Source organism: Euphorbia lathyris, chromosome 3 (genome assembly GCF_963576675.1).
Source record: "Euphorbia lathyris chromosome 3, ddEupLath1.1, whole genome shotgun sequence".
Classification (NCBI taxonomy): Eukaryota; Viridiplantae; Streptophyta; class Magnoliopsida; order Malpighiales; family Euphorbiaceae; genus Euphorbia; species Euphorbia lathyris.
Genome location: NC_088912.1, coordinates 80502419 through 80646597, shown reverse-complemented (window position 1 = coordinate 80646597; position 144179 = coordinate 80502419). Strand labels below are relative to the sequence as shown.

At 37.0% G+C, this 144179-nt stretch overlaps 8 protein-coding genes, 2 long non-coding RNA genes and 1 pseudogene across 19 annotated transcripts in view; 6 read left to right on the top strand and 5 right to left on the bottom strand.

Moving 5' to 3' along the window:
• LOC136224944 (uncharacterized) overlaps positions 1-2119 on the bottom strand; it is a 4896-nt gene extending 2777 nt beyond the window's left edge. Inside the window, exons 1-2 of one of the 2 annotated variants that reach the window (XM_066013369.1) lie at positions 1599-2119; positions 826-1014 (exon numbers count right to left, since the gene is read on the bottom strand). In XM_066013369.1, the coding sequence (XP_065869441.1) occupies positions 826-1014; positions 1599-1844 (435 nt within the window). In that variant the 5' untranslated portion in view covers positions 1845-2119. The remainder of the gene's footprint in view (positions 1-825; positions 1015-1598) is intronic. The other variant, XM_066013367.1, reaches the window with a different exon arrangement.
• A 16095-nt stretch (positions 2120-18214) lies between these two features.
• LOC136224471 (uncharacterized) lies at positions 18215-20808 on the top strand. Of its 3 annotated transcripts, XR_010686456.1 has the most exons (6): positions 18215-18338; positions 18475-18542; positions 19218-19296; positions 19380-19444; positions 20321-20412; positions 20502-20808. It is a non-coding gene; the product is annotated as an uncharacterized lncRNA (long non-coding RNA). The 3 variants fall into 3 exon arrangements; XR_010686455.1 differs by having other exon boundaries at positions 20321-20808; XR_010686454.1 differs by having other exon boundaries at positions 19380-20808.
• A 28570-nt stretch (positions 20809-49378) lies between these two features.
• Positions 49379-52692, top strand: LOC136222987 (IAA-amino acid hydrolase ILR1-like 4). The gene is made up of 5 exons (XM_066010705.1): positions 49379-49894; positions 50176-50301; positions 50679-50993; positions 51448-51576; positions 51879-52692. The coding sequence occupies exons 1-5, from the start codon at positions 49538-49540 to the stop codon at positions 52284-52286; spliced, it is 1335 nt and encodes a 444-aa protein (XP_065866777.1). The 5' UTR covers positions 49379-49537; the 3' UTR covers positions 52287-52692.
• A 735-nt stretch (positions 52693-53427) lies between these two features.
• Positions 53428-56673, bottom strand: LOC136223111 (glycosyltransferase BC10). The gene is made up of 2 exons (XM_066010925.1): positions 55614-56673; positions 53428-54224 (listed from the first exon to the last, which is right to left on the bottom strand). Exons 1-2 carry the CDS (start codon positions 56118-56120, stop codon positions 53586-53588), a joined length of 1146 nt encoding a protein of 381 aa, XP_065866997.1. The 5' UTR covers positions 56121-56673; the 3' UTR covers positions 53428-53585.
• A 19037-nt stretch (positions 56674-75710) lies between these two features.
• On the bottom strand, positions 75711-78001 carry LOC136221767 (small ribosomal subunit protein eS30z/eS30y/eS30x). Its single transcript, XM_066009198.1, has 3 exons — positions 77860-78001; positions 77606-77743; positions 75711-75894 (listed from the first exon to the last, which is right to left on the bottom strand). The coding sequence occupies exons 1-3, from the start codon at positions 77861-77863 to the stop codon at positions 75848-75850; spliced, it is 189 nt and encodes a 62-aa protein (XP_065865270.1). The 5' UTR covers positions 77864-78001; the 3' UTR covers positions 75711-75847.
• Positions 78002-82092: 4091 nt separating this feature from the next.
• Positions 82093-86476, top strand: LOC136223482 (uncharacterized). Its single transcript, XM_066011506.1, has 10 exons — positions 82093-82606; positions 82759-83001; positions 83097-83258; positions 83335-83444; positions 84022-84130; positions 84687-84842; positions 84994-85109; positions 85187-85353; positions 85434-85564; positions 85652-86476. The coding sequence occupies exons 1-10, from the start codon at positions 82187-82189 to the stop codon at positions 85757-85759; spliced, it is 1722 nt and encodes a 573-aa protein (XP_065867578.1). The 5' UTR covers positions 82093-82186; the 3' UTR covers positions 85760-86476.
• On the top strand, positions 85699-89586 carry LOC136223483 (protein neprosin-like). 5 transcript variants are annotated; one of them, XM_066011511.1, is made up of 9 exons: positions 85699-85829; positions 86593-86724; positions 86940-86985; positions 87368-87457; positions 87557-87724; positions 87827-87991; positions 88291-88335; positions 88409-88555; positions 89080-89586. In XM_066011511.1, exons 2-9 carry the CDS (start codon positions 86696-86698, stop codon positions 89461-89463), a joined length of 1074 nt encoding a protein of 357 aa, XP_065867583.1. In that variant the 5' UTR covers positions 85699-85829; positions 86593-86695; the 3' UTR covers positions 89464-89586. The 5 variants fall into 5 exon arrangements, with proteins under 5 accessions (XP_065867583.1, XP_065867584.1, XP_065867582.1 ...); XM_066011512.1 differs by lacking the exon at positions 85699-85829 and having other exon boundaries at positions 86588-86724; positions 86921-86985; XM_066011510.1 differs by lacking the exon at positions 85699-85829 and having other exon boundaries at positions 86595-86724; positions 86842-86985.
• Positions 89587-92019: 2433 nt separating this feature from the next.
• On the top strand, positions 92020-94936 carry LOC136222741 (protein neprosin-like; annotated as a pseudogene).
• A 2106-nt stretch (positions 94937-97042) lies between these two features.
• Positions 97043-99037, top strand: LOC136222740 (protein neprosin-like). Its single transcript, XM_066010468.1, has 7 exons — positions 97043-97138; positions 97279-97365; positions 97459-97626; positions 97942-98103; positions 98229-98273; positions 98379-98525; positions 98602-99037. The coding sequence occupies exons 1-7, from the start codon at positions 97043-97045 to the stop codon at positions 98986-98988; spliced, it is 1092 nt and encodes a 363-aa protein (XP_065866540.1). The 3' UTR covers positions 98989-99037.
• Positions 99038-100197: 1160 nt separating this feature from the next.
• Positions 100198-105531, bottom strand: LOC136223326 (ELF3-like protein 2). Of its 3 annotated transcripts, XM_066011256.1 has the most exons (6): positions 105218-105531; positions 104494-104754; positions 102520-103538; positions 101581-101632; positions 100834-101466; positions 100198-100751 (listed from the first exon to the last, which is right to left on the bottom strand). In XM_066011256.1, exons 2-6 carry the CDS (start codon positions 104734-104736, stop codon positions 100446-100448), a joined length of 2253 nt encoding a protein of 750 aa, XP_065867328.1. In that variant the 5' UTR covers positions 104737-104754; positions 105218-105531; the 3' UTR covers positions 100198-100445. The 3 variants fall into 3 exon arrangements, with proteins under 3 accessions (XP_065867328.1, XP_065867326.1, XP_065867329.1); XM_066011254.1 differs by having other exon boundaries at positions 104494-105531; XM_066011257.1 differs by having other exon boundaries at positions 100198-100748; positions 104494-105531.
• A 26400-nt stretch (positions 105532-131931) lies between these two features.
• Positions 131932-134053, bottom strand: LOC136221723 (uncharacterized). The gene is made up of 3 exons (XR_010685281.1): positions 133685-134053; positions 133445-133588; positions 131932-132171 (listed from the first exon to the last, which is right to left on the bottom strand). It is a non-coding gene; the product is annotated as an uncharacterized lncRNA (long non-coding RNA).
• Positions 134054-144179: the final 10126 nt, after the last annotated feature.

The window sequence follows — 144179 nt, the reverse complement described above, 5'->3', positions numbered from 1 at the left end:
GTCCAACTAGCCAGCTCTGAATGTGGATCTTACCAAACAATTAGCAACTACGTAGCATCCGGCACAGCTAACAACAACATATGTATATGCACCAAATACCAATATGTAGATTCTGAAAAAAGTTCAAGGAACCAATAGGCATACCGCATGCAAAAGAATTTAAAATATTTGCATACAAACAAGTCACAAGAAACAAACAATAACATAATGGATACAAACAACTAATAGATGTATAGAGATGGCATGGACAACTACTTGGTATTAGAGGCTGCATAATTCTCTAGGGGAACATGGTAGCTTAAGGAAATTAACCAATATGCTTGGAGCAAAATAATAATAATAATAATAATTTAAAAATTTAAGAATAAATCAATTAAAATATACCATAATTTAGATTTTCTACTAAGAAGCTGATGTGATCTTGGATAGCGAAATCAAAAATCAACTTGCAAAATTTTCCGAAATCTATGTATCAAGGTCAAACTCACAATACGAATAAACAAGTCAGACGATTAGAACAAGCACTACAAAAATAGCCATTTGATCAAAGACTATCCATATCTTGGATCACATCAGAAAGTGTAAACCAATAAGAAGAAACTAATGAAGTATGAATATGGACTTGAAATTTTTCCATTATTCCTCAATTGGAACCCACATTATCATGCTTTATATTGATCATTGATACCAAAAACTTTATCGCCACTGAAATGGCTGAGCTATGAAATTTATGCCTCTAAACATATCAGGCAGCCTAAGGTCCCAAGGATGAAAAGAAACAAATAAAATATTCTAGAAAGAAAATGAAGTAATAGAATAACTCACCATCTGGAATGGTTCTCCAGTTCTTATCCGTGCATTTGGACGAGCAAGCTTGGATTCAAAAGGAGTCCTTGGCCTCACCTCTCGAATTTCCTCCCACTCTTCACGTTCAAGCATCCTGATTGTGCCTTGACCAGGAGGAGCATTCTTGATTTTACGCTCAATTGTTTCTTGAGAGTGTTTATCATCATACTATGATTACACAACAGTAATTATACAGATTACTAGATGCAGTGCAAACCTCAAAAGGTTAAATCATAATCAACAAATGAAAGACGATGCCAGGATAGAACTAATTAATCTTCACCCAATATGAGATGAGGCAGATTATTGAGTAAAAAAGAGATAGAAGATAAACCCCAAAGTGAAAGCACAAAATCTAATTTAACTTTGATTTTAGGATTCAATTTTTCTACTCCCACCCTATAGGAACCCAGTTGAACTTGAAAGGGAGAGGAAAGGGGAGAAATTCCTCAAGTGAGTTGTATATTTTCTAATCAAATTACTAAGTTTAGATGCATTAAACATAAATACAGAAGCATGGCATATCATTTATCTGTTGTGCAGAACACAACTTTTTTTTTAGAAAACTAAATTGCAGAACTAACATTGGCTATAAGCGAAATTACAGAATAACGGAGAGAAACGGGAGAAACGAACTCCCTCCATACCAATTTCTTCCTCCCAAAGTTAAGAAGATGAATAAAGGCCAAACGAAATTTATGCATCATTCAACGCCCATAAGGGTTATCAAATTTGAAATTTGAGGAGTATACCATCATGAGAAGTTTAGCAACCAGAGCAGTCCCAACAACAGTGAGGATCATTGGCATAGTCGCTGTATCAAGGAATGCTTTTGATTCAGGAACCTCCACAAACAACTCGTCCTTCTTGGAATTCTTACTTTTCTTCCTCTTCTGTATCTCTGCGATCTTTCTCTTCAATGTATCCGAGGGACCACAGCAGGAAACTGTATGCAACGCCCTTCGACAACGGTATGACATTTCTCTAATTCCATACATGACGAATTAAAGAAAAAGAAAAAAAAAACAATTGCAGACTATTATTCTGGAATGCCTCTTTGAGACGACAACTAAAACCGGAAGTTGACTCAAAATTCACAATTGCTCATCTTTCTGTAACCAACTCGTGCCTGTGAGAAAAAGGGGACAAGGATTAATATCAATGTATCAACTAAAAAGTGGAAGCGACGGTGGGCTTCGGGAAAACGATGGCCGGTGGGGTTTTTAGAAGAACCGCGGTAGATTTTGATGGTTTGAGTATCTGGGGGATTAGAGAATGAGTAATTTATCGGTACAATTCAGTTTAGTTAACTAATAGTAATGGTTATTTATTATAATTATATTATTTATATATAATTTATTATCAATTCAATTCAGTAATATATCTGTTCAGTAGCATTCAGTTCAGATTAAGGATGAACTTGGTCCCATGGCAGCCGCACTGGAATGGCAGGATTGTTTGCTAATGTTGAAGGAAATGCAAATCTTGGTTTCTCATGTTTTTCGCGAGGGTAACCAGGTGCCAGATGTTATTGCCTATTACCTCTGTCAGAGGAACAAGTTCGGAGTATCACTAGTGGGATTCACATCCTAGTTTTTATTCTAGCTATGTTACGGATAATTTAAGTCGAGACTTGTATCGATTTGTTTCATCTTAATTTTTGCTCTTTTTCTACTGACATTTTTTCGTTTTCTTTTATGATATTTGAGCTTCGATTAGGGTGGCTACAAGAGGTGCCAACTTAGTTGGGATGTCATGCATCAACCACCCTGATTCCCCGCTTTTAGTTAAAAAAAAGCTTTAAATGGTCTAAATAATTGATATTTTGGACTACAGAGAGATGCAATTAATTTTTTGAATATAAGTTGGGGATAATTAAAAGAAAAAAAAGCTTAAAGCATCTAACTTCTGACCTATCTAAAATTTTGTAATCTGGCCTATGACCTATTATTTAGTCACATTTGGTCCCTGATCTATCCCAATTGTTGAAATTTCACAAAATTTAGATAAAGACTTAACAAAATTGTTATCTCACATTAATAAGTAAAGGTATTTTGACACTTGCACTGGGTAAATTTCATCCATGGTGTATAACTTTTGCCCCATTTCACACTTTGGTGTACAACCTTCAGTTTGTCACACTAAAATGTACGACCTTATAGGTGACCTCCTAATATGGTGTATAGCAGGTAAAAATGACAGGTCAACGCGCCACCTCATTAGTTGACCGGTCAAAAAGTAAAAAATTTACCCTTCAAATATACAATTACTAAAATATCCTCCTTTCTCTCTTTTAACCTTATCCTTCATCTTCTTCCCTTCATTTCTTTCTCTCTCTAACTCATTCCCATCTCTCTCTAACCTTCTATAATCTTAAAAATGAAGAGTTACCAGTAAATTAATTATATTATACAGCTAACAAATTGAATTAATAAAAAACCCAGATAAATCGAAAAAACTCCATGGTCGATCATAAGATTGCTCAGAATCCTGCGCTGATCATGAGCTGCGATTAACGAATCAAAATCTAGAGACCACAAAGCATCTTCTACCAATTCATCTCCCAACAAAGCATCTTGTACCTTTTGTATTATTTGTAGTTGTTTTTCTTGGGTTTTGCTATTCGTCGCCCCTATTTTACTTATCGTCGCCTCCTGTTTGACATTTTTGCCCTTTTCATTTTTCATTAAAAAAAGTGAAATTCTCTCAACCGTGAAGAACAAAACGAAGAAAAATCATGCGTCCAAAACAAGGAAAAATAATTGAACATCTAAGTTTCGTATTTACCAATAATCTGAAATTTAACGAATTTAACTTGAAACGAATTTTTTTTTCCGTTGAATTTGCTCTAAACGGGTAGCCCATACGGTCCGGTCCATGGACCAGTAGGATGAACTACCCGTTTTACCTAGGTAAAAACGGGTAGCCTACCCGTTTCTACCTAGGAAAAACGGGTTTTTTTTTTTTTTTTTAATTATAATAAATATTAAAAATTGATTGGACACTTCAATACGTATTTTTTATTTCCAATTTATCTATACGTTTTTTCTATCCAATCAATACATAATTTATCAATAATTAAATTTACGTTCTAAAAGATAAATAAATATAAATTAAGAAATAAAAATTAATTGCACTCGTTAATACGTATTTTTTTATTTCCAATCAATAATTTATATATACGTTTTTTCTATCCAGTCAATACATAATTTACGTATAATTAAATTTACGTTCTAAAAGGTAAATAAATATAATTTACCAAATAAAAATTAATTGGACACTTCAATACGTATTTTTTATTTCCAATCAATAATTTATCTATACGTTTTTTCTATCCAATCAATACATAATTTATCTATAATTAATATTTATTATAATTAAAAAAAATAAATAAACCCATTTTCCCTAAAGGAAAACGGGTAGCCTACCCGTTTCTACCTAGGCAAAACGGGTAGCTTACCCGTTTCTACCTAAGCAAAACGGGTAGCCTACCCGTTTTACCTAGGTAGAAACGGGTAGGCTACCCGTTTTGCCTAGGTAGAAACGGGTAGGCTACCCGTTTTTACCTAGGTAAAACGGGTAGTTCATCCTACCGGTCCATGGACCGGACCGTATGGGCTACCCGTTTAGAGCAAATTCAACGAAAAAAAAATTCGTTTCAAGTTAAATTCGTTAAATTTCAGATTATTGGTAAATACGAAACTTAGATGTTCAATTATTTTTCCTTGTTTTGGACGCATGATTTTTTTTTCGTTTTGTTCTTCGCGGTTGAGAGAATTTCACTTTTTTGAATGAAAAATGAAAAGGGCAAAAATGTCAAACAGGAGGCGACGGTAAGTAAAATAGGGGCGACGAATAGCAATCCACTTTTTCTTTCATGACTTGCCCATAGTGCCATTAGGGATGCAACTGGGGCGGGGATTCCCCGCCCCGTTTTTTGGCAGGGACGGGGACGGGGACCAATATGGTCCCCGTAGCGGGGTACGGGGCGGGGCCGGGAAACGGTATCCCCGCCCCGCGGGGATCCCCGTACCTGTACCCATAAATCCCCGATGGGTAATCCCCGATTAATCCCCGTTTATATAGGAATTAAATCAATGTCTTTAACCATTTCGACCCATTAATATGTAAGGTGTGTTTATTATCAAACATAAAATTATTGAACATGAAAATAATAATTGAAGGCTGTATGATTTTAATTTCTAAAGTCTAAATATATAGTTTTTGGCACATAGACTTACCAAAAAAATGAACGTTGAAAGTTCTAATATATTTTAATAAATTATTGTCTTGCAAAAAAATGTGATTCAAGACAAAAATTTCAGCATTTACTAATGTTTATTTAACAATAAGCAGTGATGGGAATTTGAAGATTTTAGATGGGGAAGACAACATTTCAATTTGGTATTTTTTTAGGACTAAATGGGTAAACGGGGATTCCCCGTACCCGCGGTTTCCCCGTGGGGCGGGGATGGGGACAGTTTTGTCCCCCGTTTAGCTGGCGGGGACGGGGACGGGGATGGGAAACCAAATCCCCGCCCCGTTTACATCCCTAAGTGCCATACATTCTCTTCTAGACTAGAGAAAGAGAAAACCCAAATTAATAAGAAAATCTAGAGAGATAAAGAGAAAGAAAATGGAGGCTCCAGCAGAACAGTCCATAGAGAGGAATTTACAGGATCCAGGAGACGATGAACAAGACAAAATCGTCAATTAATGGTAAGCTTTTTCTTTTTCTATTTTCTTCTTTTTCTGAAAATTGACTCTTTAAATTTATTGGAATATATGCAGTTGTTTTTGCTGTTTTGATTGCTCAGAGAACTGCTTCGACTACTTGTTTTGTTGTTCATAAACACTCATTTCATAACCTTTCTTTGTTACTATGGATTTACTTATGGATCTTCAAATTCATGTTTTGTGGTTTTTATATAGATGGGAAAGGCGTGCTATTTTATTACTCGAACAACTTTTATTTTCCACTCAAATTTGAGATCTATAGGTTAGAGAGTGAGAGAAAGGTGAGTTAGAGAGAGATATGAGTTAGAGAGTAAAAAATAAAGAGAAGAAGATGAAGTATAAGGTTAAAAGAGAGAAATGATGATATTTTAGTAATTGTATATTTGTAGGGTCAATTTTTGACTTTTTGACCGGTCAACTGATGAGCTGGCGTGTTGACTTGACGTTGACCGGTCATTTTTACCTGCTATACACCATATTGGAAGGTCACCTATAAGGTCGTACATTTTAGTGTGACAAAATGAAGGTTATACACCAAAGTGTGAAATTGGGCAAAAGTTATACACCATGGATGAAATTTACCCCATTTGCACTTGATAAATTTTAGTTTATAATTTTTTTTTTATTTTTTTAATCTAATTAATTATTTCCGTATAAGAAAATCCACGTGGTAAAAATTTTTTAGGAAATATCACGCGTTAAGTTCAGGTGTCAAATATTATCACTTATCAACAAGAGGATTCTGTCAAGTCTCCATCAAAATTAGGTTCACCAATTGCGATAGGTTAAAGGTCAAACATGACCAAATAATAGGTTAGAGACCAAATAACAAAATTTTGGATACGTCAGGAGGCAACTATTACTTTAATTCTTTAAAGAAGTGGTGAAACATCAATCCGATTTTGGATAAATAAATGTATTTATTGAACGTAATAATATATACCATATAATTATTAATGAAATACTTTATTTATTTATTGAAATATATTTTAAATTTTTATGTACATTTTTTTTTATTAAAATGGCTCTTATCTTTTATTTCGCCTAGTCCATAAATTGTTAGGAGGCTTACATGATCATATATTATGGGTGTTGTTATATCAAGCCACTAATTCCCACCCCTAGCCTCGTGAAATGACGAAACTGCCCTTATTGGTTTTGGTCTTTGTAAAAGATTTTTTTTCTCTCTACGAAACGCGGGCGTGTGGCTATCACATGCCTCACCACGTGGTGAGGCGTGATAGCCACATGCCTCATCACGTGGTGGGGCGTGTGGCTATCATGCCTCACCACGTGGTGAGGCGTGATTGTTGAGCGATTTCCGCAAGTGCACGGTTTCGCTTGTAGTAATAAAAAGATATCGAACCCACAGGGAACGCTTTTTAACGAAAACTTATTTTAATTCAGTTTGATTCACGTTTTAGGTTTATAATATGGAAAATCGTTAATTGAATTTTGGTTTTGAGATTGAATTAATAAGAATCAGATTAGAGTATGTAGAATGTTAGAAATCAATTCTGTTTTGAGTATGAATTACAAAACAGAAATGTTTAGTGTTTAAAATAAGAGATTAATTGTGTTCATTTGCATTAAGCAAAGAAAACAACTTTAAACTTTGTATAAATTATAAAAGTGTAAGAACGTAAACTCCTTCAATTAAAAGGCTTTGAACCGCAGACAATCCTCCTACGGTCGGGTTAGATTGCTACCTTAATCAAATTCATTCTTACTTCCGATAAGCCGACCTAACGATCATATCGTTTGTAAGAATGAATTTGCCCAAGTGTTCAACAAAGTTTCCTTGTAAAGATATTGAATTCAACTACGTTTTAATGAAAACACCAAAACTCACTTCGGATCAATTACAGAAGTGCTACATAAAATTATATTGAATTGCATGAACTTTATTAGATGAAGTATGAATTTGATACAAGTTTACAGAGAATAAAAAGCATGAAAGCATTCAAACGACATTAGAGTTCTGGGTCGTCAATCCTTTCCTCAAACCTCGTCAGAGAGTTTGTCAGGCTCCAGGGTCGAATTCGCTACTTAATCTTCTCGCTGAATCTTCGGAATAGAGATGGTTCGTCAACTACCAGAATGTAAACTAATATAAACAGATCTTAATCTAAATCTAAATGCTACTGTGTTTGTAAGTAATCTAAGAACAATTTGTGTACATCAGATTGCTTTTACAAAATTGAAATCTAAACCCTTACTCTTTTCTGAGTCAGAGTTTCTGCATAACTTCTGCACTAATCTTACAAATCTCACTCTCCTTTTTTCAACTCTGAATCAACTCTTTATTTATAGATGTTGAAGAGTCGTGATTGAAGGGTCGTATCCGTTGTGAAGAGACGTTCTTATCCAATCGAACGGACGCGCTTCTTTGAAAACGAACATGTGTAAGTTGTGCTGCCAGAATTTCTGAACTTACCGATAATGGAAATTCTCGATCGAGAATGGGGAAACAGTTTTAAGTGTTCAGAACGCAAAGGAGGAAGTGCCTGGGCGACACATGTCGCGACCGAGAATGGGGAATCTCGGTCGCGGTACAGGAGTTTTTTCCTAGATCAGACTTCGTTCCTCGTCTTCGTTTCGGTGCGTTTGATTTTCATCGTCTTTGACTCCTTTTGTAGGGTTTTTCCTTTGTTTTTGACCTCTTTTCGTTCCTATTTGGATTTTACCAAATATTTAGGTACCTTGCATGAAAGAAACATATTCGGACGTAAAAGTACTCTAAATAGATATAAACAGCACGATTTTATAGCAAAACTGATGTAAATATTAATGATATTTTAGGTATATTTTGGGCTTAACAAATCTCCACACTTAATCTTTTGCTAGTCCTGAGCAAAATTTCACTGAATTTATCCTTTAACTAACCTCTTTATGAAAATAAAACATATATCTTTGTATTCCTTTTTAAATTAGTTAAGCCGAAAAGATTAACTTCGCATGGCAAATTTATACGCAAAATATCAAACTAACTAATATAAAGGCGATATATCATTCGTCTTGTATTTTCAAGTTTTAAATTGAAGTTTTCGGGACGATATAAGCACGCATGTTATTGAGTCTTTCGTCTCAAGGCATTTCAAAGCACAAAATTTCATTTCCCAAACCTAAACTATTACATGAAATATATTAAATTTAAATAAGTACTTAGGTTAATTTATTTGCTTAGTTACGCCCAAGATAATTAAGGGTGGTCTCGATCGTAACTTTATATGCATTTTATTTGCTTTGTGTTTGCTTAAGAGGTACCGACCATGCCATGGGTGGACGCAATCGTTACGTTAAACTTAAAACACGCTTAATTATTGCTTTTAAACGTTCCTTCCATACCTCGATTGTGATAAGGGTGGTCGCAATCGTGGCCAAAAGTAAACGATACTTAATTTTTTTTTCCTTTCATACCTCGATTGTGATAAGGTTGGTCTCAATCGTGGCCAAACGTTAAGAATACGACTAATTGATTTAATTAGCATGAATTATAAAATTAAAATTGTAAAATTGGGAAAAAGAAAGACAGCACATTCATCCTATATTGACTTAAAATTCAACATGTATTATGGCTAAAGTTTCCTTAAAAACTTCAATTGGTGTTAATGTAAGACGAAAGTCAAACCGAGCTAAAAATTTGTTAGTTCAATTTAATGCCTATAACCCTAATTGAAAATTTAAAATAAGATTTATTGTATCATGAATTTCATAATATAAAATAGAGATAGGAATAAAGAATTTATTTACTTAAATACATTCACTCGAGACAATTTTACTTAAAATCGTATTGGAGATTTATAAAAATTTGAAAAATATTGCCCGTATAGAAATGTTATTTCTATCGATAATGATAACCTAAAAATAATCATATCCTAAAAATTTAACTTATGATTAATTTATAAACATATGAAAATGTTAAGTTAATAAAAATGATGTTTCTAAAATATTGTCATTTGTGAAAAATTGTGTTGCAATATATGGTGCATTTGCATAAAACAAGTGTTGTATTTGAAAATGTTGCTTAAAAATATTAACATGTATTTATGTTAATATGGATGTTATTTATTCTTATTCGTTGCATTCATTCGTAGTAAAAATAAAACGATTATGCAATATCTCCTCCCACACTTAATTTGGACCATGTCCTCATTGGTGCAAAAATTGATAAAACACGAAAAATTGTACGAAAATAAGCATACGAAAAGAAAATAGATAAATATGAACTGGATTGTATCCAACATAAATAGAAATTGAAATTGTACCAAACTTAATCAAAAATAACAGAAGAGATAAATGAGTTGAGAAAAGATAAGATAAAACTTATTCTTGTGAAAGTGAACCCGGTGGAGATGGTGTGGTCACAACGTTTTGACGACGGAAAAAAATGATAATAACTGGCGTCATGTTGACGTGTGCTTGCTCCTCAAAGTATGGATATTGGCATCCACCGCGTAAATTCTTGAACTCATCTCTTGGTTGATTCCAACAATATCATCTAACCGCAAATCCCTTGACGGTTGTGTGCAGTCATTTGGTTCAAAATATGTTGCAAATTAACTTGATCATCAAAATTATGCTCTTCCTCAACATTCCCTTGTGCTTATGTTCGGGCTTGTGGTTCAACATGCTCCTCCTTCTCACCTTCTTCTTCTTCATCATCATGATCATTAGCAACATTATCATACCCCTCTTTGGTACCTAACCCTTAAAAACTAGAAGCTCCCCTGCCCCTGCGAGCGGTAAGGTGCAAAATACGTTCTTCATAGGATATAAACACGGGGGGTCCTTCTTTAATCAATAAATGGGCTCGATTGAGAGCCGAAACATCCAAAAGAGGTACATAACCATAGTAATTGAGGTTTTGAAATTCCGCTAATTCACCACGTGCTCCCATAACAAGTCCCGTAATAAATTTTCCCAAAAGTACTTGCGTAGTGTCAGGGCCGGTCCTGACAATTCATGGGCCCTAGGCAAATTAAGGAATAAAGGCCCCTATGAAAAAAATTTGTACGTAACAAAAATTTTCAAAAATCGTTTTTCAAATAACAATTTTTTTTTCCATTCAAATCACTATTCTACTATTGCTATCGTCATCAATAAATATATCTTCTGAAAATCACCTTTTACGAGTTCACTTTCAATACATGATAAATAGAAAAATATTTTATTAGTAATTAGACGATATGTTTTATTACGTTCACTAAATACAATTGTTTATCCAAAATAAGAAAAAATGTTTTATAATTTCTTTAAATTATGGATTAAACTCCTATTTGATCCATGTACTATCCAAAATTTTATCGTTTGGCTAATAAGGTATTATTTGATAACATTTGCCCCTTGGAGTATTTTCATAAGAGACATTTAACTCATTTTGGATAAAAAAAAACTAACATATTTGGTAAAATTTTTGCCAATAATTTTTTTATTGCATGTTTCACAATTAAATCATCTATTCAAAATTACTTTTCAATATGTCATTATTTTTCATATATAAGAAACAGAGTATGATTTTTTACTTTAAGTAAAAAAATTTAGACTTCAATTCATAAATTCTATATTTTACTAAATATATTTTAGATTCTTAATTTATAAACCTTAATCTTGAAAATATATTAAAAATAATGATTTTATTTGTTTAACATAATTCAAAGTATTATATATAACATAACTTAAAGTATTATTTGCAAATGAGTTTAAATGAGGTTTTAAAAATGAATTTGTATAATTTTGGTTTTTGAAAAGAAAATTGCTTTTCCAGCATTATATCTAAAAAAATTTGCTTTTGTGGGGACTCGAACACAAAAACTTTTGGATGGAAGTTGCAAGTCCTACCACTAAAACACTTACGCAAGTTGTTATAAATTTTTTTTTACCAATTTATATACACAACGCAGACTAATAATTTTTTTGACCCCCTTACAGCCTTGGGCCCTAGGCCACGGCACTCCTGGCCTAGGCACAGGGCCGGCCCTTCGTAGTGTGGGATACGGAGGCACGGTGTAAATTGTCAAATAGCATGCCAATGCTTATCAACTTGTAAACCTTAAAATAGACAATCAAGCACAAACAAATCCCTAACTTGAACTTTAGAACTCTCAACCCGTCCAAGCAAGGAGAAAGATAAAAAAACTCATAAAAGTAGAATATACAAGTATCCCGAATCAACTTGCTAGAGGTGTTCTTAGGGTAAAAAGTATATTGGCCGGATAAAGCATGCCAAAAGGTGTGTGTATCAATTTCATTAGACTTTTGAACAAAAGTACTTGCAGGAAAACCAAACATCTCACCCATTCCTTCATAATCAATTGTATATGTAATCCCATTATTTCTAAAAGTAGTAATTTGCTCGTCTTATCATACGTCAAACTGCCACATAATCTAACAGCGGAAAATAATTATGAGTAAGAGATTGAAAATCGCTCCAAATTAACAAGCAGTCCAATGTTAATCTACCATGAAACCCGTGAAGATGTAATCCAAAATGAACAAATAAATCCTGACTTCGAACCCTTTACCGTTTTAACATGCCCAAAAAGAAAATAGGAGAAAAATTTATTAAAATAGAATTTACTATTATCCTTAATGAGCTTGCTAGAAGTGTGCTTGTAATTAAATTCATCTAATCTAGGCAAATATGTCCAAATCGGATTGGTTTGAAAATTGATGGGCTTAACAATAAATTGTTTTGTATGATATCCAAACCAAATACTCGTCTCTTCATCTCCAACTTCATAAATTTAACTTAAATCCCTAAATGTAATCCTCTCATTCTCTGGAGCATAGGAAAGAGTAACCAAAAAGTCAATAATTGCGTTATGTTCATAAAAGCGCTTGTACCGTGGCCCGTCCTAATCTGAAATAATGCTGAATGGATCCATATTCAACATGCAAACAATTATTAGAGGTAGAGGAAACCTTGTGAGTAACCGTCTTATGTTTAGGCATGGTGTTTAAATGTCGAATTTATGAGAGAAAAATAGAAAAATTTGTGAGAGAGATAGAAAAATAGAGGTATAGGTTATGGAGTTTGTGTTTTGGGAAAGAAGTATATTGGATAGGTAAAATTTGGTAAAAAAGTAAAGGTGATATGGTGTGGAATTGATTTTGGAAGAAGAAAATGTGTTTGAAATAGAGTTTGTGTAATGTTTGTGTAAGCGATAGGGTTATATGGGGTTTAGGAGTTAGTGTAGGAATAGGAAAAGGTTAAATTTTGTGCAAAATTCGGACCGTCCCCTGCCTACAGGTCACGGCACGGTGTTTCCAGGGAGGAATTCCCTTCTGAAAACTTGTGTTTTCGCTGAATCTACCGAGAATTTAAATTCTCGGTCAAGAATCTATGTCTGGCTGCGACTAATTGCGCGTAAAAACTCCGTTTGTGCAATTTTTCTAGGTAAAATATGTCTTATAATTAAGTAAATGTATACCTGAAACTTAAAAACACAAATTAAAACATTAAATACAAGGAAAACCAAAGGTTTATCCTTATTAAATTCGGAGTAATGAAACAATTTAAAGCCTTAAATAGAGTTAATGTATAATCAATGTTCATTAATTCACATAAGTTTAAATGAACAATCATTGAATGGAAATTAATCTTCGAAGAGGTAATAAATGAATAGTGAATGTATATCAACTCTTAAATAATTAAATTGACACAGATGTATTCAAACATGATATACAGATTCATGTGAAAAGATATACTGTTTCATTTTGATAAGTGCATACTGATATATGTTAAATTATTTACCATGGTTAACATAAATGAATCAACAACTAAAAAGTAAACTTGATGATTTAATTTAAAATGAAAATTCACTATCATGTTCAATAGTTAATAATGATTTATAACTTATTAGCATTTAAGATATATATGTACAGATTCATTTGCTAATATTTTATAAATTTTAACAGTCATAAACCAGAACATAAGATTAAAGTATGAAATGAATTGAATTCTTATTGCAGGAACACATATTTACATAAATCAACAAGAACATATATACAAGGAAAATAAAAAACAAACCTATATACAGAAACAAACAAATAGATTAAAAGTAATCAAAACAAATCAATCTAACTAAAAGCGTATCCCATTGAATTGGGATTTGCATAACCCGATAACGATCAATCTTCGCATGCACGAAGATCTTTGGCCAACTTGGAAAATTCTCTTGACAAGTCCCTCACTTTCCAGGAATTCATAGTCAAGGATAGGGAATGGTTCTTATCAGGCCATGGAACCGAAACAATGTCTTTGGTGCTTAAAATAATTCTACCTATTATATTCCATGTATCCAATTTTCCTATCCTTGGAACGTGATGCGGCAACTAATCCCTCCATTAAAATCTTTTGAGGAATTAATGGTGTTGCCTTGGAAAGTGTCTCCCAAAACATACAATTTAAGAGGGGAAGTCATGTTTGGATAAGTCATGTTTGGATAATTATGAATGTCTGTAACCTTTAGATATGTGATAAGAATTTCAGAATTCTGAAAGAGATGAAGTGAAAATAAAAGAATTCTGATCCTTACTGAAATATGTAGGTTAACAGAATGAAATATTATGTCTGTTGAAAACGAAATGGTGTCAATTTATGCCTTTTGGGTTAAAACTGACAAAATTTTTGAATTTGCAGCAAAGAATTAAGGAAGATGCAAAAAACTAAGGTGATAGGTCGATCATATGCCCGTGTCGCGACCGAGATTCATGAATCTCGGTCGCGACACGCTTTACCCCTCCTGGGTAAAGGCACGTCGTAACCTTCTTCCGCTCGTCTCGGTAGAGATTTAGTAATCTCGATAAGTTCAGAAATTTCCTATTCTATTCCTGAAAAACCCAAACTTGAAATCTCTACTGAGATTTCTGGATTCTCAACTGAGATTCCTGAAATTTCACTAAACACAATAAAATTTTCTAAAAAACATTTAGAAACATGACTTTAAAGAATTTTTATTGAATAAAACTTGTTTATACACAAATCAAACTTATGAAATAAAAATAAAACAAAAATAAATTAAACTAAAAACAAATAAACATAAAAATTATGAACAAGAAATAAGAAGAATGTAAATTTAAAAGTGAAAACTAAGCGAATTAATTTTCAAAGAACTTGTTCACAAATTCAATTGCTTGAATTGGAGCTTATTCAAATTCAAAATATTTTTATCAACTAAATATGGTCTTGTCCATTTTAACTTACTTGGAAATAATTTAAAGCGGGAATTAAAAAGTAGAACTGTATTCCAAACTTTGAAATTATTATTATATTTTTTTTCTTTTTTTTCTTTTTTTAGCATTTTTTAAGCGTTTTCTTTTTTTAGCGTTTTCTCAATTTAAGGATCTAATAATTTCGGTTGCATGCCCGAACTTCTAGTTCTGGCCACGAACAAAAAACTACGCACATGAACCGAAACTTTCAAAACTATATTAAAAGTATACAATTCCTTCCTGGTGGATAAGATAATTTCATCCTACTTCTGATATATCTTGTCTGAGAAGATGTAGGCGTTTAAGGTAGTGATAAAAAAGGGACATTATTTGGGTTTAGTGTAGGAATGAATAAATTTCTTAACAAAGAGATATGATGTTTTGGTGAAGGATTAAGTATATAGAAAAAGAGGTAAAGGTTTCTGGGAAAATTTTTTTCTGGGAAAAATTATCTGTCTTGTTCCTGATACTGCAGTTGCGGAACCTGATATGCAATTTTCTTGAAAAATTTCCATTCCCTTCTGATGTATCTGCTAGCCGAATTTCTTTTCTGTAGACTCCTTCGGTAAATTTATATTGATGATCAAATCTCCAGTTTATCTTTGAAAAAACTTGAATTTTTTTTATCTGCAAGCATCTAAAAGCAAACGATAAATAACAACGAGGATTTAGTCCTAGTTACCATCCTCAAATAAAAAAACTATAAAAATAAATAAATACATATATTATAAACCAAGGTTCGGAATAAAACATGAAAAACATAAATTTTTGTTAAAAATTTTGGCGTTCCCCGGCAACGGCGCCAAAAACTTATTGAGCGATCTCCGCAAGTGCACGGTTTCGCTTGTAGTAATAAAAAGATATCGAACCCACAGGGAACGCTTTTTAACGAAAACTTATTTTAATTCAGTTTGATTCACGTTTTAGGTTTATAATATGGAAAATCGTTAATTGAATTTTGGTTTTGAGATTGAATTAATAAGAATCAGATTAGAGTATGTAGAATGTTAGAAATCAATTCTGTTTTGAGTATGAATTACAAAACAGAAACATTTAGTGTTTAAAATAAGAGATTAATTGTGTTCGTTTGCATTAAGCAAAGAAAACAACTTTAAACTTTGTATAAATTATAAAAGTGTAATAACGTAAACTCCTTCAATTAAAAGGCTTTGAACCGCAGATAATCCTCTTACGGTCGGGTTAGATTGCTACCTTAACCAAATTCATTCTTACTTCCGATAACCCGACCTAACGATCATATCGTTTGTAAGAATGAATTTGCCCAAGTGTTCAACAAAGTTTCCTTGTAAAGATATTGAATTCAACTACGTTTTAATGAAAACACCAGAACTCACTTCGGATCAATTACAGAAGTGCTACATAAAATTATATTGAATTGCATGAACTTTATTAGATGAAGTATGAATTTGATACAAGTTTACAGAGAATAAAAAGCATGGAAGCATTCGAATGACATTAGAGTTCCGGGTCGTCAATCCTTTCCTCAAACCTCGTCAGAGAGTTTGTCAGGCTCCAGGGTCGAATCCGCTACTTAATCTTCTCGCTGAATCTTCGGAATAGAGATGGTTCGTCAACTACCAGAATGTAAACTAATATAAACAGATCTTAATCTAAATCTAAATGCTACTGTGTTTGTAAGTAATCTAAGAACAATTTGTGTACATCAGATTGCTTTTACAAAATTGAAATCTAAACTCTGACTCTTTTCTGAGTCAGAGTTTTAGCATAACTTCTGCACTAATCTTACAAATCTCACTCTCCTTTTTTCAACTCTGAATCAACTCTTTATTTATAGATGTTGAAGAGTCGTGATTGAAGGGTCGTATTTGTTGTGAAGAGACGTTCTTATCCAATCGAATGGACGCGATTCGTTGAAAACGAACATGTGTAAGTTGTGCTGCCAGAATTTCTGAACTTACCGAGAATGGAAATTCTCGGCCGAGAATGGGGAAACAGTTTTAAGTGTTCAGAACGCAAAGGAGGAAGTGCTTGGGCGACGCGTGTCGCGACCGAGAATGGGGAATCTCGGTCGCGACACGGGAGTTTTTTCTCGGATCAGACTTCGTTCCTCGTCTTCGTTTCGGTGCGTTTGATTTTCGTCGTCTTTGACTCCTTTTGTAGGGTTTTTCCTTCATTTTTGACCTCTTTTCGTTCCTATTTGGATTTTACCAAATATTTTGGTACCTTGCATGAAAGAAACATATTCGGACGTAAAAGTACTCTAAATAGATATAAACAGTACGATTTTATAGCAAAACTGATGTAAATATTAATAATATTTTAGGTATATTTTGGGCTTAACAGTGATGTTCACATGTCCACGTGTGATTTTTTTTTTCAATTTTACATTTTAATTATTATTATTCTAAACAATTATAAATATTATAATTATTCTAAAAAAATTCTAAATATTATAATTATTAACATTATAATTTGAATTATAATTATTAACATTATAATTAAATAATGTGAGGTGTGATGTTCACATTCCCACGTGTGAATTTCTTTTTTCAATTTTACATTTTAATTATTATTATTCTAAATAATTATAAATATTATAATTATTCTAAAAAATTCTAAATATTATAATTATTAACGTTATAATTTGAATTATAATTATTAACATTATAATTAAATAATGTGAGGCGTGATGTTCACATTCCCACGTGTGAATTTGTTTTTTCAATTTTACATTTTTATCATTATTATTCTAAATAATTATAAATATTATAATTATTCTAAAAAATTCTAAAGATTATAATTATTAACATTATAATTAAATAATGTGAGGCATGATGTTCACATTCCCACGTGTGATTTTTTTTTCAATTTTACATTTTAATTATTATTATTCTAACCAATTATAAATATTATAATTATTCTAAAAAATTCTAAATATTATTATTATTAACATTATAATTTGAATTATAATTATTAACATTATAATTAAATAATGTGAGGCGTGATGTTCACATTCCCACATGTGATTTTTTTTTCAATTTTACATTTTAATTATTATTATTCTAAACAATTATAAATATTATAATTATTATAATTATTCTAAAAAATTCTAAATATTATAATTATTAACATTATAATTAAATAATGTGAGGCGTGATGTTCACATTCCCACGTGTGATTTTTTTTTTCAATTTTACATTTTAATTATTATTATTTTAAATAATTATAAATATTATAATTATTCTAAAAAATTCTAAATATTATAATTATTAACATTATAATTTGAATTATAATTATTAATATTATAATTAAATAATGTGAGGCATGATGATCACGTGAAATGTGAATTTTTGTTTTCAATTTTACATTTTAATTATCTATCGATCTATCATGTATGTATCTATATAATATATTAAATCTGTAGAAGGATTGTGCACGTGTCATTTTTAAAATTAATGTTGGCTGATGTGTCAAATGCAGGGAAGTCACTCATGAGTTGAAACTGCAGCAAAACTGTTCATCTACTCTCACGAATCACGATCCCAACTTCCCTCTTGGTACGGTTTCTTCTTCGACTGTATATTTAGCAGTTCCTCTCTACCATACGTCCTGCTTTATCTTCTTCTGCTCCACAATACATTCCCCTATCTCTATATTCATATATCACACCTTTTCATTTGATTTTCTTTGCAGCGATTTTGAGATTGATGAAGGCGCTCGGAATTCGATCGGGTTCAACCAATAGGAGAAACGGCGAATCGGTAACTGATTGTGTTTTTACTACGCATCAATTTGTTTTGGGACTGATTGTGTTTGATCAATTTCTCTTTATTTATAGCGAATCGGTAACTGATTGTGTTTTTATTATGCATCAATTTATTTTGGGATTGATTGTGTTTGATCAATTTCTCTTTATTTATATTCGTTCAGATTGATTTCTTATTGGGTTAGTTCTCTTCCGATCTAAACCCTCAGTTTCTTATAAATTTTCCCTCTATTATCATTGGCTCAAATTGGGTGTTAAGGTTTCAGAATCACACTTATTTTGTGTGTCGTAGTCTGGATGTAAGCTATTGTTTCTATCTTTTTGTGAATTTCATTAGATAATCATCTCTTATTTTCTGGGCACCTGCAAATCATCTGAATGAATTGCATAGATAGAAAGAGAGTAATAGTGATACTAAGTAGAAACTTCAATTTGGGTTTTTAGCTCAAAAATTGATTGATTAATGGCTTTTTTTCTCCTCTCTAACCCCATCTTTCCTTTCCATTTGTATGGTAAGTTGTTTGCAAATTTCTTCTGATTATCAATGTTTTTTTTTCCTTTTCTTTTGGCTTTGATTTCTTTCAGTGAATTTGTTGCATTTTGAGCAATGATATCGTCAAATTAACAGAACATCTATCTTTGAACATTTTATTTGTTTTCATACTTTCAGAAGTTGGGACAAGTCCTACTTAGAGATGGATGTATGAATAAAGGCCCCTGGATTTCTTAGAATGAACCAAATTGGAAAGGTATGTAGTATACTGTGAGTTATGTGTAAAAAGCGTGATCGGTTTGGTTTCCACGCGTTTTTTATAACTGCTTTCTGTTTTAGAGTTACAGTTTCAATCTTCATAGTGGCTTCAATTCAAGGATTACTTTTCATTCCCATTTTGCCAGGTATTTTTACTTTTGCTTAATGATATGTTCTTTCTTTTTTGCTTATGTTTTAATTTTAACTTCAACAATTCTTACTTACATTTATACTAGGTAATAAACCCTACACAGCTAATAGTATTTAAATGGACAGATCAAAGAATTGCCACAGAAAATCCACATCCAATTTCATTTCTGCATGTTCAGAAATCAAGTTCATTTTTTTTTTTTTTGCTTGCATACTAGCATATACAAATATCATGAGCAATGTCATTTAGCAATTTCTTATTGCTAATTCTAGCAGTAAATGGGCTGAAGGAATGATATTCTTACAAGGCTAGAGAGATATATCAAACTTGGTTTAATGATTTAATTTTTGGGTCCTTATGATTCAGACCGAAAACATTATTCGTGTTGGTTGATTTCTATTAGACAATTGAACTAAAGGTTTTCTTACAAATTTATGACCCGATTTAGATTCTAGAATGATTTCTCTTTTGACTATGTACCTATGTTGTGAATAATAACCACACATTCCCGGTTTTTTAACTGCCATGTATACAAAATGCAATAGGTCCCGACACAATTGAGAATCTACCTATGGCTAGAACTTGCAATGTGCTTTTTTCTTATAACTTTTGCTTAAATCTAATGCTATAAGTTAATTCTAAGCTCTCTTAAGCTTAAGCTATATGTCGTTTTATAATTGGAGAGGTATACTAAATCTAAATTATGTTTCCCTTTTGAATTTCACCTTTTTAAAGTCAATCTTCAGATTCACATATTATGATGCTGAATGTCTTGGTCGTATTAGTGGCTCTTTATGTTCCTTTATGAATACTCCTTTGATAAAAGGGGATTACAAAGATAGTCAGTTTAATGTTGGATCAATACTATTAGGATTTGAAGTATTTGAACCAATTGGTGGAGGGGTTAACACATGGTTTAGGATAGTAAAGTTTTTCCCTACAACTCATTTGTTTGCTCAGCAGGTATGTTATACTATTTATCAAGCTATATTCAAACCATGTAATTTATGGGTAGTCAAGTAGGTTCACAATTTTTTTTTTTTTTGTTAAAGCATAAGTTTTGGAGCATTGCTGGCAATATTTGATATTGTTGAAATGTTGGCAAAATATGCTTTAATATCTAAATTGGGCTGCAGTCTTCCAGCTCCTGCTTACAACAACAACAGGTGATTAACGAGATTTTAACAACTTTGTCGTCTGATTCGTTGATTTCGATTACTGGTTCATCATTAGTGGCTGGGATTCTGCTCTATTATCCTCTATTTTTTCAATCAAACTGATCTCAATAAAAGGATTATTGACCATCTTTATGTGGAAATTAAGCTAAAGCACGTGAATGATTATATTAATTAAAGTTTATATTAGTAATTAAGGAGAATGATTACGTTTATTATTTTTAAATTATTTTCATATATGCTATCTGTTTATTTCAGTGTCATCAATCATCTTTGTTATTCCAATGGCGTGTGTATTTGTTTTACAATTAATGTATAATTAAGACATTTTTATGAAAGTATAATGAAGGAATGTGTTATTACATAATTTCATGTGTATTTCATTATTGTAATTTGTAAGTGTTTTGTACCTGACATAGTAGAAGAATAGAGTTTTGCTAACAATTTGTCTGTGATACCAACCGACATAGCGGAAGAATCGGGTTTTGTTAGCAACCTATAGAATCGGATAGAAATAGAAAATTTTAAATTTTAATTATTGAAAACAAATAAAATTTTAATATTTATATGTTTAACCATCACACGGGTTCTTTGTTAGGATATTGAGGAAACATTCACCATAATGAGAACTTTAAGAAGAATGGTTGAACAATTACAAGGTTCTGAAATAATCGGTTTAATCCGAAGTAGCAAGTCATTAACATGAAGGAAAATGTTTTCTAAAAAAAGCCATGAAAGCGAATGTATTTAGTTTATAATATCAATTTTATTGAAAACTATAAAGTATAATATCAACTTTAAGCTATAAAGCTATATACATGTTTTATTCAAATTATAATTCTAATCTACAAATTTAAAATCACTTATTTAATGACAATTTAATAATATGGACTAGGCCATTTCTATATTTGAGTATATTTTTAATTTTAAATCATTTATACATTTAAGTTTATTACTTAATTTTATTATACAAATATTGTTTGGAAATAACAAATCTATAATACATATAACGTTATAATAAAAGAAAAATGGGTTAATACACATATTTGCCTCTGTGTTTTCTCGGAAAAACAGATTTGCCCTTAAATCAAATAAACCCACAAAACTATCCCTGAATTTTTCACAAACCTACAATTATACCCTAATCTAACAGAGCTGTTAAACATCGTTCACATCAAACCTGCTTGTCTCCAGAAAAACTTCAGAAAAGAACAACCAATCACAAACAGAAAAAAATATGCACATTCAATTTCGATTCAAAGCAAGTTAGAAGAACAGATTGGTCAAAATTCATTTTCATAAAAGCTCAATCAACCTAATAAAACAGCGTCTAAACCTCCTAATTAATCCAAAAGCAATAGCAATAGAAAACAATAAGAAACCAAATGAATTTTGATTGTCGTCGTCCAATTTTTTTGGAGACAAGAAGGTTTGAGGTCATCGCCGTTTAGCAGTTCTGTTATATTAGGGTATAATTGCAGGTTATGGAAAATTCAGGGATAGTTTTGTGGGTTTATTTGATTTAAGGGCAAATCTGTTTTTCCGCGAAAACACAGGGGCAAATATGTGTATTAACCCTATACATGTTTACTAAAAGTATATATATATATATATATATATATATATATATATATATGAACCGTCTTTTCAATTTTACTAAAAATTTATACACAACAAACCCGTGCATTGCACGGGTCTAAAACTAGTTATTATTCTAAACAATTATAATATTATAATTATTCTAAAAAATTCTAAATATTATAATTATTAACATTATAATTTGAATTATGATTATTAACATTATAATTAAATAATATACATGAAGTATCAAACATATATTAAAATCTGTTAAAAACAATAAGTTCTAAAAAATTCTAAATATTAACAAATTACAAGAAGCCAATTCATCCGGTTCCATTCCTCAATGAATCGGTGTGTGATAGATTTAAGAAAGACTGTTCACATGCTCACGTGTGAATTTATTTTTCCAATTTTACATTTTAATTATTATTATTCCATAGAACCGGACGAATTGACTTGTTGTAATTTTTTTAATATTTAGAATTGTTTAGAACTGATTGTTTTTAACACATTTTAATGCATATTTGATACTTCATGTATATTATTTAATTATAGGGTAATTAATTTATTAGTCCCTATATTTTGACAAAACACACTGTTTAGTCCCTGTATTTTCAAAAACACACACTAAAGTCCCTAACGTTTTTCTCGGTGAACTGTTTAGTCCCTAATGTTTTTCTTGGTGAACTGTTTAGTCCCTGCCGTTAGACTCTCATGAAGATTCTGTTAGTCAATTTGGATTTGTGTTCTTCTTTTCCTTTATTTTGCTTTCCTTTAAACTCTAATGCATCTGAAATCAACTTTGAGTGTTCTTGTTCTTAATTTTCTTCTTAATCGTTCAAATTCGTAAGCGTTGAGTCTGTTCTTTTTATTGTTCTCCATGCAAATAGCTTCTTCTTCTAAATTGGATTACTCTTCTGAAGTTTGAAGGTAAATAGTAAAGGGTAATTTAGTCATTTCCGAAGTCATAAACCGTAAAAAATGTAACAAACAGACGGAAGGACTAAACAGTTCACTGAGAAAAAGGTTAGGGACCTTACCATGTGTTTTTGAAAATACAGGGACTAAACAGTGTGTTTTGTCAAAATATAGGGACTAATAAATTAATTACCCTTAATTATAATGTTAATAATTATAATATTTAGAATTTTTTAGAATAATTATAATAATTATAATTGTTTAGAATAATAATAATTAAAATATAAAATTGGAAAAAAAAAATCACACGTGAGCATGTGAACAATGTCTCCACCACAGGTGGGGCGTATGAACATCACGCCCCACCATTGGTGGAGGCATATGAACAATATTGTTCACATGCTCCGACACCGAAAAATTGATATTTTAAAAATCATTCGATTTTACCATAAACAACCGTAAATAAAACATATTTTTGAACAAAATTACGTATCATTAGTCATTTTTCATGTTTTTTCTTTACCAAATTAGTCCGGATTAGATTTTAGAGAGTTTTGAGTTTTTGAGAGGATTTGGAAATTTGAGAAAATTAGTGAATTTGCTGCAAGGGTAATTTTATCTTTTCATAGGGCTAGGAGTGGGAAATGGTAGTTTGGTTTAGTAATCCACTGTATTATTGAGCCACTAAATTCCAATGGAATGTCATATTAATCAAATGGAGGTGTAAGGAGAATAAAATAGTCATAGATTACCTAACAGAAAAACTATTAAATAGAGGTTGCCATGACATTTTACCAGAAATTGATGTTTATATTAATTACTGAATTTAATTTAATTAACCATCCATCATTAGATTCCCAAAGAGACAACACAAACTTATTAGAGAGTACTGCTACAAGAGAAAAAAAAAAGTTAGTTGGATTAATAATTATGTCTTAGAGAGATTTCAGCTAATTTAGGTCTAATTTGTATTTGAAGCTTGGTCCATTTCCAATCAAGTTATAGAATAAAATGCGCATAGGATTGTAAATGAGGAAGGGATTTCTCATCTCCAACGAGATTCTCTCCAATATAGATAAGGAATCTTCAAACTGTTCTTTGAAAATCTATTCTCTGAAATTAGTAATAAAATTATATATATTATAAATATTTTTTTAGATAACAACCAAAATAAGAACAAACAGCAACAGAATTAGAAAAAAAATCAAGAAGCCAGAAACCTCAAACAGGGCTTGCCTGCACGATCTTCATAAAGAAGATGAGATAACAAGGTAGGAGCTATCTGTAATGTTGGTCCCGTGTAACGTAATAGTATTAGTTCCAAGGGGGGTTATGAACTAATATAACTTTTTTGATAATAATGCTGACTTATTTAAATGTTTAACACTTTAACTCAGTTTTTAGGATAGCACCGCTGAGTAGAAATGAGACAGCTTTAGTCAGTTTCTGACTAGAGCCGTTTCTATCGTGAGTTAGAAAATAACACTTAAGTCAGTTTCCAACTCAACTCTCAGATTACACAACACAGCATTCAGATTTACTCAACACACCATATACAGATTATTGTTTTGTTGAGTAATATTTAGCAAGCAATAGATATATATATATATATATATATATATATATATATATATATCAAAAGATAAAAAGGTTAGAAGTTACTCAGCAGACTTATCCTGGTTCGGCCTCTCCGCCTACGTCCAGTCCCCGGAAATCCTTCCGAGCTTTTTGAATCCTCTACTGAGCTTTTTAAAGGTAGAGCACAAACCGTTTACAATAGCAATTGAGTATGCAAGAGTACCGTCCTCTATTCGTCTACTCAATCTTATCTCTACCACTGAGTACTATAACCGAGTACTCAGCCTTTCTCTACCACTGAGCACTATAACCGAGTACTCAGCCTCTCTTTTCTAACCTTTTACAAATGATAAGAAATTGTTCTTGATACAACAAAGAACACTTTAGATGAATAAATCAATCTAGACTTTTACACAAAAATAGGAGTTGGTGTAAGAGCTTGCTTTTTCTTTTCAGACAGTTTCTATTTTGGATTTTCCAAATGAATTGACTTGATGAAGATTTTGCTTGTCTGTCTGTTATAGATTCAAATATGAAGTGGCATTTTTATAGTGATGTTTGAGGCATCAATTATTTGCATCCCGACATAGCCGTTGTGGCAAAACGTTCTTCTTTCGTCATCACTTAGTCAGCACTCAGTGCTGCAGGCCAATCTTGTCTTCTGTCTTCGTCAGACGCCAGGTTTGTCTTCTTGTAGATGTCAGATGGTCCATGCTCCTTTTCGAAAAGTCTTCCAGATAGATTTATGTGGCTTCTGAATATTTCAGAAAATGAACAGACTTTGTCTTGCAAGTTGACCGATCATTGGTGTTGACCTGACGACCACTCAGCTTGACTCAGCGGTTTCGCCTTCAAGCTTCTTGGAAGAAGAAATTTTATTTCTCAAAGTTGAGTTGCATTTTATACTCAGCTTTTGGCTCTATGACTTGCACCAACTGACTTTGGCTTTCTCTTATAGATATTTAATTCATGTTCTTATTAATCAACTTACTCAACATTGAACAAACTCATTAGCACAATTAAATCAAAGCAATTAAACTTAATTGTGTTGGAATATTTTTATCATGGAGATTTACTTAAATAATTTTGTCAAATCAAAATCATATGGAAAGGTGTTTCAACATGTAACACCGCAATACCTGGCGCCAGACCGATAGCAGAACGGACAAAGAAATCCGCACACTTATTACACTCCCTATAGATGTGGCACACCGCAATATTCTCAAACCGAGACATAAGGGATTTAATACCCCGAATTAAAGCACGAGCCAGATGATGAAGAGGCGTATCTGAATTAACCAAACTAACCACCTGAAGATAGTCAGACTCCGCAATCAACCTCCGACAATTAGAATCCAATGCTAACTTAAGACCAGCATGTATCCCCCACAGTTCAGCAGTTAAAATATCACCTTGACCGACATTTTGAGTAAACCCCCTACACCAGTTTCCCGAACTATCCCTAATCACGCCACCTGAAGTAATCTGACCCGTGGAAACATTAGAGGAGCCGTCCACATTGAGTTTAAACCAGTCCCTATCCGATTTTTACCACTGAAGCAATTTCCGCCTGCCTCCCCTTACAGTCAACTTCGGCCAGACCTCCCAAGCCGCAGTAACACCATCTAAAGTTCTATGGATGGAAGCAATTCGATCACCTGGGATACCTTCACCATTACAAAAGATCTCTAAGTTCCTCAAAGTCCAAAGTTTATGAACCGTCACAGCAAAAAGACTCACCTAGTTTCGAATCCCAAACATTTTATCAGAACCCACCATACAGTCAATAAGCCAAGATTCTTTAGCCATCTCAAAGAACTACCCCCACGAACTCGGTGGAAGAAGCCCCCGCCAAATAAGAACGCTCATAGGACAGTCCCTGAGCACATGAATAATAGACTCAGGATCCATGTGGCAAATAGAACAAACATCCAACTCACTCAAATGTCTTCTTTTCTGCTCCAAATTGGTGAGAATCCTGTCATGAAGACACAGCCAAAGGAAAGTCCGGATACGATGAGGGACTTTAATCTTCCAAACCACATCAAACCGAGCATCTACCTCCGCACCACCATGATCAGCAATCAAAAGAGAATATGCATCCTTACAAGTAAAATTACCATTAGAAGAATTAACCCATCTAGGCATGTTCCCGATGTCCGAATCATGAGCTGTAAGGATACATCTCAGATGCAACAAAGTAGGGATATCCAAATAGTGCTCAATTTTACACCAATTCCAACTTCCCCTATCATCAAACACATCACTCACCCGATCAGAAATCGCTCCAGATCAGAAAATCGCTCCAGATTAGAAAATCGTTTGAGAGAAAAACGCTACAATCATGCAGAAAATCTCTAGACCAGGAGAAAACTTCTCTAATGAAAGAAGGAGAAAACTTCTCTCAAAGAGTAAACTTCTCTCTATATTGTTGACACTTTATATAATAATGTTTTATTGTCCTATATTCTTTTTTTTTTCTTTTAAATCTGATTTTTTTCTAATTAAAATCACCCTCAATTAATTTGTGAGTCCCATTTTATTTTAATAAAAAATAAGGTATAAAAATATCCAATACAGTTGGCATGGATTTTAAATGACTAGATTTAACGGTAAACGACAAGGGTCTATGTAAACACTACTATAAAAAAAATTATTACCAATTAAAAGTCTCATGGTAAATATAAAAAAAGTCTCATGGTAACCGGTTCAATAATATTTATCTAGAAAGGTATATATTATAAATATTAATGTTTATTTCCATGTTTATTAAATCTAATTACCATATTATTTTGTATTTAATTAAAATGCTAAATTATTATAGTTATTTTCTATATTAATTTGATGTTTTATTATGTAAATTTAATTTTTAATTAGTATTTAATATAAAAATTAAAAAAAAATCTCACGGAGATCCTCGTAGGGCGGGATTCATATATGGAGATGGGGAATTCCTATGAAAACGAGGGACCAATTTTTTTTTTTGGTAGAATAAAAAAGGATTTAAAAATATGATGCATGTTGTACCTCAATTTTAAAAAAATATATATTTCCATTTATATTAGGTATAAAAAATTTACAAAACTGACCCAATAAGGAGAACCTTTTACATATTTAGACCCATTTAGATGCATGCTACCAAATTAGACTCTTCCATTACATATTTTCCAAAAATAATACTTTCAAGAATGACTTCTATTTCATCTCCAAATCACTTTCAAGCTTCATCATTTATCTCCAATTCACTTTCAATCTTCATCTCCAAACATCGTGTAAGTAATTTTTTTATTTTAAACACATAATAATCAATTACAATGTTAGAAAAATTATACGCAAGGTTTTTACGCAGTTATATATACTTCTCTAGGGTTCGATGTTCGTAAATCGCTAAATGCAAATCTCCTTACTAAATTGCGAACAACTAATTTTGCATATCCTCAAATGCAACTTACATACTAAATGTGAAACTGAATTTCACTCAATTTCACAATTTTTCAACTACATTTCTATGTTATTTTCTTAGAATTTGACAACGTATTTTGCTCTTTTCGGTAGAGTATGTCCTCCTCAAATGCAAACTGATTTCGCATCTCCTCAAATGCGAACTTACATATTAAATGTGAAACTGAATTTCACTCAGTTTCACTCAATTTCATTCAGTTTCCCTCAATTTTAAACTACATTTTCTATGTTTATGATATGATTCTTATAGGAATTTGACAATGTATTTTGCTCTTTTCAGTAGAGTATGTCCACAAATATTGTTATTTGTTTGGTCTCTTGGAATGTCGAATGAAAAAAAGTTGCAAGTACCATGACATACGTGAGTGGTGAATCGAAATTGCTCCAGGTTTCAAAAAAAAATCAAGTTGTAGAAGTTAAAAGATAGAATTTACACTTCTCTAGGTGTTGATTCAACCTTATATGATTTATGAATATCTATACAAGCAAAAGACAGTCCAAACAAATTATATATTGTAGATAGCATGTATGATGCTTCATAGACTATTGCTCACTAAATCTGATCTATATGATGTCATTATATGTTGATTTGATACGTCGAACAATAGATGCACAAATTTCTCAAGATCATAAGGAATAGAATGTTGAGACGAGTAACCCTCCGCAAGACAATGCACGTCCAAATGACTTATCAAGTAGTGATCCAATTGTTGATCAAATGACACATTAAGATGTATGAAGTACTTATAATACCGAGCATGGTGATGTTGGAGATATATGGGGTACTTGTAATGCCGAGTATGAGATGCTGGAGATACATTTGTACCATAGACATAACCAATTAATAAAGTTGGTACTAAAACAAATGCATGAGGTGACCATATCCCATCAATTGGTGTCTTTGAGGCAAATGAAGAAGACAGGAAACGAAGGAGGGTTGATCCATTTGGTGGCTTTTAGAGGTCCATGATGCATCAGTGGATCCTATTATATCTAAAGCATCAATATGGATGACCAGTTTAAAGGTGCATGATATATTTTTAAACAAAAGAGAATTGTAAAATGCGCTCGGGAGACTTACAATTCAAGAGAAATATGAATGGAAGATCTACAAATCCAACAAGTCCTTGCTTGAAGTTAAATATAGATATGATGATTTAAGTAAGTGGCGGGCTAGAGCTATCGTGATATAGAATTCTGATGTGTTCAGGCTTCGAAGAATGGATAGGATGGATCAGAATGCTGTAAGGTACGCACATCTTTCACCAACTCTAACACTTTAATGTCCAATACCAAAAACTTTGATCCATCACCTCTAATTGCCCTTTGCACCACTATTGGTGCTCGAGAAATAACCTACGGATCTCAAGAATCAAATCAGGGGATGCCAGAGATGCCCAACATGGCCGAAGAGTATCCTCGGGAAGATTATCCCTGCTATTGGTTTCCTTATCATTCCCATCGTCCCCATCATCTAGATCATTTCTCTTATAATCATCATCATCTTGATCCTTAGCCTCATCCTTGGCATCAATAAACCTCTCAAATATATTGTCATAATCAAACCTCACATCCCTCGATGTGATCAATAAGAAACTTATACCAGGCCGTATTATTCTCGGCATCTTCAACAATAATTTCAGGTCGTGAAGGAGTAACATCCTACAAATCATAGATGATAAAATGATAAACTATATGATATAAAATCGATTATAACAATTTAGAGATGCTCACCTTGATAATATCAAGGACTTGATCAAATATCGGGACTTTACCATTCTTCCATCTAAGCACACAAGGCGGAAGACAATTTGTGTTCTTCATGTAGAATGTCTCTAACGCCTTCCAAAGCTCAAATAACCAAACCTATACAAAGGATACAAATAAGTATGTAAACTATATTTTTATAATTCCTACATAAACAATATTTACAATTCATACCTAGACCACGTGTGCAAACCCAATTAGTTGATATTTAACAGAAGCCCTTTTTTCTTTAGACAGAATTACAACCTTTCGTTTGAAGATAACTCTCGTCATCATCTTGTGCGTCTCAGACCAATCGACCTCTCACCACAGGAATGCATCAAACAATATTGGATAATCATCAAGCACTATCCAATATGTATTCACTAACCGTGATTTTTCGGTGGTGATCAAACAACGATGTTGAAAAACATCGCTATATTAACGGCTTCACTGTCATCCTCTTTGCTCCAATCAGTTTTTCTGAACACTCGAAATAGGCCATTATGAGTTATGAGTTCTACTCTTTTGAAGTACTTTTTCATTATTTCCTTTTTCTTTAGCTTATTTATCCTCTTCGTAAACTCAGCTAAACCATCGCAAGCCAGACCCGTACTCCTAATCACTAAATCTCAATTGAACTCCTCCAATAGAAACCCACATTTCTCTAGGGAGGGATACAACATGCTCAATCTCCCTAGTTAACAACGTATGGATAAAGGCATTAGAGAAGGCAAGGTTATCCAAAGCTATAAGATGTCTGAAACATATGCTTTTAAAAGCCTTTATTTGTGAAGGCGTTAATATATTTTGCAATTTAGTCATCGCTTCAATGTCACCTCTTATAGTTATTATGCCTTATGAACCCAAGCTCTATAAGTACTTAAATTTTACCCCACTATCCCCTTTTACCGCTTTTATCTTCACAACTAAATCCTGTAAAAATGAATACATTTTGCAATTCAGTGAATATAATTGCATTTCAAAAAAACAGAACTATTCGCATTTAACAAATGGTGTCACATTTCACCAAAATGCAACAGATCTTTTCACGTTTACATACAAATGCAATACAGAAACCTAAATGTGAATCACATACGATGTATTAGGTATCGCATTTGGAGATATGCGACTACATTGTTGCTGACAACATGTTCTTATATTAGCAAAGTATTCGCAATTGGGTATATGCGAACCCCATTTGCTAAAAATGGATTCACATATTAGCATAGTAATCGCATTTGGAGATATACGACTGCCTAATACAGGGTTTATGGATTTATTCATTCGTATTTTATGAAATGTGACACACACTCCTAAAATGCGAATATTCGCTGAGCTTTTCTTTCACTAGAAATCACAAGTTATTTACCATACATCACATATATACAACTCAGATTAGTTCAAAAAGCGTCAATATAGCCATTAAATACTAAACTCTACGCCTAACCAAACATGACATATTCAATCCATGCATAAACCCTAAAACATATTTGAAATAAACAAGAAGAAAAGAACACACAGGTTTGGAAGGGACATACCTTTGATTTTCGTTTTATCCTGGTCCTTCTTTCCCAGTTTCCCATTATTCGTCGATCATTTGTGTGTTTGCAAGTCGCCGGAGTTCGCAAGAGATAAGAGAATGAAAAGGGTTGGAGAGAATGGGGATGTAATGAGTATTCTACAAGTGGACGAGTGTAGTTTGGTAGTATGTATCTAAATAGGTCTAGATATCTAAATAGACCTCTCATTGGATCAGTTTTATAAATTTTCCAAAAAATATATATAAACCATTTCTATTGATGAGATGAACTGTAATTTGCCTGAGTAAATTATCTATGATTACTCAATTTTTATGATTAGTTTCACAAAAGTTATTAAATTTTATTATTTTTTAAAATCATTGAACATATCTTTTTGTTTTAATAAAATCATTTTTGACTAATTTAAATAGAAAAAAATTATGAAACAGTGACGTAACACCATGTTGAAAGTAACTTACTTATATATAATATGGCAGCTATATATATATATCCCGTGAGCTAAATATCGCTCCCAAATTACTAGTAACCGCCCCCATTTGGACTTTTTTGCCCTTCTCATAATTTTGATAAAAAACTAAAAATTCTTTCTCTAAAATCACAAACTCGAATAATAATAATTGAAATTATGAAAATAATTGATATGCGACCATCCGAATCCCGAAAATGGATGATTATGAGTCGGAAACAATAAAATTTACAATTTTTTTCTCAAAAAAATCATGAACATAATGCATATTTTTTGTGACGATTAGCATTTTTCGTCACAAAAAATTAGAGAATTTTGTATTGTCCGTCGCTAAAAAGTCTACGATTGTGCCTAGGCCCAATTTTGGTCTAGGTGGGTGCCAGATCCGCCCAGCCAATGGGCTAGGCGGATATACCACCCTCCCAAGCCATTGGTTGGGCGGATCTGGCACCCATTTAGACCAAAATTGGTAATTTTTTTCTTCAAAAGGGCAAAATTGTCCAAATAAGAGCGGTAAGAGGTAATTTGTGGGCGGTAAGTAGCAATACTCAAAAAATATTATAAAAAATAATTTATTTTATTTTTATACTTAAATTATATATATGATGAAGATATATTTAGTATGATTTAATACCGTTGAAACATACATATTACTACTATGAAACTTTTTTTTAAGTAGCTTTTTATTATTATTAAATTTGTTTTTAATTACATATAAATTTGAGCAGGGATGGCCTGGGAGATCAGGCCCCTCCAACCATCGGAACCACTCTAATTAAAGGGGATTTCGGTTTCCTGTCTCCAAGAAATATTAATGGAGTTGCTGATTTAGCATCTCCAAGATCGCCGGAGAAGGGTTAAAAGTTAGGTCATTCATATTAGATCCTCTCTAAATCTAAATTTTTAATTTTTTTTGGTTTGTTAGGTCGTTTAAAATTCAATTTTCTAAATTTTTTTTGATCTGTTAGACATTCCTAAGTTAAAATTTCTAAATTTTAGCTTGTTATGTCATTCTTAAATTCAAATTTCGAAATTATAACATGTACGTATAAAATTTTTTTTAAACAAGTTCGATTTAGTAAAAAAAAAAATTTACATACACACGTATAAAATCATCTCCAACCGATGAATCTTATATTCATCACTTTCAATTTGCATATAAATGGTTCGTTGAGTGTACTATATTCTGATTATAATGTTTGTTAGTAAATAATTTATTGGTTGCAAACAATATAACAATTACCAAAAAATTAGTGGGCTGACATCACTGATAATGAGTGGTTACAATGTTAGTTGATTAATTGAAAAGATATTAATGGAAAGTGACGAACTCATTATCCTATGTTGACATGAGTGATAATTACTTTTTAGTTTTTATCAATTCATATTAAAGAAGGAATTTTATTCGCTTAATACATTATTTGCTCCCTGAACTTGTCCAAAATAGTTGATTGACCCCCTGAACTTTCAAAGTATCTCGATAGCCCTCTGAACTTGCATAAAATGTTCAGTTAGCCCCCTGAACTTGCATAAAATATAATCAATTAATCACTCGGTTGTAAAAGAGTAAGTTAAATGCGGAAGATATATTACACACATCTTAAAAAAGTAAAACGACCAAGATCGGGATATGCCATTATAATATTAGAGAAGAGAATGTTTTATAGTTGAATAAGTAAGAAATTTTTTTTTAACATGTTTTAATCTATTTTGTGAAGTATGTAACAACATTCTAAGGCACGTATACCCTATCTTCCGCATTTCACTTACTTTTTTACAACCGAATGATTAATTGATTACATTTTACGCAAGTTCAGGGGGCTATCAAGACACTTTGAAAGTTCAGGAGGCCAATCAACCATTTTGGACAAGTTCAAGGGGGAAATGATGTATTAAGCCAATTTTATTTTTTTAACCACATAAACGACTTATTATTGGGCACACCATATAAACATGCATGTAGTTAAGAATTGCTTAATTTGAATTTTTCTCATTAAGTCAAAGTCTAATTATAGTTAAATTTGAAAATCTGGTTAAAATTTATTTTAACAACATAATATATGTTTTGCTAGATTCTTCCAACTCGAGCACCAACTATTCACTACTCCTTTTACGTTAACTTCAAAATCGATATTATTGTAGTCGAAGGAAGACATCCAAGCAATATTGTTTCGTAACGCCAATATTTCAATCAACTTGGGCGATATCAAACCATTCGAGACTGAACTATAACAAGCTAGAAACAGACCCTCGTAATTACGTAGAACACCATCCATACCAAAATGAGAGGAGGCTTGAAAAATAGCTACGTCTATATTGCATTTCACTCGCCCTTCTATTGGTTTTCTCAAAAAATTATGCCTCCGCTCATTGTTTTGATCCTAGTCAGCCTATATTCAATATTGGTCATTTGCCTTTGTCGCTCATCATGTCAAAAATGCATTGAACTTCTTACATCATTGCTCGGATTCTGTCACGACTTCGACCAAAGGTCAGCATTTCTATGTATCCAGATCGACCGGAGAACCACTATCGAAACACATATAGATTCCAGATTCATTGTTTCGCACAAATCAATAAGTCAATCTTTGCTCCCATTCCGCTCCATGAGCTGGTAACTGAACTGATGTCCAACATTGCTTAACGTACAAACATCTCGTAAAAAGATGCCAACCGTGTTCAACATCGTTCGTATAAAGAAGGAACCTAATCAGAACCTAACATGCTTCCCATTGAGGCGAATTCAAGTAGGCAACATCTTAGTATAAAGTCTCCAAAGAAAAACTTCAGTTAAGGGGGGAAGGACTAAGCTTCATAGATTTATCCATCCTTTTCGGGTTTGCTCCATGCTACGAGCAGACTCAATAATCTGATATCCAACTTTTGATGAGTACAACCCGTCCTTTGGGAAATGTCAAATGAGACAGTCATCCCTATCTTAGAAAAGGTATCACCACATTGCAAATGATATTCGCCTCCGAACGATTGAACCAACTCTCGACTTTGTCCTAATCCCACAATCTCGTACCAGGGATAAAAAACAAACTCACAGTATCATTATAATTCACCTCAATACTACATGATGCAACCATCTTATATCATCATTAGCAAGCCATAAATCCTTCCAAATAAATACCTTATCTCCCCTTCCAATTTTTTTTTACCGTAGACCTTGATTCAAGACCTTAATAGAACTCCACACACACTCCTCCAAACCATACTAGAGTTATTCTCTAATTTGGAAGAAAGGAACGACTCATTAAGGTAATATTTAGCTTTCAACAAATGACTCATAAAGATGTGTTGATTGCTAATAAACTTCCATCTATGTTTACCCAATAACAAACGAGTAAAATCTTAAAGATCTTCAAACCCCAAACCCCCTTCGTCTTTATTGGTACACAACTTTGCCCAATCAAATCAATGGATGTTCCTCTTTCCATCTCCCTTCATACACCACCAAGAAGAATTCACTATCTTCTATAGATTATCGCATAAAGATTTGGGAAGAAGAAAAATGCTGATACAGAAAGTAGACAGAGCCTGAGCCACCGATTTAAGTAGAACATCTTTCTATGTTGTTGAGAAAAAGTGAAAACTCCAACTACTAAAACGCTTATTAAGTATGCTTTTCAGAAAATTGAAGATCACACATTTAGATCTACTAATAAAGGGTAGACCTATGTATCTCCAGATATCAAGAGATGAAGCAACACCCAAAATAGAGCGAATATTATTATGGCCCTCTTCCTTCACATTCGAACTGAAAAAGATGATAGACTTAGCCAAATTCACTGCTTGCCCAAAAGCCAACGCATATGCTGAGAGAATCTCAGTGATTTTATTACTTTCCTCAGTCTTAGCCCTAAAAAAAGGAAATTGTCATCAGCGAAAAAAAAGGACACACTAGGGGCACCATGACAAATGCAACAACCATATAAATCACCATCCACCTCTTCTCTGACGATCAACTTAGACAACTCTTTTGTGCATAGGATAAACAAATAGGGGGAAAATGGATCCCATTGTCTAAGACCTCTTTCAGGAGAGATAGGCCCCACTGAATCTTCATTCAGGGCCATAGAGTAAGAGATTATCATGACACACATTAGGATCCACTTAACCCGTTTAGAATTGAATCCTGAACGTAACATCACAGCTTCCAAAAAGCCCCAATAGACCATATCACAAGCTTTACTTATATCTATTTCTAGTGTCACATCTCACTTGTTACCCTTATTCTTCTCTTCATATAATGTAAAGACTCAAAAGCAATCTGAACACTATCAATCAGAGAATGATCCAGTACAAAGGCTAACTAACTCTAAGAGATAATATCAGGAAGCAGTAATTTTACCCGATTCATAAAAACTTTTGTTTTATAAAGAACATTACAAAGAGATATAGGTCGAAGATCCGACATACGCTCTAGTCTTTCCACCTTAGGAATGAGAACAATGATAGTGTCATTTAGATTCTCAAAAAATTCATTTCTCTCCAACCAACCAACCAACCAACACAAGCTTGTAAAATCTTCGTGCCTATAATATGCTAAAAGTGTTGAAAGAAACTCGAGTTCATGTCATCTAGACCTACGGACTTATTCGGGTGCATCTGAAAAATAGCAATTTTAAAATCATCATAAGAGAATGAGGTAGTTAGCATATTATTCATGTTATTCATAACCATACAACTCAACACATCAACAATACTATAAGAGGTAACTTGGGTTGGAAGGAACATTTTATTAAAATAATTTCTAACAACTATTCCCATACACTACATCCATCATACAAACTCCTATCATCATTAATAAGGTGCACAATATTATTTTTTCTTTTCCTAGACTTAACATATACATGAAAAAATTTTGAATTTCTGTCACCCTCTTCCAGTAAAAAAATCTTGGCTCTTTGGCGCCAAAAAGTATCCTCCTACTCCAGCAAATGATTAAGATCTCGTTTGATATTGCTTTTCCAGACACTGAAAGCAGCTTTCCCAACTTTCTCAGCTAAAAGCAGTGCTTGGTAAATGTAAAACTATTTCCCTTAAAAGTTGAAAAGGCTCGGAAAGATACTTTAAGGAAAAGCTACATTTTGTAGTTTTTTTGGGAAAGTAGCTTTTAGAACTTATCCAGAAACGAGTTTTGGTGATTGACAGGGAAAGAAACGGAGGAAGGATTTACAAATGGATAGGCATTGTAATTACTATAATATTTGCTTTGTATATGTTTTGGGTTGAACACAGAGATATGTGATTGATTTGGTTAGTGTTTTTTTAATGTAAAAAAAGCATTTGAAGTAGGGGTTAGGTGTTATTTTGGGGTGGTAACATGTGTGAAACCATAATGGCTTTATTTTGTATCATTGATTTGTGTATTTTTGTATTTTAGGTTGAATACAGAATAATACAAAAACTGTATGTAAAAACATGTATCATCTGTTAACACGATAATGCAAAAATTGTATCCAAAATAATGCAAAAACCTGCATCCTTTGTTAACAAAACAAAGCTAAAAAACTATATCCAAAATAATGCCAAATCCCGTATCCAAAACTTGTTAACAAAACATATATCCTATGCTTTTTTTTACCTTAAACATGTATCCTCTGTTAACAAAATAACGCAAAAACTGTATCAAAACCATGTGTATGTTCATCATCCCCAACAACCATTACTTCTCCTTCTCCAGCATATGGATTCTCTACATTATCTTTTTCTTCTCCTTTGCACTTCTTCGTGTTAGAGGAACTTCATGGTGCTCTTCTATTTCTTCTAAGAAAAATGTACTAGAAGTAATAGCCTTAGGCAAGTCTATGTGAAATTCCTCTGCAGTCACTGTCTTGACATAAATATCAATCTCCATTCAATCCTAACTAAAGCCATACCATAGCAATCATCATCACATGCTAAATACGCCAAACCATCAATCCAATGTTTGTCATATGGCTTCCAATAATATTTGATATGTATTCATGCATTCCAAACTTATCATCTTGGCAATAATTCCCACTAAAGACAGAGTATCCCAGTAGCAATTGTCCCATATATATACCTCAACATCTTCATAGACATACCTTGTTTCCATCATAATGCAATATGATAGTAAAATAACCATCTTCAAGATCTACAACATACATAAACAATACATATCAATAAACAATACATAACAATTAAACAATATGTATCAATACACAATATAAGCCAATAAACAATACATATCAATCCACAAATATCAATGAACAAACATAGTTTAGAGCAACCTATCAATAAACAATATCTATCAATAAACAATACATGCCAATAAACAATACATATCAATCAATCAATACTTACATGGTTTATACATCGTAGAATCCCTTTCCCAAATGGTGGCTCATAATATTGAGATTCTCACCAAGTTCGATGAAGAATACAGGGTGGGTTCCACTACAATACAGAACCCAAAATATTCCATAAGTATCCCTTTCCCAACTGCTTTTCTAAAAAGCAAGGATTCCCAGCTTTTGTAAAATGTTGCTTTTCAAGAGTAAAAAGTAAACTTGATGCCACTTACCAAACACCTAAAATTCTCTCTTTTGAAGTGAAAAGGCAAACATGAGCATGAAAAGTAACTACCAAACACCCCCTTAGATAAGAAAAGAAATAGAAAAAATCACTTATTTTCTCTCAGTGTCTCTTCACTTTCACTCTCTAGCTCTCTCTAGAAGCTTCCACAACCACAAAATTAAAAAATAACCTTTGAAACCCTGAATGTAATACACTCAAAGTCTCGACTCTCAAACTACCACCGCTGCTCACTTCCCATCTCTTCTAATTCTATTTTCGTTTTAAAGCTTTTATTTGGACCACTTGCCGATCTAAGATCTCATTTTTCTCTTGCTACTCTTGGAAGTTCTAACCTAAGGTTTAACTTCTATTCGAGATTTTTTCTGAGTTTATGTTATTGTTCTTGAGCTATCAAGCAAACTCAGAATGCTTCGATTTTTTTAGTGTTCAATATTTTTCCACGATTCAGTTTTTTTTACTGAGCAAGCTAGATTTGCTCAATGTACTGTAATGCCATGAAATTTGTGTGTTTGTAGTCTATATTAATTCGGTTAATTCGGGAAAAACCGAATCGAACTGAAAAAAAGATTCGGTTCAGTTATGTTCTGATAACATTGGGGTATTATCCAAAGGATCAAATGAAATATTCGCCTAGATCGGCCACCTGATACCGGAATGCCATGGCGTATCAAGCGAGGAGATCCGACAGGCGGATCACCAAGACTCCGCCACGTGAGATCCGCAGTCAAACCTATGTGGAGATCCGCCATGACCCCTCGGTCCGCCAGCTGAGCAGCGGAGCCGATTCCGCAATAAAGGCCATTAATGAGCTATTAATAAGATAACAGACATACCTAAAGGAAATCGGTAACCGCCATTAATGAAACATTAATGGAGACTTTCTAGTTACTAAAGGTTACAACTTCACGACTATATATATATATAGCTTGCATCTCAAGCTAGCAAGGTACACATTCACACAATCCTAGAAACCCTACTTTGTCAATTCAGTTTACTCTTCCATACTTTATACTGACTTTGGCATCGGAGCTTCCCCCGTCGAATCCAACGATGCCCCCACAGGGACGGAAGCTGATCGGAAATTCTCCACAAGTTATCAATTGGTGCAGTGAGCGTGGACCCTTAGCCAAATAAAAGGGTTTTTCGTTCACAATAAGACATGATGAGTGGAGAGCAGAATCCCTCATCGGGGATTGAAACACCGTTGGTAACACCATCAAGCCAACCTATAACTAGCGCTGGTCGCGTTGATACAAATGCTCCTACGACGCATGGTGAAAGGAGTATGTCGCCAGATTCATTCATCGAAATATGTGCGGGATCCATAAGAAGAGAGTTTGGACTTGAGATGGAGAACCGCCTAAGGTCATTCATGATAATTCCAGAGCTTCGGCGCATAACACCCACTCCTACAGCATCTCAATGGCCACAGGCAGCTATAGGATTGAACGCCCATGATTCTTCATTTTTCCAAACTCAACCTACGGATTCCATGGTGGTTACTACCGTCGCAGTTGGTAACCCACCACTCAATCGGTAACTATTTTCTGATGGAGCAGAAGGGAGTCGAAGGAATGACCAAACTCTCCCAGGGGGACCAGTAAACCATAGGGTGAATCTGGGTGGATCAGGTGCCCCAAGTCGCCCGCGGTCGAATCTCCCAAAAGGCGGATCAGAAGGCCGAAGACACAAAAAGAGAAAGAAGGGAAGCAGCAGGCGATCAAAGTCACCTTCACCTCCAAGGCAGAGGTCATCCCGACGGGGTAGGTCACCCCCATCCTCAGGTCGGAGACCAAGTAAGAGGTCCGTAGAGACACCTCATCCGGATAGAGAACCAAGGGGAAGATAGACAAGCTCCTTCTGGAGGACAAGCAGGTGGAGGTGGGCGTTCGCCATCAGATCTGTCGTCTGGATCTAGCTCCTCATCATCTCCGAGTCGATCTCCAAGCAGGAGACCTCCAAGTAGATCTCCAAATAGGAGATGCCCCAGAGCAGATCCAGGCAATCTAGCAGATTTAGTTAGAGCTACGGTGCTCCGTATAAATGAAGAAAATGCTAGGCATAACCCATTCGCCAATCGTGACTCGCCATTCACGGCGTGGATCAAAGCTGATGAGACAGATATGAATTTCAAAATACCTAATATCCCGGTTTACATGGGCGCTGACAACCCCGAGGCCTATGCCAGAAAGTATCAGATGTTGCTTAGCCTTAATCTCGCCAGTGAAGCAGTATTATGCCGGATGTTTATCACCACGCTAGGAGGACCTGCTTATGATTGGTTCCAATCTCTGCCTCCCGGATCGATAGACAGCTGGGATCAGTTGAGTAGAGAGTTCTGCGCTAAATTCGCTGGATGTATCCCTCCAGTGGTCAAATCACGGAAGCTTTTTGAGTTGAAACAGAAAGCAAGTGAACCCCTTCGAGAATATGTAGACAATTTCAACAAATTGTGTATACGAATTATTGATGTGGATGTCTCCATGGCGGTGGAAGCTCTAGTGAAAAACACCACATGTAAAAGCTTGCAGGAAGATCTGATCAGAAAGAAGCCCAGAGATATGGCAGAGTTGATAGAACGGTGCAAGGACTTCATGGAGGTGGATGATATCCACCGAGAGTCAAGTGTCTCCGCCCAAAAAGGACAAAGGCGAATCTCGACGACGGGATAAAGAGAGGGACAAGAATCCTGATTCGTCATCCAGAGGCAGGCGTAGAGGCTCTAAGAACAAATCGGCATACATGTCGTCATTTACACCATTAAACGCCTCCAAAAGCGAAGTGCTGATGTGGATAGAGAACAGCCAGCACAAGCGGAGCATTTCATACCCCGAACCAAAAGGGGGGGAGTACACCAACACCGGGAAAAATCCCAAAAATTATTGCAAATACCATAGGAGGAATGGTCATGACACGGACGCATGCTGGGAGTTGGCCAGAGAGATAGAAAGGCTTATCGAAAGGGGAAAGCTAGACATGTTCGTCCAAAATGATAACAAGAAAGGAGATGGTGATAGATCAAAAGACGATCAGAAAAAGAAGGCGAAAGGCACCATCAATGTCATAGCGGGGGGACCAGGATATCAACCTGTGCTGAAAAAGGCAAAGACCACTGCCCTGGATAGGGCATCACTTAATCGCCCTTTTGCGGACGTAGGCCCAGAGATTCCTCCTCATGCAGATGCACTGGTCATTACCATGATGATAGAAGGATGGGAGATGAAAAGAGTGATGATTGACACCGGAAGTTCATGCAACGTCATCACAAGAGGGGCATTCGCCAAGCTTATGGTCGATCCCATCCAAGTGGAAACCACCATAGTAGACATCTTGGGGGTAACAGGGCACACCATCCAAACAAAAGGCCAGGTAACACTAGATTGTGAATTGGCAGATGAAGATCAAATCTGGAAGGGAGATCTGGAATTCTCCATCCTAGATGGCCAGTTGGCCTACAATATCATCCTTGGACGACCCTTTATCTCTGAGGCCGCAGCTCTCATCTCCATATGCCACTTAACCATTTACATCCCCACGGCCAAGGGAGGTGTAATGATCCGAGGAAACCAGAAAGTTGCTCAGGAGACGTATTCGGCATCCTTAATGATTCGCCCACATGCTAAAGATGAGGATGAGGAGGAACTTGTCACAATGGCCTTGGGTGAAACAGAAATGTACCTTATGGCGGATGAAAAACAGGTACGGATGGCCAAAGGGCTAAAATGAGAGATTAAGGAAGCTATTACCAAGGTTCTCCATGAGTCAGAAGATGTTTTTGCGTGGAAAGATGAGATTCTTCCAGGGATTAGTCCAGATGTGATCACTCACAAACTCAACATTGACAAGGACGCAGTCCCGGTGGCACAAAAACGAAGGAACCATTGCCCTGAGAGGCAGAAGGTGATAGAAGAGGAGATCACCAAGCTCAAGCGGGCGGACGCTATTGAAGAGGTGCTTTATACACAGTGGCTAGCGAATGTGGTCCTAGTCAAAAAAGCAGGCGGATCATACTGCATGTGTATTGACTTCACAAATCTCAACAAAGCTTGTCCCAAAGACAACTACCCCTTGCCGTGTATCGATATCCTAGTCGATGGAACAGCAGGACACGCCATGTACTCCTTCACTGATGTGAAGTCGAGTTATCACCAGATCCCGATGGAGCCTTCGGATAGAATCAAAACTTCGTTCGTGACACACCAAGCCACCTATTGCTTCAAAGTAATGCCCTTTGGGCTTAAAAACGCGGGGGCAACTTATCAACGGATGATGAACAAAATATTCGAAGGAAGCAAAGGTGATAACTTTTCTGTCTATGTGGATGATATGATCATCAAAAGTACCACTGTAGAGAAGCATGCAGATGATATAAAGGAGGTACTGGGCGTACTCCGACATCACAATATTAAATTGAATCCGGAGAAATGCACCTTTGGAGCGACGTATGGAAAATTCTTAGGATTCATGATCAGCCAGAAGGGAGTGAGCCCAAACCCCGACAAGATCAAAGCTGTCTTGGAAATGAAAACGCCGCAGAATATTAGAGAAGTGCAACATCTTAACGGACGTATCGTAGCCTTGGGCAGGTTTATCTCATGTTCAGCTCGACGATGCCAACCCTTTTATGAAGTGATCAAGAAGCAAAAGGCATTCGAATGGAGCGAGGATTGTGAAAAAGCCTTCCAAAGGATCAAACGGTTTCTCACGGAACCACCCCTGATGAGTCGACCCTTGAAAGGTGAGAATCTCTACATGTATGTCTCCGTTACAGATAAAGCCGTTTGCACGGTCATGATAAGGGAAGAAGATGGCCAGCAGTATCCAATTTATTACGTGAGCAAAGTATTAAAAGATGCTGAAACCCGATATTCCAAACTGGATAAAATGGCACTGGCCGTTGTCACCACGTCAATTCGCCTCAGGCCCTACTTTCAGGCTCATACAGTCATAGTTCGCACAAGCATACCCATGAGGAAAGTGTTGCAAAAGCCAGAAACCTCGGGGAGATTGATGGAATGGGCAATCCGCCTAGGGGAATTCGATGTTCGCTATGAAAGCCGATCAGCCCTGAAAAGTCAAGTCTTGGCAGACTTTGTGAATGAATTTACTGAAGAAGGTATGAATCTCCCCAAATCTAAAATTGAGGAATGGACGATGTATACAGATAGGGCTTCTTCGGCAGAAGACGCAGGTATTGGCATCGTGATCAAAGGTCCCCAATATATAAAACTGCACTACGCTGCAAAACTGGACTTCCTCGCTACCAATAATGCTGCAGAGTACGAAGCCTTGATATTGGGACTGCGCCTGTTAAAGAAAATCACTCCTGAACGGATCGTGATCTACAGTGACTCCAAATTAATGGTCAACCAGGTAATCAAGAATTTTGAGGTAAAAGATGACATTCTGGCCAAATATGTGGACGAGGTTAAGAAGTTGCTAAATCACCTCGAAGCCAAAGACACCAAGTGGGAATTGATCCATGTGCCTCGAGGATCTAACACAGAGGCCGATCACCTAGCCAAAATGGCTTCAAGCAAGGAGCAGTGGGCAGATCTGCAGTGCCCGTTTGAGGTCAAGACAGCATCGGCATTCGCCTCGGAGATGGTATCCTTACTCATGTCTGTGAAGAGTGATTGGAGATCACCAATCCGCCAATATCTGATAGATGGAACTTTGCCTTTGGACAAGGAGGAAGCTCGACGGATAGTAAGGAAGGCGGCCTATTTCTCCGTGATAAATGATTGCCTATACAGAAAGTCTTTCAGCCACCCCTGGCTGAAATGCATTATGCCAGAAGAGGGACATCAGATCCTTAAGGAGTTGCACGAAGGCACATGTGGAGCCCATGAGGCATCTGCCTCCATTTTGAAGAAATCCAGGTTAGCAGGATTTTATTGGCCCACAGCGGAACTTGATGCTCAAAAGTTAGTGGAGTCTTGCCATAATTGTCAGATTCATGCAAATGAGTCACACACAGCTAAACACCTTCAAAGGCCCATCATCGAAGGTCGCCCCTTTGCAGTTTGGGGAATTGATATCGTTGGACCCTTTCCTCCTACCAAAAGACAGAGGAAGTATGTGGTAGTGGCAGTAGATCATTTCACTAAATGGGTAGAGGCTAAAGCTGTCTCCTCTATCAATGTTGAACTAATGGTGGAGTTCGTCAAGGATAACATCGTAGGAAGGTATGGAGTTCCCCACACAATTATCACTGACAATGGAACGCAATTCAACTGTGGAGAATTCAAAACTTTCTGTGAAAAATTGGGCATTCAGAACAGATTTGCCTCCATTTATTATCCTCAATCTAACGGTATGACCGAAGTTACAAATCGGACGATCGTTAAGGGAATAAAGAAAAGGCTGGGGGAGCATGACAAAAAGTGGGCGGATCAGTTAATGAGCGTCCTATGGGCGTATCGCACTACTCCCAGAACAGCCACAGGCGAAACACCATTCGCCCTTTCTCACGGTGTGGAAGCTGTAATCCCAGTCGAAATACAGGTCCCAAGTGACAGAGTTGCATTCTATTGTGAGGATGAAAATAATCAAAGGTTGAAAGAAAGTCTTGATCAAGTGGAAGAAAAGCGGGAAAAGGCATATGTACGCATGGCAGCCTACAAGCAGCGGATCGCGGCTTATCATGACAAAAATGCAAAGCTAGTCAATCTGAATGTGGGAGATCTCGTGCTCCGAAAAGCAGACAAAATCCAATCTACGAAGGGGAAAGGAAATCTAGGGATCACCTGGACAGGTCCGTACCGAATAGTCACCAAGATTGGATTCGCCACATTTAAAATACAAGACAAGGAGGGAAATACGCTGCCGCGTACATGGAACATCCAGAACCTCTGCAAATATTTCACCGGAAAATAGAATGTAATCACGGTCTTGAGTACTCTTTTTCCTTTGATAAGTTTTTATCCCATGAGGTTTTTCTTATCAAAGGTTTTAACGAGGCTCACATATAAGACCCACCTGCTGTAATAAGGCACATCGTCATTCAATAAGAAGCAATTTTTGTCCTATCAATTCTTTTTTAAGTATTTGTTTTGTGGCAATATAAATATTCCAGATTAAAAAAGAAGGGGGGCCAACAAACGCATTCAATGCTATCACGACATAGCTACTTTCTTTACTTTCTCCTCAAGGATAGGAGAACAATCTCATGGGCGGATCAATCCTTAAATGATCACCATTAGAGATATAGTTAAAACATTTCTCGGACGCGAGATCTTTACACTCTCTCACACCCTTTCCAAAGAAGGGTTCAAAGTCCTAAGGGCGGATCGATTCACCTCAAAGATAGGAAGCAAATCGATCACCTAAGGCAGCTTAACTTCCTCTAAAAGGAATAAAAGCTTCAAGCCTTCACAAAGGTTCACACCACGAGGTATGGCTGGCCACCTACTTCAAATCAATCCTAAAGCCTATAAATTTACTTGCTGAAATATTATAAGGCATAAAGTAAAGTAAACGGTTATCATGAGGATTAAAAACTGTACTTAGTTTTACAACAAAAACTAAACGTCTGTAGGAGCATCCTCCTTAGCATCCTTTACACCAGATGCGCCCTCCAGTGGGGTTTCCTTCTCTACAGAAACAACTCCTTCTTGAGGAATAGTACAATCGGTTATCAGCTCCTCACTTTGGTCACCCGCCTTCAAAGGCACTTTATCGGGGTCCTCTGGCTCAAGGTCGACAAGGGGCTTGCTTTCTTCGGCGGATCCGTTCATCACCTTGCGAATGTAATCACGGATGTAGTCCTTGACTTCTGGAATTTTACGATACTTAAGGACAACATCCACATCAGGAACCACGAACTCCGGATCTGTAAAATCAATCTCGGGATGCGCCAGTTGAACATACGCCATGATCCACTCGCCATAGTAGTAAGCTCGCTCCCCTGCCAAGATCTCCGTGTCCTCTAAAGCAGCTTCATGTTCTTTAGCATCCGCATCCATTTGCTTCTTCAATTTAAGGATCTCAGCATCCTTTAGGGCAATGGCGGACGCATCGTTCGCATTGGCAACGACGATCTCCTTCTCCAACCTTTCTATGGTTGCCTTATCCGCCACTCCTTGAAGGAGATCCGCTTCCATGGCACGCATACGGGTGTATACCTATCAATGCAAAAGCCCAATTCAAGCGAAAGAACAACAACAAAAATCTCCCCAAAGGAGATCACTCTTTCATCCAAAAATGCGGAAAAAGATAAAAGGAACTTACCGTAAGAAGCTCCGTTTTTCCCATCTGGACATGGGCTGATCCCGAGATCTTATTTTGGCTCTCCCAGACTTCCCCAAGTTGGCCAAGAGCTTCGTCCAAGTCATTGATGACGGATTCATTTCTCAAAGATCCTTTGTCACCATACTTGGCGGACCAGTAACCTCCCAGGTCCGGCTTCACCAACTACGCAAACATTAAAAAGTAAAAAGTAAGATTCAAGTAAGAGAAGAGAAAATAATACGATCAACGTACCTCTTCAAGTCTCGTCGTTGGTTTCACGGCACGCATGGCATCCTCCATTAGCTTTCCTCCACCTGTGGATACAGATTTCTTCTTCTTTGGAAGAGGAGGATCAACCATATCGCGAGCAGGGCGCTTCTCCAAGCTCTTAGGAGGATTCGCTACCTGCCCCTTCTTTCGAGCTTCATCCTCCTTCAGTTTCTTGCGTATCTCTACAAGAGCGTGACTAGCCTTAGACAAACCCCTAACAAAAGAACCATAAAATAATCAAGGTTCAAGAAAAAACAAAGTTACCTTCATCGAGTTCTGTAAACTTCACATAAGTGATCTTGTTCCCTTCCTGGCGGATTAAGGGAATATCATTCATCATGAAGTCCAAGGCGTCAGCGTATGTCCAGGCCTCCGCCTTGACACTTTTCATGATTTCCGCCACTTCCTCATCACTGTTCGTCAATATACGCATGTCTCCCGCCATATGCAAAGGTTTGGCATTCCAAACCGACGGAAAGCCTAGAGACTCGCCCTCCCTTATATTTACATAGAAAAATTTCTCATCCCAGAGATGGACATTGGACATCTTGCCAGAAAACGGCGAATAGGTACCAAATTTAGCAAAGGTGTAAAAGGACTCGGCCTTTCGTTTCGTCGGTTTGTGAAGTGTTCGGAAGACTCGAGGGTTACAAACTATCCCTAAGTTTGAAGCTAAATAACAATCCAGGACCAGGTCTAACCATCCATTTGGATGTAGCTGGCTGACAGTGATGTCAAAGTAAGCTAAGATATCCGCCATCATCTTAGGAAGAGGAAGCCGGAACCCTCTTTCAATGTGACAACTGTACACAGACAAATACCCAGTTGGCGGACAGGCGGGTCGCTGATGAGCTTCCGCCAATTTAGTCTCGTATTCTTTTATCCAAGGAAAGTGATCCGCCAGATTCGCTAGATCCGCGACGCTCATATGGGAGGAAGTGGATTCCGCACGAGGCGCCTTTTTCCTAGACGGAGCTGAAGAAGATGCCTCCATCCCCGAAAACCGCCTAGAATCTATTGTCGGAGAAAAACAAGTAACGGCGACAGGAAAGTTCTGAATCCTAACTGAACGAGTTCGATTGCTATTACGCGCCGAGTTACGCAACTCAGCTAAATCGCAACTGACAGTACCTTCGGAAGAATCAGAATTCTCCGAAGAAGAAGAAGTCCAGCTAACTACGGTTTCGGAAGAAGTGGTCAAATTAAAAAGTTCAAATCTAGACTCGGAGGATGAAGAAGAACTCCTAAACATTCAGAAAAATAGAATGAAAAGATTCACTTACATGAGAGTTAAGGCTTCGAGGATTCTGAAATCCGGGAAACTCTGGGCAAAAAACTCGAAGGAAGATGGAAGAGGAATGCAAATGGAGTGGAAAGATAAAGAGATGAAGGAAGAAGGCGTTTTCTTTTTCCTCGAGCGGCGCGCCTACAACACGTATCACCCATCGATTGGCATCGAACAGAGTGACCATCAATGCAAGTCATTATGACGGCGCGCGAAGAAGCTCAAAAGCCCTAAAGGACTTTAAAGGAACTTTAGGGGGGCTTCTGATAACATTGGGATATTATCCAAAGGATCAAAGTAGATATTCGCCTAGATCGGCCACCTGATATCGGAATGCCATGACGTATCAAGCTAGGAGATCCGACAGGCGGATCACCAAGACTCCGCCACGTGAGATCCACAGTCAAACCTATGTGGAGATCCGCCATGACCCCTCGGTCCGCCAGCTGAGCAGCGGAGCCGATTCCGCAATAAAGGCCATTAATGAGCTATTAATAAGATAACGGACATACCTAAAGGAAACCGGTAACCGCCATTAATGAAACATTAATGGAGACTTTCTAGTTACTAAAGGTTACAACTTCACGACTATATATATATAGCTTGCATCTCAAGCTAGCAAGATACACATTCACACAATCCTAGAAATCCTACTTTGTCAATTCAGTTTACTCTTCCATACTTTATACTGACTTTGGCATCGGAGCTTCCCCCGTCGAACCCAACGACGCCCCCACAGGGACGGAAGCTGATCGGAAATTCTCCACAAGTTATCATGTTCATACACCGGTTCAGTTCGGTACAAGGTTTTTAATTTCAGTATTCGGTAAATTCGGTTCAGTTCGGTTCGGTTTTAAACCGATGCACAGCGCTAATCCCCGTCCTACCTTAGTTTTCTGTTTGACTATGGTTTGATGTGGATGAAAAAGCATTATCAATTATGATTATAATGATCATCTATCCTTCCTATGGGGAAGAAAATGAATAAAACACGTGAAGAAATTAGAATTGGCACATGGGTGACGGTGCTCTAAAGAATCAAAATATCAATGCCGCCGTTCCTATCCATTTTTCCTTTTACATAAAGCCCCAAAGATCTCCACTTTCACTCACACAGACAGAGGAAGAGAAAGAAAGGAGTGGAGACCACTTCACTAACGCACAAAAACAGTTCTTTCTACTGCCCACCACGTCACCCGTCTTCTTCAACCACAACAACTCAACTTCTTCTGTTCTTTCATTTTACTTCCTGCACAAAATTATGAGTTTTTTCAGCTGGGTTTCTTTGCTTTTCTTCTTGCATTTCTTGGATTTAATTTCTACCTCTACCTCTACCTCTGATGGCCACCCATCCGAGGATATTTCAACAAGGTTTCTCGATTTCGCTAAGAGGAAAGAGCTTGTTGATTGGATGGTCGGTGTAAGGAGGAAGATACATGAGAATCCAGAATTGGGTTATGAAGAATTTGAGACTAGTAATATTATAAGAGCTGAATTGGATAAATTAGGTGTTCATTATAAACACCCGTTTGCAGTTACTGGTGTTCTTGGTTTTATTGGGACGGGTAAACCCCCTTTTGTTGCATTAAGGGCGGACATGGATGCTCTCCCTTTACAGGTTTGGCTTTCTTATTCTTGTACAGCAGATGTCATGTTTCAATGAGAGATTGTACCGCCGAATTGAGGGATTCTTTTGAATTGAATTCTTATTTTCTAATTGATAGGGGATGCCTAGTGGGTGATGTTCTAATTGATTGTTACCATGTTTGGACTGAAATTAGTTTAGATTTTTTGTTTTTCTAACTATTTCTGCTAATTATGGTGAATTTCTTCGAGTACAATACCTTAATCATGTTGGTTTTTCTGAGTTCTGACCTAATGGGAATCTTAATTTGACAGGAAATGGTGGAGTGGGAGCACAAGAGTAAAGTTCCAGGAAAGATGCATGCTTGTGGACATGATGCCCATGTCACTATGCTTCTTGGAGCAGCAAAAATCCTTCAAGATCATCAGAATGAGTTAAAGGTTAGTTTCTCTTTCAGTATCTAATGCTTTCTAGACAAATTGTTATCTTGGAACAATCTTAATATCACTTGAACCCACTATCCTGAATGTGTATTTGGGTGAAAGTATCATGAATCATGAATGTTTAAGTTATTCATTGTTTTGCTGAAAATATGCTCTGAAGTTTGGCCCTGAGTGAATTAAAGTGGACACGAACGAAACTAATTTGTGAGGGTTTGTTCGGGTCATATTCGGGTCATATCTATGACATATTTACATCTCTTACATGCCTGCTCGTGTGTTAGAAAGGAAATATTGTAAAGAGTATGCACTTTACTGATTGACAATGTTGTGTTTTGTACATTCTTGGTGCTAATTAGTTTTTGTTGTATTATTAGGGAACAGTTGTTCTTCTTTTCCAACCAGCTGAGGAAGGAGGTGGTGGAGCACAGAAAATGATAGATGAAGGAGCATTAGAGAATGTGAATGCCATCTTCGGATTGCATGTTGATCCGAGTTTGGCGGTAGGTCATGTGGCTTCCAGGCCTGGTCCTCTACTGGCTGGGAGTGGATTCTTTGAAGCAGTTATAAGTGGAAAAGGAGGTCATGCTGCCATCCCTCAGCACTCAATAGACCCAATTTTGGCAGCTTCTAATGTCATTGTTAGCTTACAACATCTTGTTTCAAGGGAAGCTGATCCACTCGACTCACAGGTAACTTTCATTTTATTCTCATCCTTGTACTTTTAAGTTTCCCTCCTATAAGCAACTAACAAATCTTCGGCTTATTTTGACCTAGTTTGCCTATTTGCTTCATTACTCTAGTCAGGGTTAGTTCTGCTAAATGATCAATTCAAGGTCTTTGAATGATCTTCTTTATGAAATTTAGCATTTGAGCAGCTCCTAAATCCACGGTAATTTTTTAATAGTTGAGACATACATACAACATTCATGTGGTATTAGGACTCTTTTAATGTAGAGACTCTCCTAAATTAATTTAATATATGCACCCAAAAATGTATACAGCTTTTCATCAAAGAAACACTACATTGACTTCGTTTCTTGATAGAATGGAGAGATTATTTTCTTTTGGAATCATGGGTTCTTTGTTATTCATGTATCATTCTTCTTATTATCATATCTACATAATTCGAAACATGACTTGCAGGTTGTCACAGTTGCAAAATTCCAAGGCGGTGGTGCGTTCAATGTTATTCCTGATTCGGTTACAATTGGTGGAACCTTCCGAGCTTTTTCAAAAGAAAGCTTTATGCAACTGAGGCAGCGTATCGATGAGGTATTTTAGTTCAACCATGAATTTCACAATAACTAGCAAGCAATTTATTTGAATTTGGAGCATTATATTCTTCATGAGGATACAATAGGGTATTTTAATTCGGGAACAAATAATTTTCATCCAGCCTAAAATTGTTAAATCTTGCTTCTCTTTCATAAATTGGTTTTCCCTACTCAAAAATCTCCCTGTGAATGACTTTTATGCTATTCTCTTCATTGTACTTTCGACCTTGCACCATTTTTGCCCTTTCATTCCGGTTATCTTGTTACTAATTACCTAGTGCTTTTCGTACTGAACAACAGGTGGTCACAGGGCAAGCTTCTGTACAAAGGTGTAAAGCAATAACTGATTTCCTTGAGAAGGAGAGACCCTTTTTCCCTCCTGCCATAAACAATAAAGAGTTGCACGACTACTTTAGAATCGTTGCAGTAGATATGCTTGGCAAAGACAAAGTTAAAGACATGCAACCATTGATGGGATCCGAGGATTTTGCCTTCTACCAAGAGGCTATCCCTGGATACTTTTTTTTCATTGGAATGCAAAACGAGACACGTAAAAAGCTTCCGTTTGCTCACTCACCCTTATTTGAAGTCAATGAGGATACCCTTCCTTATGGTGCTGCTCTTCATGCATCATTAGCTGCTAGGTATCTTCTCGAATTCCAATCACAAGTTCCTCTTCCAGGGGCAATACATCATGACGAATTGTGAAGGTGCTTCTTCGCCAACATCACAAATCAATATAAACTTCTTGTTGATCTGAAAGCTTATAAAATTTTTACAGGTCAACATTCTGATGATTCGTCATAGGTATATATAGCTTATTGAAGTTATTTTTCTTTTCTTTTCCCTCAGTATTTGGAACACGCTGATTAATATGAAAATATTTCATGTACCTTTTAGTCTTTGAAGAGCTTTTCTAACCTTCTGAGTTCACATTCTTTCATGTAAACCTTATTCATTACACCAGTTGGTACCCTAGAAGTAAAATCTGAAGAGCTTTTGTCATAAGATTTTAGCAGTAATTACAGTTTCTTATTCATGTTTGCTGTTTACCACTCGTGTAATTGAGGAAAGCTATGCATTTAAATTTCAATGTTTTCAAATTTTTGCCTTTTTTCTCCTTTGCAAGTTGTTTACTTAATTAGGACATATCAATGGAGCTTTATTTGTTAGTGGTTGTTCCTTTTGGACATGGATTTAGAAAGCAAAATTCAAAGGTAGATATGAGATAGTTTCAGAGCAGGGGTAGGTCTATCACCCATTGATAGTCCACTGCAACAGCAAAGGTCCCCTTCTAAATGATGATAGATAGATAGTGATATCAATCTCAAGTATTCTTTTGGTGTCAATTTATTGAGAATAGCTTCAAAAGGAGGAAACTTTAGGTAATATTGTAATGGGGATGATGGGTTTTTCAGATGATTGTTTGCCTATAATAGAAAGTGACCAGTTGTTGCTATGAATACGTAGACAAAACATTACATGCATCACCATACGTGTTGCAGGTCCACCTTCAACAACTTTGCTGCATTGAAGGTGGTCCAACCATCTTCTCTCTCCTGTTCCTACACTTTAAATCAATATAATTTAGGCTCAGTTTGGTTTATATCCATTGTTTTTTGTTACTGTTTATTGTTTTCTAGTAGAAATTAAGTGATTTTCCTTCCGAAATAACCATCACGTGTCCTTCTAGGCTCAATTTCAACCTTAATTATTGACTTAGACTATCTCTGACTTCAAGTTTAAGGGCCAAATTCTATTTTTGTGTCTTAAAAAAAAGTTATGGTAGGTTGAAATGTACCTGATCCACAAGACGAGTAGATTGCAACATGATATTAGTATAAAGATGTATAAGAATAGAAACTAAATATCTATACATCTCAAAATTCCCTGTCATCAATATTTGAAATAATCAACCTATTAACTCATTTTGAGTACATTGCCCAGATCCGGCACAGAAAGGGCAAATCAGGCACCTGAACTAATCATCTAACAATCTAAACTATGTCAAAAATGAAAAACTTTAGATGATAATTGTAATAAAGGATCCAAAGCACTGGGAGCAAACTTTCTTGCAAAAAGAAAACACACAGTAGTTGGCTGGTTATTGTAATCGCACGGTTGCCCTTCGAACATCTTCTTGAAGAATGCCTCTGTAATATCCGCCTTCCCAAACGTAGCTGGATGCGCACCACCCCTCGACCAATCTGTCCAGGTCAGCGTTCGATTCGCCAAGAGATGTGGAACTCGGATACTCAGCATTGTCTGGAAGTAGTGCTCGTCGACATAACATGCTGGCGTGCAAAACTTTTTGAACTTGGGGTAGTAAGTGGTGTCTGCAATTATCATATATGCAAGTCTTCTGTTCACTTCGAACCATTGAGATCCTTTACGCCACTGCTCGAGTGTCACTTCCGGCTGCATTTGAAAATTATATCGCCCTCTACCGAATGGTCCAGGTTCATCAAATGAGCCCATGAAACTTTGGCGTGACCTGGATATATAGCGATAGATGATACTAAAGTTCTGAAGAGGAATGCATGCCTCTGATAATAGGATAAACCATTCGTTTGAAATGTCGAGCAAAGCGTTTGCTAGGAGCCTCCTTTCACCATCACACATGCTCATCCTTCCCCACTCTACCAGCTGTACAAAATCAACAGAAGTAATTATCAAAAAAACAAAACTCTAGCCAAGCATTAACTCCAGTAAGTAACCAATTTAAAGACAAATTTCAAGTGCTTTCTCCAGGAAATTCTGTTTTTGTACCATTCTCTATTAATTCCAAGTAAGCATCAGCTAGTCCAAACATGAAATGTGGATGACATTAGCAGAATTTATACAATTCATTGCTCACTTGGAATAGCTAGTGCATGAATTTCATGATTATGTAATGACTTTCCATTTACACCAAGTAATCAATAGGTCAAACGCACACAATATTTACTACATTATCAAACAATTAGCCAAGCATGAAGTTGAGCTTTCAAGGGCACTTCAAAAAACTGACTGAAAGATGCACAATGATGATGGTTCCGATCCTCGGGTGTCAATTAACTCCTCTGACGGGCCAAAAGGAAGGACAAGATTTCTCCTATTTTACTTAACAATCTTAGACAAACTGACTGAAAGATACATGATGATGATGGTCCTTCTCCTCGTCTCGTCAAATAAATCCCCTGATGGGCAAGAAGGAAGGACAGGAGCTCATAATATTATACAAGATTTCTCCTACTTAACAATCTTAGACGAACCTTGTCCCCATGCTACTATTAGCTCCTATAGTTCACCAAATTGGCAAATCATATAGGCAGCCAGACAAGTCCCTCCTTGATGGATGGATAGATAACTCTTTTTAATTTAGGAGAGCAACTCCCAATTTTATTTTTAAAAAAACAATCCAATCTGTCATATATTCGGAGCACCATGAAGCCATTCTAACCATTCAGCTCAACATTACTGCTGAATTTTCTAAATATTCTATATTGGCAATTCTTACCAGTGATTATACAACTAAAACACCAATCATTAGGACAGAACTGAAGAAACCTATGACTTAGCAAAACCCGGGATTGATTAATCATTCCAATGGCACCTTCTACCTACATAAAAGGGACAATTGATTCTAGATAAGGCTAAGGTTTTAGACAAATCAATATTTATTTTGATTTAAATTCCCTGTTTTCCACTAATTTTGATCAACAAACTAACTACCAGAAGACCAATGGAAAAAAAAACACAAAAGAGAACAAGGCTTAAATAGAGAAGATAAAAAGGCACATAAAAAAGAGTATTCCACTCTCAATAATAAGGGGCATCAATTCAATCACCAAAAGAAACACTTAAAGGGAGATTCTATAAGCATCAATCTCAAAAGTAATGCACCAGATTTGAGATCGATTAACTTATACCAGCATAATTTAATAGATGGCGTGACATACATGTCAAAAGTGTTAAAACTTTCAATAAACTAACATAATTGAATCCAAAGGAACAGACAGACAGAAAATGAAGTTTATGAGAGAAATTGAATACCTGACTAGGGATTTGCCTCTTGTAGAACACAGATGATGCCGTAAAGTTTCCAACATAAGGTGGAAAAGAATGAAGATAGATTGAATAAAGCCCCTCATGGCCCTTGAAGAATCTCTCCCAAAGGGGAGCTAATGGCAATGGTCCCTTTGTCAAGAACATGAAGGCAATCTTTGGAGTTCTTGCAAAAGGGTATTTTTTCAATCTAGGAACAAATGAAGCACGCCAAAGCAACTCTGTATCATTCATCCTATGCATCAAATTTGAAGGCGGTTTAATCCAGTTCTCTATATCATTAGGTTCTTCAAAGCAAGGGTAAATCATATTGGACTTTGATATAGCAGCAGGAACAACATTTTGAATCCCAAAAAATCGAAACATATACATACTAGTGATTGAAATCCCAAGACCAAAAACTAAAAACAACAAAAAAACTTGAAGGAGTTTCAGAGGCAAAGGCCTACTTTGATTCAACCTAAAACCAGGCTCTTTGCCCTCCTCCATTGCCATCTTAGAATCTCCTGAAATTGAATCTCAAAGCAACTAAATCTCCCCAAATAACAAATCTAGATCAAGAGCATGAGCATCCAAGGGCATCTTATACAGAAAATAGAACATAAGCTTTCAATCACCCCCAATGCCAATTTAGTAAGAAAAGAGAAAACCTATATAACGCATGAGCTTAGGAGTTATGATAAAGACAGTAAGAGAGAAACTAAGGGGTTATTATGACAGAGAATAGAAGGGAATTGAATAATGAATCAAAATCTATCCTTTTTCGCCCCCACAAATCTTGGCAAATATGGGATCATGAGAAGCACGAGAATGGGCATAAAAAAGGGGGGAGAGAGTAGAATTAAGAGAAACGTTTAGGAAAGAAGGAAGTGGAGAGGGGTTCACACATTATAGGGTGTGGAGGTATGGAAAGTTGAAAGCTTTGATTAAGGAAGGAGGGGGAAGAGATGATCTGAGGTTGAATTGAAAGTTGAAAGTTGAAGGAAAAAGAGAAGAAGTAGGAGAGTGAGAAGGAGAAGGTGCGTATGCCGTGTGGGAGTGACAAAACCTAGGAACTATTTCATGGGGATTTTGTCTCCTTTCTTCTCTTTCCGGTCTTTACTCTTCACCATACTGTTTGCTGGGCCCACTTTTTTCTTTTATTTTCTTTTAAATAAGTTATTAAAATATTACCAAAAGTTTGTCGAATTAACTAAGGTATATAAACCAATGTTTCCAAATATTTTGTTATTGGATCAACTCTTAGGTTGTATTTGGCAAATAGGTTAGCTAATTAGCTGTTTTAATTAGTTGATTTGATTAGCCGTGTAAATTTGTTTGATAAAATAAAATTTAGTTTATTGTTAATAGTTGTTTGGATAAATGATAAATAAGAATATGATATATCTCGTGTCAAAGGATAATAATTAAGAGTAAAAAAGAGATAGAACAATAACATAATTGAAAAGGTTCCTAAAATAAGCTTTTTCAAAATTAGTTTTTTAGATCCAATAATCTTTTTAAAACATCTCTTCACCAAACATCACTACTATTAGAGATTTGACTAGTCAAAACCTTTAAAATGGCTCAAACCTATAATATTACCTCAAAAAGCTCTTTACCAAACATGGTCTTAAATTATTTCAATTGGTGAAGTTTAATGACTTTGTTTTAAGTATCCGATTTAGACCTGGGCATGGGCTGACGAACCCAGCCGGTCCGCCCAGGCCCAAGCCCATTTAATCGGGCTTGAACACTTGAAAATGCTGTCAGGCTCGGTCCGGCCCAAGCCCATATAAACCCACCAAAAATTAGACGAGCTTAGACTTTAGAAATTTTACATCGACCCGGTCCAACCCGACCCGATATACTATAATATATATATATATATATTATATTTTTATAAACATAAATATTGCTCTGATATTTTCTAAAAAAAAATTTACTGTGATATTTATATAAATTATAATATATATTTATAATATATAAATATAAATTATAATATATTTTTTAAATATACAGATAGGTTTGGACGAGCGAGCTTGGGATTCATATTTTAGGTCCGAGCTAGAGCCCGACTAAATTTTTTGCGGTTTGGGCTCGTCAGGCTTTATTAAAAGCCCGACAGACCAGACCCGAGTCTGGCCCAGGTCAATCCATGCCCAGGTCTGATCCGATTTGAATGAAAACTTAACATAATTGATTTGAATGAAAACTTAACATAATTGTTATCATATTGATATGTTATTTAGACTTGATAAATTTTAGTTTAATAACTTTTTTTAATCTAATAAATTATTTTCACGTAAGCTGTGCCAGCTCTTTTCCCAAGCCATCTCCGCCGCGAAGATAACTGCCCTCAACTCGACGATGTGAGCAAAAGAATCCTGAATTTGAAATGCAAAATAGCCTCTAGCAAATCCTCTACCTGTTCTGAAAATACCATCAGGGCCAGCAGCACCCGGCGATCCGACAGCAGAACCATCAGTATTAATTTTAAGCTACCCCGCAGGTGGTGGTATCCAGCGAACTAGCGTGAAGTTAGGCGCAGGCGGGGGACAGGCATGAGCTGTACTGCTGTAAAAACCAGTGAGGAGGAAGTTAGCCTCACGAATGTAGCCTCTAAGTTTGAACACTGCGGTTTGGATTGAAGGGAGCTCGTTATCGAAAACAGCTTTATTGCGCGCAGACCATATGAGCCACGGGCAAGTAACTATGGCCAGATTCCAAAATTTAGCCAAAGGTCTTCGATTACCAACAGATTGTAAATTGGAGAAGAAAGTATCAAATGGCGCTGAAGGAGTAATAACCATACCAAACAAATTGCCAAGAGCATTCTAGAGGGTAGCGGATTAAGGACAGAGAGTAAAAAGATGATTCAGGGATTCTGAATTGCACTTACAGAGTTCACAGTGCGAGGCTAGTTGGAAACCACGAAGTTGGAGTGCATCTTGGGTAGATACCCGGTCATGTAAAATTTTCCAACACACAGACGACCTGCTTGGCGAGATGTGTCGTTTCCAAATGTATCGGCCCCAGGGAACATTATCAGAGGCTGCAATCTGATTGATATAAAAGTTCCTGACCGTGAAATTACCTGTGTCAGTCGGTGTCCAAGCGCAGAAGTCTTTATCATCAAAGCTACCCTGAATCTCTTGTATGCTATGCTGTATTAAGGGCGGTAATCAGTCAATATTAATCCAAGAGGACCCCTCCTTGAACTCGCCAACTCTACTGAACAAAGCAGTTTGAGATTTGCGAGGGATCTAGAGCATGTCGGCAATAGAGTGCCTGATCCAGCTGTCAGTCCAGAAGTTCAAGTTTGAATTAACTCCAATCCACCATTTCGTTTGGTTTCTCATCATCGTGAAAGCGAGCTTGCAGGAAGTCCAGATAGAAAAGCTCACAATATAGTTTATTGGAAGGCTTGAAACAAACAGGAAGCGAGAGCGCAAATGCTCAATACAAAAGATGAACCTCTAAGCAGTTCCCAACATAGTTTTCCCAGCAAAGCCAAATTACTAATTCTGAAATTTTTAATTCCAAGCCCGCTGCGTTCCTGAGGTTTACAGCAGATAGACCAGGGGACCATAACAAGTTTCTTTGATTCCTTACATCCTATCCAGATGAACTTTCTGATCGCCCTGTTGAGCTTATTAAGAAGAGACACTGCCCATTTATAAATCACGAAGGAATGAACAAGAGCGCCTGCCAGTGCAGAATTGACCAAAGTAGTTCGACCGGCAAACATCTAATTCATTGATTTTTTATTAATTAATTCATTGATTTTTTTCTATTATATGACGCTCGTATTTATCAAATTAGTTAATTATAAACATCTAATTAAGTTAAAAATATATTATACATTTCATCTTTGTTTGAAAATATATTTTTACAGTTCGAAATGAGATTTTACAATTTTCATATAATCATATTATACATGTCAAAAGTTGCTTTCAAATTTTTAAAAATACAAATTTCAAATACAAGTGAAATGATAATAATATTTTTTGTAACCGTTTTATGTTCAAATCCAACTTTTTAGTTATCATTGGCTTAATGTGGTAAAAAAAATTTATGAAACTTAATGTGTACAAATAAAAAAAATCAGGAGTTTTTTTTTTTTGGATTAGATAGAGTAGCCTAGGGGCTACAGGTAACACAACCTAGGAAATGAGACGCCTAGGATGTCCTGAAAAAGAAGGTCTTTAATTATCCTAGAGTGTTGATCAAAGATATGCAAGCCCAAAGGAAGAAATCAGGAGTTTAATGCACCAAAAAATAAAATAAAAAAACAATAGTGCTTTTGCTTTTAATATTTTTCTTAAAATTTAGGTTCCTAATCTATATATTCAAAATTACTTATTTTTGTAACCTATCAAAAAGGAAGAAATCAATCGGCAAAAAGAATCAAACCTCTAATCCTTTAAATAGAAGATTGAAGACTTCGTCAACATATATTCGACAGGGATGTCGAACCTCTCTCAGCAGGAGAAAGTGTAAGGTACAACTTTTGTAATTTCATAATATGTAAATAAGAAAAGATATACTAAAATGAGTGATATATTTTTGTAGATTATTTTCTATGCTAACAATCTCCTTTTTTTCTTAGTTTATAGTTTAATTGTATGATATTGTAACTCTCTCTTAGTGTAAATAAGAAACGATTTAATCTATTATAAAAAAAAATTAATATTCTGAGAAAGCTTTGTTGGTCCCTAATAAAGCGAAATAGTTCTAAAGAGGTTAATAGAACTATTGAGTAATTTTGCGCCTTTAAAACCTTTTACTTAAGTTAATATAGCACAAAGAGTAATTTCAGTATTAGATGCAATTTCAGTCTATTGAGCTTGTCAACAATTCAGTTTCAAGAACATAAAGCAAATGATATAGAAAATATGCACGGTTTCAAGAATATTCAGAGTGTTGAAATGTGAGATAATGTTCATAGCATATATAATTGAGTAGAAATAAAAGGCAATAACAGAGAAATAAATACTCAACAGATTTATACTGGTTCGACCTTTTGCCTACGTCTAGTCCTCAAGATACCTTCTATTGAGCTTTAATCCACTAATGATCTCTTTTACAGGTAGAGAACAAACCTTTTATAGAAAGCCTAAGCTTGAATAAAGTACTCTCCTTCACTCAACGCTCACATTATTTCACACTTTGCTACTTATAACTAAAGTGACAAAAGTCTATTGGGAACAATAGAAAAATTATAGATTTTCAGATAGAAAATGAATTGAACTAATTTCTCTCTCAAACGATTATACAGGTATGAAGTTTGAATGTGTTTAACAATTTGCTCTATTTTTCACTTTTCACAGTATATCTTGTATATATCTTTTTGCGATTGAATTCTCTTGTTTGAATTTGTTATTGGGATTTTCTTAAATAGACAACTCTTCAAACTAGTCATTTTAACCAAGAGGATGTCCGTTGAAAAGTTGTTGTCTTCAACTTTTCTCTTGGTTTCTAGTTTGACTGCAAAATTACTATTTTGGGAAATTAGTTGTTTTGACTCAAAGGACCGTTGAGAAGCTTCATCCAATGATATTCTCTTGGTTTCTGATCTTACAGAGAGTTTCTGTTTTTAGGTATACAGAGAGAGATGGGTTGTTTGCAAAGATGATTGTTTTCTGCGAAGAACCAGAAATGCCAAACTTGGGGAAGACAATGCAATTGTCTCTTCTGAATGTGGACTTGGGCCTTATGTCTGGGCCTTTAATTGGTAAAAGGCCTTTTGTTTCTAATACAGAGGCAACCTAATTGCTTTAACAATTATTTCATACTTAACAAAATGTTAGTTCATAAAGTAATTAATTAATTTTGAATTGTGTTGGCCAAAATCAAATGGAGGATTGGGCTTCCGTGACATTCACAAATTTAATCTTGCATTGTTGGCTAAGCAAAGTTGGCGGCTTGTTCGACATCCGAATTCGTTGGTTGCTCAATTACTGAAAGCACGTTATTTTCCTAATGTTGATTTCTTACAGGCTTCCTTAGGGCATAACCCTTCTTTCATATGGCGTAGCATCATGGCGGGTCGTGATTTATTGATTGAGGGGTTGAGATGGAAGATTGGCAATGGAGAGTCCAGTTCCATCTGGAATAGCCCATGGCTTCCTGACGATTAGAATCCGTATCCCACGAGTTCGGTTGCTGCATCATTATAAATAGGCCTTGTGAAAGACTTAATGAATGATTATGGGGGATGGAATGAAGAGATCATCAACAATAATTTTAATAGACGTGATGATGCGCTTATTCGTTCCATTCCTATCAGACGTAGGAGGGCAGAAGATGGATGGTTCTGGCCGAAGGATAAATCTGGAGCGTACACGGTAAGAAGCGGATACTTTCAAGCATTGGGACCAATACCGAGGTCTCTGATAAATACAAACCGAATCAACTGGAATTTAATTTGGAACCTGAAGGTAGCACCGAAAATTAAGAATTGTCTATGGAGAATATTTACTAACTGTTTACCAATGCTAAACAACCTTGCATCCCGCCATAGCTCTCTTCCTAATTGTTGCCCCGTTTGTGGCGCATTTGGAGAAAATGAATTTCATGTTTTCATCGGGTGTCCGTGGGCGTATCAGGTTTGGCAAATTTTTTTCTAAGATAATCGAATGGATCAGATTACCAGCTTCATTCAGTGGTTTATCAATCTCCTTGAAGATGCAACGAGCGATTGTAATCATATCGCAATGATATGTTGGCAATTATGGAAGGCACGAAATGACAAAGTATGGAACGATAAGCTTCACACTCCTGAGGAAATATGTCATTCGGCAGCAACAGAACTTGTGGCTTGGCAGGCTGCACAGAATTGTCATCCGAGTCAGGCTACTCCATATTCAAATGCACAGAGTAAGTGGAAAAAGCCCAGCGTCGGTAGCTTCATATGCAATATTGACGCATGCATTGATAGCCAAAATAAATTCTGTTCATATGGTTTTCTTCTATGAGATCACTAAGGGCGATGTTTTGTGGCTCGTATGGGCTATCTTGCAGATACAGTTAATCCTCCCTTGTTAGAGGCTATGGCGATCCGCGAAGCGTTATCATGGGTCAAGGATTTCAATCTAGGACACGTCGAATTTCAATCTGATTGTTTGGCGGTGGTTCGGGATATTCAACATCAAAACATTCGATTATCATATTTGTCTGATGTTATTTGTGAGTGTTGTGATTTATTACGAGATTTGAACACTTGTTCTATCTCTTTTGTGAGACGATCAGCGAATTTAGCAGCCCATAGTCTTGCTAAGGCTGTTACTTCTAGTTCTGTTCGTGGTGAGTGGGCTTGTCCACTATCGTTTATACTTTATGTTCTTTCTTCTGATTTAAGATAATAATAAATTATATTTTATTCAAAAAAAATAATAATTTTGAATTTTAATCTATAGAGATATCTTATTCATTTAATGTTATTTTTGTCATAATCAAAACTTAATCAAAATTGGGTTTCAACAATCTCCCAATTTTGATGATGACAAAGACTTTCGAAGGAAGGAATGGATTTGTACTTACTCCCCCATAAGTGCTGAACTTATGCTTGTTCTGATTACTCACCCATAAGGGTTGAACTACTGACTTTGCTATTAATAAAAAGAATAAGAGAGTTAAAGAGTTCAATAGCAAGTATATATCAGAGCTAAAAAATTAATATAAGTATCAGAGCTTGAAATGGTTGAGAAATTCAATACATATATCATATCATAAAATGAAACAAGTATAAGTCAGAATTCAAAATTTATTTATAAATAAATAGACAGAAGATTTATATAGCTATATTTAGAAAAGTTTAAACTTATAAGAACACTATAGCTAAGGAACCTAGACTAGACTAGACACTGTTTAGAAGCTTTATCTTTGTCTTATTCTTGGTTTTCTTCTGCGACTTTCTTGTTCTCCCCCTTTTGGGGATCATCAATGGATCAAGAAGTATCAGCAGATGTAGAGGAAACAGATCAAGAATTTAGCTGCTAAGTAACTTTTTGAAGTTTTTCAGAACTCTTTACAAGTTCAGCGTTTATGTTTTGAAAGATAGTGACTCCTTTAAGGGATAGGTTTATTTGATTGCTCAGCTCAACTCAGTTAGAAGTAGTTGAATAGATTTAGTGTTCTAGAAGGCACATGCAGTTAAGTGGTGAGAGTAATTTTGAACAATACTCATGCGACTTGTACCCAGAGATATGTGCTTCTGGAAAATCAAATTCAGCTTCTAATCCTGAAGTTTGATAGACTCCTGATTTTCCTTGCAAAGTCTCAGAATGACATCTAGATCCTGAGAAGATTCTTTAGAAGCTTGGGTATGGCCTATGAAAAGATCGTGAATATGATCACTAATTGTTTGAAGGTTAGAATCAAGATTGTGATGCACATCGTTTGAAATAGCATCAACGGAATGAATGAATTTTATTGCATACTCCAGTTGAGCCATATGTGAAAACATACTTAGCTGGATAGTTGCCATTTTATCAGAATAAGTGTGGATCCTTCGTTGACTGATAAGTGCAGCAATGGAGTGAAGGAGGCTTTTAATATTAGTGAGTTCACTCAGAAGGACAGAAATTTCTCCAATAGATTGAGCAACCATCACTAAAGGCTGAGAAATGTGGGGAATGGGTGAATTTTTTACTACCTCAAGTAAGCGATTGTTAGCTTCTTGAATTTGGAAAGATAGATGTTCTTCAAGAAAGAGTGGAGTATTTTGTGCTTGCGTGGTTTTGGTTTCAACCTCGGAAAGTTTGGTTGTGCCATGATCAACAATTTTTTGAGCCGTGTTGGCCAAATCAATAATATATTTTTCATTAGATTGAGATTTAGTTGGAGGAGGCTTGTTCAAAGGCTTTAGTAGTTCATAAGCTGATAGATCAATGGCTTGAATATTAAGAGAGGAATTTTCATTGACTCTAATGCAAACTTCTGCCTGGAGTCCTACGAAAGCCTTAGTCAGAGGTTAGGTTGGCATGAAAGGATCATCTTTTTGACTTGGAGAAGTAGAAGGAGCGGTTTTATGAGGCTTGGGAGGATTGACTTTAGAGCTTAGTTTGCCTGATCCACTTCCGACGAAGGTATTTGGATTGGCAGTTTTGTTGAGATGAAGAGCTTTTGTAGTAGTGGCATCCAAAATGTCAAACATGGCCTGATCTGATTCAGAGTTAGACTCAGAACCAAGATGAGTGGGATCCTTCTTCTGCTTTTAAGCAGCCTTTGAAAGGTCATCAGCAACGACCTGAAATTTTTCCTTTGGCTGCGTTGATTGTGGCTTGATGACGACACTCATGGAACGAGGCTTTCGAGTAACATGTTCAGAAGAAGTCTTCTACTTCTTCATTGATGGCTCTTTAGAAGATGTGGGTTTAGAGACTTTAGAAGCTTCAGTTTCAGAGGCTCTTTTAGCCTTTTTGGGTTCAGTAGCTTCTAAATGCTTGCTTTCATAGATTTTCTTCCCCTTTTTAGGTTTGGAAATTTTGGCGGGTTTAAGTTCCTCACCAAGAACGATTTTGTACTGTTTGTCAAATTCCAATCCAAACAATATCTTCTTGTTGATGACAGGGCCTTGGATGGAATATCAACCTTTTAGAATATTAATCTTTTGGTCTGCTAGGATGAGAGTGATGAAGGAGCCATAAATGAGTTGGGTGTTGGCCTTCTTCATGTAAGAGATAAGAAGGATAGGAAGGTTCAGAGGCTTATTCTCCAAGATGTGCCACATTACATAGAGCTCCAGTTTGGAGACAGAGTTAACTGAGCCCTTTTTCGACAGAATGTAATTCACCACTTTGTAGTGAGCTTGTCTTATTTTCTGGTGTAGAGATGTTGAGATGAGTTCACCTTGAAGATCTTTGGAATAGAAGTTATCAACTTTCTTCTCATCTCCAAACTTGTGAAGCTCAGATCCAGTAGATCTGTCAGGTAGGTGGGAGTGATGGTGAAGCGTTCTCCTTGGACAAAAGTGATTGGAGTGTCTTCGTTTTGGGGGGAATTATAGAGTTCCTCGTAAAACTCGATCATAAGAGATGTATAAATAACTTTGGGATATGGAAGAAGGTTTCCCATTTCTTTATCAATATCCAGCTGGAAAAGGGTTTTTGGGTACTTATAAAGTCCTAATCAAAGTATGTGGATTTATGAACGGTGAGTTTTCGACAAAGGGATGAAGGAGTGTAGGTACAACAAGTTCTTGAGTTCTTTTCGTTTGAAGAGAAAAAAGTAGTGAGATTTAGGGATTTTGAGTTTTGTAGAAGGAAGATGAAGATAAAACGGTTTTCTGCTAAACCCTATTATAGATGGTTTCCGTCCCCCCTGACCATAGAACTACCCCTATTATGGATGGTTCCAGCCCCCCCCCCCCCCCCCCCACCATTTTTCAACAAATTAAGATTCAGAATGGTTAATTAACTTATTGGGTTTGTGTATAAATATATAATCCAACCTGATTAATGCATGATAGATGATAAATTTCTCTAAATTTGTTTAAAATGACTCAATCTTACTTTTATAGTCCAAATACAGCTTAATTTTGAGAAATTTTATATTGGCTCCTTAGGCGATTTTTAGCCGTCTGGCTCTGCATATGCATTGCCTAAGTGACGAAGAACAAAAACAATTTTTAAAAAGAATTATTATTATTATTCACTTTTAAATATTGTCACATGTTATTCGTGATTTTCAGATATTTTGGTTTAATTGTGTTCTCTAGTTGTTTCCATGATATAGCTTTAAAAAAAAGTTATTTCCATGATATGATTTAAAACTTTAAGGACATTTTTTTAACTAAAAGGATGGGACGCGAAGGAGAGGTCGGGCATCCCAACTAGGTTGGCACCCCCAGCACAAATCCAACAACCCGAATATTATTAAAAGAATAGAAAAAATTACAAAGAATGAGGAAAAAAGGAAAAGAAAAAAGAATTAAAGAAAATGAACATGAGCTAAATTACAAATGTCATCAAACACGAAAGATTGGCAGAAGTAAGGAGCTGACGTCCACCAAACAATCAACGAAGCCGTCTTGCCAAAGCTTGCTAGCCGATCCGCCACTTGATTACCCTCCCTGTAAATGTGTGTGATTCGACAGTTCATAGCAGAGACTCGAGCTAGGCATCTGTACCAATCCTGTTTAACCTTCCAGGGAACCTCTGTGAAATTTGAAAGAAGTAAATTAACGGCATAAAGAGAGTCCGATTCAATCCAGAGGTAATGCCAAACCCTTTCCCAGGCCGTATCAACGACAAATATAATAGCCATTAACTCAGCAACATGCGCATAGGTGTCCGGGATCGGAAAAGCAAAACAGCCCTTGGCGAATCCCTTGCAATTTTTGAAAATACCTCCCGCTCCACCATTTCCCGGTGCACCAGACATGGCACCGTCCATATTTACCTTTGTCCAACCAGCTAACGGCAGCAGCCAATGCACAATCAAGTGATCCGGAGCAGGCGGAGGGCGTTCACGGGGACGGAACTCGCAAATGAGGACATGCAGACGACGCTGCAGATTTTGGATTGAAGGTAGCTCATCTTTAAAAATTATCGTGTTCCTAGTCTGCCAAATGAACCACAAGCTGGTAATAATCGCATGATTGCAGCCTAAACGCAGCCCACGCCTAAGTCGTACTATGCGCACCGATAAGAAAAATTCAGCAAAATTCATACCCCGACATCAAGGCACACCAAACATGTTAAATACCAGAAACCAAAAGCTCATAGCAGCCGGACAGATGAAAAAAAGGTGATCAATGGTTTCAATGTTGCATTTGCACAATTCACACCTGGAAGCGATATTCAATCCGCAAACTTGGAGGCTAGTCTGAACCGAGATGCGCTTATTGATAATAAGCCAACAGACAACCGATCTTCTAGGGGGGACAGCAGCATTCCATAGGAACCTATACCAGTCGACTAGGGCCGCGGGTCGAAGGAAGCGGTAGAGCTCACACGCAGTTAGCTTGCCGAAAGCTGAGGGCTTCCACACGTAGGTGTCCGAGCCCTCTTTGTTTTGACTGATCCATCTGATATTCAGCTGAATATGGTGGGGTAGCCGATGCAAGTTGGTCCAAGCATCATCAGTTCTGAAATTGCTGATAGGTTCAGAAAGATTGTGTTGAACCTGAACCGGAATACCAAGCTGATCCGATACCGACGGAGAAATCCACTAATCCGTCCAAAAATTCAGCGATGAATTACTCCCAAACCACCAAACCATCTCACTTCTGATTTGAGCAATAGTGTCCCATGTAGAAGACCATATCGCGGAATTTAAAATGTACCTTCGAGGGATCCCTGATTGTTCAAAAAACCTCGATCGTAGCAAGGTGGGAATGAACGAGTTATTTTGGATTAAATCCCAGCTAAACTTCCCAAGCAAGGCAGAGTTGAAAAGCTTAAATTCCTTGATGCCTATACCACCTTCATCATGTCTATTGCAACAAATTTTCCACAGAACCGAAATCAGCTTGTGAAGGTCCCTGTTGCCTGTCCAGAGGAAGTTTCTGATAGCTTTGTTGATTTTGGAGAGCAGGGAAGCAGGCCATTTATAAATAAAAAAGGAGTGAATCAAGGCACCTGTCAAAATGGCTTTGATAAGAGTGAGACGACCCGCAAAGGAGAGTGTTTTCCCACGCTAGAGACTGAAATTAGCAAGGAATTTATCCACCAAAGGCTGCAGAAATCGAGGTCTTGGAGCTCCCTGGAACAGAGGGACGCCAAGATAGTAATAAGGGAGAGAAGCTTGTCTGATACCCAAGATATCCATCAATCTGCTTCAACGCTGATTGTTGATATGGTTCCAAAAAATGACCTCAGATTTATCCCAATTTACCCATTGACCCAAAATAGAGGCATAAAAGGCAAAAAAATCCCGAACACAATGCATATTACTAGATGTAGCTCTCCCAAAGAGTAACATATCATCCGCATATAAAAAGTGCGATGGAAAGTTAGAATCCCTGGTGTAGCCCATCTGAACAAAATTTCCTTCCCTCACAAGGTCGTCCATCCATCGGCTGAAGAAGTCCTCAGCCAAGCCAAAAAGGATAGGCGATAGTGGGTCACCCTGACGCACTCCACGAGAACAAGCAAAGTAACCTTTATTGCCCCCGCTGAAAGCAATAGAGATCCGCGCAGATCGAAGGATTTCCAGGATCCAGTTTCTGAATTGTAAGGAGAAACCAAAGGCTTCAAGGACATACAACATAAAGTTCCAGTCCAGAGTATTGAACGCTTTCTTAATATCTATTTTCAATGCCATATTCTCGCCAAAGCACCTATTCTTTAACATATTTATCCCCTCAGAAGCCGCTGCTATACAATGGTGGATGCTTCGACCATTAATGAACCCAAACTAATTTTCTGATACAATCCTGAAGCAATCGGCACTAATCTATCAGAGAGTATTTTGGAGATGATCTTATAGCTGGAATTTCCTATAGCAATGGGTCTAGATTGGTGAATTTCATCAGCCCCCTCAACTTTTGGAAGAAGCGTCATGATACTGGAATTTATGCCAGGCACCATATAACCCGTGTCAAAGAAGCCCTGAACCATATTACACACATCAGTCCCGATAATTCCCCAAAAATGTTGATAAAACACTCCTCCATACCCATCTGGGCCAGGTGAACTATCACGGTTCATTGCGAAAACCGTAGTCCGAATCTCATCCTATGAGGGCCGACGCAAGAGCTGGCTGTTAGCCTCGTCAAAGACCCATGGGGGGATGACCGCTGCAATGGCTGGATAATCAATATGTAAATGGTCCCCAGTGAATAAGGAAGAGTAGTAGTCTACAGCATGCTGAGCAATAGCATTCTCATCAGAAGTTAAGGTTTCGTCAATAAGCAAGTTATCCAGAGAGGAATGCACCTTTTTGATTTTGATAGAGCGATGGAAGAAGCTTGAATTTCTATCCCCTGCAGCCAACCATTTTTCCTTGCTTTTCTCACGAGCCAGTAGCTCCTGACGGTATAACTGAAGGTCAAGCACCCCCTGCGCCACTACCTCCAGGTCCCTCCTCTCCTCATCCAGACCAAGATCAGAAATAAGCTTTTGAATGTTCTCTAAACCAAGCTTTGCAGCGGCAATATTCACGTCGACTCTTCCAAAAACCTCCTTATTCCAAGTTCGAAGCTTGGGCTTAAGAGATTTTAACTTGTGACACAGAAGCTGAGACGGAGGAAGTGATATGTGCGAATCTTGCCAGTGATCAGCAATCAGCTTGTTAATCGAGTCCGCCGTAGTCCACATTTCGAAAAAACGAAACCGCGGCCTCCTAGCCATGCCCGTCGTGCAAGAGAGGAGGAGCGGACAATGATCTGAATGGTGACGGGGAAGAATGGTGTAGTTGATTCTATCCCAAGAGTCCACAAAATCCTCATTTACAAGAACTCTGTCAATTTTGCTTTCCACATTCTCGGTTCCCAACCTTCCATTAGACCACGTGTACTGGGGCCCAGTGCTATCAACTTCCACCAGGCCATTATTACTGATAAAACCACGAAAATCCCTACAGCTCACCTCAGAGGGAGCCCTGCCAGTCTTCTCATGAGCCCCAGTCAAAGCATTAAAATCCCCCATGACAATTCTCTTACTGCAAGCTCTAATAGTTCCAACAGAGTTCCAAAGGAATCAACGCTTGTCAAAAAAATTGCTACCATAAACAAAGGAAAATTGAAAGGAATCAATACCCAAGGTAAACTTGATTGTGATGTGCTGTTCATGCTCTGTAATAACTGTACAACGACTGAGATAACCAATGTGACAAAAAAAACCCAAATAGAACTAACAGAATTGTTGCATATCAGTTCCAAACCAAGAGAATTCCAAAAAAAAGAGGGATCCTATCAAACATCACCATAGGCTCAGAAAGGCAAACCAAATCAGGGCGATTAACACGACAAATGAGCTTTAATGCTCTCTGAGTATCCCGGTTACTGATCCCGCGACAATTCCAGTATAAAACTATCATATAAAACGGATTGGGGGTCTAATCCGGACTCTAGAGCGGGAATCAGAAGACATACCAGTGATTTTTGCTTTCTGTTTTTTCCTGGTGGTAATCCAGTCAGAGGTCCCAGAATCAAGAATACCTGAGCTGCAGACAACTTCATTCTTGCCCATTTTGATTCTCCCTGTTTTGGTTTCCGGAGCTTGCAAAGTACATCCTTCAGATTCCGATTTTTCCTCCTTGCTATAATCTCCCCATTTTCTTGCTTCATCCTGGTTTTCAATCCCTTCAGTACCCGTAGTAGGCTGATGCACTATCATTTGTAAAAGGTTCGGTGTCTCCTCGTCATTCCCAGAAGCTGCGTTCTGCATCTGATCCGTCTGCAGCCCCCCCCTCAACTTCCATTTCATTCCCGGGCTATAAATTCACATTTTCTGTTTGCAAAGAGGCAACATGCCCCTGCTCCTCCGACTGCGAATTTACCTTAGTAACAGTTGCGCTGGTTTTCGGCACTTTCTTTTGCTGAAACTGCGGACGAGTAGCATTCCGTCTACATGATGCTGAAGTATGGCCAATAGCAGAGCAAGTTTCGCAAATTGCCGGTAAATGCTCATAATCCACATAAACCCAGTGTTTATGGTTATCTGTGTCAACACGAGGCTTTGTCTGAATATCCCGTGCAAGGTCAACGTCTACCAAAACCCTTGCATAATGACCAAATTCGCCATTTACCGTATTATGATCAAAGCGAATCAGAGTTCCCACAACTCGAGTAATGCTAGCAATAATCCTAGTGTCCCAAAATTCCCAGGGTAAGTTGTAAAACGGACCCAGTCCTGTGCTGAAGTGGATTTATATGAGTCTGGATTGAAACTCGGAGTCTAGGGAGAGAACCTAATTATACCAGGTTTTAGAGAGATAGGTCCTAACCCCCAAACAGATTGAATAGCATCACTATTAGGCATAATGATTTGATAAAATCCCCGTCCAAGGGAAATAAGGTTCCAATCCATGTTTTGATTCCATACCTGGTTTAGTTTTTGTTTCAGCTCTGCGTGTTTCTAAGGGCGATCCCCCTTGCTTAATGTTAATCGACCGATGACCGAATGTTGAAAGGACTTAACCCGCTCTTCGTAGATGGCTTGAGGAACCTTGATTGATTTGAAGCCCCCTTCCTCCGATATCACAGGCTGAGATGGAGCTGGAATGCCTGTTGGTGCAATGGATTTCTTCAAGGCGTTCGCAAATGATAGCGAGGGCTTGACGCCACCACCTGGCTCAGGTGATACCAGGCGAGAAAAGGCATGTCGGTCGAATAAATGGGCAATAGAGAAAGGCACGATGTTAGGCACGGCAGAGGTGGCGGCCATGGCAACAGAGATCGCAAGCGGAGCTAGGTCATCGCCTTCAGCGATTTAAATTAAATTTTTGATAAAAATATCCTTAAAACTTTAAGGACATTGTTTCATAACTTTTAGTGAATTATATTATTTGTGAACATTATATTTTATTTTTTTGAGTTGTTTTAATAATAACGTTATTGAAATATTGATATTTATACATTTTTATTATGTTAGAAATATACACATTTTTCTATATTAAATCATTTTATATTATTATTTATAGATAGTAGAACACATAGTTCCATTGACTTCATATAACAATTCTTTTATTAACAAGTAAAAAATTATAAAAAAAATTTATAAAAATACAAATCCGATTAATCCTCTAGGGCCATGTCTGTCCAACTGGTACCTAGCTTTTTTATAACCTTACATTAGTTAAGTTCTGATTCATCCTTGGACACCATTTAAAAAATAATTTATTTAAAGTGTTGCAATTGACATAAATTCCTCTTAATTAGATTTTAGTCGTTTTAGATTTTTTTTTTTCATTTTTTAATGATTTTTAAAATAAAAATAAAAATTCAGGATCATCCCGATTCCCGATAAACCGTGGGGTTTCAAACCAGCCTTAGTTCAAACCGGATCATTGAAGATTTACAAACCTATGAAGATCTAAACTAAAAATTTGATCCAAATCTGACAACACAGCTTTTATTAACCTTCTCTAATCCCATTTCAAACAAGTGCTAAAAGTGATATATGATGCCAACGGATAGAGTATTTAAGAAAAGTTAAGAATGAAAGTTAAAATAGGTTATTAAAATATCAAAACTCTTTATTACTTTATTTTAACGTTTTTAAGATGTGTTATTCAAGCAAACCAACGCTTGTTTGATTTATTTTTGGATAATTACTCTTACCTTGCAAGCATCTACCCACTATCATAAACCAAATACCATAATTATTTTGTATATTTTAGTTGCTAACACAAAATGAATAAAGTCAATTTACATTTTTAAAGAAAATTTTCTATCATACATACAGCAAGATAATAAAATATCAACACACGGTTGATTCTGTGAAGAAAAATACATAAATCATTTTTAATTTAACAAAATTCCTAATCATTTGAAAAATTAAGTTTATTTATTTATGGCCTAATACTCCTCCAGCCCCCTTAACTTGTCCAAATTGGTCATTTTACCCCCTCAACTTATCGAATGTCCTATTTACCCCCCTTAACTCCATAAAAGTGGTATTTCTCACCCGCTCAACTTGTCTATTTATCCCCCCAACTCATAGAATATCCTATTTACCACCTTAACTTCATAAAAGTGGTATTTCTCACCCCCTCAACTTGTCCATTTACCCCCCTCCCCAACTCATAGAATGTCTTGTTTACCCCCTTAACTCCATAAAAGTGGTATTTCTCACCTCTTACAATCCGTCATCGAGGCCTAAATTGATACATTTTTAAACGTTAAATCTATATTGGTATTATTTTATACGTGGAACCTAAATTGATACTTCTCCAAAATCATAGGCCTATTTTGGTATCTTTTCCCTACATATAATGTCTTTAACTTGTTTATATTAATGTTCTTGTTTTTTTATCAAAAAAAAGAAAAAAGTTTTTGTTATTTGTATCTTCTATTCATTCTTTCTCTTTTAAACTTTTTTTTGCTAGTTAAATTTTGATTATCTAATTATTGTAATACAATATTATTATAATAAACACATAAAGGATCGATATAATTATCAAATTAAAACAAATAAAAAGTTGATATTAAAAATATATATTTTCAAACTCATTTGAATAAGTGCTATTAATTTTGCACTATAAAGAGATAAGAAATACCAATTTTATGGAGTTAAGGGGGTAAATATGATCATAAGGGGTGAGAAATACCACTTTTATGGAGTTAAGGTGGCAAATAGGACATTCGATGAGTTGAGGATGGGTAAAATGACTAATTTGGACAAGTTAAGGGGGTGGGAAATACCATTTTTATGGAGTTAAGGGGGTAAATAGGACATTCAATGAGTTGGAGGGTTAAAATGACCAATTTGAACAAGTTAAGGGGGCTGGAGGAGCATTAGGCCTTTATTTATTTTTATAACTAGGGTAATTTTGTACTTTGTTTCCTATTAAAAAAAAATTGGAGGGACTAAAATTTGATTAAAATAAACGTAAGACCTCGTAATAAGATGATGAGTTTATTATAAAATGAGCATAGATCAGTTAGTAAATCAGAAATAAGAGATTGTGAATTCAAACTCATTCACTAGATGCAAGTAAAAAAAACAAAAATTTTGTGATTGTTTACTCTAAAAATCAATGTTATCAGAACCGGACCGGATATCAAACCGGATTTCTAACTGGGTCACGGGTCATTTGGTCGGATCGGATGGCTCGGATTGGTCAGACCGGATGACGTAATAAATAAATAAATAATATTTATATATAATTAATTTACAATTATTATTTAAAAAAATTAAAGACTTAAATATATAAGGGAATATTTTTTTAATACAAAATCAGCCTAATTATTTTTTTATTAAAATGATATATGCATTAGTGTTGTTGTTATATTTAGTTTCAGCTTTAAATTTTTTGATTGAAGAATGAAGTTAATAATTTAGTAAAAGAGAGAAAGAATAGTTTATTAAAAAACATAAAAAAAAAATAAAGAAATAGGAGTAGGAAAGGGAGTTGGTGGGGTTTAGCTGTAATTTTAACTGTCTACTCAATGTCAATCCACACAGATATCTAGACCTTACTCCTTTCTTCCTCTCTCATCTAACTCATCATTCTTTCTCTCTTCTCTAACTCACTCCATTTTTTCTCGTATTCTTTTGCTGAGGAAAAATGCACAGGCACAGCCAACAAAAGAAGCAACTGATCTCCATTTTTTTCATTCTTTTTTCAGATCTCTTTTGGCTTCCACCCATCATAAGAAATAAAATTTGATCTCACAATTTCTGTGTGGCTTTCTCTTCCTCACCAGATCTATAATTTTTTTGAATAAATCTTCAACAAACCGGAGTTGCAACGGTTACCGGTCCGACCTCCGGTTCCCGGTTCAACTCCGAGCCAGTCCGGTTTATTGAGGATTCAACAAACCAGACTATATTGGACCGGATTTCTGGCCGGTTTCCGGTTCGACCAGTCCGACCAGCCGGTCCGGTCCGGGTTGTATAACAGTGCTAAAAATAAATTGGTAGTTACTTAAAAATAAAAAAATCCTAAAATAGAACTTTTGTTTGAAAGCTAAAATAGAACCAGTTTAAATGGAGAAACAAATCTATAGTCACTAGAGAGCGGACATTTATATATAAAACAATGCAATATTATTCATCTTATGTTAAAGGCAAACATAAATAATTTTCTATTAATTAACAAAACTTGAAAATTATTCATCTTATGTTAAAGGAAAACATAAATAATTTTCTATTAATTAACAAAATTTGAAATTACACAAAGGACGGTCCGGTACACTACGCATCCCCTTTAAGCGAGGGTCTGGGGAGGAGTCCTACTACAAGAGTGTAGGAGGGCAAACCTTCCCTTGCCAATTTCTTTTTTTTTTTCGCCAATTTTTACCGTTGCGCCAAGGCTCACCCTCTAAACTTGAAATTACACATTTTGATAAAAATTAAATTTATCATTTTAAATTTGCTTGATTAAGAGATTTATTGTTTTGATATTATTATTATATGCATCTATCAATATACGATATTCATAAAGAAGTCATCATTGGATAATTAACATCTTAAAATGTAGCAGTAGTAGTAGTGCATCCAAAATAAGTAGATCATGGTTCCATTTTTCTTCAAAATTCAAATTAATATTCTCATTTAACAAAATATTTCAAGCTCAAATGCAAACAGAACCTAAAAAGGACAACATTTTGTAAAGAAGATGAAATTTTACTTCTCTGAAGAGTTGGGTCCTCGCTTCTTCCCAAAGCCAACAACTGCCAACACACAGACACAAAATCAACTCCAGTCACCAAAACTCAAACACATTCAGCATAGACACAATTAGATCAGTTAGTAATATCTATTCAATAATTAAAAGAACGTTGCTCCTTTCGGAAATCAATTGACCGCTTGAACTCTAAAGATATCTCACTAATCATATCAACTAAATCAATATGACATCATTAACCCTCTATTGATATGTCGCAGCGCAAGAGAAGATTTGGAAACTTAAAACGCATATAACTTTAACCAAAGTTAGGAGTTAATAGGTCAATCTTAAACAAATTAATGAGGCTAATAGACCATTTTAAGTAAGTTCTGCAGATTAATAGATCAAATTAATGAGATACGGGTAATTTTTTTATATATATACATATATAACCACTAATCACATTCATAAGTCATTATAGAACTACAAATAACATTCGTAGTAACTAATAAGTCATTAATTCATCAAAAAGAAATATTTAAAACTTCAACCTATTTAAACTACCAAGTCTAAAGACTATTCTAAGACATTTTCATGATATTCATCTACAAACATTTAATACTGATTAGCTTTTCGTTTTTCTATTTATTTATTTTTGGCAAATAAAAGGGTGGATGCAGGCTGGTTTAGTTAATTCTTTATATTAGGGGTTTATATTTAATTTTTTTTATATATTAACCCCTATTTTTGTGAAGTTGTTTAAAACCCCCCTATATTTTACCTAATTAACCGCGAAACATGCAACACTTTGGTCCAATACCATGTAGATATTGTCCGCTCTGGCCCAAATCCAACACATTGGGCCTCACGGCTTTAAAAAGCATTTGCATGTATTGGATTCATATCTTACTAATAAGCTCCAATCACTCCCGCTCCATTTCCGATGTGGGATTCAGTTCATTCCTATCCCCATCGCCATCCTTTAGGGCCGCTCCTTGCTCAGGCCTCTACCCCGGCGCCACCCACTCCTACAGGCCCACCAGCTTCCGCCTGGTTCGTCCCTGAACCACACATCGTACGTGGAGAGTCGGCTCTGATACCAATTGTAACACCCTGGTCCAATACCATGTAGATATTGTAGACGCGTTTTAAAGCCGTGAGGCCCAATGTGTTGGATTTGGGTCAAAGAACAGGGTGTTACAAAACAAATCCCCACAGCATTGTAAAGTATCCCCGTGTATAATAAAAGAAAAAAGGAGATAATTATTTTTTCAGTATCCCATAAGTATCCCCGGAGTATCCGGGTATGTCAACCTCTTAGAACCTCTTACAAGTATTGGTGCTTCATAGTTTCCAAATTTTAGGGATGTATTTAGCAAAAAAATAAAAGATAAGACCATAGACTTGATGCATTGAAATGAAAGATTAAGGGCTCAATCCAAAATCCAACATACCATAGACAAAATCGCATGATGCTTTTGTCCTTCAACATATTACAATCTCAACATTCATGGATTGAAATGTTTGTAATAAACTCTAGTTCAATTTCAACATTTTAAAAGCAAAACTTCACTGGTCGAATATAAGGTTAGTTTGGCACCTAAACTTGGTTTTAGGCATTCATGTCATTTTGTACTGATTTGATCACATCAAAATCTAAATGGCTAAAATATTTGTTGAAAAACCAAATAGACTATTTATCAATGATTTTTATGACAAACAAGTTATATATACGGAATAAGAATATTAAAAGAAAATAAAAGAAAACATCATACCGGCGGTGACGAAGCGGCGATTATATTGCATGCGCTTATGAGCACGGCCTCTGGGCTTCTTCTTCTTATCTTGCTTAGCCACCTTTGGAGTTTGACCTCGCACCTTCCCTGCACGGGCCAGTGATCCGTGCACCTTACCTGCACATCAAATCAATACCCAGAATAAAATCAATTCGATTTCGAAATGGAAGAAACAATTCCGATTTCAAATAATCCAATAAATTTGAGAGAGACGGGTAAGAGTTAAGGTTTACCCATTGATCGATTTGCTGTTTATTGCTTCCTAGTAATCGCTGGCAAAGAGAAGCAGCTAGCTTTGCGTTTGTGATTACAGGGGAGGGGTTAGGTTAGGGTTTATCAATTTATGGATGAGAATGACTCAGGCTCCAAATGAGACCGCACCGATGGCCCAATAACTGTATCAAGGCCCATAATCTCTAGGCAAAGACCATCATTTGTGGGTATTTTCAATTTGGGTTGTTTACATGAAAATCAGTAATAATAACAATATTTTTGTTTTATTAAGGTTGGTAGTTTAATTTTTAATATGTCAAAAATATTAAACTTTTTCTTACAAATGTCAAGTAATTTTTAAGTAATTAAATTGTGAAAGGTAAGCGGAAGCCACTTTTTCGTTAACTGCTATAGGATTTTGAGGTTTGATATACTTCAAAATAGTAATTGACAAACTTGTAGATAATTTTTTAAATTTGAATTTTGGTAGGTGTTCAAAAGAAAAAATAATAATAATTTTTATTAGAATTAAGGGTCAATTCGTTAAAGACGTGTCCGTTCAATTTAATCCAAATTGAAGTTTAGGTATTAATTCAGTTTTGAAGTTGATAATATTAACAAATTCATCCAAATCAATCAAATTAATATATAAAAATTTGTCAATTTTGAACTAATTTGTCACAAAGATGATATCTAAACTTCAATTTGATATACTTCAACCTTTCGTTCAATTTTATAACGGTACAATTAAGGTTTTCAATGATTGTAAAGTTAGATCAATTTTAGATATTATTAAAAATTATAAATATTTTATTTGCACTAGTTGCTTTAAAAGAATAATTTTGGAGACAAAATACTTTTGTGTTTGATAAAATATTTGATTTTTTTTGAGATATTCTCGCATATGTATACACATATTTTTAATTTTTTACCAATTGGTTACATGATATATATGCATTGAAGGTAACAATGTTAATGATTGAGGAGAACATCATGTTAACCATAACTGAAATTAGTTGAATCGGTTGATATTAGACTCTTAATTAATAAATTATGATGTTCCGAATAACGTTGCTCTTTTTTTTGAAGAGCAAATAAACTTTTATTAATCATCAAATAGGAAGGCAGTAATAAAAGGAGGGGGAACAGACTCCCAGCTCCTTGGTTCAGATGAGGAACACACTGCTCGTGCAAGGGCATGTGCAATGACGTTCGCTGAACGACTAACAAATCTAATCGAACATGATTCGATAAATTGCAAGAGTGCTTTACACTCATCAATAATAGAATTAAAGTAAGAAGATGAGCAGGGGGCGTTGGTGAACGCCTTAACTACTAGAAGGCAGTCCGTTTCAATCACTATGTTGGTCCATCCCTGCTCCTGTATCCACTCGAGAGCCTCTCTACAAGCTAGAGCTTCTGCTAGCAGCGCGTTCATGGTGCAATTTGTACTACCATTATGTACTGCAATGAATCTTCCTTCGTTGTCACGTGCCACCATTCCAACACCCACTAGCTGCTCCCTCTAAAAAACTGCATCATCAACATTAATCTTCAACTGACCTCTCCTCGGCGAAGACCAAACGGCAGGGGGTATCGGTACCTCTGGTTGTGCTGAACCAAAACCGCGAGCCTGCCTCCATCTGGAAAGGTAAGTCGTTGCTCTGCTAAACACGACCCCTGCTTGTTCGTGTTGTTGCTGCCAGACCAGTGAGTTCTGAGCGAAGGACTGCAGCCTGTTCACCAACTCGACTATTGGACATAGCCGCAACATACGTCCAGAAACTTGCAAAGTTGGGGCAGATTGAGCTAATATCGCCCAGTAGGGAGAAATGCCACACTTCCTTCGCCTTTATACACTCGATCAGCGCATGGAAAGGGGATTCCGGGGCCATTTTGCATCTCGGGCACACCCCATCAACCGGCACATAGCGAGCTTACAGATTATGCATCGAGGGAAGGCAGATAGTTGTGGCTCTCCAAATCAGGTTTTTAACCTTTGGTGGGACTTGTAAATTCCAGATGAACGCCTAATGTGGAGCTGATCGATCACCTATAGCCTGAAGCTCACCAATGGCCTGAATATACCCAGATTTTACAGTGAAAATCCCGTCCTTTTCGTGACACCAGTACCATTGGTCGGGATTCAGACTGATAAAAATCGGAATTTGTATAATCAGCCTTATGTCCCTCTCGTTGAACATGTCCCGTAATAAATCATCATCCCATTGGTTCGACCCTGGGTATCGCAGTTGGTTAATCGTCGCCAGTTACAATCCTGGGGGACAAGGGCTCTCGACGCACGGGTTTGGTGCATGAAGCCAAGGCGACTTCCACACCAGCGTATCTTCTCTGTTTCCGATCGCACACCGCAGTCCCCTAGTGATCACATCCCGCGAAGCCAGTACACTCCTCCAGATGTAGCTCGGGTTGTTTCCAATCTGCGCATCCAAGAAATCACAGTGTGGAAAGTACCTCACCTTATATACTCTTGCCACTAGTGAGCTTGGATTAGCCATGATCCGCCACCCTTGCTTAGCTAAAAGAGCTAAATTGAACTCGCAGAGCTTTCTGAACCCCATACCTCCAAATTTCTTAGGTATACACAACCTTTTCCAGGATTTCCATCGGATACCTCTAGCCTGATGTCCTATTGTACCCCACTAGAATGAATAACGTTGCTCTTAATTACTGATAATAAGCCAAATATCCAATATGGAAAGGACCGCATCAAACACATAGACCAATATGCACACTAATTTAAAAACAACTATCCCAATTTATGCGGCTTATTTTTAGCATATGTCAAATTTGTGTTGTCTATTGTTTGTCAAATAGATGTTAGCTGTTAGACATTTTTTTGTTGGCTAATTTGACTAGCTGATTGAGTAATTTTTTTTTTTTGTAAAACCAAACTGATTGCTAATAGTTGTTTATGTAAAATGATTAATAAGGACATGATAAAGTCTTTATTTGGGATTAAAAGATAGTAATTAAGGGTGAAAATATCATTCAAAAGATGGAGCAATAAACTAATTGAAAAAACTCATGACCAGCCTGTTCAAAGATAACTTTTTGGACCTAATAAACTCTTTCAAATCTCTATTTACCAAACACCACTATTAAAAATTTGACTAGTCAAAACCTCTAATTTTATTCCAAAAAGCTATTTAACAAACATAGCCAATGTACTTTCAACCTCATCTCTACATGTGTCTGGGCGTTAATTCAGACACACAATTCAATAGGACTTTCACTTTGTTGGATTCAAAGGGTATGAGAAAGTCAAATGTTTTTTTAGATTTAAAAATATTTTTCCATACTCATATATTTGTACCATGTAGTTAACATATTTATTTATTTTTTCAAACTCATCTCTACATGTGTCCAGAATGTGATCATCTGTAACGCGAACTGAGTTTGAAGACACATCTCAGCAGTGGCAGACCGTAGCTTCTGCTGAAATTCAGAGGATGTCCTACATATTTTGTGTGATTGTCCTATAAGCAAACGAATGTGTCAGGAGCTTATCCCCAGTCGATCGGTTAACACTGTGTTTTTTTCCAAGGACATCGACACATGGCTGGATGAAAATTGTAGACAGCAAGGTCTGGTTTTTGGGGTACCGTGGAGTGTGCTATTTGGGATGGATATTTGGTGGCTTTGGAAGTACCGCAATCAGCGTATCTTTAACAAAAGCGTCCCGAAGTTGCTACCTGACTTTTATCATTTCCTGTGCAAAGGAATGTGTTGCAGCGTCCAGGTCCATCCTGAGGTTTACTAGAAAAGTTCAGGATGAGGTGAGAATTGGCTGGGTAGCGCTAGAGGGTGATTGGATAAAAATTAATACGGGCGGAGCAAGAAAAGGGAAAATTCGGGTTTGCAACAGCATGGGGGTTACGTGGAATACGGTTGGAGACTAGGTTGGAGGCTTTACAGTAAATCTAGGTATTTGTATTATAATCCTTGCTGAGCTTTGGGGATTGTATTTTGGTCTTTGATTAACATGAGAGAGGGGGTTTAAGTAGGTCGTTCAATGTAAGGGTTTAATTGGAGGAGAATTCAATGTAAGGGTAAAATTGTTTTCGACATAAAATATAAGGACAAAAGCATATATAAACCCTTTTTATAATTGAAAACCTTGAGGCAAATTGCGCAAAAGTTTAAAAGATCAAGGCTATGATGATATTTTTCTAAATTCAAATCAAACTATACGAAATTGCCCAAGTTAATCATAAAAACAGCGGAAGTGCCTTTTATCCCCAAAACCCACAATCTCTGCTCTCTTCAGCTACTGGCTACTCCTTTCTCCACCAAGCACACCGGAACCACCCTACTTCCACCGCCATGGCGACCATGCCAGCCCACACTTTCCGGCACCTAACAAATGCTCAACCGTGGCTCCAAAGACTCCATAAACTTAAAAGAATGCACTCATTAGCCTCAGTTTCTCCTCCTTCATTCATTGAAGACCAGGAACAGAACCATCAGCCGCAACGAGAAACAACGCAGAGGACTCGGAAAACCAGACTCAGCAATGACGACAATAACAAGGATATCGTTGAATCAAATTCGGATAAAGCTAATTCTGGTTCATATTTCCCAAAGAGAGGCCAGACTGTGGAATTGGTTTGTGATTCTCTAGGTTTCAAGGGGAAGGGCGTGTGTAAAGTGGAAGATACCGGTTTTGTTGTCATGTGTGACCGTGCACTTCCAGGTGAAAGGTTCGTTGGGCGGGTCACCCGCAGAAAGGGAAGTTATGCAGAGGTTTGTGACAATTTCAGAAATTAAATTTCATTTTTCACCTGAACAGCTTGTTTCATTGTGCTTAAACCTTTACATTGAAATTCCTTTATCTATTAGTGTGTATTTTATTGTATAGAATTAGTAAATACTGTAATGTTCAATGACAAGCACAGGTAACCAAGTTAAAGACAATATCTCCTCATTGGGATCTTGTAGAAGCCCCTTGTGAGTATGCTTCGTATTGTGGAGGTTGCAAAACACAGAATCTGTCTTATGATGCTCAGTGCAAAGCTAAGGAACAACAAGTCCGTGAATTGATTGTACATGTTGGAAAATTTTGTGATAAAGATCCAGAATTTCTTACTACTATGAAGCCTATTGTTCCCTGTGATATTCAATTCCATTATAGAAATAAGGTTAGTGTAGAGCATACACATTTTAGAGTTCGTCGCTCCACTTAATCAATTTAGTATTAGACAAATGTTTGAGCTGCTGCTGGGTTTGTTGGCAGATGGAGTTCTCATTTGGTCCTAGAAAATGGTTACCTAAAGAGTTGCTAGGACAGGAACAAGATGGCACTGATAACTATGCATTGGGACTTCATGCTCCTGGCTTTTTCGACAAGGTTCTAGACGTTGGCAAATGCTTGTTACAAAGTGAGCCTGCCAATATGGTATGGTTGTTTCTGCTATATCGCTAAACTGTATGTGTAATTTGTTAGATATTCTGATTCAAATGCTGAAAAATAGGTTCTGGCAACTGTCCAAGATTGTTGGAGAGATCCACAATTCAGCCTTACTCCATATGATGCTAAATCTCATGTTGGGTATCTCAAGCATCTAATGATAAGAACTGGAAGGTATTAATTATACCTGCATATGCAAGGCACTTGAATATACTTATATTTATAAATTTTAAGATTATTTTTGTGAGGGGGAGGTAACAGGATGCACCAGTTTTTTAATATAGGAGAATCACCAAAATAGTGATGGAGATTGCACAAATAAACTTCTACCCACTTGAGTAATAAACTGGCATCTCATTAAACTAAATTGGTTTCAAGAGTCCCAACTCAACTAAGTATATGATTTTCATAAGTGCAGCTTAGGGATTTAAGAGAGAATATTTGCCATTATGTTGTTAAGTGGTATGACTGTATTAGACTTCATTGTATGAAGAGGCTCTGAACATGTAACAAAAATAAAAACGTATGGTACCTCTCGTAATCTTTTTGTGTTTGGGAAATCAAATCATGCAACTATTGTAATAGCTCATGCTTATAATTGGCAGTCAGCATCCAGCCTTCTGTGCTTTGGGTTAATATTGTTATTCCAATTGTGGAGCATTTGTTTCACTTGGGATTCTAGGTTTCAACATTAGCATTGCCCTTCCCTTTCCCCTTTTAAAAATATAACTTGTGATGTATGTTTCTACAGTAATCCCGAGACCGGTTTGCTTGAGCTCATGGTTAACTTTGTCACCTCATCGTACCAGCCGGAGCTTCTGAAACCTCTTGTTGAAAAGATTTCAGCTATACAGGAAGTGGTTTGTATGGCCAAATTCTTCATTTTTTTGACATTCTATTATAACTTCCATTGTTTTCCTCTTCATGCAAGTTTTTGAGTTTGGACAGATCCTATTCCTCTAATGTAGTGCTAAAAGACATTATAGTTTGGATCACTAAACTATCTAAACCAACTACAATTGAAACTAAGCTTATTACAATTATTCATCAGTTAGTGATCTAACATTGGGAATTAGATTCCGAAAAGTGAAGAGATAAATGATCATAGCCTAGTTGCCTAGTTATTTTCTTATTTGAAATCCATCCCTTGGTGCTTCTCTCAATGAAAATAAGTTTCAACATTTGCACTGTTTTGCTCAGAAAATTAGAGATCTGGAATCTCGATTTGAAAATGTTATACTACTTGGTTACTTTATAGACCTAAAAGGCAATGTTATTCCAGTAAGTGTTTCAATGATATTTCAATGATAATTACTTTATTTCTAAAGTTCAATCTGTAAATGCTGTTCTAGTATATGCATTTGAGTTCTAAACTAATTATCACTTTTCCTTACTTTCCTTCTTTATAACTTGTAGGCGAGCGTCGTGAATAATATAAATTCTTCAGTTGGCAACACATCTGTTGGGGAGCAGGAATACACTTTGTATGGAAAACCCACCATTACAGAGAAGTTAAGAGGACTAACCTTCCAAATTTCAGCCAATTCTTTTTTTCAGACAAATACACATCAGGTACATTCAGTAACACTAATTAAACGTTAATTCAGCTTGTGCTGACTTCATACTATTTGAGAACCTCTGTCTCCATAATCTCTTTATTCCCTCATTTTGCTTGATTCATACTTCCAATAACCAGCAAATGAAAAAGTCTCACATTATGTAGGCTGAAATTCTGTATAAACTTATTGAAGACTCCACCGGTCTGAGAGGAGATGGTTCAGAAGTTGTTCTTGATCTATTTTGTGGTACTGGCACCATCGGTTTGACACTTGCCAAAAGGTATATATATCTCTCTGTTTGCTAAGTTCCTACCTTTCGGAGATTACATTTTATTTACTTGCTCATTGTTTGTCCAGGGTGAAACATGTTTATGGCTATGAAGTTGTTCCTCAAGCAATATCCGATGCTCGTAGAAACGCTGAGCTAAATGGCATCACTAATGCTACATTTGTGCAAGGAGATCTCAACAAAATTCATGACAAGTTTGGCAATGATTTCCCAAAGCCTGATGTTGTCATTTCAGGTTAGTCTTCTTTCAGATTTCATGTTCAACTAGCTGCCTATCTTTTTCTTAGAAAATTGTTTTAATATGACATTTTGCAGATCCAAATCGTCCTGGTATGCACATGAAGCTAATTAAATTTCTATTAGAGCTTAAAGCTCCACGCATTATTTACGTATCGTGCAATCCAGCAACATGTGCACGGGACCTTGATTACCTTTGCCATGGTGTGGTAAGTAGCATTGTCTTGCTGATAGCTCTCCATTTATGAAATTGTGGGCTTGTATGATCTTAATTAACCTCAGAAATGTTGTTGCAGAAAGAGAAAAACATAGAAGGATGTTACAAACTGAAAAGCATACAGCCTGTAGACATGTTTCCTCACACCCCTCATATTGAGTGTGTTTGCCTGTTAGACCTCTGCTGACCATTGCTTCTGCTTCCAAACTTAGGGTGCAGTTTCGAATATCAGAAGATGAGGGAATGGTAACCCAAAGGTCACATATGAATGTAGCTTGTTCTCATTGTGGTCACTAAATAAGGGTTGTGTACAGCTGTGGTTATTGAAGTAGTTTTTGATCCAATAAAGTTATTAAAGTAGTAAATTTGTGTCAATAAAGTCACTATGGTTGAGTCCGACATATCAACAACACCACGCAATATGTTTGACACGTGGCAATTAAAAAAAATGAAATTTTAGAATATCCTAACCCTGTGATTCGCATCTCAAATTGATCCAATTCATTTTTTTTATTTTTATTTTAAATTTTCATGTGTCAACATGTTTCAGACACTGCGAGGTGTTGTTGATGTGGCAGCCAAGACACATTTTCGGTGGTTCAAATTGTTGGATCTGATCACGTGTCTTTATTGACAAAAATTTGCTATTTTAGTGATTTTTTGGGGTCAAAAACTACTTTAGTGACTGTTGGTGCACAAAACCCCTACTTTAGAAACTTTTTACCCCTCAGCACTAGTCATCTTAAAGAGAAATTTACACAGCCAAAGCAAGTAGTAGATTTTTGCATTTTTTTTAGCAAATTCCAATAATGTAATTTCTAATTCGTGTTGTAATTTCTTATTTAGGCATAAATTATGCACTTACACAATTCCTATTTAAAAGCTACCTTATATTTCTAAGTAATGATTCTGTTGTTATTGTATATTACATATTTATATTCAAATCTTTACATGTTTCTGAATTTAAGTTTTTGAGTTAAGAAGATTTGCAGGCTGATGCTTAATTAGGACATGACACAGGTAAAGGGCTAAAAGAAAGCTTTCTAGCCTTCAGTCTGTTGAATAGGTGTACTTCCGTAGGCTAGTTCTGGTTTAGGTTTCTTCTGAGAATTTCTACCTTCCCATGAGCTATAGCTCCATGCTTACATTGAGGTAAGCATTGATATTCCATTAATACAACATTTAATTAATAATAAATGTTTTTTGGTAACATTTAATAATAAATTCAATTCAATTCCTTTGTAGTCATGCCCTAACACTAAGTCTCAGGTTTTATGAAAAAAGTAGAGAGAGCTTTTTACATCAATGTCTACAATGGCTGGTAATAATCCTCTATTGTTGTTAATAGCATTTTCACACATCTTCAGCAGTAATTTTGTTGACGGGAGAATGATGTCAAATCATACCATTGAGGTTTGTGTTCTACAACTTAATAGTTTTTTTTTTTTTTCAGAAAGCATGCTGAGCATCCGGATATGGTGTATTGAAGCTTTGATCTTTTCTTTTAACACATTAAGCTCTTCATATTTTATTTTAGTCATATTAAGTTCCTAATAATAAGAAAAGTCAAGTTTTTAACACGAAATTCAGTATCCGAATTGTAAAATATATAATTTCAAGATACAACTGGAATGAGTAATGTTTTGTGACCGAAGGCTTATGATTAAAATAAAATTTGAGGGGTTCAATGTACCAAAATCTGAAGGACCTCAGTATTCTTTTTGCTTAGTTGTTATTATTTTTGAAGAGTTAAATTTGTTAAATTTTTATTTTTCTATGAACATAAAAATTGCAGAGCTCGGATGGTAGTTATGTGGTTGAGTGTGTTGATATATATAAACAACCAGCATTTAGTCATCCACTTCTCAAAAATCACACTATGCAGGTTCTTCTTTAATCCCTTTTGAATTTATTTATTTTTAATTTTATAGTAAATTTTTTTTTACGTAAATTTAATCTAAGTTTAATTTATGTGATTATACAGAAAAGACCAACTTCATCCCCAATTGCATTCAAAGAAAGAAGTAAAGATGAAATCTTTCAAAGGTGGAAAAAGAATGGAAAGTGCCCAATAGGAACAATCCCTATTGCAACATCACAGTTCTTTCAAAACAGGACACACCCCTCGCAAATTGTTGGTTCTGCTCATGAGGTATCCGTTCTTTGCTCAGAACTTTTATCCCGACACTATCTATTCTGGACCGGGCCATGATCATTTGTGATTAACTGCCGATTTATATATGTATAAATAAAGTATGTGACAGTAACCGAGAATGGAGGTCCATACTATGGAGCAACAGCAAGTCTTAATATATGGAGTCCATCAACATCTAATGTTATTGGAGAATACAGTTCATCTCAAATTTGGGTTGTAGCTGGTAAAGGCAGAGATTATAATACCATTGAGGCTGGCTGGAAGGTTTTTTTTAATCTCAATTAATCTAATCATCTCTTCTAATTTCTCTATTTTAATTAATTATTGTTATAAGATTATCTGAGGGCGAGCCTTGGCGCAACGGTAAAACGTTGTTGTCGTGTGACCAGAGGTCACGGGTTCGAGTCTTAGGGGCGGCCTCTTGCCAATTAAATTGACAAGGGAAGGCTGGAACCCCTTCCCGGACCCTCGCTCAGCGGGGACGCGTAATGCGACCGGGCCGCCCTTTTTTTTTTTTATTGTTATAAGATTATCATCTAATTTACCAAAATTCATTTTTCCAGGTCGATTCTGGTGTGAATAAACCACAGTTCTTTATTTTCTGGACGGTAAACTTTTAAACCACGTAAACATCTTTTTGATTCAATTAATTATGTAACTAATTATTTATATTATTATCAGGGGGATAACTATGACAATACAGGATGCTACAATCTCAATTGCCCTGGTTTTGTGCAAACCAATAGGAAAATTGCTATTGGCGCTGATTTAAGTCCAGTATCCACTTACAATGCTAACCAAATTCAAATTCAATTAACTATACACAAGGTAAGTAACTCATTAAACATTATATTATTAAAATACGAATACTATACTAAACAGTGTGTTACTACTGAATAGGTAAAGGATTTGATACTAAACAGTGTGTTACTACTGAATAGGTAAAGGATTTGATATCAATAACTAAATTTGAAACGGAATTATCCATCTGTTGCTTTTGCCCAAAAAGCATGGATTCTCTGTTGTTGGAAAAACTGTTTTTCATGTATAAAACAACAACACTATTCCCTTTCTTTTTTGTGCAAAAAGTTCAGATAAGGATAAGTCAACCCATTCCCAAGGCCAGAGCAAACGACAGACCTCAATGAGTATTTAAAGTGGAATTTGCACAACACTATTTCCCTCATCAAACACCTAAAACTCTTATTAATATTTTGTCTATTGACCTCCCTTGAGTGTAAGGTTGTAAATGAGCAGAGCCGCTCATGAGCGGTTCGGTGATCGGCTCGATAAAAGCTCGGCTGGATTCGGCTCGATTTGTACATATTTCTTAAACTATTTATATATTTCAGGATCAAAGCAGTGGAAATTGGTGGCTAAGATATGGACAAGAAGAAATAGGGTATTGGCCTGGTTCTATCTTAACAAGTTTAGCAAAAAGATCAAGTCAAATAAGTTGGGGAGGAGTGGCTATAAATTCAAGAATAAATGGGAAACACACTTCTACTCAAATGGGAAGTGGTCATTTTAGTAGTGAAGGTTATGGAAAAGCTTCCTATGTTGGAAATCTTGGATATATTGATAATTCTGGAGCCACAATCGCTCCCAATCCTCAAAGTTTGGTACGACTTGTTACGAATCCTGCTTGTTACGATTTCAGCTTCGGAAAAGGAGGCACCCAATTGGGACTTCATTTTTATTTTGGAGGTCCTGGATTTTCACCACGGTGTCAATAGATATTCTAAAATTAAGTGTTGCAAAGAAAGAATATTCTATTGAAATATTGTAACACTTATTTGAATATTTCCTTTTTTAACGAAAGACTATATGGTACTTCAAAGTTTAGTCACTATATTTATCCCTAATTTTTATAAGAAAACTTGAATGAATGTATATTCTATATTAATAAATCCAGATTCTGTACATGAACTAAAAATGAACGAGTAATATGAAAAGCAAGATAAAGTTGAGAAAGAGAAGAACTGAATAGCCGAAGAGACTGATGGGTAAAAGGAAAAGATTAGGTATTTGGGTGAGAAAACTTGTAGATTTTTCTGTTTTCATCTACTTCTTCGCACCCTCTTCTCATGTTTTTCTTTTTCGATATTTATTATCAGAGAGATTAATAACTTACTCCAGTTATGAATTACATCATGTTATCACTCATCAGTATAAATGAAAGATACATTTATACATGTAAACAAAAAATAAAAAACTGTTTGTAACTCTTAAATGTGTCAAAAATGTAGAATGATGGCTTTTTATAAAAGTTTTCACTTTGTAACTTATGATTCATAAATTTCACTATAATTATTCTTAAATTTAATAAATGATATTGTACAAATAACATGAGGATATACGTATCATCATCTCAAACTAACAAAGACGTGCGAAGAAATCGCAATTCAAGTATATTACTAACTACTTTAATAGCATTCACCACTCAATAACTGACACATGCCCTCCAAAGAAGTTAGGGTGCTTCTTATATCGACTATCGAATTTTTTCCTGGTACCCTATAAATAAAATGCAACTTCACAGTCAAGGTACATACATATATCTATTGCAATTTATTCTCAAATGCTTAGTGCTCTCATAGGCATCTGAGTGGGTCATGAGTCAAGAGCATCGCCTTGATCATTTTTCTATCTTATGGACGAACAAACATGCAACCATGACTCAAAAAAATATCACAAAAAATCCATATTCCTCGCACCCAATCCAGGAGCCTAAGACACCCTTTGACGCTAGTGGCAATCCAGAGGGACTCTTCCAAATCACTCTAGACCTTCTGTTACTGATTCCAGTGGTGGGGGGATTTGGTCTGTCCGATGTCATTGTGGTCGTGGTGTAAACTCTATCAATTTCAGAGCTCCACGCTCATCGTACCATTTGATAACTCGTGAAAATTTTTCTAATCGGAGCCGAGTCCTTCTTTGTGAGGTGCCGTTGGGTTCGACCGGGAACACTCCGATGTTAAAGTCAGTAATTAGTAAGTGTACCTTGAATACCTTGGCGTATCAAATTCACGTGGTGTATCCATGTTACAAGGTCCCCTTTTGGCTTCTGGCGTACGCCATATCGTTAACTTGGCGGATGCTGCTCTGCGGCTCTATCTTATGCCAATAGATCATTTTATTTATGGATTTTCTTGGTTTTGGTCCAGGGATAATATTCGGATGTTATCAATATGTTCGTGGTAAACTCTATTTTATTCAGAGCTCCATGCTCACCACACCAGTTGATAATTGTGCAAATCTTTCTTGATCGGAATCCCTTCCTTGTGAGGTATTGTTGGGTTCGACCTGAGACACTCCGATACTAAAATCAGTATGAGATTTAATAAGAAAATGGATGATGACAAGAGTTTTGCAGAAGTTAGCCAACATACCTTAAATACACATGAGATATGGTATTTACACATATTTTTGTGACCTTTTAGTATTAATGATGCTTTAATTGAACGATTATGTCTTTACTCCTCTTAATGGTCATTAAGTGTGATCATTCCCCTTTGGAGAAGATATAAAGGTGCCCCTGGATCTTCTCTTCATCTCATCAAGATGAGATTCAATGGCGGATGTACGTTTGAGATGAGATGTGAGGGTGGATCCTTCTCATTCAACTTCTTTCGTCGTATTTGCCGGTATGGTGTATCTTGCTATGATCCACGTGATATAGTGTTGTGGGCTCATTCTCTTTCCATATTATTACACATTTGCCCCAGGGATAAATTCGGATGTTATAAAAAACGATTCAAAAAGCCCTCGACAACAGCGAGACGTTCTTACATGGGTATTTTTCCACTCCAACTCTATTTAAATATACCAATACAATACCATAAATCAAATAGAATAGAAAAAAAAAGTTAATCAGCAATTTTTATTTCCAATTCTTGTTTGTAATTTCTTACATAAATATATTTGTAATTAATTATAGATATATTTCTAATTAGTTATTCTGCTATTGTATATTAAATACATTTACATTCAAATGGTTACCATTTGTAGTTTCTTAAACATGATTCTGATTTTAAGTTTTTTGGTCGGAAATAATCTCTAATTAGGACATGACAACAGGTAGTCAACTGTTCATCTTGATATCCCATTAATACATAATTAATTTAATTAAATAATAAATGCCATTTTTGTTAACATTTAAAAATAAATGTCTATGTTCAACCAATTCAATTCCTCTGTAGTAATTTCTTAACACCTTATAAGCACACCAACATGAATATATTTAATCTCAGGTTCTAACTCTAAGCCTTTTACATTAATTAATCTCTGCAATGGCTGCTGAAAATCCTCCAAAAGATTTCACAGTTGGGATTTTGGTTTTAATAGCATTTTCACATATTTTATGCAGTAAATATGTTGAAGGGAGAATGATGACAAATTACACCATAGAGGTCTGTTAATTTGGAATTGTTATATCAGCTGAACGATAAAATTGCACTGTTTTATATGTGAAAGCTAAATATGATCTCCCCAAATAATTGCAGAGCGAGGAAGGTGGTTATGTGATTGAGTGTGTTGACATTTATAAACAACCAGCATTTAGTCATCCACTTCTCAAAAATCACACCATTCAGGTTCTTCTTTAACCCCTTTTGAATTTATTAATTTTGATTTTATAGTAAAAATTATGTAAATTTAATTTATGTGATTATACAGAAAAGACCAAGTTCATCCCCAATTGGATTTGGAAGCAAAGATGAGAGCTTTCAAAGGTGGAAAAAGAATGTAAAATGCCCAAAAGGAACAATCCCTATTGCAAGATCAGAATTATTTAACAATAAGAAAAGGAGTGGATTCTTTCAAAACAAGACAAACCCCTTGCAAATTGTTGGCACTGCTCATGAGGTAGGGGCACAGTTTAACTCTCTATTTTAGATATGAAATCCAATCCATTCGGGTTCCGGCACTACTCATTCTCACTCTTAAAAAACAAGGACCGCCTGCATTCTCTCAAAATCGAAAATCCGTCCTGATGTTCTCCGATTAGTCCATCTTGATCTTTTTTTAGTCTCTAGGCAATAAACAAAAGCTTTTTTATTATTATTTTTTTTTTACTTTATTATAAATCACTTTTGAACATTATCGTATGATTATTCATGATTGTTTTTATTGTTTTCGAATATGGTTTAAGACTTGGACATTGTTTCACAAATATGGTTTAGTAATCCCCTAATTATTTTCTGATTAATTCTCAACTAATCCCTGATTAATCTCGAAGGCTCTGTCCGTCCGACTAGCGCCTGATGTTTTTTATACACGAGGTGTCGAAGCATTCACTGCCAGGGCATTGGTTTGGTTTAATTATTAAGTGAACCGAACTGAAATTTATATAATTACATAAATTGAATAGAATATGATAAATAACAGAATATTGTCAAACCAAAAAGGTCCAGTTCGGTTTGATCAGTGATTTTCACCTGATCTGACCAAGTGAATTTGGTCAGTCACCGTTAGATTTAGGAGATGTAAATCTAATCCATACGATTGTTTTAATCTCCACCATATGATTTTAACAAGCCTAGATCTAACGCTGACTGAACAAATTCACTTGGTCAGTCACTGACCAGGTGAAAACTACTGTCGGTTTGATTTGGAAATTCCTATATATCCATTTTAAATATTGAAAAAGGATCTTACAATAAAATTTGTTTATTTTATAAAAACAAATTTCATCATATTTATGTCATAAAATTTAGGCCAAATTATTTAGGTTGAAACTTCAGTACATATGATATGGATTTATTTAACTTAACTAAGAAATTTTACAGTACTTTCGGAATTCCCGACCAATGAAAATCGTTTTGAATACCACTGCATGATATGATTGGTGGAAAGAAAAAATATATATATGTGTCGTGAATTCATTGATCGGTAGTATTACTACCGAAATACCCTAACAAAGAAGACAATGTCCAAAATTTTAGCCTGGACTGGGGCAAAGTAATTTGACCTAGCCTTTACACAGGGTGGGGTCGAAATTTGCACGCCTAGCTCTTAGGGCTGGCTCCGCAACTGAATGTAAATGATTAATTAAAAATAAAGAAAGTTCCTTAATTGTTTGTTTATAATTATTTATGATTAATTGCTGATTTGTATATATATATATATATATGAATAAAGTACGTGACAGTTAATGAGATTGGAGGTCCATACTATGGAGCAAGAGCAAGCCTTAATGTATGGAATCCAGCAACAGCTGATGGTCTTGGAGAATTTAGTTTATCTCAAGTTTGGCTTCTAGCAGGTCATGGCCAAGCTTTAAATACCATTGAGGCTGGCTGGCTTGTTTATCCTTCTCTTTCGGGTGTTCGTAAACCAAAGTTCTTTATTTACTGGACGGTAAAACTCTTTTTAATTTCCTCTTTAAATACCAAAGGCCCGTTTGGTTTACCTACTGCTGATTCGATTTTAATTATATTATTATCAGAGGGATAACTACCAAAGTACAGGATGTTACAATCTCGATTGCCCCGGTTTTGTGCAAACCAGTAGGAATATTGTCATCGGTGCTAATTTAGGTCCAGTATCCACTTACAATTCAAACCAATATCAATTGCAAATATTTATACATAAGGTAATTTCTACATTTTAATAATTACAATTACAATTATTCGTCGCTAAAAGTACAAATTTCGTCGCTAAAAGTACAACTTTCGTCAGAGATTGACATTTCGTCGCTAAATGTATGAATTTCGTCACTAATTTGATACTAAGTGGCGAGAAGTTGGAATTTCGTCGCTAAATGGATAAGTTTCGTCACAAATTTGATTGACTCGCATATATAACGACTCTTATATATTTCAGGATAAAATTAGTGGAAATTGGTGGCTGCGAGTTGGAAAGGAAGAGATAGGGTATTGGCCAGGCAGTATTTTCACAAGTTTAGCGGAAAGTTCCGGGCAGGTAACTTGGGGAGGAGAGATCACAAATTCGAGACCAAATGGAAAACACACTACTACTCAAATGGGAAGTGGTCATTTTAGTGGTGAAGGTTATGGAAAAGCTGCATATGTTGGAAATCTTGGATATATTGATAATTCTGGAGCTACAATCGTTCCCGATCCTGGAAACTTGATACAACTTGTTACGAATCCTGGTTGTTACGATTTGAATTTCGGAAAAAGAGGTACCCAATTGGCGGTTCATTTTTATTTTGGGGGTCCTGGATTATCAGCAAAGTGCCAATAGATATTCCAAACAAGCAAACTAAGATTAACTTAATTTGCAAAGAAATATAAAAATAAAAGTCTCTATTGAGATAATGTAACACATGTTTGAATTTGTTGCTTTAATGAAAGACTACATGGTACTTTAATGTTTGGTTCACTGCCTCAGTACTGAATGTAACAATATTATTTATTATTTTTTGTTCTTATGAAGTTGTAACAATTAACTATACATCCATACATGAATTCTTTAGAGAACGTCATAAAATCGAAGAAGACATTCCTAAAATATTATTAACGTGGTTGAATCATGTAGATCCCTGAGTAAGCCTGTAATTAGATAGAAAAAGAATCAAAGAAGGGGCCGAGCACCAACGACTCTGTTCCGATGCCTAAGTGAAATTTTAGGGACAAGATGAGAATAAAAACAACAGCGAATAAAAACTGAATAATGAACTAATGATTGAATGCGTATGTCTCACTCTATTTATAATGCACATGAGCTGACTCGGATAGTTACAAATCTTGGAATGCGTACAGATACATGTCGTTAATTGATAGGCGGACTCGTGTAACTCACTAGGTCTGTTATTGACGGGATCAGAGATAACATGTTGTAACCGCTTGATCTCTGCCCGGATCGTATCATGCGACCTAATCTTGTAGGTGATTGTGTGATCTTTTGTGATGGTGCCACGTGGATCTTTGCTCATGGGTGATCGCTTGGTATTTCATGATAGTGCCACATGGTACTCAGGGTTTACTTCCTTTAAAACGAGAAGATGAGAAGACTTTTCTTTGATTATATCTTGGAGAGCCATGCTTTTAGTTTAACATTTACGGATATTATCATTACTTATTATTAATTAAAGAAGTCCATTGACTCCTTTAAGTTTTCAAATACAACCAAGGATAATAAGTTGATTACCCAAAACTTTTAAGAAATAAATGAAACAAACTCAAGTAATAAAAAAAGTCTTCATACTTTTTTTTTCCTTTTGAACTTGATAAAAAAAAACTTGATTGACCTTTTTAATTAAAGTGCCCCTTAACTTGCATAAAATGTTCAATTAGCGTAAAATATAATCAATTAATCACACAATTACAAAAAAGTAAGTTAAATGCAGAAAATGTGATGCACACGTCTTAAAAAAAATTAAAACGACCAAAGTCGGAGTATGCGATTCTAATAGTAGAGAACACAAGTTTTACAGGTAATAATATTTTGAGGCACGTGCTCATGCATTTACTTATTTTGTAACCGAATGATTAATTGATTACATTTTAAGTAAGTTCAATAGGCTAAGTTAAAATTTTATGTTAGTTGAAAATACTTTCAGAATACTTTAAAAGTTTAGAAGTTTAGAAACTGGATCAAACTTTTTGAACATGAGTTAAATGACGTATTAAGCCAATAAAGAAAAAAATAATCTAATGGCTCCATCTATCTTTCTTGGATGCATTATTTGTGTCTTATTTCTTTATGATTTTTCGTCTTTAAGCCGTGTAATTTCTTTGTCTTTTATATCTGTATGATTTTTCCTCTCCTAAGCAATTTACACCACATCCCATGGAAATATTTAATAACATGCACTTTTTGGTTTAAAAAGTATACGTAAATAAAGACACCCACAACCAAATCAATGATAAAAATTAAAAAAAACAAAAAAAAAAAAAAAAAACAAACCTAAAAAGTGTTTCTATTGGGGTCACGGTCTATCCACTTCCAAATCCAAATCCAAAATATCAAAATAAAATAAGAATCAGAAGAAACAACATCTGAAATAAAATAGATAATCAATAATATTAAAAGTTAAAAACCATAATGAATTTGGTTAAAAAAGAAAAAAAACTAAAAAGCAAATAAATCCATCTAAATATGGAAATAATATAATGGTAATAAATACCAAGACAATTCTAAAAGATAAATTCAGTTCACAAAATAAATTTTGTAACATATCATAATAATTCATTGCATTGAATTCATTACTATATGTGATAATAAAAGGAAAAGATATAACTCCAAATTTATTGGAATAAATGAGAGAATTTTAAAAGACACATTATTCAGTTCACCTATTTAATCCTCAACTACACCACATATTGTCAAAACCAGACATATTTCTCAATGGCTCTTCAAAATAATCTCAGAGTTGGGATATTTTTTCTAATTGCATTTTCTCATTTCTTAATCAACGTTAATGCCAGAAATTTCACCATACAGGTTTGCACTACTGTTTCTTAATTTCGGGTTTGTGTCAAAATCATGTTATGTTATATATAATTATGTAATCCTGTTGTTTGAATTCTTTCAATTTGTTATCGTGTCAGAAATTGAAACCCCTAACACATTTTGTTTTACAGAGTGAAGATGGTGATATAATTGACTGTGTTAATATCTATGAACAACCAGCTTTCAGACATCCTCTTCTCAAAGATCACATTGTTCAGGTTATTTTTTGATTAATTTCATTCATCAATTATTATTAAAATGCTTAATTAAAATTTGATATCTAATTAAATTTTATTTTTCTGATTATACAGTTGAGGCCTAGTTCATCCCCTCCTATATTGCCAAAAAGAAACAAGAGCCCCTTTGCAACCTGGAAGAACTATGGAAATTGTCCAGAAGGATCTATCCCAATTTCAAGGACAAATTCATTTTTATCACCAAAAACTCGGACTGATGTTCGTTTAGATTTTAAACATGAGGTATCACATATATATATTATTTATACGAAAACTTTAATTTTATTTCCGGATTTTTGTTTTCTAGGACTGGTCATGGATTCTGACATATTAGATTGGACCGAATATCGAAAGAAAAAGATTCGTAATTTGAATGATATTTTATTTATATTTGACCAAATTCGACCAGTTCGGTCAAAAAAAAAAATGTTTAGCAGTTTGTTTAAATTTTAGATTTTTTTTCTCGGATATTTGATCTAATATAATAAATTTAAGATCCGTGCCCAGCCCTTATAGCTTGCTTACGTCTAATATTTTGATTGATTTTATACAAACAAGTATGCAAAAGCTTTTATTCAAAGTGATGGACCATACTTTGGAACTTCTGCAAGACTAAACGTGTGGAATACACCAACATTTGATGGAGAAACTACTGTTTCCCAAATTTGGGTTCAAGGGGGTGATGACAAATATTTAAATTCAATAGAGGCTGGTTGGCAGGTAATTTAATGTTTATGATCATGGAAAAAAAAACTCTAAGAAATTTTATTACGATCCCGGTTTATTAATTGAATGTTATCACTGAAAATATGATAATTTTTTGATAAATTAAATTGTGGTTGCAGGTTAAAGCTGGTGATAATAAAGCAAGGTTATTTATTTATTGGACGGTAAGATATTTCTCCGTCGGTAATTAATTTTATTCGCGACGGAATCCGTCAGTGATTCTTAATCCCAAAAAGAAAATCTGATCATATTTTGATGTTGGTTTATAGAGAGATAATTACGGATCAACGGGATGCTACAATCTTCAATGCCCCGGTTTTGTACAAGTCAACCATAAAATTGCATTCGATTCCATTTCAACTCCAATATCCACTTTTAACGGTCCACAATATTACATGGAATTAACTATTCACAAGGTAACGCTTTTCTATAACAGTCTGATCTAATACTATGTAAATAGTTCGGTCGGTTTGAAATGTGGTTTGAATGCAGGATCGAACGAGTGGGAATTGGTGGTTGAGATATGGGAATCAAGAATTAGGATATTGGCCTTCAGACTTGTTTACAAGTCTAAAAGAAAGTGCAAACACTATTATTTGGGGTGGAGAAGTTGAGAATTCGGAGAAAAATAAAAGACATACTTCCACACAAATGGGAAGTGGACATTATCCAGGAGTAGGATATAAAAAAGCTGCATTTATGTTTAATCTGAAATATATAGATGGTAATGGGCAGATTAAAGAGCCGAATCAACTTCAACGAATGGTTACTAATGAATTTTGTTATGATTTGATAGTCAGAGAAAAGGATCTCAATGGTTTTGGAGTTCACTTTTTTTATGGTGGTCCTGGTTTTACTACTTCTGGACAATGCCTTTAGTTTTGTTTAGTTGTTGTACAAATAATCTTTAAATTAAATAAAGTTTCGATTTGAGATTTGTTCTAGCTTAATTTACTGTCACCATCTTCGATTATCATTTACGAGAAAGGTAATGATTGATGAGTTAATGTTTAAATAGATATGAATGGTTGTGCGCTTTGGAATTGCATATAATTCCTTCAAAAACAAATTGAACATCAATTTTTACTTTATTTACCAGAGAAATTGGTGACTGATACAAATACCAATTAATTCAGCAGATATTTAGGTCATCAGATGACGACATTGACTTTGATAACACATGCCTGCATAATGAAGCAGACGACAATAAGGACACTTTAATGGTACCACATGCCTGAACGATGAAGCACTTGGGCACAATACCATTAGTGAAGAAGCATGTAGATCGATGAGAATATTAATATGGACGTGAAACATGGTACACAAGTAGGAATGTCATGCGAAGATAAGTATATGACGTTAAGCTATGATAGGTGGAGGAAAAGAGTAGCTCAGAAAAAGAAAAAAAAGGTAGGTTGGGAAACTAAAATCGGTGTTGCATTTAAAAATGATCGTTCGGTAGTTAAAACTCGAATGACTACCACAAGAATGATGCCTATTGAAAGAAGTTTAACTATCCACACATAGCGGCAACTAGATAAGGGTATCCAAGAGAATTAGAATGATGCAAGTTCAGAGTGGTGGACCAAAAAACTTTGGTTGCTTACCAAGAGATTGCAGGAATTTCATTGACAGCAGGAGGCAAAGGCTCGGTGTGGGCAATGCGGATGCAATAAGCAAAATGTTTTATAATTTGCAAAAAAAGAGATCAAGATATTTTCTATTTGATCAATATAGATGATGCAGGAAGGTTGAAGGATGTTTTGTGGATTCATCCACGCTGAAAGCCGGCATTTGAAGAATTCTTTGTTCTTGTGCCTGCAAAGCATGCATTAACCTCATAAGCCTTCTTTGTTCTTGTGCCTGCAAAACATGCATTAACCTCATAAGCCTTCTTTGTTCTTTGTGCTAGTGCCAAATTTTTGGCAAGAGATCATTCCTAAGACTTGAACCCGTGACTTCTCGGTCACACGACAACAACTTTTACCATTGCGCCAAGGCTCGCTCTCGGCCACTAAAATAATTAAAATAAGAAAATAGAATTCCAGCTTGGATTAAAATTACAGCAACAGAAGCACGTTCAGCACATATCTTGGATGGATTTTCCTTATTTCTTTTAATAAAAAGTAACATAAAATACAACATAATAGCGCAAAGGCTGAATATTTTCTTAAAATATCAGGACCTTCTGCCTTCTAATATCAATGGGAACTTCCTAAATGTGTATTCATTACACAGAATGTATTTACATACCCTTGATATACATGATACAGCTTCATTTACAAATTATTCAAAGACTACTAAGAAAACTATGTCCGCTTACATTTTCTCATAAACTAATAACACTGTTTTCTTTCTTCTTGTATGGACTGGAAAATCCGGGCTGCTGATTCCGTAGCTAATCTACGGTTGTGAGGAACAACCTTAATCACATGCGTCTGCTGCTCGTTACTTTGAGCATTTTGATCTGATGCCTGTGATGTTGGTTCTGTAGGAAAAAGAGGCAGTGCGTGTCCGTTAGGCCTCGGAGGGAGACTACTTGCTGTACTTCCCTGGATTTCGTTTTCCTTTGATGCTTCAACTTTCCCAACACGATATGAGATTGTTCGACTCATCTGGCTTGACATGTTACACGAGTTCTGCTGCGAAAAATGAAGTTAAGGTAACATCAATGACTGATATTTGAGTATTAACATTTGACTGAAGGCCAGAAAATGGGCTCACCTGCTCAACCGCTGAGCCTGAGACCGATGAAGGCATTATCGGCATAACGCATTGCGGAAAGTATGTTTGTCCAAAAGGAGGGGCAGAGGGGACGATACCGATACCTTGTTGGTGGGAAGCCGGGACTCCATAAACTGCATTTAGAAAGTCTCCACTCCCTGCAGGAGGAGGACAATTGGCATAAACTGGTGCTATGTAACCTGTATGTGGATGACATGGAGCTGTGTATGGCTTGTAAACAAGGCCCTCAGAAGGGGACATGACAGGAACTAGCCACTGATTCCCAGGTCCCGGGACACACCACGGAGGTGCTCTAGTATCAGTAGCATTAGGAGCTGGACCTGCAGCTCCAGAATGAGAATGAGACTCGCGATTGGATTCATGTGCAACTCCTTTGTCAGTTTCAACGTGGACCGAAGGAAGGGGCAGCTTCTCAACTGCATGTTCATCAGGTGATTCAGCGATAGGACATGGCTTCTGAGAACCGTCTTTGGATTTAGCAATCGGTGGTGGCTGTTGTATGGCATGCTCAGATGGAACCTTCCGCACCGGTGATGACTTCAATAATGCTTTTCTCAAATAAATGCCGTCTTTAAGCAATAGATTTGGTGATGTAGCAATCAATTTTTGCACCTGTTTCAAAACAACATCATACATCAGGTTTCTTTCCTATGAGATTCAAGAAATTAGGAAACTAAATCATGTGAAGAAAAGCCGAAGTGCTTGATCAGAGAAGAGCTACTACACCTTCAGGAGCCTATGTAATTCAAATACTTGCACTCCGAACGTTCTTTGTTGACTGCAAACAAACGTAAAAGAAGTACATATATCAGTTAATATCAAATGCATCTGAGAGAACAGCATAAATAGATCAAAATGCCGAATAATAATCACCGTTCTGCTATCCTACATCTCAAATTATTCTAAACTCTATTCTACTAATATATAGACTATATACTTGAATTTTTCCTGAGAGACAGTGAATAATCAATAAAACCCCAATTTATGTGCCAATGAACATTGTGACATCTCCACAAGTTAGTGCAGGCATTCATTAGTTAGACATTCAGTTAAATCCTTGCAGATGATCTTTACATTGAAACAGCTTTGCAGTAATTTTGAAGAGGAGATTGTCAATTGAAAAACTCATAATGCATAATTCTTAAAGCTATAAATGGCATATTCCAATGCAATTATCCATGAAGCTGGATTTCTAAGATTTCATTTCTATAAACACTTCAGCCAAACAAGTTTCGTTCAATAAACTGGATTACCTAGCATCACTGCTGACAGAAGCATTATCAATTATTTTCCTTCTTGTATAAGGTTGTTTGATAAACAATATTTTAACAATCATTACGTAGATGATCTCGCTCTACAGATAATTATAGTAATAGCCAATACATTGAGCTAGAAATCTGGGTCTAGGATGGTTATAAGCCTAGACAACTTCAATTCATAGTCGGAAAAGCATGTGCTCCAAGGAAGAAGTAGAATATTTCAATACATTGTAGGACTTCTACTCCGGAAAATAATAACTACAGACCACTATAAATCAAGATTATTGAACAAATCAGTGCGGATGAAGTGTATAACTATATGGAAATTTAGAAAGATAAAATCCACAAGTTTGATGCTGATTTCCTGAAACTATGTAAAACAGAAACTAGTAGATGAGGTACTTACTCAACAATAGCTTTTCTTGCTTTCCAGAATTGTTTCTCTCCAATTATTCTTACAACATCATCAGGAGTTATATTCTGAGCAGATAAAGAGTCGACTTCGAAGGTTTCTGATAAATTATGTCTTTTAACATCTACCACTTGCAAAGATCCGCGGTTTCTGTCTTTGTCGCTTTTGCCGCCACTCTCAATAACATTATGACTTCTTTTATCAACATGAAGAGATAACTTAGAACATGACTCATTTGTCACCTTAGAAGCATTTTCCTTGCCTATTCCCCCAGCATTTTCCAACAAAGACTTGTCTTTATGGACTGTTTTTTCCTCTTTCGCAACAAAATTTTGATCTGATCGTCCATTCATACCATGCATCCTTTTTAAGGAATCAACTTTGTTTCTTCCGTATTCCTGGTCGGAAGATGGGTGGACTCGCTTCAATGATTTCGTACATATAACTTTTCCTGATGGGCTACAAGATGCATCTACCAAAGTTTTATTTGACAGAAGTGAAAAAGATTTTTCCGCAGGATTCTGACAAGAATCGGATATTTTTCTGCTTTCCTCAGTTTGATTGCTCAAAGTTTCTCTTTCCCGTACATCTATGATGCCAATTTTACTCTTCTGGTTTTCAGAAATATTTTTAAACTGCACTGAGAAGCTCATATTCCAGTAAGGTTGATTTTCTCGGTCTTTACTCTGGCAATTGCTGCTATAATGCAGCACTGCTCCAGACTGGGCAGAGCTATGAGGTCTTATATTATCTGCATCTCCTGGCTTCTTTAGTAAGAAGTTTCTCAAGTTGGAATTGTGTGATTGAACTGAATTGCATTTAGCACTGGATGACAATGGTTGAGTGGAATTCAAACTTTGATCATCTCGGGAATTTACGGATTTCTGTTCTGGACTTGACATCTTAGTGTTTAGCGCAACTCCACCAGAGTGTGGAGTAAAGGAAGTCTCAGATTGTGAAGGTGCTGGAGAGTTGCAGAATGGGGTAAACATACTTCTTTCAAAGCCACCAGCCTGCGAATATGAATCACTTGAAAGTTGAAACCCACACAAATACGATGCAGAAAAGTATATAAATTGATATTATCTATAGAGCCATAAACAATTGGCTGGAAGACAAATGGGCAGTTAAAACAACGATTCAAACCATAAAGCCTAACACTCAAGAACCTACAACTAAGGAAATATGCAACTTAAACTTACTGCTTTTCAAACAATGTTACACCAAGCACTTTTAGAGTTGGAAAGTTGATTTTTTGTTTTCTCTCATTTTGATTTAAGAAAAAGAGGGGAGAAAAAAAAGTGTGACAATGAGGTAAATTATTAGTTCAAGAAGTGTTTAATGTGATAAGAAAAACTTATATCAGTTCAAGTCAGAGGCTTTTCCTGCGAAGTCCACAGCCAATGTCATCTACTAAGCTCAAAGTAATTCACCAACTTCTTTCTCGAAGATGAAAAAGGAAAGAATTGTTCTACTCATGGTATCTTTTAGTTTAAATGGGATGATCAACAAAATTATTACCAGAGTAGATGGAGGAATCAAAGGGGCTATCCACATTACTTCAAGATCACAACAAAATCTAGAAGACCAACTCTTGAAGGGCTGATAAAAGGATATATGACAAACTTATAATGATAATTATGTGCACGGACGGATCTGGGGGGGTTGGGAGGGTTGAGCACCCACTTGTCGCCTGAAAACTCTATTGAAATTTAATTTTTAGGGTAAAGGCGCCCAAAAAAATTCAATTAACCACCTATAGGCATTCCCGTCACTGATTAGGTGGTGCATTTGCCAAAGAGCAAGGCCTATGTTACATTGCCAGTCAGTTCTAAATGTACTTCATATTCCATAATCAGGATCCAACAGATTGTGATTGCCAATAAACTAATAGAGAAATCAAACTACATTCATTGCCTATATGCCAAAAAGCTAAATTAAAATTAGAAAAGTAGCAACCAAACTCACATGGCTTGAGGACATGGAAGAGGCCATCGAGGTTTCATTAGGGAGAGGCATCATGAGTACTGATCCAGAGCCAAGCCTTTGAGAAGGTATACTAAGTTGTTCATAGAGAGCCATCTTGTTCCTTGGAGGTGCCCTTGGCCCCCCTTTCTCAGTATCATTAACATGAAGCCTAGGAAACATAGGACTCCTCACTCTGTCCTCGTCTTTTGGCTCTCTCATTCCTATGATCTCTTTCTTCAACATCAATTTCACTAACAACTTCTTTTGATTTCAGAAAATTCAGAATAAGATTCAATTAGCAATGAGTTTAAGCCTACTCCAATGGCAATTTCAAAATTTCAATGAAACACAACCACAATGAGAATCAATAATTATCCTTCAGGATGAATCCAATTATGAAAAACCAAAACGCTTGGCCACTCAGTCAGATAAGCCAAACCAGTTAACTTGTAAGGAATCCACTCAATTGTAGAAAGTATCTAAAGGACAACCAACTTTGAAAAGGAGAATTTTCGTGACATCAAAACCTAAAAAGCAGGTGAACCCAGATAGCCAAAGGAGCCACTTGATGCATAATTCGGATTCCAAGTTATTAAAGATTAACTCACCTGACTCAAAACTATCAACAAACACCTTGAATGCAGAAACAAAAAACCAAACTTTCAATTACCCCAAACAAAGTATCCACCACCGTTAACCAATTTCAAAAAAGCTCAACTTATACCTCAAATTCAGGCACAGGCACCAATAAGAAAAGATCATGACATCACTGGAAAATTAAGGAGATTTTGTTAATAAAAAAAGGGGGTTTAGAGGTAAAAGAAAATGGAAAGCAACAGTTGAGTGGAGATGGAATCAGAAGATAAATGTATAAAAAGATAGATTCGCTAGAGAAGTTGGAAATGCAGGCAGAAAAAGGGTCAGAAAGAGAGAAAAGATATGAGCTTTGTAATTTGTAAAAAGTAGGTCCCCAAACTCAATCGGATAGAAGAAATAAAATATTTGCCTAATCGGCTAATCCTTTTCTACGGTGATACTTTTGCAGTGCCTACAAGTGGATAGAGTAACCAAAATTTCTCCAAATTTATTGCTACAGATTTTCCTATTTTTCACCTTTTGTAACAGTGTTGACTTGTCACTTCTCTAATGCATCCATGCAATTATTAACTATTCTTTTTCAATATTTATCTTTTTCACCATACAAAAATATACATATTCAAATTAATATGTATAAATTAATGTCTTAAATATAATTTTTTTAGTTTTTTTCTTATCCCTATATACTCCTAATTCATTACTTTTTTTTTGGTTACATAAGAGGGGTTAGGATCCAAAGAAAAAAACAAACAAGGATCTAGGTCATTGTATTACTTAATAAGTTGTACTATATTTATCAAAAATAAAAAGTAAATAAAAGTCTATCCTTTTATGCATTTGTAAATTTAAGAATATAATTTGTTTGTATTTTCTTTTTAACAAAAGGGAGCACTTTGCATACTAGTACCGTTTTCCAATCGTATTATTAAATCAACAAGTTAGAGTCTCACGTTATTAAATGCAACAAGTCAATGTGTCACGTCATTAAAATCAACATGTCACATCATTAAAGACTAAGACAGTTATTCTTTTTTCTTTGCTAGCAAACCTATAAAATCACAAGAGCTTTTTTTTTTTACATTTTTTATATTTTATAAGGGTGCAATAAACTATGACTATATACTAACTAATTAGGGAATGAACTACAGTGAACCGGGCAGCTTCGAGGATTCTCGTAGTTTTCGGATATCGTCCCTGCGCGGGGAGTCGTCCCTGCGAACACTCCGATGTTCAAGACGGTTAGATGTTCGATATGGTTACTAAAGGAAATAATTGAAGAGCTTAGAGGGTACCCGATCGAGTAGTGAGTGAGAAAATCCTCATCTACCTTCCCTATGATGGGGGTATTTATAGCGAGTTGTGGTGGTCTTATGGGCCTCTTTAGGCCTTGCTTCTATTGGGCTTGGGCCTAGTGGGCCTTGTGATGATATTCCGAATCACTAGCTAAAGTTGTTTATTCCATTTTCACCTCATGTTGCCTTTTCATATTGAAAATGAGAGGTTTAAGTGTTTGGTTAAAAGCTATTGTTTGTCTTTTCATACATGAAAAATAGTTTTTTATAAAAGAAATGATTCCCTACTTTTCCAACAGCAAACAATAAACAGCAACATAATAGCAAGTAAACCAAACGTATCCTTAGCTTGATTGGAAAGAGTCTCTAATACCTTCCGCTATGTTCCAATTTTAATTGTGAATGTATGCAAGAAAGACAAAGGTTTCAGACTTATTTGGTTTAGCTGTTGTTTTTATTATTATTGTTATTTGTTAAAGATTGATAGATCTTAGTTAAATTTTCTTTCATATAACTATAAAAAAACAAAAAAAAAACAATTATTTATCAATTATAATTAAATATTTATATTCTGTTATTTGTAGTGAAAATAGCTAAAAAATTAGAACTAAACAGATACTACTTAAAGAATATTTAATCAATCTCCAACTGTTTAATTGGATTAAAAAATTAGCTACTAACTCATATAATAATTAGTTGAGAGAAAGTGTAAAAATACCTCTAACATTTATAGTCAAAAGCAATTTTATCTCTAACATCTAAAATTGTGCAATTTTACCCATAATGTTGGCAGTCAATAACAATTTTACCTCTAATATTGGCGGTCAATAGCAAATTTACCCCTAACATTGACAAGTTGGGACAATTTCAGACATTATTATACAACACATATTATTTATTCGTTATTTTTCACTAATTGCATATCAGTTGGTTCTAAGAAAACAGATTTCATATTTTTGTGATTTAATAATATATTTGTGGTCTGTTACTAATGAATAATAAATGACACATTTGTAAAATGTAGATGACAAGGTTAATGATCGAGAGGATATTTTGATAAATTATTTTTCAAATTGACCGAACTTATAAGAGTAAAATTGCTATTGCCTATCAACGTTAGGAGTAAAATCGCTCTTGACTATATACATTATCAGTATTTTTTTACATCTTATACCTAATTAATTAGTAATGTTAACATTTATATTATTTTTTTTTGTAAGATTTCTAATTAACTAGTCTTGCACCCGTACAATGCACGGTATATATATTTTTAAATATATCAAATATAATTAAATTAATATGATATCTGATTTTGAAAAAAAAAATGCATATTTAACCCCTTATCAATTTAATTTTTACATTATTAAGTCATTGATCTTAAACTCTAATATTTTAAATGGAAATATTAAGCTCTTGAGTATTTATTTTTTAACATATTAAACTTCTCTTGGACGATCCAGTTATGGGTGAATCAAACTTCATCGCGAATAGAACTGCGGTATGTTACTATTTTAACACGTCAATTGGTATATAGATTGTCACACCAGATAATAACTATTTTAGTTAAGAGGAAGAGTAATATCCAAACAGTTTTATGCATGCTAAACAGAGTTTGAATTACTTACATAACCAATGTGTAAATCAGTTACGATCATTTATGTATAATTTTCTGTTAAATTAGACAATAAATACACCATCTATGTATCATCAGTTAAATTATATCCATGTATCATGTAAAAATTAGAAACAAATTATATTTAATAAAAAAACCAATTTTATGAATTAGGATATTTACGATAGATTTAGAGTAAAAAATCACAAAAAATGCATAGAGGTTATTTAAGGAAAAGAAAGTTAAACAACCATGAAAGGCCTCTATTTCAACTATTTTATTATTTGTGTTCATAGAATTTATTTTACTCTTTCACAATAAGAGCTAAGAAATAGAAATAGAAAAAGTTAGACATTTAAAATTCATGTTAACATGTGCAGAAATAAAAATAGATGAAAAGAATATGTGAAAAATAATAAAAACATAAAGTATGCCCACAGAAAATGAACATAACCAGTGAGGAAAATAAAAGAATTTGAAATACAATTAGATAGGTTTTAGGAGATCAAGGAATCGTGAAAAGAAATGAGATAATGCATTTAATTTGAAAAAAATAAAATTATCTTAATTATTTAATTTTATATAAATTAATAAAATTTGTATTTATTAATATTATTTTTTAGTGAGTAAAAAATGAGGACGTTGTTTTTATATATTTAGGTTATAAAACTTTTAGAGAAACCTATCAACTTTCTAACTAAAATTATAGTGCTGTGCTTTTTTTTATTATTATTATTTTGCTTAAACAAATATTGATAATTACTTTATTGTTTTGTATTTTTTTTGTCCATATTATATTCTAAATGTTCCTTTAATTTCTTTGATTATTATACGTCATTATTTTTTGGATTTTTTTAGGATATTCATCATTTTATCTGTGTGATATTAAATCTAATATTTTAGTTGGCAATATTTGTTTATTAACATTAGTAAAAATTGAAGAAAAAAGATAAATAAAGAATTTTATTTTTTTAATCAATAAAAATCGAGGAGTTGATACCTCAGCTCCATCGTTACTGTTTTATATTATATATAGATTACAGTTAGTGTAAAAAGGTGACGAGAGTAGAATTATAAGAAAAATGCAAGAAAAAAATGAAGAAGACTCGGTCCCTATCACATGTGAGTAAAAGTAATTAACTAATTAATCATTTTAATTTAACCACATGTTACTTGTTTCCTTCTTAAATTACGCCCTTTCTTTTTTACCTAATTTCCCGTTAAAGATCTCCATCCTATTCTTCATGACTCTCACTTCAGAGAGTGTATTTCACGGTCCATTGAACAATGGTAGAAATATTTGTGGCTGCTTTTACGGACACGCATCAGAAAAAACGGTCCACATAAAATGGTATCAGAGTTTTCAAAGGATCTCACAAATAGTTAGAACTTTTTGAAATCACTATGTCATCTTCATATACCAGTATGTTTGCATCACAGCTTAATATTCATAGGAAAGCAGTTGATAAAATTAATACACGGTCCATTGAACAATGGTAGAAATATTTGTGGCTGCTTTTACGGACACGGTAAGCGCGTTATGAAATCTAACAGTGTGTGGGTTTATTTATTTCATTTGGGAAATAAAGATTGTGTATGGATTGATCTGTGTGTTATTTTTATATATTTTAAATCAGCTAGCGCACGTGATTCAATTAGCATTTCGCTTCTCTAAAATTCAAACTGATTTTCAAATTTACTAAAAACAAAACCTTTTCTTACCACACATTTTTTTTTTAAATCTTTTATGATAAGAAAAATAAAATCTAACTCAATCTTAATCTTCTCTCCTGTATTTATTCTCACAAATCTGATTTATTTAATTTAATTTATATTTATGAAAACTTCAATTTAAATAAATTAATTAGGGTAAAGTATAAATAAATAAATATGTTCTTTTTTTTATCAAACAAGTACACGTAGACATGTGCGTATACCGAGGCCTAGTCCTTCCGGCCGCTGGAACCACTATAACCAGAGGTAGTTCCGGTTTCACTGTCTCCACAAAATTTCAGGATTATGGTGCTAAATTGGTGATTTGATTAAATTTTGATTAGATATTTCATAAATTGGACATTTGACCTAGAATTTTGATTGAGTATTTGATAAATTTGTCTGATTCCAGTCCCCTATCTCCAAGAAATATTAATGGCATATTGATTTAGCACTCTCAAGATGGTCCGGGCAGTGTTAGGTCTTTCCTAAATCCAAATTTCTATTAACTCCAAATTTTATTTTATTTTGCGTATTAGGCCATTTCAAATCCACATTTTTTTTTGTCTGTTAGGCTCTTCCTAAATCAACACAATTCTTTTTTACATGTTAAAAATATTAGAAACAATCTAGCTTAATTTTGAAAAGTTTTTACATTAATACTTAAAAATTGGTTATTGACCACTCAGATTATAACATATATATACGGAAAAAATTAGAAAAAGTTCGATTTAGCAAAAAAAAAAAATTAACACACGCATGTACAAATCGACCCCCACCGACTAATCATGTATTCGCCACTGCGTGTGGATTTTTTTCCCAAACAGAGTAGCAAACCTTAATGCTTACCTTGCATGTCGAAATATGAATAGACCAAACCTCCTCAGACGTTCAAAGCGCATCATCGGAGGCGGAGTTCACGTCGTCGTCGTCGATGTGAGGAAAAAAAATATATATATTTTTTTCTGATATAAAAAACTACAAGTGTCATTTGATCACAAAAAAAAAAATTCATAATCCTCAAAGTGTCAAGTTACAAAGTTTCTTTTTAAATTTTTCATATATATATATATATATATATATAAATTTTTATATTTCAATACATATTATGAAAAAACATTTTACTTTTTATACTAATAAATTTTAATTAGTATTTTATTTTTAGAAGTTCAATTAATACTTAAATTTTAAATTTACACTAAATAATTTCAAAGGTCTAATAAATTACCTAATTCAAGTCTAATTAATTATAAAATATATTTTTTTCAAGAAAAAACATTATAAAATAGGGAAAATTATAAAATTGGGTTAAATGGGAGACTCATTTACATTTTTAACCCATTTACTCAACCTACTACATATCTAGACTATGTTTGTATGACTTTCCAAAAATACCCTTAATATGTTTGTAATTTTACGGTGCGTCTCCGGCTGATTTCGCATCGCGATATGCAAAATATACGAAGATAATGTTTGGTTTAGTTGATGATTTTAATTCGCATATTTCTCCATATGCGAAGTCTCGACGTGTTTTTAACAAAATTCGCGAAGTGGTATATAAGAAAAAAGGTCAAACAACAAGAGATTATTAAAATCATAACATTATCAAAATTTAGAACAAGATTGCCACAATAAACTCCTAACTAATCATTTTAAAGTGAATGTAACGAATCTGAACGGAAATTTCTCCCTGTACTGGAAGTCCAGACCTTTTGGGATGGTAAATGGAAGTCCAGACCTTTTGGGATGGACGTTTCACATGGTACACAACAAGATTGACACAATAACTCCTAACTAATCATTTTTAAGTGAACGTGACCAATCTTGATGGGAATTTCTCCTTGTACAGGAAGGAAAGTCATCTCCTCTACACCTCAGTACGCCGTCTTTCAGAAAGGGATGTTATGTATTCAACCACCTTCAGAAAAATTTAATCGTGTTAGGCAAAAAAAAAATAACGATTTGGCTTCGCGAAATGAGGATTCGCGAAGCATGCGGATATAAATGTGCAAGGAAGATGATGAATTTACTTCGCGAATCGATGATTTCGCGAAGTCTGCGAGGTCTGAAACATTTACTTCGTGAAAACGGATTACGCGAAGTCTGCGAGTAAAAAATCATGAACTTTTCTACTCGCAGACTTCACGTAATCCGTTTTCGTGAAGTAGATCGTCACATTTCAGGCTCTTTCTCATCACAGACCTTCTCGAAACCAGATTACGTGAAGTAATTTTCTGGAAAAACACAGAGAAAACAATAGATACTTAAATTTTTCGCGCCTTTCACCATTAAAATTGTCAATAACAATATAATAAACTAGGAAAAATGATGGAAATAACGTAGAATAACCATTTCTTCGATGGTCACAAGGAGAAAGAAACTAAGAAACGAGCTGGAATAAGAAGATGAAGAACCATGCCTTCATTTTCTAGGAATATGAAGATGAAGAATCAAGAGATGAAGAGAGGAATAAGAGAAAGACATGGTGATGTAGAGAAATTGTGCAGATTTCGCGAAATATAAAGGAAAAGAGGAAGATCAAAGGTCTGGGAGAGCAACGTTCGCGTAAGGAAGAGAGGGGGAAGATGAAAGAGTGAGTGTATTTTAGGAACCACACAAATATAATCTAGATATGTAGTATGTGGAGTAAGTGGGTTAAAAATATAAATGGATCTCCCATTTGGCTCAATTTTATAATTTTTCCTATAAAATATATGTTGAATTTGTTAATTTTATATTTCAAAATATATAATAACTTTTATTAATATTATTAATATTTGGTTACCTCCACCTTATCATTTTTATAAACTTAATTGTGATGCGGTCTTTTCTGTGAAAAAAAAAAATTAGTTCATTTGATATGATTGTTCGGGATTGGAATGGTTTAGTCTCTGTGTGGGGAGGAGGTCCTATAGGGCCTATTTTGTCGATGCTTCATTCATTGCGTGTAGTCCGGGATTGTGGGTTCAATTCTATTGTGGTAGCTTCTGACTCGGCCTCTGCAATTCAAATAATCAAAGGTGATTTAACATTGTCAAACTGGTTAGGGGTTATTGTTGGTGACATTCTTGAGATAGTTTATTCTTTTGCATCAATTGAGTTCGTGCAATAAAGACGACAAACGAATGTTGCTGCTTATATCTTAGTTGCTTGGGTACGATCTCTTGCTCATATGAAAATTTTAATTGAAGATTTCTTTTTTTATGTTTCTTCTTATGTTCAAAATGATGTATTATCGTTTGATTCGTAATACATGATTTGATTTATATATAAAAAAATTAATATTTTAATATGTTAAAAAGATTAAATAAGAATAAAATTATTTTATTTGATCTCTAAAACCTTGTTTCAACCTTTAATTTTGAATATTTTATTTCTTTTCCGATTTTTTTAATAGGTCAGATTTTAATAATCATGATTCTGTTTGGTTGGTCATGCATCACTATTTTACAAGAAACGAAGACAAAAAAAATCAGACCAGCGCTATGTAATTTTAAATGGGTTTAAGCCCAACTAGAATCTCAGGTAACCCAAACCCATATTTTTATGGGAATATTACACAGAAATTCATGTTTGAAAAAATATTTACAACTATGTCAAATCATAATTTTATATTATGTCAAACTAGTAAAATCAGTACTTTTAATATACTTTAAGGATTGAAATTTATAAATTAAAAGTCTAGAATATATTTTCTAGGGTTTATGATTTATGAATTGGAGTCTAGAATTTTTAAATTATAATGTAAAATCATAATATATAGAAAATAATGACATATTAATAATTACGTTTGGTGATATGACTTGGTTGTAATTTTTTACTTAATTATGATATTCATGTATTTGACCTTTTTTACAATTACCACCTATTAAATATATTTTACAATTAATGCTAGTTTTTGTTGCCTTTTATCAGTCTTTATTTTTTTATTAATCAGACTATAAAATTCCAATTTTTTATTATTATTCTTTTGTCATAATTAAAATTTAAAAAACTTAAAATCTTAGAGAGAGTGATATTTTAGAGATGACAAAAGAACGAGAGAATGGGCGATTTAGGGCGAAGGAGTTGGTGGGCATGGGAGCGGGCGGCCGGACGTCGCAAGGGCTGGGGTTGCGGGCGGCAGGGACGGTGCAGGGTGCCGATCTTGGGCATGGTGGGGGTTTGACGGGGGGCGATGGTTGTTTGGGGGAGCTAGGCGGCGAGAGACGGAAGGATCGATCTCGGGATCGTGGGCGGTCGGCGATTAGGGATGGGAAGGGGCCGGATCCGGCTCCTGGATCGGGAAGCGCAGGTGAGGGGAGGGTGGGGAAAACAAGGGAGTGGTGGGATCTGGATGATGAGATCCGATCGGCAGGGGAAGGGAAAGAGATGGCGCGCGGGATGTCGGGGAGCGTTGAGGGAAGATTGGCGAGGGGCATGGGCGATGGGGGTGAGCGACGCCCAGATGCGGAGGGAGACGCGGCCCGCGCCGTGCAGGGCTGTGGGCAGGAGGACATTGCGGCGATGGGCTGTCCTACCGCGGCTGAGCAATCTTCAGGGGCTGCTGCCCAGGCTGAGATTTTGGCAGTGGCCCCTGGCTCTAGGGCAGAAGGTGAGGCGGAGGCTGTCCCGGGGGCCGGACTGCTAGCCCAGGGGGCGACGGGCCAAAACTCAACATACCCTAATACTAATCCGGGTTCATGAAAACCGGTGGATAAGGAGAATAACCTCACTGTGGAAAACGATAAGGGGAATATTTCTTGGAGAGATAAGGTGTTAGGGGTAGTCGAGGAGGAACCCATGTTGGAGGATGACGTTATCGAGGATGAATCTGAGGGATTCTTCTCCGACTCTGATATTGAAGATGGAGATCAAGAGGACCCGCTGTGCCCGGTGATCCGTCTTTCCTCTGAAGATAAACGGATCCTTAGATCGAAGTGGAAGTTATCCTTAATTGTCACGGTCCTTGGGAAAAGGATTAGCTTCAATTATTTTGCCTAGAGGATCCAGGCACAATGGGTGAAGAAAGGAAAGGTTACCATTACAGACCTTGAAAATGACTATTATGTCATTAAATTTACAAGGGCTGAAGATTCAATGCTGTTGTTAATGGTGGACCTTATATTATCTCCAATCATGTTTTGGCGCTGAGACCATGGGTCCCAAATTTCAATCCTAATGATTGCTCTGTTAACAGGATCCTTACTTGGGTTAGATTCCCAGGTCTACCTATTGAATACTACAATGAAAGATTCTTGAATAAGATTGGTGGCCTTGTTGGAAAAGTTCACCATGTTGATAAGACTACCGTTGGGGCAGTGAGGGGCAAGTTTGCAAGGGTTTGTATTGACATTGATCTCGCTAAGCCTCTTCTGTCCAAATTCTGTGTTCAGAATAAGGTCTTTCATATTGAATATGAAGGTATACACAATATCTGCTATGAGTGTGGCATGTTTGGACATACCTATGATGGATGTCCTAAAAAGAGGAAGGTGGTGGAGGAGATGGTGGCACCTATTATAGGTAGAGCTGAGGAGAGTCAAGGTGAAGGAAGGAATTTTGGCCCATGGATGCTTGCCAAAAGGTCAGTTAGAAGGAAGCCACGAGCTAATGCAGCTAGGAGTCATTCTCCGGATATCAGTAAAGAGATGACCACTCTCCATATTTCTCCTGAGATCAAGGTTAGGCCCCCTGACATCAAGAGGGGTGGTGATGCTGGTGTGGTCTCAGCATCCGGTTCGGGGTCACGGTTCGTTGTCTTGTCTATTAAGGAGGGACAGGACTCGGATCCCTCTAATGAGCATATGGAGTTAAGCATGCCAGGCCTTGAATCGGCCGAGCCAGCCTCCATCCTAGGTGAATCTATTAATCCTCTTTTTATCTCTAAAGCTGATGCCAAAGGGAGTTCCCAGACCTTTCTCCCAACAGGAAAAGTGTTGAATAATGAGGTTAGTAGTTTGAACCATCTTGTTGATGTTCCAATTGGAAAATCTATGGGAGTTAATAAGTTGAATATGAAGAAACCCAAAGCTAACCCTAAAAAGAACCATAGTGTGTTGGATTCTTGGGATAAAAGGGGGCCTTCTGGCACCTCTTCTAGGCTCTCCGGAGCCTCGAATAAATACCTGATCTAGGGTATGGGCTTGTGTCAGTAGTCTTCCTTTCTGATGGAGTTTTTTGTTTGGAATGTTAGAGGTGCGGCGAGCAAAGCAACCCGCATCCATGGTAATGATCTTATTAAGCAATTTAATCCTTCTTGTTTTGCTCTTCTGGAGACCAAGGTTAGTGGTTCCAAAGCAGATGAAGTGGTTAGAAAGTTTAAGAATTGGAGTTGTGTCAGATCGGAGGCTACTGGTCGGGCAGGGGGGATTTGGCTCTTTTGGAAGCCAGGTCAAGTTATATTGGCATTATTAGTATGGACAGTCAATTCATCCATAGTAAGGTGTGTTACCCTGGTAATAAACCTTTCTTTGTCACCTTTGTTTATGCCGATCCTGTTTTGACTAACCGGAAAAGGCTATGGGAGATCCTGTACTCTATTAGTACTAGCATGGTGGATGCTTGGTTGGTGGCTGGGGACTTTAATGACATTGCCCTTATGAGTGATCAGAGAGGAGGGGGTAATCATTATGTGAACCGGTGCCTTAATCACAAGCAGAGTATGGATTTATGCGGGCTGTCGGACTTGGGAGCCGCTGGTCACAAGTTTACCTGGAAAAGGAATAGTGTGTTTGTTCGGTTAGACAAAGTTTACGCTAATGTTGCTGCAATTTATAGATTTCCCGAGGTCAATGTGCTTAATCTCCCTTTCCGTCATTCTGACCATTGCCCTATCCTCATTAAGCTGGTTAAATGTAATCGGCTTAAAGGGAATAGACCTTTTAGGTATCTTATTGCTTGGGACTCACACCCTGAGTTTAAGAATTTTGTTAAAAACAATTGGCAACCTAACTCTGATGTTATCCTTGCCGCTGAGGGGTTCATGAGGAATGTGGTGGGATGGAATAAAAACATCTTTGGCCACATTATCAGAAGGAAAAACAAACTTTTAAGAAGGATGGAAGGCATTCAACGTTGTTTGGAGATCCGCTTCGATCACAGTCTGAATTGTCATCTTAGATCTCTCCAAAACGAGTTGGAAGCAGTGCTTAGACAGGAAGAGCTTCTTTGGTTCCAGAAATCTAGGAAGGCTTGGATTAAGGACGGGGACCAGAATACCAGGTTTTTCCACCTTTCAACGATTATTAGAAGGCAGAGGAATAGGATCGATACTATCAAAGACTCTAATGGGGATTGGGCCTTTGAGGAGGAAGATATTCGTCGCCTTGCCCTTGAGTTCTATAAAGACCTTTTTAAAGAGGAAGCGGTGGACTTGAATAGTGCCCACTCTGGGATCTCCTTTCCTAGGTTGGGGGAGGATGCTATTAAGGAAGCTTTCCATCCTATTGACCAGAAAGAAATTGATCTGGCTTTCTCCAGTATCGGAGCTACTAAAGCTCCAGGGATCGATGGTATTCCTGCTAGTTTCTACCATAAACACTAGGATACTGTGAAGGAGGGCATTTACAGTTTTGTTTTAGGTGTTTTTGGTGGTTCCAATGATATTAGGCTGGTTAATAAAACCCTCCTGGTTCTGAGCCCAAAAGTTGATAAACCTTCCTCCTTTCTTCAGATGAGGCCAATCAGTCTTTGCAATGTGTTATATAAAGCTATCACTAAGATTGTGGCTAATAGAATCCGGCGGATCCTTCCGGAGATTATAAGCCAGAATCAAGGGAGTTTTGTTCCTGGAAGGCAAATGATGGATAATGTTGTTATTGCCCAGGAGGTGGTCCATTCCATGAAGATGAAGAAAGGTAGGAAAGGGATCGTGGCTCTCAAACTGGATCTAGAGAAAGCTTATGATCGTTTAAACTGGAGCTTTCTTCTGGATAGTTTGATGAAAGCTGGTATCCCGGAGAGCTGGAGGAAATTGATTGAGGATTGCATTTCCTCTCCTATTTTCCAGGTTATGATCAATGGATATATGTCTGATGAGTTCTCTCCCTCCAGGGGAATTCGTCAAGGAGATCCTATGAGCCCCTTCCTTATTATTATTGCCATGGAAAGATTGTCGCACCTGATCCAAGAGGCTGTGAGCAAGGGGATTCTCCACCATGTATCCATCAACAAACATTGCCCGCCCATTACCCATTTGTTCTTCGCTGATGATGTGATGCTCTTCGTGGAAGGGAATGAGGAGCAAATTAGTGTGGTGATGGATATCCTTAATTGCTTCTGTGCTGCTTCTGGCCAGAAGATTAATATCCAAAAGTCTCGGATGCTTTGCTCTAAGAACATGGACAAAGGCATGTGCAGAAGGCTGAGTGATCTTTCCGGCATTCCCCCGACTCACTCTTTGGGGAAGTATCTTGGGGTCCCTCTTCACAGCGACATAGTCTACAAAGCCTCTTTTAAAGATACTTTGGACAAAACTAACGGTTTGTGTGCTAGTTGGAAAGCTAATTCTCTTTCCCTAGCAGGTCGTCTTACTCTAATCCAATCTATCAATTGCGCGGCTGTAGACACCGAGTCGGAGGACCTGTGACGAAAACCTGAAAACAAGACGGTCGAAGCGATTGATTCCGGAAGTTTTGAAAAATATATAAAGAATAATAAGCGGAGGAAAATTAACGGCACGGCGCGGGCACGCAACGGCATCCCGCACGCGGACGACGATGGTCGAACGCCCGCTTGACGGCTCGAGACGTGCGCGCGGCGTCCGTCGGACGCACCGCGAGTGGCACGCTCTCGACGTCCGAGCAATGCCTGGGACCGCTGGCGGTGCGCGCCCTCGTGGGCCGTTGAGCGCACGTGCCTAGCAGCGTGAGGCGCGCGTTCGGCGGCCGCGACGTGCGAGCTTCTGGTTGCGCAGAACATGCGCTCGGCGGCCACGGAGTGCACGCGTCCGACGGCGCGGGGCACGCCCCGAGGGTCGCCGGGCGGGCACCCAACCACATCGGGCGAACGCCCAACGCGTCGGGCGGACGCCCGACGAGGATTGGGCGCTCGCCCAACGCCGTTGGGCGATCGCCCAACTCATGTTGGCCGCCCAACCACAATGGGCGACGCCCAATTTTTTTTAGGCGTCGCCCATTGTTCCGGGATCCGTTTCCCTATATAAGGGCACGGATCCCAAGGTGAAAAGGGGGCCTTTTTTTGGAGAGGAAAACTTTCTCACTCTAAACATTTTTAGAGAGAGAGTGTGGATTTTTTTTTTGAGAAAAATATTTTTTTTTTCTCAAAAATTTCAAATTTCCTAAGTTCAATTTTTACTAAATTTTTATTAAAATCGGGAGCTCGCGGTTCGTGGAATCAATCGGCTTCGACTGTCATATACCGAATCAAAGGTATTATCCGAGGACTAGACTCTTTATTTTATTTAATTTATTTCTCTCCTTCTATTTATTTTTTTTATGCTATAGTTTTTATTCCTTTAGTCATTTATTTATTTTGTCACGTTTTATTTAGTTAGCGTATTTATTTAATTTTCGTTTCGTGTTAAATAAAATTCGGTTTTGTTTTAAAATAAAAACCTCGTTTTGGATATCCCCATACGAACCGTGATCCGATAAAAAGGTAGTTCGGGTATCGAAAATGTTGTAATTATAAGTTTTTGATTTAAAAGAGGTTTCCAAATAACGTTTTAAAATAAAAACATCGTTTTAGGAACTTCCGTTTTCGACTATGATCCATCTTTGGTAGTTCGGAAGTCCAAAACGATTGAATTAGATTTAATTTAATGCTTTTGAATAAATCTGGAAAATGTTGGAGTGCTGCTGTAATTTGCCATTTCTGTCACTAAAGGTTGTTTACCGACGGATTTTCCGCCGGTAAATCTGCCAAAATGTAAAAAATGTCATTTCGGTCCCTTTTTCTTAACTTTTAGACTTTTAATCCTTAGTACATATATATATAATTACGTAACATATTCTTTTCAAATTATTAAAGAATTTTAGTATATATATTTATTTTAGAATATTGGTATATCATTTTTATTTTATTTTACAATATAAGTATAAATATATATATACGTATTTCCTTTTTATTAACTTAGGCTATGTTTAAATATTAGTTATTTGATATTTTGAGAAACAATTGATGGATATTAGTATATGTCATTTTTGGTATTTAAACTATATTAATTATGTATATATATGTATAGTTTTAGGAACATTTGGGTTATTTCGTTAATTATTGAAGGAAGTTATTTTTGGGTAAATATTATTTTCTTATCCATAAGATTTACTTATTGTTTTAGCATTTTTAAAGTATAAATGTATTTTATCTAGCATTTTCATATATGTATTATATAGTTTCCTTTTATTAACTCTTATTTTCTTATCTTCTCCTTTTTGATTTAAAGGTATATATATATATGTGTCTAAACTATTTTCTTTATTCTTTTGGCTCATTCATGGGTCCATGTTCCAAGAAGGCTTTATTTGAGTGTGAATATTAGTTTAAATAAGTTTATTGTTGTAAGTATAACAATTAGAGAGTCCATTAAATAAGTGGGGAAAATAAATCACGAAAAGAGAGTTTTCAATTAAATTATTTAAGCTAAGGAGCTTTCTTAGATTTCTAATGTAGATAAATAGAGTCATTTTTGTTGATATTTTAAATCGTCTTCAAAACACCACGCTTTAAAACCTTAGTCCGTTCCAACGACGGATTAAGCGAACATTGTAATTAAAATCGTTTTCGTTGTAAATAAGGAGTTTTGAATCGTTTTCTTAAAAAATTTGTACAAAGTAAAATTGACTTGTATGTTTAACCATGTTTTCTCATTAAAAGGTTTTCATCTCAAACGTTTTCAAATACTCGAGTCGTTCCAACGGCGATTCGGGTAAACTTCATCAAACGGGGTTTTAAAACGCACCTAAATCGTTCCAACGACGATTAAGGTGCGAACCATGTAAATAAATCCGTTTTGGGGAAGTAAGTTAGTGTAGAATAGACACACAACATAACCTTTAAATACGGTTGTAAATAAATCACTTCTTTCTCCCCCCCTCTCTGTGTATGTATAAACATAAATGGGTGATTCTTTACTGATATGGCTTTTCAATATCATATGCTCAAAACGGTTTCCAAAAAGAGAAAGAAAAGGGTTTCAAATGAATTTTAAACTTAAAGAAGTATACGATTAGTCCGTTATCGCCTAACATGCTGAGTAGGAGGCTGGTGGTTCATAACCGGGCGATGTCGGGGTGCCTAGTAGCCTTTCTCCGGAAAGGAGCTAGCCTTCTCGGCTCGTACCTAAGTTTCCCAAACCCACACCGGTCTCCCGTAAGGGATCGGTGTTCATTTTCCCATTCGTGGGTGGCGACTCTTCCATATCTCCGAGCTCCGGTCCTGCCGAGCAGCTTGATTCCACGATTGGTTGCTTTCGGCGCCAATCACCGCTTACATCGCCATGAGGTTGTCCACCCCCCGGTCCGCCCAGGAGATTAGGCCGCGGCACCTCGTCTAACAAGTGGCGACTCTGCTGGGGAAGCGAGAAATTTGATTCCGGAAGGCATGCACTAAGCCCTTAACGGGGACGGATCGTTTTACTTCTTTTCGTATGCATTCACGAGCATTATTGCAAACCCTTTGGGTAATTTCCGCGAAACCTCTAGCGAGAGTCCATTCGTCGCTCGAAAGAGGCTAGCGTAAGTTCCCCCTTACAGTAAGGCGCCAGAGGGTCCCCATCCATTCGTTAGGGGCGAATCTGTACGGTCCTGTGAGGTCCCGCGGTCAGCCGTGTCAGCATATAGTAGCCTTAAAAGTTTCCATAGGATTACCCGTTACTATTTTTGATGTGATAAATGAATCAGTTCGTGTTTTCAAACCGCCATGATACGTGTCTAATCCTAAATTATGTAAAGAAAATGAGACGATGCGTTAATATATACTCATGAATCGACATACTAATTACCCTAAAACATCGAAACGATTTGAACTAAAGACGACTTAGTCATCTCATATGAATGAACATGTGCGACCCGCTTTGTCCCTTTCGGTGTCCCGACGAAGGCACGTGTTCAGGAAATACGTTATGACGTAAGCACGTATTAGTATGAATCGGTTCGGTGTTAAGGATAGTTACATTTCGATACAAAAGACTATATTAACGGTAGCCGTTATTCACATTCTTTAAATAAGTTAGGATAAAACGACATCATGACGAAACGAAAATGAAGAACATTTCTGTTTCGAACGACCCTGTCGTAACGTGAAAAGTTTCGCACAAGTAGCCCGTCCCTTCCGAATGAAAGACGAGCTTTTACGTTATGCCTCGTGTCGTTCTTAAGAGAAATGGATGTGCCCGTACAGATGACTAAGAAAATAAAGAAAAGAAAAATGAACTAATCGACCAAAATCATTCTGAATCTACGATATATGTTAATCCCGCGAGTAGTTAAAGAAAATAAACCAATGTCATTGAATACGTGCCTCGAACGAGAGTATACCCCGTTTAAAATCTCGAAGCCGAATTAAGCCAAACCATATAATTGCGCCATATGGACGAGACTGCGGGTTTTGACTAACGACTCGATCATTTCGACCGTTACCAAAACTGCAAGAAATATGGCCCGATATACGTGATTGCTTAAATTCGCGCCTAAAGGAAAGAAAACGGTGATATCCTCGCTTCGAACAAACACGCGATTCAACGAAACGTTGATTTTCTATAACCACGCTAAGATGATATATCCCGTGGATTGGGAAAAACAACGAACTGTTGCTAGCCGAAAGGTTACCGTGCGCTCAAAATAAGACTCGCCGTCTTTTTCACGTAGCTAAAATGAGCAAACGGATCCTCGATGCTAGGAACAAACGCGTTACACAATGAGTCTGTTCCCTAAAATAAAATCCAAAAGTGAGTCCATCACTAAATAAACACGTGGTTACGTCTCTCGATGGATCCAAAAATCGAGACATGAACCCACGCGAATAAAAGGGAACGAGTCGTTGACAATAACGAACGATTGGACTAGAAGAATAACTCGAACCACGTCTAAAAACTGAGATGCGCTCAAAGGGAGTCAAAACCCGAATTAATGCGTCTCACGAAAGGACGAAAGACGAGTTATTCCGAAAGGACAATCCAACTTGGTCGATTTCTTAGTCACTGAACGTTGATACGTCAAAACGAACTGTATTGTCTGATGAATGATTTATTTTTCCGCAATAATCGACGGCATCACGCGTCCCCTGGGCCGCAATGTGAGCCCCAAACTAAAATCCTAGGAAAGAGACCTGGACCAACGAGTGTGTGGAGGAATAAGGGTGGAAGAGAGATGTTGTGATACATGTAAATAGAACTAACGTTTGTTCTTCTTATCTTATAATCGTAAATAAATAAACGCACACACCACGAATCATGCATATGAAATCATGCATACATACTAATGGATATCGTTCGCGCAGACGTCATCATTAAGCGGTTGTGGTTTCGCGAGAGTAATCGGCTTGTCAGACAGGTTGATCAGTCGCGAGTAGACAGTCCCGAATCAGTAGTTGTGGCTTCTGAATCATCTTCATCCGAGTATACTCAGTCTTCCGTCAGTATGTCTGCAACAGACGAGAAGGTGGCTGAATTGGAGAATTCTGTGAACAATATCAACGACCAGCTGGCCGCAATCTTGGCCCAGCTAGCTGAGTTAGCACTGAAGGACAACAAGAGTGGTAGTAAGCGCGCTGAGAATGAGGTGAACGATGGCCCTCGCTTTGGGAATGAGGAGGATTATCAGGATTATGTCCGAAAACAGTTAGAGAAGGAGAAAGCTAAGGAAGAGGAGTGGAGGCAACACATCACACAGGAAGTACAGGACTTGCACGGAGGAAGCTCCGGAAGTCAGGATTTCTATAACTTGAAGAATTGCTTGACAGCAACAGCTTTGCCTCTGAAATTCCGGCTCCCTGACATGAAAAAGTTCGATGGAACTGGAGATCCCACCGCTCACATGAATCAGTACGTTGCGGTAATAAAGCACACGATCCTGACCGAGGATCAAGTCTTGGGGCTGTTTAACACTTACCTGGAGGGGGCTGCCCTCACATGGTTCCATGCGTTACCAATGGTGACAAAGAAGGATTGGAAGGAGTTGGCGAAGTCATTCATCGCTCAGTATAGCTTTAACACCATGCTGGAAGTCACTTTGAAAGAGTTAGAGAGCACTAAGCAGCAGACTGGGGAATCCCTTTCAGACTTCGTGAAGAGATGGAGGGCTAAGGCCGCGGTCATGAAACAGAAGCCGCTGGAGCAAGATCAGATCCGAATGGTGATTGGCAATACGTTGCCGTATATCAAGAATGAGTTGTGGTATATGCCGTTCACGGATTTCAATCAGATGTATAGTTGTGCCTTGACAGTCGAAGGTGATGGGGAGCCGAAGAAAGCTTATACCAAGTGGACGAAGTCTGGATATAGTGCCGCAGGGCCTAGCGCGAGTACAGAATCCGCAGCAGTGAAAGTGGTTGATCTTAATGCCATCGAAAAGAGGCGGTTCGCCAAGTTCGATCAGACCTATGCCAAAGTTTTCGAGCGTCTGCAAAAGAAGGGATTATTGAAAGCCCTTACCCCATATAACAAAGCTCAACCTACTCCGCATATTCAGGCTAGAGGGTATTGTGAGTTCCACAGCAGTTATGGACATACGATTGAGAATTGTGAGAGGCTGAAACACGAAATCCAAGATTTGATTGAGGAGAAGAAGATAGCTGATCCTTCATCAGCAAACCCTTCCGTTAGGCGCAATCCATTGCCTAATCATAGGGTAAGCATGATCGGAGCTGGTTTGACGGAAACTGTGGTGATGGAATCTTTTGAGGAAGAAGTAGAGGAGTTGTTGGACTCCGTCGAAAGAAGCAATGTAGGAAATGGTCTGTATGTGTCCTTCTTGGGTGAGGAACAAGAGGATGAACCAATGGAGGAAGGATCAGATGGTGGAGCACCATATGACGAGGATAGTGCCGAAAAGACCGGTGAGGGGTCGTCTCGGACTATCGTGCCAAATTTGGGTTTGTTTAGTGGAGGAAGGGATCCTGAAGTGCACTTGCGTGAATATATGCACGACATGTTTATTGAATCCTTCGGAGTAGATGAGATTGCTCAGTGGTTCCACCATTCGCTGGTAGGTGAGCCTTTGGAATGGTTCCATTCATTACCCGACTCTTGCAAGCACGATTGGGATCGGTTGTCGGATTTGTTTCTAGAAAAGTATCAGAGAGCTGAAGATAAAACTGCGGAGCGCTTTGCAATGCAGATTGGACCCATCAAGCGTCCATTGCCGAGGATGAGCAAGTATAATGGCAATAAGGACCCTATGGAGCACCTCCACTTCTACTTATCGGCTATGACAGCCTTGAGTTTCAAAGAGGAAGAGATCACTAGCTTGTTTTGTAATTCATTGATGGGTGAACCGCTGATGTGGTATATGTCGCTGCCAATGTATGTTAAGACTGATTGGGCAGCTATGACAAAGAGATTTATCAAGGAGTATACAGTATGGATGCTAGCAGAGCAAACCCCTGATTCCCCGTCTTACCAAACACCCGATGCGGTGTTAGCGATGCCTAGGTATGGTGAATACCGGGATCCTGTGGAGCATGCAAGGATATTCCGCGATCATATGTATAACGCTGGATTTCCACAGTGTGAGTTGCATGAACATTTTCCGGAAACCTTGATGGGTGAAGCCTTATTGTGGCATCAGGGTCTGTCAGAGGAAGAGATGTGTCATTGGATACCGCTCCGAAATGCCTTTGTGGCGAGATATGAAATGTACATTCCGTGGACGGGATCTCTGGATGATCTGGACAGGATTAGGCAATTCCCCGAGGAACACTTTGTGGATTATGCTAGAAGGTGGAGGCACCGTTATGAGCAGTGTAATGAGACAATGAGCGATAAGGTGCAGCTCATGTGCATACAACGAGGTGCTATTCCGTTGGCCGCGAGAAGGATGAGTAGAGTGTCCCTCCGTGACTATGATGAGTTGATAGGTTGGGCCTTGTATGGATCGGCGGATCCCTTTTTCCTGAATCCGAGTGTTCCTCACGTTATGGATTTGATGGTCGTGGACAGTTGGGCAAGTTCCTCGGACGAGGAGGATGCCAATCGGAAGATCCCTATCAACATTTGGGACGAGTCGGATGACGAGCCGGAAGTTGCGATGATGACGAGATCAGGTCGTGTGGCCGAGGGAAAGGCACCAATGGTAGAGATTGAGATTGGAGAAGGTTCGGCTCCTAAGCCCGACGACCAAGTTCTTGAACAGTTGAAGAAGACGCAAGCTAAGTCTACGGTCTGGGAAGTTTTATGCCATTCTAGGTACCATCGTGAAAATCTGATGAAAGAGTTGCAGAATTTGGTTATTTCCACCGATACCGAGCCGAAAGCGCTAGTAGGGGCAATTATGGCTCGAAAGAGGACTGTGATCACATTTACCGATGAGGATCTCCCAGAAGAGGGGAAGGCTCAGAACAAGCCATTGTATATCCGAGCGGAAATTAACGGGAAGAAGACTAGCTGTGTGATGGTCGATGATGGATCGGCCATTAATGTTTGTCCGTTGAAACTCTTGTCGAAGTTGGGAGTGGAGAGAGGAGATTTGACAGCTTCTGAAACAGTGATCAGAGCATACGATGACAGCCGTAGGCATATTGAAGGAGTTTTCAAGGCCAAATTGAAAGTAGGGCCGCATGAAGAAGAGACTGAGTTCACAGTATTGGACATCCCGGTAACTTTTGCTGTGTTGTTGGGACGCCCTTGGTTCCACAAGCTGGGAGGTGTACCCTCCACGCTCCACCAAATGATCAAGTTCCCTTTCGGGGAGGAGATAGTAACAATTAGAGCTGAGAAACTGAGCTCGGTGGCAGCATTGGGAATTGAGCCTCAACTTTTCTCCGGATTCCAAGTCTCCGGGATTTACGAATCGAGCATGACCACCGATGTGGTGAAGATGATGAAAGGAGGTTTCATCCCGGGAATGGGATTAGGAGTACGCCATCAAGGGTTGTCGGAGTTTCCGAATTTTAAAAGTCAGAAAACCCGGAGGGGTTTGGGATATGAGCAGGGGAGTCCATCCAACATAAGTGCAGAAGGAAAAATAGGCTTGAGGAAGCATTTTGTAAGCGAGGGGCATGGAAAGCCATATTCGGGAACCTCTGAGTCGTGGACTAGCACGGAAGGAAAGGTTCTGCCAGGGTTTGAAATCTTCAATGATGTCGCCGACTGGGGCAAAGGAAACGCAAGCTGCTTCGTCGAGGAGATCATGATGCTGGATTCAAATGCCGAGGAGCAGGTCATTACCATTGAAGCGACTACAGGAGCTGAAATTGAGCCTAGTACCTCGAGAGTATATGAGAAGTCCGAAGATATTGAGGATGAAAATTGTATTACTGCTTTGTTTGAGTCAGATGATGTAATCGCCCACGCTATCAATGAAATGAATTCTGATTTTGCTTACTTGCTTGATGTTGATCATGATCATTCCATGCATTCTCATTCATATAACATGCCTACATTTGAAATCAATACGATAGAAATGTCAACTTTCAATCTTGGTACGGATGAAAATCCTAAACTTATACAAATTGCTCAAGCATTAACTATTGAAGAGAGAAAAGAATTTGAGAGAATAATTAAAAACTACGAAATTGTATTCGCTTGGACATACGAAGACATGCCTGGAATTGATCAATCAATCGTAACTCACCGTATTCCAACATATCCCGAGGCGAGGCCCGTAAAGCAGAAGCTCCGACGTATGAGACCCGAATGGGCAGATAAGATCAGAGAGGAGGTAAAGAAGCAGTTAGAAGCAGGGTTCATCGAAGTAATCGACTATCCCCCTTGGGTCGCAAATGTAGTGCCCATCGCAAAGAAGGACGGCAAAGTGAGGATGTGCGTGGATTACAGAGATCTTAACAAGGCATGCCCCAAGGATGAGTTCGCATTGCCTCATATCGATGTATTGATCGACAGTGCAACGTCAAGCGTCTTACACATGAATGTGGACGGTTTCATGGGCTACATGCAAGTTCAGATGGCCGAAAAGCACAAAGCGAAAACCTCGTTCACAACTGAGTGGGGAACATACTGTTACAGAGTGATGCCATTTGGTTTGAAAAATGCCGGGGCAACCTATCAGAGAATGGCCACGGCACTGTTCCATGACATGATACACAAGGAGGTAGAAGTCTACGTGGATGACATGATGGTCAAATCAGAGACAAGAGAAGGGCATTTTGCCGCACTCGAGAAGTTTTTGGCCCGAATTGCAGAATTCAAGCTAAGGTTAAACCCGAAGAAGTGCTTTTTCGGTGTTTCGTCGGGGAAAATCTTAGGCTATGTAATCGAAAATAAGAGAATTGAGGTGGATCCCGATAAAGTGAAGGCTATAAAGGAAATGCCAGCGCCGAGAAATGAGAAGGAAGTGAGGGGTTTCTGGGGCAAGTTCAGTATATCAGTCGGTTCATAGCGAGACTAACCACAATCTGCGAGCCAATCTTTAAGTTGTTAAGGAAAGACCAACCCGTCGTTTGGAATGATAAGTGTCAACAAGCGTTGGAGAGTGTCCGAAGTTACTTGTCTAATCCGCCAGTGTTGAGACCGCCTAAACTGGGAAAGCCACTTCTCCTCTATGTAGCAATTGAGGAGCGATCTATTGGAGCAATGCTAGCTCAAGAGGGAGACACCGGTGTGGAACACGCGGTGTATTATTTGAGTAAGAAGTTCCTAAAGTATGAGCTCAAATACAACATGATCGAAAAGACATGTGTGGCAGTGGTGTGGTTGACGAAGAAACTGCGGCACTATTTCCAATCGTATAAAGTGATCATTATTTCTCGGATGGACCCCGTGAAGTATCTATACCGAACTCCATCCTTGACGGGGAAGTTAGCCAGATGGTTGTTGCTTTTGTCCGAGTTTGACATTGAATATGTGACAAAGAAGGTTATCAAAGGAAGAGCCGTGGCAGAATTTTTGGCTAATCAACCCCTGAATATAGAAGAAGAAGAGATAAGCTATAATTTCCCCGATGAACATTTGAATGCAATCGAAGTTACACCGTGGAAAATGTTCTTCGACGGAGCAGTTAATTCGAATGGAGCCGGAGTAGGAGTACTACTTATCTCCCCGGAAGGAGAAAGAATCCCGATGGCGAAGAAGTTATCCTTCCCCCTTACCAACAATATGGCCGAATACGAAGCATGCATTTATGGTTTGGAGTCATTAGCAGCACTGGGAGCGTCATATGTCGAAATTTGGGGTGACTCCAAGCTGATCATCGAACAGGCACAACGAAACTGGGAAGTGAGAGAAGAAAGGCTACGTCCGTATCTAGATCAGCTAGAAGGGTTGGCATTGAGATTCAAAGAATATCGCTTCTATCACATTCCTCGAGCTCAGAATCAGGCCGCGGATGCCTTGGCCACTTTGGTTTCAGTTTGGGACAACCCCCTGAACCTTGCTTCGAAACCATTGGTATTGAGAAGATCTCACAAACCATGTTACGAGGACGTAATGCTGTTAGGGACAGATGAAAAACCATGGTATTTCGATATCGTGAACTTCATGAAAGATGGGACATATCCGGCAGAGTCAGAACCTAGGGATCAAGCTGTGATTAGAAGGCTAGCTCGTCAGTTCGTCATCCATAACGACTTGCTTTACAAAAGGCACATTGACGGATTACAACTAAGATGCTTGGATGCGGGTGAAGCCCGCGAGGCGATAGAATCAGTACATTCGGGAATTTGTGGAGCCCATATGGGAGGAGCGGTACTAGCTAAGAAAACTATTAGGCAAGGCTTCTATTGGCTCACCATGGAAAGAGATTGTAACGAGTATGCGAAGAAATGTCACGACTGTCAAATCCACGGCGATTGCAGTCATCTTCCGGCCATGGAACTACATGTGCTAGCACCTATTTGGCCATTCGCTGCCTGGGGCATTGACATCATCGGCGAAGTAAGGCCTAATGCTTCAAATGGACATAAGTTTATTGCAGTCGCCATCGATTATTTCACCAAATGGGTAGAAGCAGAGTCGTTTAGCAAACTGGGATCCAAGCAGATGAGAAAGTTCATTGAAAAACACTTGATCACCAGGTTCGGAGTGCCTCATCACATGATCACGGATAACGGAGTCCAGTTTCAGGGGGAAGTAAGGAATCTTTTTTGGGAATATGGCATTGAACATCACAGGTCTTCTCCGTACCATCCACAAGCTAATGGGGCAGTAGAAGCAGCTAATAAGAACCTTAAGAGGATCCTCGTAAAGATGGTGGAATCACATCGGAACTGGCATGAGCACCCCCCACTCGCGTTGTGGGCTTATCGCACGACAGTCAGAACCTCGACTGGGGCAACGCCATTCTCCTTGGTATACGGAACAGAAGCAGTCCTGCCGATTGAGATTGAAAAGCGATCGTTGAGAATCGCAGTGGAAGCAGAAATCCCCGAGACGGAATGGGTGAAAAGGCGATGTGAGCAGTTGGCTTTAGTTGATGAGAAAATGATGGAAGCCCTTTACCATGTACAGTTATATCAAAGAAGGATGGCGCGGGCTTTCAATAAAAAAGTCAAGACCAGCCCTATCAAAGAAGGAGATTTGGTGCTGAAACAGATCCGTGTGACGCACACCGACCCGAGGGGGAAGTTCAGGCCTAACTGGGAAGGACCATTCGTCGTAAAAAAGATACTAAGCAAAGGAGCGGTGAAGTTAACCACAATGGACGGCATGGAATTCTCCGAACCTACCAATCTGGATAGGCTTAAGAAATACTTTTCGTAAAAAAAAAAAAAAAAAAAAAGAAGAAAAATAAAGAAAAATTCCCGATAGGTTGAAAACCCGCAAAGGGCGACCTATGCAACAATAAGGGAAATCCCAATGGGTGAAAACCCGAAAGGGCACTCATTTAAAAATTCCGGGATAGTAAAAGGAGAGGAGAAAAATCACCAGGATCCGAAAACCGAAAGGCGGGTCCTGGTAACAATAGTTATGACTTGAGCAATTACAAAAACAATGTATAAGAGACTAAGTATTTCTGTTGTTTGTAAATAAATAAAGGCATGAATATATTTGACGAGAATGATTGGAATCATCATAATCTACTGAATGCATGGTAATATGAATCACGGGTTATACATTTCCTATCCTACTTTTCACAAAAAGCCTACCTACTATCCACCCCACTCCCTATACATCAGCTATACATCAGAGAAACCCTAATAAAAGCTACAAAGCAACAATGAAAGCTACAAAGCAACAATGAAAGCTACGAGCCTAATACGGAGGGAAGTCCCAATAGTTCTCAAAATCTCTCAGGTGAGATGCCCGCTCCGCAGATAGTGTCTCCTCGGCAGCATGCACTCTCTCATCAGAAACTCGCGCTCTCTCATCAGAAACCCGTGCTCTCTCATCGGCAGCTCGTGCTCTCTCCTCTGCAGCAAGGCGGCTGATCGACTCATCACGCGCCCTCTCCTCGACGGCAAGGCGACCCTCAGTCTCCCGTCGCATCATCCCCGACCAGTGGTCGTCCCTCTCTTGATACACATGACCAACTCGGGCATCAGCTTCCCGCACTAGCTCGCTCTGTCTCCGCCCGTGGGCATGCAGATCACTCTACAGAAAAAGAAAAAAAACAGATAAAAAGGCAGCATAGGCAAAAACATAAATCATACATACATGCATACATTTCACTATGTAGATACTCATTTTTGTCCGGGACATTTTTATGCTTTAATTGACAATATTTGAAATTTCAACAAGTTTATGGATTATATCAGAAATACAACATTGCGTTCTCAGGTACGATTTACCCGAGAAATGAGGCATTTGTATACCAATTGGTTATATCTAAATATAATTACCAAGTCACATTCAAGATATAATTCTTTGGAACAAATGTGTCTCAAATCTTGCTATAAAATATATATGAGATTTAATGTGTTGTTTTCTAAATATAATTTTGAATTTGTTATATTTTAAAATTATGATTGTTAGTTAAATTCAATTTTTGTTTAATGGTTAAGTTAACTCATTCATTTTATAATTATGTTCAAGAAATGGATATAGTTTTAGTTATGATTTTTTTTTGTAAGAGATTGTCTATTAAAGATCATATTTAGAGCATAATTTATTCTTAGAACCACTTAATGATGAATGGATTAATATTCAAAAATAAATTCTAACTATCAAGAAATAATAAAATAGAGTGCTTGTGTGAAGAATAAAATTTGTATTCACAAAACTAATTGATTTACATCCTTTGCTGTTTCAGGAAAAAATATTTCCTCTCAAAATTCCTAAATCAAGCTTCAACCAAAGGAAATAATTCAAACTTCAGCTTCAACTTTCCAGGGCAAAATTCAAGGATTGGCAGCATTATTGGTCCTCAACCCAAGAGGAAAATCCACTCTTCAAGACTAAAGAGACAAAACCTGAAAATTAAAGACAAAACCATGCAGAAAATCCCAATTTCAAGAAAGAAGAGACAAAAGTTTATTGAAAAGGAGCCAACACTTCAATGGCCATACTCAAGTCAAGTTTGACTTATAAATAGAGCTTCTTTTGCTCATCAGATGGAGGCCGAAAATTAGCAAGGAAAAAAGGTCAACAACATTAGAGCAAAAAAAACAGCAAGAGAAAAAGCCCAATTTTGAGAAAGAGAGTTTTGAGCCAAAGTTCAGGGGGGTGCTTTTTGTAATAGGTTCTTTTTCTTTCTAGAGGAAGAAAGTTCTTTATTCTCCACAAATTCAATACAATCAAATTCTCCTTATTTTGATCTCAAAAGCTTTGAGATAAGGTTTTTATTTCTAGTTTATAAAAATAGTGATTAAAAGCATTCACATTGCTTTTAAAATGATCTAATTTTTTGTAAACTAAAAATAAAAATCCATTAGTTCCTAGCTCATCTAAATGCTTTTTAGATACTGCAATTTAAATATGTGCTACTAGTTATTCACTAATCTTACTAACATTAAACACATATTATTTGCTTATTATTCCATTTGAGATTTCTGCTACTGATCCCTTTTTTTCAATCTGTACTAACCATTTATTAACTCTACTAACTTCGAATGCATGTTCATTTAGTTTCCTTTGAATATCTGTTATTAATAATTCATCATCCTGTTAACATTAACTTTATATATTCGAATAATAACCTATGAGGGCGAGCCTTGGCGCAACGGTAAAACGTTGTTGCCGTGTGACCTGAGGTCACGGGTTCGAGTCTTAGGAGCGGCCTCTTGTCAATTAAATTGGCAAGGGAAGGCTTGCCCCCAATACACCCTTGTGGTGGGACCCCTCCCCGGATCAGCGGGGACGCGTAATGCGACCGGGCCGCCCTTTTTTTTTTTTATTCGAATAATAACCTATCATGCATGCTAATTTTTTGTATTCTTTTGATGTTTACAGTCAACTCAAATCCGCTGTTTTCGAAAATAACCATTTGTACAGATTACACAAATTATCAACTAATCTAACCAAATATCTAACAAATTAACCTGTTTTATTTCATCTCCAGTTTCGCCCCTAAAGGATCCAGTTCACCAAAAATGTAAAAAACCCAGAACCCATAGTTTGCCTTCTATCTCAGCGCCCTCAAAATCAAAACAAACAAAACTTCATCCCATATCAATTCATAGATCCACGGCAAAAAGGAAAACTAAAAAAAACGAAAAAGACTAAATAGAAATAAACAGGTCTTACCTCAACGCAGGTCGGAGCGGCTACGGCCGATGATGCCAGGACAGACGAACGGCGGCGAAGGAGCCGTGACGGTGAAGACAAACACCATGGAGGAGCAGGCGGCTGGCCGGATGGCTGCTGCTCTTTGCTTTTATAGGAGAAAATCTGAAGAGAATGAGAAAAGAATAACCAAAGAAAAATGAGTAAAACGGCAGAAATCAAAGAAAAGGGAATGTAGAACCGAAGAAAGAGAGAACTCACTGTAGACCCACCGCGTTTGATGAGAATCAGGCCGCCAATCGGAGGAGAATCACCGCAAACGAGTAGACGAGATCGGTAGATGAGTCACGACGGCAGACGGACGAAAAACAGCTGGCGAACGGAGGAGCTACGGCCGTCGACGGTGACAGGAGGCCCGACCATGGCTGCGTTTCTGAAGGAGAAGAAGAGGAGGAGAAGATGAGTGCGGCTGCATATGATATGTGCAAACGAACCCTAAAATCCAAATTTAAGACTCTACAATAATCCCAATCTTATGGATATATACCCCATATCACTTAAATAAATCTTGTATCTGCTTATAAATTAAAATGGGCTTTGGTTTCTTTTCAAAAAATAGGTTTTGTTTTTTTATTAAGTTTTAGTTTAATCTAATCTACTTTATATTGTCATCCGTTATTCATGTTAAGATTAATAGATCCCTAATCTAATTTTTCTTTTATAATGATAAAAAAATCCTTATTCAATTAATATAACAATTTATGATTTAATCTCATTTATTGTATTTAGATTGTTGTATAGCAATTATAATACGATAAGTCTATTTCGATTACTGAATAGTGATTCGGATAAGTAAACGATAAACAATTGATAAATCATGTATTATTATATTTTCTTTAAATATGTACACTTTTTTTAAACTATATCTAATCAATAAATAAAAATAATTTACGGGTCCCTCTATTAAGTTTAATCGTTGGATAACGATTCTATTACGGTCGTATGACCACAACCTTACGAGCATCATCAAGGGCTTGAATATATACAATTAATGACCCTTCAAAGCAATAGTGAACACCAACACATAGAGCAAGCACGTGGAAGTACAACAGTACCGATTTATCGGGCGGGGTAGGGTGAGATTACGTCTCTTCCCTACACGTAACCGGAAACCGAGCTTAGAATCACCGCAGACCATTACCTTATCCGAGCTTACCCGAATGGGTCGATTCGGAATCAAATCGGTGTCCAATCAGACCGTCCAACTGATTGGTGGCGACTCAAAAACCCATTGGATTTGTCTCCCTAAAGGGACTGTCCATCACCATTAATAAACCAGTAGAGCGAGAGCTACATCGAAAATATAAACAGTTCGCGATCCGCGGGCACGGGCGCGACACACTACACTAAAGCACAGTAATGATACATACCAGGTGATCGGTGCAGCGCAAGCTGAGGCGGTCTCGGAAATAACCAGATAGCCCCACGTAATCCGTACAAGTCTCTCTCGTGGTCAGAGAAGCGTCCGAGGGATCAAACGGGACCCTCGAGGAGAAGACAGGAGGGACCGCCTCAAATCCCGCGTAAGGTGCCCCGGACTCGTCATAGCAGATCGTAGCATAATCTCTCCCATAGTCTGGAATAGGCACGCCTAGGGAAGACCTCTCCGGTCGAGCTGCACTGGAGGACTCGCCGACAAAATAGGGCTGTTCGCACACCGGTGTCTGAGCCCGAGTGCCATCGAAAAAATCTGATAGGTGGGCACTCCGCCAGGATCCCTCCTGCAAAAAAGGCAAAAAAAAAAACACACAGTAAAACCTCCGAGCATATCATGAATAAAATGAAAAGAGGGCGGAATCACTTACCGAAACCTCCGCCTGACCAAAGACGGCCTCGACCGCCTCTCTCGAAAACACGTCCGCTACCGGATCTACCTCCATCGCTGCCGTCGGGGCATCCCTCGCGCTCAGTAAAGTAGACAAATAAGGCTCGCGGCCCCCGGCGTGAACCCAGACTACTCTACCGACAAAATGACGGGTCAGATCTCGACGAATGGTCGATAGGGGCAGAGTCCGCACAGCAAACATGGAAACGGGAATCTCCCCCGGCGTCCAGTGAACATCACTCACTCCGGTGATGCCTCGATCTCCCAAATACCACGCCCGCACACAAGGGCCGGTGAGCACGCACTGCTGCTCCTGGATCATCGATGTGTATGCATACTCGGGACCGAAGTCAAGGTCGTCCCACCTGAACTTAATCTAAAAAAATATGCACAAAGAAAAGGGTCAGAAAGACTCAAGCCAAAGTCTAGCGAGACTAAGCGAAATCTACCTGTGTGAGGACTAATGAGTCAATCCGATCTAGGAGCCATAGCACTGTCCGCCTCCTCTCAGCGCTCAGATCAAAATCTCTCCATCGAACCATAAAAGGCAGCCTCTGTGCTCTCAATCGAGGTCGAGATCGACTGGGAAGGATGCGTCTCTCGTACGCCCACACCTGCGGTATAAACAAGGACTAGGAGTGTGAGAAAGGAAAAAAAAAAAACAAAGACGGGCGAATCAAGAAGGCGTCACGTACCAGCAGAGCAAAGGTGTAACCACCGAAATCCTTGCGCTTCCGGCTAGTCAGGTCCAGAAAATTGTAGAGAAAAGCTAAGCCTGCCCCCGCCCAATCGTAGGAAGCTGCGGCATCTAAATCACTAAGGGCCTGGATGAGACCCGCATGTACCTTTCCGCCCTTCGTGTGGAAAATTGTCTCACTCAGAGTATATACAAGGAAGCTACGAATCGCCAGATCAGTAGCATCAGTCTCACAGAAGTCCCGTCTACTCAAGAGGCTAGCAGTCGAAATAAACTTCGCCGGGGTAGATTTGGCGCATAGGGGAACTCCTGGTCCTATCAAGGCGGTAAGCCTAGCAGGGTCGACCCGCGGTCGCATCATGCCATAATGGAAAGGGACGGAGGTGTTGCTCCCTCGTAATCCGGTCAATAATGAGAAATCTCGGGGCGAGATGGTCATCTCCCCGAAGGAAAGGTGGAAGGTGTGGGTCGAGTCAACCCACCGCTCACACAAGGCCCGTAGGCCAAAGGGATCGCACACCCCGTTGGTGCAGGGTAGCGCTGTAATGAAGGGTCCGAAGCCTAACTCCTGCACGCGGGCTCTCGCCGCGGCGCTTAGCCTATCATACCATGAAAGAACCTCGGCAGTGGTCCCGGAAATCTCGATGAGCTAAAGAGGAACAAGATAAAAAATTTTATTACAACTCCTAAGGCAAGCGAGTGATAAGAACGCGTTAAGACTATGTATTCTTTCATTTTCTAACCTAGAGACATCCGGTCAGTTAGGACCAATTTTCTGTAAAAATCTCTCATGTAGGGTCCTTCACGTAAGGTTGAGTCAATTCTTTGATCCACCCTCGTCTGCGGTGACGAGGAGCGTAGATTAGGTTTTACTATTCACGTACGTTAACGGGCATTAGGTAAGTTTTTACTATTCACGACGTTTTCACTATTCACGTGCATTAGCTAAGTTTTTACTATTCACGTGCACTATTCACGTGCATTAGCTAAGTTTTTACTATTCACGTTGTCTATTCACGTCTACTATTCACGTGCATTAGCTAAGTTTTTACTATTCACATTGTCACTATTCACGTTTATTAGCTAAGTTTTTACTATTCACGTGCACTATTCACGTTTTTACTATTCACATCGTTTTTACGGTTAACATGCATAAATTCGTAGTGTACTATTCACATGCATATAGCGCGCATTCTTACAAAAACAAACAGGTGTTATGTGTAAATAAAGGAATTCACGTTTTCTAGCTAAAGTCCTCTAAGGCGGTCTAAGAGTTAGCATGCAAAGCATGTTCGTACAGGAGTGCTAAAGCCTAGAGTTCAAATCAAATAAAAGTGAGAAACCACTTACCTCGTTGCAGCGTGTCCTGCTCAAGTGTGTCGTAGGGTCGTGGAAGATATCCACTCTATCCAGGTTTACATAAACCTCGTCCATGCCTCTGGTGCCATCCCATTCGTCTAAATCCATCCCGAGAATAATCCAAATTGAAGTCTAGTGAGAGAAAGAGGAGAGAGAAGGTGTGGGGTTGAAATGAAACCCCACCACCTTATATAGGAAAAGGGAATGACATTCCCGTAAATAGTGAAAAAAGTACGATTTGACATAAAGGTAAAAAGTAAATAATTAATTACCAGGTGCACAGACCTCCGATTTGCAGTCCGTTTCAGCCTGCATTTCTCCCAGACAGTGACTAACATTGTCAAAACATCAATTCCAGACAACAGCTAATTTTTACAGAACAGTGACACCAGTCAAAATACAGACGACAGTCAACAGAAAAACAATCAGTAGTCTATTTCATTTCGGACTAAGACGTGTGCCCATCGAATCGTCGAGATGATAGCTCCAGTGAGAAAATACAGACAGCAGTGTGATAAGAAAATCCAAAAACAGCCCCCGCTTTTTAGCCATTTGACTCTCGATCGCAGACCGAAGTTTCTTTTTAGCCATTTGACTCACGGTCGCAGACCGGAGTTGCTTTTGAGCCATTTGACTCTCGGTCGCAGACCGAAGTTGCTTTTTAGCCATTTGACTCACGGTCGCAGACCGGAGTTGCTTTTTAGCCATTTGACTCTCGGTCGCAGACCGAAGTTGCTTTTGAGCCATTTGACTCTTGGTCGCAGACCGGAGTTGCTTTTTAGCCATCTTCACCACAGTCGCAAATCAGGGTAGCTATTTAGCCATTATCCCCGTGATCTTGAAATAGGGTAGCTGTTTAGCCATTATCCCCGCAATCTTGAAATAGGGTAGCTGTTTAGCCATTATCCCCGCAATCTTGAAATAGGGTAGCTGTTTAGCCATTATCCCGCAATCTTGAAATGGGGTAGCTGTTTAGCCATTATCCCCGCAATCTTGAAATAGGGTAGCTGTTTAGCCATTATCCCCGCAATCTTGAAATGGGGTAGCTGTTTAGCCATTATCCCCGCAATCTTGAAATGGGGTAGCTGTTTAGCCATTATCCCCGCAATCTTGAAATAGGGTAGCTGTTTAGCCATTATCCCCGCAATCTTGAAATGGGGTAGCTGTTTAGCCATTATTCCCGCAATCTTGAAATGGGGTAGCTGTTTAGCCATTATCCCCGCAATCTTGAAATGGGGTAGCTGTTTAGCCATTATCCCCGCAATCTTGAAATGGGGTAGCTGTTTAGCCATTATCCCCGCAATCTTGAAATAGGGTAGCTGTTTAGCCATTATGCCCGCAATCTTGAAATAGGGTAGCTGTTTAGCCATTATCCCCGCAGTCACAAATAGGGTAGCTATTTAGCCATTATCCCCGCAATCTTGAAATAGGGTAGCTGTTTAGCCATTATCCCCGCAGTCGTGAATTAGGGTGCAGCCCGAAGCAGAGTCTGAAAAGGTCAGAGAACAACGCCGGAGCACGCAGCGCAAAGGTCAGGTATGTTCCCTCATACTCGTTACGTGTCTTTTACTTTTATATGTTTTACATTGCATGTGTACGTTAGCAAAAAACGTTTTCGAAACACACACATCACTGTCAAAATAGAAAAGTAGGGGCAACTGTAGACACCGAGTCGGAGGACCTGTGACGAAAACCTGAAAACAAGACGGTCGAAGCGATTGATTTCGGAAGTTTTGAAAAATATATAAAGAATAATAAGCGGAGGAAAATTAACGGCACGGCGCGGGCACGCAACGGCATCCCGCACGCGGACGACGATGGTCGAACGCCCGCTTGACGGCTCGAGACGTGCGCGCGGCGTCTGTCGGACGCACCGCGAGTGGCACGCTCTCGACGTCCGAGCAATGCCTGGGACCGCTGGCGGTGCGTGCCCTCGTGGGCCGTTGAGCGCACGTGCCAGGCAGCGTGAGGCGCGCGTTCGGCGGCCGCGACGTGCGAGCTTCTGGCTGCGCAGAACGCGCGCTCGGCGGCCATGGAGTGCACGCGTCCGACGGCGCGGGGCACGCCCCGAGGGTCACCGGGCGGACACCCAACCACGTCGGGCGAACGCCCAACGCGTCGGACGGACGCCCGACGAGGATTGGGCGCGGGCGCCCAACCTCGCGTTGGGCGATCGCCCAACCACAATGGGCGACGCCCAATTTTTTTTGGGCGTCGCTCATTGTTTCGGGATCCGTTTCCCTATATAAGGGCACGGATCCCAAGGTGAAAAGGGGGCCTTTTTTTGGAGAGGAAAACTTTCTCACTCTAAACATTTTTAGAGAGAGAGAGAGGATTTTTTTTTGAGAAAAATATTTTTTTTTCTCAAAAATTCCAAATTTCCTAAGTTCAATTTTTACTAAATTTTTATTAAAATCGGGAGCTCGCGGTTCGTGGAATCAATCGGCTTCGACTGTCAGATACCGAATCAAAGGTATTATCCGAGGACTAGACTCTTTATTTTATTTAATTTATTTCTCTCCTTCTATTTTTTTTTATGCTATAGTTTTTATTCCTTTAGTCATTTATTTATTTTGTCACGTTTTATTTAGTTAGCGTATTTATTTAATTTTCGTTTCGTGTTAAATAAAATTCGGTTTTGTTTTAAAATAAAAACCTCGTTTTGGATATCCCCATACGAACCGTGATCCGATAAAAAGGTAGTTCGGGTATCGAAAATATTGTAATTATAAGTTTTTGATTTAAAAGAGGTTTCCAAATAAGGTTTTAAAATAAAAACATCGTTTTAGGAACTTCCGTTTTCTACTATGATTCATCTTTGGTAGTTCGGAAGTCCAAAACGATTGAATTAGATTTAATTTAATGCTTTTGAATAAATCTGGAAAATGTTGGAGTGCTGCTGTAATTTGCCATTTCTGTCACTAAAGGTTGTTTACCGACGGATTTTCCATCGGTAAATCTGCCAAAATGTAAAAAATGTCATTTCGGTCCCTTTTTCTTAACTTTTAGACTTTTAATCCTTAGTATATATATATATAATTACGTAACATATTCTTTTCAAATTATTAAAGAATTTTAGTATATATATTTATTTTAGAATATTGGTATATCATTTTTATTTTATTTTACAATATAAGTATAAATATATATATACGTATTTCCTTTTTATTAACTTAGGCTATGTTTAAATATTAGTTATTTGATATTTTGAGAAACAATGGATGGATATTAGTATATGTCATTTTTGGTATTTAAACTATATTAATTATGTATATATATGTATAGTTTTAGGAACATTTGGGTTATTTCGTTAATTATTGAAGGAAGTTATTTTTGGGTAAATATTATTTTCTTATCCATAAGATTTACTTATTGTTTTAGCATTTTTAAAGTATAAATGTATTTTATCTAGCATTTTCATATATGTATTATATAGTTTCCTTTTATTAACTCTTATTTTCTTATCTTCTCCTTTTTGATTTAAAGGTATATATATATATATATGTGTCTAAACTATTTTCTTTATTCTTTTGGCCCATTCATGGGTCCATGTTCCAAGAAGGCTTTATTTGAGTGTGAATATTAGTTTAAATAAGTTTATTGTTGTAAGTATAACAATTAGAGAGTCCATTAAATAAGTGGGGAAAATAAATCACGAAAAGAGAGTTTTCAATTAAATTATTTAAGCTAATGAGCTTTCTTAGATTTCTAATGTAGATAAATAGAGTCATTTTTGTTGATATTTTAAATCGTCTTCAAAACACCACGCTTTAAAACCTTAGTCCGTTCCAACGACGGATTAAGCGAACATTGTAATTAAAATCGTTTTCGTTGTAAATAAGGAGTTTTGAATCGTTTTCTTAAAGAATTTGTACAAAGTAAAATTGACTTGTATGTTTAACCATGTTTTCTCATTAAAAGGTTTTCATCTCAAACGTTTTCAAATACTCGAGTCGTTCCAACGGCGATTCGGGTAAACTTCATCAAACGGGGTTTTAAAACGCACCTAAATCGTTCCAACGATGATTAAGGTGCGAACCATGTAAATAAATCCGTTTTGGGGAAGTAAGTTAGTGTAGAATAGACACACAACATAACCTTTAAATACGGTTGTAAATAAATCACTTCTTTCTCCCCCCTCTCTGTGTATGTATAAACATAAATGGGTGATTCTTTACTGATATGACTTTTCAATATCATATGCTCAAAACGGTTTCCAAAAAGAGAAAGAAAAGGGTTTCAAATGAATTTTAAACTTAAAAAAGTATACGATTAGTCCGTTATCGCCTAACATGCTGAGTAGGAGGCCGGTGGTTCATAACCGGGCGATGTCGGGGTGCCTAGTAGCCTTTCTCCGAAAGGAGCTAGCCTTCTCGGCTCGTACCTAAGTTTCCCGAACCCACACCGGTCTCCCGCAAGGGATCGGTGTTCATTTTCCCATTCGTGGGTGGCGACTCTTCCATATCTCCGAGCTCCGGTCCTGCCAAGCAGCTTGATTCCACGATTGGTTGCTTTCGGTGCCAATCACCGCTTACGTCGCCATGAGGTTGTCCACCCCCCGGTCTGCCCGGGAGATTAGGCCGCGGCACCTCGTCTAATAGCGGCTCCTAACCATATCATGCAAGCCTGTAGACTCCCTGAGCCGGTCCTCAATGAGCTTGACAAGATTAACCGGCGTTTCCTTTGGGGAGAGTCTGGAGAAGGGAAAAAGATTCACCTGGTCCCTTAGAAGGAGGTCTGCCAGCCGAAAAGCAGGGGGTCTTGGCATCAGACAAGCTAAGGACAACAATAAAGTCCTTTTAATGAAGCTTCTCTGGAAAATGTGGCAATGCCCTGCCTCTCTTTGGGTTCGTCTTCTCTGTGGCAAGTATCGGAAAGACAAAATCTTTGGTGGCCCTAAGGAGAGAGTTGTCAGTTGTTCTTTCCTCTGGAAAGGGCTTAGCTCTGTGTTTGCTGAGTTCTGCTCGGGGGTTGGCCTGGAGGTGGGTAATGGTAAGTCCATCAGTTTCTGGTATGATACATGGATTGGTGACAAACCGCTTATAGAAGTGTGTAGCTCCCCCCCGCCTAGTAATATCCGTAACTGGAGAGTTGCCGATGTGGTGGACTCGGAGGGAGACTGGATCTGGTCGAAGTTTGATACCTTCTTTAGCCTGGAGACCCTCCTTAGAATTAGAGGAGTTAAGATTAGCAATCATGAGGAAGACAAGGACAGGCATTGCTGGGCCCTGACTAACAACGACGCTTATTCTTGCAAGTCAGCCTTTGAAGCTTTTACCCCTAACAAGGCCGATCCTCTCTCGGATACTTGGAAATCCATTTGGGCTCTTAAAATCCCTTACCGTATTAGGAGTTTCCTGTGGCTGGGAGTCAAGAACAGGTTGCTTACTAACTCGGATAGACACAGACGGCACTTGGCGGATTCAGGAGCTTGCAGTAGATGCAGAGGTCATGATGAAACTTTGTGCCATGCTCTGAGGGATTGCCCTAAGAGTAAAGAGGTTTGGAAGATGATTCTCCCTCACCACATTCTTCCTTCCTTCATGGCCCACTCTGAGAATGACTGGTTCTTTGATGGTGCTAGTGGGAAATTAATGGCTAACATAGAGCATGGTGACATTTTCTTTGCTATCATCTGTCACCAAATTTGGAAGTGGAGGAACGAGGAGATTTTTGCTGATAAAACTGTCCTTATTCCTGACTTACTTGATTTCTTCTCGAAAAAACTCTCTATTATTACTGAGAGCTTCAAAGGGGATCCCCTTGTTAGGTCTATCCAGAAAAGAGAGGTCCACCTCGTTGGTTGGAGCAAGCCAAGAGAAGGGGTAGTGAAGCTGAATACGGATGGCTCCTGCATTAGCAATGGCAAGATAGCTGCCGGAGGAGTTCTTCGTGATGCGGGTGGCGCCTGGCTGGTTGGGTTTACCCAGAACCTGGGGATGGGTTCCTCCTTTTCAGCGGAACTTTGGGATATTCTCTCGGGTATCAAGCTTGTCATTAACCTGAGTGTTAAAAGGTTATCTGTGGAATCTGATAACATAGAGGCAATCAACAGGATTTCTGATAACCAGGCTATTTGTCTTAACAGCTAAAATCTTATCAAAGCTATTTTATGGCTTCGCCCTTCCTTTGAGTTCTTAAAGTTCAGCCACATTTACAGGGAACAGAACCGGGTTGTGGATCGCTTGGCGGCAGCTGGGCATGAGGGGATGTTAGGTGTTTCTACCCTTTCTGACCCTCTCATCTTTATTTCGTCTCTTCTTTTAGAGGATAGGATTGGGGTTAGCCTTCTTAGGCTGATCCCGGGTTAGTTTTCTTTGTTTGTGTTTTCCTTTCCTGTTTCTACCAAAAAAAAAAAAAAAAAAGGAAGTTTTCAATAAAGTTTCATAAAAGTAAATTTTTATATTCATAAGAGTGATAAGTTGTCTAGTTTTAATTTAAATATATCAAAGGAGGAATTATAGAAATTTTTTTTTATCAAAGTAGGAGGATTTACATATGGTTATTTGAAGTTGCAGAATAGTTTTTTTTTTCATATACGGTTTGTAAGGTTTTTTTTTAATCAAAAGATAAATAAATATCCTATTTTAAAGGGATGTGTGGTTTCAATAATAGTTTTATAGCATTTGACATAATAAAAATTAGTTTTGCTGATATGAGTATTGTGTAATATTTTGTAGGATTGGTGAGGTCCATGTAAAGAACCCAATTTTAAATGGACTCTCAAGTGACCCAAACCCATAATTTATTGGGTTTTCATTAAGCAAACATAGAATCTGGAAGTTCAATGCCTAGCAGAACAAATTGAATTAAAA

Excerpts from the sequence above, each read along its gene's own strand:
- LOC136221767 (XM_066009198.1), bottom strand. Across the intron at positions 75,895-77,605 it reads TCGCCGCTTCGTCACCGCCG|TTGTTGGCTTTGGGAAGAAG; the intron begins GTATGATGTTTT and ends GTGTGTTGGCAG.
- LOC136223326 (XM_066011254.1), bottom strand. The coding sequence starts at position 104,736 with ATGTTGAAGAAAGAGATCATAGGAATGAGAGAGCCAAAAGACGAGGAC. Across the intron at positions 103,539-104,493 it reads CTTCCATGTCCTCAAGCCAT|GCTGGTGGCTTTGAAAGAAG; the intron begins GTGAGTTTGGTT and ends TCATATTCGCAG. Across the intron at positions 101,633-102,519 it reads GCAAGAAAAGCTATTGTTGA|TCAACAAAGAACGTTCGGAG; the intron begins GTAAGTACCTCA and ends GTTTGTTTGCAG.
- LOC136222740 (XM_066010468.1), top strand. The coding sequence starts at position 97,043 with ATGGCTCTTCAAAATAATCTCAGAGTTGGGATATTTTTTCTAATTGCA. Across the intron at positions 97,366-97,458 it reads TCAAAGATCACATTGTTCAG|TTGAGGCCTAGTTCATCCCC; the intron begins GTTATTTTTTGA and ends CTGATTATACAG. Across the intron at positions 98,274-98,378 it reads GGTTATTTATTTATTGGACG|AGAGATAATTACGGATCAAC; the intron begins GTAAGATATTTC and ends GTTGGTTTATAG.
- LOC136223111 (XM_066010925.1), bottom strand. The coding sequence starts at position 56,120 with ATGGCAATGGAGGAGGGCAAAGAGCCTGGTTTTAGGTTGAATCAAAGT. Across the intron at positions 54,225-55,613 it reads AGAGGCAAATCCCTAGTCAG|CTGGTAGAGTGGGGAAGGAT; the intron begins GTATTCAATTTC and ends GATTTTGTACAG.
- LOC136222987 (XM_066010705.1), top strand. The coding sequence starts at position 49,538 with ATGAGTTTTTTCAGCTGGGTTTCTTTGCTTTTCTTCTTGCATTTCTTG. Across the intron at positions 50,302-50,678 it reads ATCATCAGAATGAGTTAAAG|GGAACAGTTGTTCTTCTTTT; the intron begins GTTAGTTTCTCT and ends TTGTATTATTAG. Across the intron at positions 50,994-51,447 it reads CTGATCCACTCGACTCACAG|GTTGTCACAGTTGCAAAATT; the intron begins GTAACTTTCATT and ends CATGACTTGCAG.
- LOC136223482 (XM_066011506.1), top strand. The coding sequence starts at position 82,187 with ATGGCGACCATGCCAGCCCACACTTTCCGGCACCTAACAAATGCTCAA. Across the intron at positions 83,445-84,021 it reads CTAATGATAAGAACTGGAAG|TAATCCCGAGACCGGTTTGC; the intron begins GTATTAATTATA and ends ATGTTTCTACAG. Across the intron at positions 85,565-85,651 it reads ATTACCTTTGCCATGGTGTG|AAAGAGAAAAACATAGAAGG; the intron begins GTAAGTAGCATT and ends ATGTTGTTGCAG.
- LOC136223483 (XM_066011510.1), top strand. The coding sequence starts at position 86,878 with ATGTCTACAATGGCTGGTAATAATCCTCTATTGTTGTTAATAGCATTT. Across the intron at positions 87,725-87,826 it reads TTGTTGGTTCTGCTCATGAG|TATGTGACAGTAACCGAGAA; the intron begins GTATCCGTTCTT and ends GTATAAATAAAG. Across the intron at positions 87,992-88,290 it reads CCATTGAGGCTGGCTGGAAG|GTCGATTCTGGTGTGAATAA; the intron begins GTTTTTTTTAAT and ends TCATTTTTCCAG.